At 41.0% G+C, this 115,000-nt stretch overlaps 5 protein-coding genes across 6 annotated transcripts; all 5 read right to left on the bottom strand.

The window, feature by feature from the left end:
• Positions 1–15,734: 15,734 nt before the first annotated feature.
• On the bottom strand, positions 15,735–21,757 carry LOC120571789 (toll-like receptor 13). The gene is given in 5 exon segments (XM_039820877.1): positions 15,735–16,028; positions 16,494–16,611; positions 19,230–19,446; positions 19,448–20,073; positions 20,143–21,757. Coding segments are annotated over 5 exon segments (2,817 nt in total). The 3' UTR covers positions 15,735–15,787.
• Positions 21,758–35,349: 13,592 nt separating this feature from the next.
• On the bottom strand, positions 35,350–46,007 carry LOC120571785 (toll-like receptor 13). The gene is made up of 4 exons (XM_039820873.1): positions 45,960–46,007; positions 40,085–42,677; positions 37,206–37,323; positions 35,350–36,725 (listed from the first exon to the last, which is right to left on the bottom strand). Exons 2-4 carry the CDS (start codon positions 42,618–42,620, stop codon positions 36,485–36,487), a joined length of 2,895 nt encoding a protein of 964 aa, XP_039676807.1. The 5' UTR covers positions 42,621–42,677; positions 45,960–46,007; the 3' UTR covers positions 35,350–36,484.
• Positions 46,008–51,086: 5,079 nt separating this feature from the next.
• On the bottom strand, positions 51,087–84,387 carry LOC120571788 (toll-like receptor 13). Of its 2 annotated transcripts, XM_039820876.1 has the most exons (6): positions 84,317–84,387; positions 65,290–65,451; positions 62,271–62,364; positions 59,790–61,448; positions 52,107–52,224; positions 51,087–51,353 (listed from the first exon to the last, which is right to left on the bottom strand). In XM_039820876.1, exons 3-6 carry the CDS (start codon positions 62,284–62,286, stop codon positions 51,113–51,115), a joined length of 2,034 nt encoding a protein of 677 aa, XP_039676810.1. In that variant the 5' UTR covers positions 62,287–62,364; positions 65,290–65,451; positions 84,317–84,387; the 3' UTR covers positions 51,087–51,112. The 2 variants fall into 2 exon arrangements, with proteins under 2 accessions (XP_039676810.1, XP_039676809.1); XM_039820875.1 differs by lacking the exons at positions 65,290–65,451; positions 84,317–84,387 and having other exon boundaries at positions 59,790–62,389.
• A 3,606-nt stretch (positions 84,388–87,993) lies between these two features.
• On the bottom strand, positions 87,994–100,194 carry LOC120571790 (toll-like receptor 13). The gene is made up of 4 exons (XM_039820878.1): positions 100,066–100,194; positions 99,913–99,956; positions 89,174–89,291; positions 87,994–88,261 (listed from the first exon to the last, which is right to left on the bottom strand). The coding sequence occupies exons 1-4, from the start codon at positions 100,080–100,082 to the stop codon at positions 88,021–88,023; spliced, it is 420 nt and encodes a 139-aa protein (XP_039676812.1). The 5' UTR covers positions 100,083–100,194; the 3' UTR covers positions 87,994–88,020.
• Positions 100,195–103,073: 2,879 nt separating this feature from the next.
• On the bottom strand, positions 103,074–110,627 carry LOC120571787 (toll-like receptor 13). The gene is made up of 3 exons (XM_039820874.1): positions 108,095–110,627; positions 104,038–104,155; positions 103,074–103,311 (listed from the first exon to the last, which is right to left on the bottom strand). Exons 1-3 carry the CDS (start codon positions 110,625–110,627, stop codon positions 103,074–103,076), a joined length of 2,889 nt encoding a protein of 962 aa, XP_039676808.1.
• Positions 110,628–115,000: the final 4,373 nt, after the last annotated feature.

Below are 115,000 nucleotides of genomic sequence, written 5' to 3'. Positions count from 1 at the left end.
ATATCATTAAAAAATATTACATAAATAAAAAATTATTTACATCACAATAAATAAAAAACACTTTACATATTTAATTTAATAACATAACATACAAATTAAACATACAAAACACACAAAACATACAATTACATAAAAATTACTAAATATAACACATATAAATATATAAAACTAATACTATTATATTAATATAGTACATATAAACATATATTATAAAAAAATTATTATATAAACATACAAACAAATACACAATATAAATTTAATTTACATATATAACATAAACATTAACAACACAACACACACACACATATAATTTACATATATTATTATTAAACATACATAATATACAAATCTACATAATATATATTACATACATACATAACACATATATATATATTATTATATAAATATATAATATACATACACATACACACACACAATAAAAATTTTACCTAATATATATATTTAATATACATATTATTATACATAAACATACATATATTACACACACATTTCACTTTACTCTTAATATATACTTACCATATATTACATATATTATATATTAATACATAAATTATCTAATAACTACATATACACATATTATTTTACACACATACACTTAAGCACACACATATTAATTTCATATTACACACACACACATTACTCCAATTAATAATTAAAACACACACACACTTTTACTTTCAATTTTACATATATATTAATTTCTTACATATTATATAAATAGTTACATATTATCTATATATACTCTATTATTAATTTCATAAATACATATTACATATTAAATAAATACATTTCATACACACACATATTATAAATTTAATTTACATAATATTACTTCACTCTTACAACATATTATTACACATACATATTACACATACTTTACATTAACTTATTAATTAAATACATATATTAATTTTACTTACATACACATTTCACTCTATATTTCACATTACACATATATATATTATTATTAAGATGTGGAAAGTGAGCCACACATTAAATATAAAATAAACGTGATAACATATATACACTTACCTACTTACCCTATATACACTTACTTTACACTGAATACACTTACTACTAAATAGTTACACAACACACAAACATCTATATAACCTTATATTACAAACACATAATTCACATACACTCTACAAAACAGTCACACACACATACACACTCAAATTTACACCCTCACACCCCCACACACACACACACTCACCCAGACATACACACCCACCCACACACCCACACACACATCCATACACCCACACACTCACAAACACACATTCACACAAACACACACACACTCACACATATACACACTCACTCACACACACACTCACCCACACACTCACACACACACACACACACACACACACACACACTCACACACACACACTCACCCACACACACACAAATAGACATGCATACACCCACACACTCACAAACACACACTCACACTCACAGAAACACACACACACTCACCCAATCACCCACACACACACACACACACACACACACACACACACACACACACACACACACACACACACACACACACACTCACTCACACACTCACCCACACTCACACAACAAACACACACAGACACACCCAGACAGCAGAACAGGGGAATGTTTTGCACAAATCACAGATTTGTCATGTCTTAAGTATTATTTTCTAGATTCTAGTGCATTTTAGGAAATTCCTGCAACAAGACAAACATGTTTGCAAACAAGAAGAACTACAGTTCATCACCATGTCACCAGATTAATCCCCGTGAAGATTGATTTTAAAGTTAGGTTTGTGACACTGAAAGAGCAGCAAAAACATCACAGATAGATTTTCTAAGACTCACAGCACGTCTTCAGATCTCCGCGTCGTCAAGGCCTCGTCGTTTCTCAGTTCTGATGTTTCCACGACAGCAGTGGAAGATATAATGGTCATAACTGATCAGTCATCTCACTTCCCTTTTTCTATATGACTACTTCCCTTAAACAGAATGACAACTGACAGAGAAATAAGAGGACAAACAACAAACAAACGTGTGAAGAAGAAAAGGCGGAGCTTCTGGGTCTCCAGCCAAAATCTTTGAGGGTTTTAAAATTCACTTCAACTTTGTTATTTCCCCTCTCTCTATCTGACTAGAATGGCAAATCAACGCAGCAACCCTACCTATGTTATTGAACTTAAAAACAGAATGAGAATAGTTGATTTAGCTGCTGTAAATGGAGCATACCCCTGGACCCCCAACACACCTAGGAATTTTTACAACATCTGGCTCCGCCCCGGAATGTTACAACATTTGGCTCCGCCCCCAAATATTAACAATGTCTGGCTCCGCCCCCGGATGTTACAACATCTGGCTCCACCCCCGAATTTTTACAACGTCTGGTTCCACCCCCGAATGTTTACAACATCAGGGACCCATTCCAGAAAGCAGGTTTAGTGAAAACTCTGAGTTTGTTAACCCTGAGATGAGGCAAACATTGGGCCCTATTTTAACGATCTGAAACGCAAGTATGAAACGCAAAACGCAAGTAGCTTTGTGGGCGGATCTCGAGCGCTGTTGCTATGATACCGGCGGGATAAATGAGTCTTGCGCCCGACGCCAATCTAAAATGGGTTGGTCTGAAGTAGCTAGGTGTGGTTTGGGCGTAACATGCAATAAACCAATCAGAGCGTCATCTCTCATTCCCTTTAAGAGCAGGGCGCTTGTTCCATGGCGGATTGCTATTATGACAGTGGATTTGCCTGGCGAATACCGGCCGGAGCTGCCGGCGCAGATGCGGCAAAGTAATAAATGCCCGTCTTGGCCGGGTGGCGATGTTGCGGCCCTCGGGCGCATCTCCTCAAGTCTGAGAGGGATTGCTGCAGCCATGGAGCGTGGCCTCCAAACGCACTCACCGCTCCTGTTGTGCCCTTCCTCTTCCCCACTCCATCTCCCGTCCACCCGCTCCATCAGGAGCACATCGCGCATTACTCCCGGACCAGATCCCGCCGTAGTTCACAGCACGTCTCCTTAAGTCCTCTAATATTTCCTCATTTATGTCATCAACACATCCATGATTCATGGAAATGTTGTGTAAATCACAACAAGCCACAAAGAATGCTGGGACTTTTTGAGGCCTGTACTGTAAAGTGTCTGCTGATCTATCCAAACACCTGAAGCGCATTTTCAGTAATATTTTCCTTTGTAATTATATATGGTTTGCAAAAATGGGAACTTCTGCATCCATTTAGATGAGAGTATAGTATGCGCGTTGTGCACACGCTACATTATGGCCAAGCATGCGCCCCTAAAATAGCATCTGAATAACGCACTACTGACTTTAGACTAGCTCCACTGACTTTAGACTAGCTCCACTGACTTTAGACTAGCTCCACTGACTTTAGACTAGCACCACTGACTTTAGACTAGCACCACTGACTTTAGACTAGCGCCACTGACTTTAGACTAGCGCCATTGACTTTAGACTAGCGCCACTGACTTTAGACTAGCGCCATTGACTTTAGACTAGCGCCACTGACTTTAGACTAGCGCCACTGACTTTAGACTAGCGTCACTGACTTTAGACTAGCTCCACTGACTTTAGACTAGCTCCACTGACTTTAGACTAGCTCCACTGACTTTAGACTAGCTCCACTGACTTTAGACTAGCACCACTGACTTTAGACTAGTACCACTGACTTTAGACTAGCGCCACTGACTTTAGACTAGCACCACTGACTTTAGACTAGCACCACTGACTTTAGACTAGCACCACTGACTTTAGACTAGTACCACTGACTTTAGACTAGCGCCACTGACTTTAGACTAGCGCCATTGACTTTAGACTAGCGCCACTGACTTTAGACTAGCACCGCTGACTTTAGACTAGCGTCACTGACTTTACACTAGCGCCACTGACTTTAGACTAGCACCGCTGACTTTAGACTAGCGCCGCTGACTTTAGACTAGCGCCGCTGACTTTAGACCAGGTTTTTCCTGGTCAGGGGCGTAATTGTTTTCTGAAACTGCAGAATAGCACCAAGTAACGTTTGCGCCGGAACACGCCTCCTCTTTTCGCTGAACCGCCCCCAGGAGCGCAAATACATTCCCTAATTTACCGACGTGCGTCTGTGGAGGGAAAAGTCCGCTGTGCGTCGGGTGCAAAATAGGAATGATACATGCGTCGGTGTACAAAGGCTATTGCGCCGAGTGCCAGATAGGGCCCTCTGTGTTTTCTGTTTCAGAAAGAGAGGTAACTTAACCTGAGTCTGTGACTCTAACCTGGTCAGGAGCAGGTTTTATTCAAGAAACCTTGAGTTTCTCAAGTCTGCTCCCTCTGACACAGTACTCTTTCATTTCCTCATTCATGCATTCATTCATTCATTCTGTATCAGGTGCATTATGGCGCAGTTTGTTACCTGCATGAATAAAAAAAAACAGGGTTGGTTTATTAACCATGTTAGGCAGACTATGAAACGTTTTTTTTTTCTAAAAACATGGCATTTCCTTGTGTCGACGATCCCGTTGATTAAGAAGCTGTTTACTTCGCAGGGCGTCGGGAGATGATATTGAAGCCCTGACATTTTAATTTTCAGATAACTTCCTATTTGAGCGGTATCGTTTTTCTTCCCAGTCTGTTATGCAGCCTAGGCTATAGAACGTCTGTGATGTCATGAGAGGTTTTCTTTTCAGCAGGTGGGGTGTAGGGCAGAGACAAGCAAAAAAGTGGTTGCAGGCAAACAGAGGTTTTATTGCAAGCAGTCTTGTCAGAAAATAGTCCAACAAAAAAAACAGTAACTCCAACTCAAAACGTACCGGGAGTAAAACTACTAGGTTTAGCAAAGTCCTGGTAGCTTAGGTTCTTTCCCCATGAATTCTGCTTTTTGTCTCTCTGCCTCTGCTCTTTGTCTTCTCCCAGGGCATGAGCGCCTGCTGTAATCAACGGACTGAGGCATTTGCACCTCCCTGTGCAATGCATTCTGGGACTTGTAGTTTGGGTGGTGGCAATTTTGTCACAGGGTAGCCACTCCTGTAGAGGAAAATAGCCTCTCTCTACCACACGTCCCCTTGTGATGCCACACCTCATATCACTAAGTTCACCCATCTTGGACATGCTCTCCCAGCAGATTATTTGTGACACATACATTTTTTTGCAAACGGCAGTTTTCTTTACAACATTGGGGATGCGGAGCATTATAGTAAAGCCACTGTAAAGTGACATCAGAAGAGCGTGACTTGCTCTGAAACAGGTTTTAAACGTTTTTGTAGTGTTCCCTGGACACACACCAGTATGAGATATTAAAAAGGAGTTCCACAGTAGGCTATTATTGCTGGTGAATGATGTAAACCCTTTGAAATAAAAAGATTATTAATTATAATTCTGTTAATGATGGTGCTGCAGCCTCAGAATGGGATTAGTAGGCGTAATATTTTTTCGCCCGCAGTATTGCACCTAAATTAACTTCAATCAGGAGAGACTTGTTTGCAGATATGCAAAATGTTTAATGTACAACAGCATGTAGTGTACAATGTTTTGGAGATTGAACTCCATCGTTATTTATACATTTAATATATTAATAAATTAATGTAGGGGTAGTGAACCAAGATGTAACCCCACGATGGAATCCAGACACCGGTGGTGGTAAAGAAGCCGGAAAACCAGATCTAGGAGGCATCGGAGCGACAGCCGGAGAAACCCCTAGGACGGGAGGAAGAAGGGGAGGAGGAGGGACGACGTCTTCCTGAAATGACAGCTGATAGCACAGGGAGAGAAGCAGCTTTTAAAACAGTGATGTAACGCTGTGATTGGCCTATGGGATCCTTGCCCGATCCTGATTGGATTATCAGAAGGTGAACGCCTCCAGCGCTGATTCGCTTAGGAGGGACTGATTACTTGTTAGGTCTTCCTGAAAGAATTTGCGCTGAGCTACATTTCAATCAGGAGAGACTTGTTTGCAGATATGCAAAAGGTTTAATGTACAACAGCATGTAGTGTACAATGTTTTGGAGATTGAACTCCATCGTTATTAATACATTTAATATATTAATAAATTAATGTAGGGGTAGTGAACCAAGATGTAACCCCCAAAACATGACTGAAATTGGAACATGAAGTAAATGAAACACGAAAATGAAAAACATTCTTTAAATTTATAAATTACAGTGCCTTGCGAAAGTATTTGGCCCCCTTGAACTTTTCGACCTTTTGCCACATTTCAGGCCTCAAACATAAAGATATAAAACTGTAATTTTTTGTGAAGAATCAACAACAAGTGGGACACAATCATGAAGTGGAACGGAATTTATTGGATATTTCAAACCTTTTAAACAAATAAAAAACTGAAATATTGGGCGTGCAAAATTATTCAGCCCCCTTAAGTTAATACTTTGTAGCGCCACCTTTGCTGCGCATTACAGCTGTAAGTTCACTTGGGGTATGTCTCTATCAGTTTTGCACATCGAGAGACTGACATTTTTGCCCATTCCTCCTTGCAAAACAGCTCGAGCTCAGTGAGGTTGGATGGAGAGCGTTTGTGAACAGCAGTTTTAAGTTCTTTCCACAGATTCTCGATTGATTCAGGTCTGGACTTTGACTTGGCCATTCTAACACCTGGATATGTTTATTTGTGAACCATTCCATTGTAGATTTTGCTTTATGTTTTGGATCATTGTCTTGTTGGAAGAGAAATCTCCATCCCAGTCTCAGGTCTTTTGCAGACTCCATCAGGTTTTCTTCCAGAATGGTCCTGTATTTGGCTCCATCCATCTTCCCATCAATTTTAACCATCTTCCCTGTCCCTGCTGAAGAAAAGCAGGCCCAAACCATGATGCTGCCACCACCATGTTTGACAGTGGGGATGGTGTGTTCAGGGTGATGAGCTGTGTTGCTTTTACGCCAAACATAACGTTTTGCATTGTTGCCAAAAGTTTGATTTTGGTTTCATCTGACCACAGCACCTTCTTCCACATGTTTGGTCTCCCAGGTGGCTTTTGGCAAACTTTAAACGACACTTTTATGGATATCTTTAAGAAATGGCTTTCTTCTTGCCACTCTTCCATAAAGGCCAGATTTGTGCAGTATACGACTGATTGTTGTCCTATGGACAGAGTCTCCCACCTCAGCTGTAGATCTCTGCAGTTCATCCAGAGTGATCATGGGCCTCTTGGCTGCATCTCTGATCAGTCTTCTCATTGTATGAGCTGAAAATTTAGAGGGACGGCCGGGTCTCGCTAGATTTGTAGTGGTCTGATACTCCTTCCATTTCAATATTATCGCTTGCACAGTGCTCCTTGGGATGTTTAAAGCTTGGGAAATCTTTTTGTATCCAAATCCGGCTTTAAACTTCTCCACAACAGTATCTCGGACCTGCCTGGTGTGTTCCTTGTTCTTCATGATGCTCTCTGCGCTTTAAACGGACCTCTGAGACTATCACAGAGCAGGTGCATTTATACGGAGACTTGATTACACACAGCTGGATTCTATTTATCATCATTAGTCATTTAGGTCAACATTGGATCATTCAGAGATCCTCACTGAACTTCTGAGAGAGTTTGCTGCACTGAAAGTAAAGGGCTGAATAATTTTGCACGCCACTTTTTCAGTTTTTCATTTGTTAAAAAAGTTTGAAATAGCCAATGAATTTCGTTCCACTTCATAATTGGGACCCACTTGTTGTTGATTCTTCACAAAAAATTACAGTTTTATATCTTTATGTTTGAGGCCTGAAATGTGGCAAAAGGTCGAAACGTTCAAGGGGGCCGAATACTTTCGCAAGGCACTGTATGTAGCTTACCTCCGGGTGGCATGGATCTGAAACAGAAAGCAAATGCAGTGATCCGAACCCGAAACAGCATGCGAAATACTGCCCGCATTTCGTCATCCGCGACTCAGCCAGCATAGGCCTACTCTGCATTCCTGCCGGTGCGGCGACTCGGGCCGGCAAACACGGCATCTCCGCCAGTACGGAAACTTGCTGGAATGAAACGTAGAATTGGTTTTTACTTCAATCTATTTATGAACAGAATGTATCCGTCGAAGTGACGGCTAAACTAAAGAATTACACCACCACCACCGGTTATATGCTGTTACGGCAACTCGGCCAGTAAACATGAAGAAATGAGGCATTTCCGCCTTTTGTGGCAATGTAGCCGTGAACATTACCCATCTTCTTGTATTACAAATAGTTCTATATGTGAACGGGATTGCCCCGTGAATGCGAGACATGCCACCGGTGGCCCAAATGAAAACACCGCCACGGGTTACACATTTTACCGGATTACGGCTTTAGGGATTGTTGATTGGTGAGGATGATGTTGGCGTCGGGACGAATGTAAGAAGAGTAAGCCGAAGAAGTCCACCGACCCACCCTTTGCAGCGATGTCCGAGCCATCCTTTGATTGGGCACTATGGTACGCCCCTATCGTGAATGAATGCCCCTAATAATGCTGCGGTGAAATGCCGAATTGAGGAGACTCACTCCAGATGTAGCCTAAACCTTTAGACAAGGGACAATCCCCCAGAATAATGAACAGAGGCGCTAGTTCAACCTGAAATTAAAGTGTACGTAAGCCTACTAAAACGTCTTTGGAGCTTAGACTCCATTATTATAAAATAAGTTTTAAAGGGTGAGGAAGCCAAGACAATCCCCCAAAAAACTTACACTAATTAGTGAAAGAAGAAAGAAGATATATACTTACCTAGCTGCAATAATGATCTGTAATTAGAAAAGCAAAATGAAATCAGCCAGCGACATACTACCCGTATTTTGGTTATCGGCAACTCAGGCCAGCATCGGCAACTCAAGCCGGCATCGGCAACTCAAGCCGGGATAACACGGCATCTCCGCCGGTACGGCAACTCAGGCCGGGATACACGGCATCTCCGCCGGTACGGCAACTCAGGCCGGCATACATGGTATCTCCATCTGGAAATAGAAAACAAATGAACACAACATTACAGGCCGGTTGCATAATAGTAAGCAAGCAATGACATCATAGCACACGTCGCCATTGTCAGGACGGACCTGAGATACCCAGATAAGAAGCAAGAAGAGCAGCCTCCATCTGAACATATGACCCGATAGCTAGAGGAAACGCGAGCTTCACTTAAATGATAGCTACCCAATTTAGATCAGGAATCCTCGGGAGTAAGAATAAGGTGAGAGAAAGCTAGCATGCCCGAGCGATCAGAAGTAATCTAAGATAAGAAACAGAGTGCGGCTGTGGGCAACCAACATAGGCCTGAGGAGTCATCTGCATTCAATGTCAGAGAGACATCACCCGACGCTCCGTGCTGTGATGACAACATGGAAAATGCGCTCTAGAGGACGTCGATATGACGAGGTCCGGCAAGCGCAGCAATTACGAGAATCCCCATACCGGGCCTCAGCAAACCATGCTGAGGATGCGTGCCTGTGAGTGAGTCAACCCAAGTGATAGCTGCATGACCAACCACCGAGGTCAGCCATGACTGAAACAAAATAACAGACCTAGTGCAGAGAACACTGGCATTGATAGCCCTCCATAAATTGCGATGAAGAAGGCGCACGCGCCACATGCCAGCTGCTGACGTCAGCAAATCCCACCAGCAAACATGTCACTACCTCATCACTGATGCCGATAAGACAGGTAGCATCCATCAACAACTGCACTAGGCGCAACCACACCAAAGGTGAATCCACACAGTCGACATCACTAGTTAAGCAGTTGGACGTATGAAAACCCAACTTGTATATACGTGAATGACCGTTCTTGCATGCAATCCTATTATTATGGCATGCATTCCTACGCATGAATATTGCATCCCGAAATTCATCGGACACATACATACATACATACATACATACATACATACATACATAACATACATACATACATACATACATCCCTCGAATGTAACATATGTCACAAGATAATACCATGACGGCTCAATAGAACACAAGGGGATTTACACCCATTAGCTATATCCAACATGACGGCTAGCTACATGAGCTCGAAAGGCAGTCATGTGAGCAGGCGTGCGCAGTCCCGTGGGTCTGCGTGTGTCCATTATGCACATTCATCATGCCAATTCATCAATTCTGGATGTGATTCTTGTTAATGTTAAATGTGACGTCGTAGACAAGGACCTTTCAGAGGTCGGCTGTTAAGTTGAAATTACCTGAAAAAAATTATCCGCAGAAATAGAGATGTTACTGTCGCCATGCAATGTCTATGTGAAAAGTCTTTCTGGGCCATGGGGTGCAGTACCGCCATTAGCCGCCACGCCCATGGTGCTGATAGACCGCAAATGAGCACAGGAATTAAAACAGCTGAATGCATGAGCACGAAATAGCAAACGTAGAAAAGATAGAAGCAGCTATAACGTGCTGCCCTATGTGCACGCCTAAACCTGGTGCAGGCATTAAAAGGAAAACGAAGCCCCCGGCTGACTCAATACACCATTTATGGTAGGGAACCCCCAGACACAGTGCAAACCGCGGCTGAATCCAGGGATTAGACTGCACCCGGAACTCTAGCCGCAGCGACCCGGACCGCGTACCCGGTTGCGGCACCATGAATGAACATTAACTCAGCCCGATGAGTTAGCTTTGAAAGGTTGAATGTTACAACTGATGTGACCCCGCCGGTCCCCCTGCTGCGATGAAACCGACTGAAGTCGCGTTCAACGCTGATAGCTGAGCGTCGGGCGGCGAGACATTGCTTGGGAGAAGGTATGCTGCCAGGTTGCTCCCGGTTGATCCGGAATGAATTCCCTAGTGCAGCGGAAAAGCCGCTAGACAGGAACAAGACGAGAGAGAGAGAGAGATGTCCTCCAGGATAGACATCAGCAGCTACGAATCCGAGACGCGCCGTGAAAGGTGAAGCAAAACGACGTCTTCCTGAAATGACAGCTCATAGCACAGGGAGAGAAGCAGCTTTGTTTATTATACTATCTTGCGCAACATCGTTAAAAAAAACACAGATACATACTTATATTCCTATATAATGGTGTATTGGTGAAGTAGCATTGATCACTTTGAGGGGGGTGGGTTTGGGGGGGGGGGTACATTTTGTCCCCACTGGTGACTGGCGATATAGAAAAGGGAAATCCCTTGCATCCCCCCACCAAACCGCACCCTGCTCACATCCCTGTTAGCTAGGGCTAAGGTTAGCTCTAATGTTAGGGGTATGGGTTCATACAACGGCAAGGATTTATGGACATTTCAAAAGCATCGCACATATGCCAACTTTGGAACGGATGAGAGACACATATATTCCTTTATTTACGGTGCTATCTTGCGCTACAGAAAAACCTTTCTTTGACAACACCTCTGAGCTTCCTGAATGAAATGAAAGTCAATCAAGTTAAACTAACGAGGTCCGAGATGGTGGGATTGCCTTGAAAGTGACCAATCGCAGCACGGTGGCTCAGTGGATAGCACTTCTGCCTCACAGAAAGAAGGTTCTGGGTTCGAATACAGATCGTCCCGGGCCTTTCTGTGTGGAGTTTGCTTGTTCTCCCTGTGTTTGTGTGGGTTTCCTCTGGGTGCTCCGGTTTCTTCCCACCATAAAGACGTGTATACTAGGGCTACAGTTGAAAATTAGCCGACTGGCTAACACTGGCGTATTTACAGAAATGTTGATTAATGTGCATTGTCCTAATCAAATAAACTTACAATACCAATCAGAGGAGGTACAGTTCCTACTTGGTTTCCGCCCCCAATATGTAAAAATTCAGTTTCAATCAGGCATGCGGAAATCAACTTTTGCGAGTAGAGTTTACCTGCTTCAAACTATAAGAATAGAAGACAAGCGCTTATATTGACACACTTGTTGCTCGCTTTCTGCTACTCCACTACATCTTTACATGTACTGCAGTTTTTCTACTTTTAATTTACTTACTACTTTAATAACTGAGTTGTACATGAAACAAACTGAGATCCTGCACAAGATCCCCAAAGAGAAAAACTACAACAGAGTGAAAACTGCTTTCAAAGCAAAGGAAGTCAAAAGGACAAGATTGTAAATTTAGAGGAAAAGGTTTCATGTAAAAAAACTAAAGATCTTTCAAATAAAACTTGAAATGAGTGAAAGAATCTTCTTCCATCGATGCATACGACAAAAAACACTGACAGTCTTCACATTTGAGAAGCCAGAACAGGGGGATGTTTCGCCCAAATCACATATTTGTCTGTCTTAAATATTATTTTCTAGATTCTATTCTGCATTTTAGGAAATTCCTGCAACAAGACAAACATTTTTGCGGACAAGAAGTTTAGTTACAAGAAGTTCAGTTCATCACCATATCACCAGATTTATCCCCATGAAGTTTGATTTTAAAGTTAGGTTTTTAACACAAAAACAGCAGCAGAAACATCACTGATACATTTTCTGATACTCACAGTATATCTTTAGATCTCCACGTCTCTGCCTTCTGAACAGGGCGTCTTTGTTTTTCAGTTCTGATGTTTCCACGACAGCAGTGGAAGATATATTGGTCACATCTGATCAGTCAGCTCACTTCCCTTTTTATATATGAGAGATTTCCATAAACCGAATGACAACTGACAGAAAAATAATAGAACAAACAACAAACAATGTGAAGAAGACGAGGCGGAGCTTCAAGGACTCCAGCCCCAATTCTTTGAGGGTTTCAACGTTGTGTCATTTCCCCTTTATTTCTGACTGGAATGGCAAATCAGCACAGCAAACCTACCTATGTTATTGAACTTAACCGTCCCATGGCATGAAAATTTCACTTTATGAGGTTTTTTAACATTAATATGCGTTCCCCCAGCCTACCTATAGTCCCCCTGTGGCTAGAAATTGTAATAGGTGTAAACCGAGCCCTGCGTATCCTGCTCTGCTTTTAAGAAAAAGTAAGGTCAGATCTGGAATCTTGGTCCTTATGAGGTCATAAGGAGCAAGGTTACCTCCCCTTTCTCTGCTTTTCCCGCCCATAGAATTTGGTCCACCCATGAGAGAGAGACATCATAGCTTTCAAAGGAGCAAAGTGGCAGTTGGTCATGACCCCACCCCAACCCTCCACCTTGCCCCCCCTCTCTCCTCCTCAATAGCATTTAAGGCTACAGACACAGAAATGGCACATCCTAAGGAAAGCTCATTGTGGGACTGGCTCTGGTGGCTGTAATTCTGCACCAAGGCTGAATTTCGGAAAAGAGACTTCAGATACAGTATTAGGGGACCACTAAGGTCTATATAAAAGAGACTTCAGATACAGTATTAGGGGACCACTAAGATCTATATAAAAGAGACTTCAGATACAGTATTAGGGGACCACTAAGGTCTATATAAAAGAGACTTCAGATACAGTATTAGGGGACCACTAAGGTCTATATAAAAGAGACTTCAGATACAGTATTAGGGGACCACTAAGGTCTATATAATAGCATCCAAAGAGCACCATGTCATGGGACCTTTGTAAACAGAATAAGAATAGTTGATTTAGCTGCTGTAAGTGGAGCATACCCCCGGACCCCCCTGCCCCTCCCCCTTAGGTGTGGGCTCTGCCCCCAACGGTTGTGATGGCGCAGTGGATATGACACATACCTTTGGTGTGGTAGACCAGGGTTCGATTCCCGCTGCGATACATCAACCAATGTGTCCCTGAGCAAGACACTTAACCCCTAGTTACTCCAGACGCGTGCGACCTCTGACATATGTAGCAATTGTAAGTCGCTTTGGATAAAAGCGTCAGCTAAAATGACATGTAATGTAATGTTTATAACATCTGGCTCCACTCCCGAATGTTGGCACAAATGTGAACTTAATAATTTCACCTTTACTTTAGAAGACCAGTATTCAGATCAAGGCGGCCCAATTTGAGGCCTGCGAGCCAAGTTCAACCCACGACAGCATTAGACATGCACATTTCAGTGCTGTAAAAGACAACATAATGACTACGAAACATACTGGATAGTTGACAGGTTACTATCTGGTTCTGTCAAATCATTGTTGTTTTGTTTCTATTGTGTGTTCTCTGTTATAAAATGGCTTAAAAAAAAAAATACACAGCCAATCCAATCCAACTTTATTTGTAAAGCACATTCAAAAACAACAGAGTTTAGCCAAAGTGCTGCACATTAAAAAAGCAACAAAGGATCACAATATTACGAAAAATCATTTAATAAAAGCCACACTTTAGAATGTTCATCTTTTAAGATTTGTACCAGTTTTTAAGCAAGCTGTAAGCTAGCAGTAGGTTAACTTTACCTGCTGCCAAGTGTATTGCTAACAAGCATCACAAGCAATGATATATAAAGTGGTGTCGTTTTATGAGTATTTGTACATAGGTACAGTATTGGTTGAGGTACTGCTAACCCTTAATGAAAAATAAAGAGTTGAACCCCTTTGTCTAAAGGAGGGAGAGAGGAGGAGAGGGATGGAGGGTAGAGAGGAGGGAAGAGAGACCCTAACACTAACCCCTAAACCTATTAGTTGATTATGATAAATAATATTCCATTAAAGGCATAATATGCAGTTTCCATTTTTGTCAAACAGCCACCCCTAGAGTCGATGTGTAGTACTACTAGATGTGTGCTAGTGTCTTCCATAGAGGCTGCTTCTTATATGTGGTTGATGTATGTGATGTCGGGCCGTAAGGCGAGACGTGATTCTCGCGAGATTTGGCGAGGCGCCACGGCTCAAACCTGCATTGCTGGTTTTGCCAGCGGCGTCCCCCCCTGCTTTGCTATCGGGATGATTCGTCCTACTACATGTTCATTTACCATCGAAATTACTTTGAAGCTCTTATATTAAGGTACAAACCTTGCATAGTGTGCTTTTAACATTGGGAGAGATGTTTTTATACTGCGACGCTGGGGCATTTATTTTCATAATTGTATATATATTTTTACTTATTGTAATTATTTATTTTGTAATCTCTAGTAGAGAGGCCAGGGTAGGTGTGGAGATGACCTTTCATTTAAAGTTGTATTCTCCCGATGTCCATCCTGTCCAGTGGTTCTTTTAACCTGCTTTTAATACCTGGCTACCTTTTGAACAGCTTTTATATAACCAAACTTGTTTTTTTAAGAAGGATTTTAAGTGTTTTATTCAAACCAGTGATCCCCTGGTGCCCGTGTCCCTCGAAGCGCCCATCCTGGGCGATGCGTTTTAACCCAAACCTAACCCATATAAATAAGTTTGTGTGAGAAATGCAGGAAAGGAGAGCTTTAAAGGTGCTCTAAGAGATGTCACGCGTTTCTTTTAGGCTTTATCACTTTTTGTCACATACAGCAAACATCTCCTCACTATCCGCTAGCTGCCTGTACCCTGAACACACTGTAAAAAAACACGGTCTCTGTAGAAAGCCCAGGATCCACAAACGCCAACAATAACAAACTGTGCCAACCTGCATCTCCAAACATAACAAACAGTGTTCCAGCCAATAACCAACAAGAAGTAGTTGGGGGGGTTAGTGCACGGAAGGGAGGGGGAGGGGATGGGATGAGGAGGAGGGAGGGGCGAGCTAGCCTCCGTTTTGACTATACTTCGAACAACAAGAAGAAGTGATGTCACCCAACATTGCTTAGAGCACCTTTAAGTGAATGCATTGGACCCTTTTACTGCCTTTGGCTTCCCAGTACAACCGCCCAGTCATTGGACGAAGCAAGGGAAACCATTGAGATGAATTGCTCATTCCCTAACCCCCTAACCATAACCCCTCTAACCCTAAACCTCTAACCATAACCCCTCTAACCCTAAACCTCTAACCTTAACCCCCTAACCTTAACCCTTTTCCAACTTTTTTGTAGCATTTTTCCAAATTATGTTTTTCAGCATCCTGCCGGTCCAGTGAGCAGGTCAGCGGTCTCGGTGGGAGCGTCCCCCGTCTCCAGAGCTCTCCCTACATTCTGCCAGAAGACTCCCATGTGTTGGCCGGCCTGGGGCCAGCTCAGGTAGGTGCGTTTCTTCACCAGCTTCCTCATGCGGTAGTACGGAGACAGTTGGTGGGCCGGGATCTCCTCCAGAAACAGCAGGACCAACACATCTTTCTGTTCGTCGAACAGACGGAAGCTGTAAAAACACACACAGCGCTGGAATGTTACTAAGTATATTTACTATAGTACTGTACTTCAGGACAAATGTTGACGTACTTGTACTTTACTTGAGTCTTTTCTTTTCATGCCACTTTCTATTTCTCTACATTCATCTGACAACTTTAGTTAATAGATACTTTACACATTAAGATTTCTGCACACAAAATTCATGCACTTTATAAAATAGAATAGCAAAAAAGTGATTAAATACATTGAAAAAAAAATCTAAAAAAGTGGGAACAATTTATGAAAATGTCAGAAAAGATGTGTGTAAGATATGTGTAATTCATGGATCAATTCAAACAATATCGAAAAAGTATTTGTCTCTCCCCGTTCACCAAAGGACATGTTTTTACTAAAATAATGTCCCATAGTGGTCCAAAGGAAAGGCGGACATTGCCTCTATAGAGCAGGAGGTTCTGATTGATGTGAGCACCCCCACCTGGCCATCTGGATCTCTCTGGAGCACCACTCGCTCTGCAGGTAACGCCGGGTGATCACACAGATGGTCTTCCTGCTGCCGTATATGGCGTCCGTAATGTTCTCTACGATCGGTTTCCCTGTGGAGAGTTCAGACACACCTGGAATATTATCAACTGCATCTTTAAGACTGCTTTCTCAGGGTTCCTGTTTTAAAACTAGTCAGCTGGAAAGCAGTCCGCTGGAAACAGGGCTGTTACCCGAACTAAGCTGAAACATAATACCAACGGAAAAACCAATACAATACGGTCAGGTGCCTTTGGCGTTGTTATTGACGCTTAAAGTCTCCATTTGCGTCAGATCTACATGCGCTTGGTCAGGACTATGACTCAATTAGGTGATTAAGTGATGTGACATGTTTTTTAGGCTACAACATTTTTCGTCACATACAGAAAACATCTCCTCACTATCCGCTAGCTGCCTGTCCCCTGAACACATTGTAAAAAAACACGGTCTCTGAAGCCATCACTGCAGCAGCGTTAGCACGTAGGCTACTTCCACAATGCGTATTCATGACTCAACCAACTCCTTGTCAGTTATTGGCTGGAACACTGTTTGTTATGGTTCGTTGTGCAGGTCGGCACAGTTTTGTTTTTGTTGCTGTTTGTGGTGCCTGGGCCGTCTGCAAAGACCACGCTTTTTTACAGTGTGTTCAGGGGACAGGCAGCTAGCAGATAGTGAGGAGATGTTTTTGTACAGTGTGTTCAGGGGACAGGCAGCTAGCAGATAGTGAGGAGATATTTTTTACAGTGTGTTCAGGGGACAGACAGCTAGCAGATAGTGAGAAGATGTTTTTACAGTGTGTTCAGGGGACAGGCAGCTAGCAGATAGTGAGGAGATATTTTTTACAGTGTGTTCAGGGGACAGGCAGCTAGCAGATAGTGAGGAGATATTTTTTACAGTGTGTTCAGGGACAGACAGCTAGCAGATAGTGAGGAGATGTTTTACAGTGTGTTCAGGGGACAGGCAGCTAGCAGATAGTGAGGAGATATTTTTACAGTGTGTTCAGGGGACAGACAGCTAGCAGATAGTGAGGAGATATTTTTACAGTGTGTTCAGGGGACAGACAGCTAGCAGATAGTGAGGAGATGTTTTACAGTGTGTTCAGGGGACAGGCAGCTAGCAGATATTGAGGAGATGTTTGTACAGTGTGTTCAGGGGACAGGCAGCTAGCAGATATTGAGGAGATGTTTGTACAGTGTATTCAGGGGACAGACAGCTAGCAGATAGTGAGGAGATGTTTTTTACAGTGTGTTCAGGGGACAGGCAGCTAGCAGATATTGAGGAGATGTTTGTACAGTGTGTTCAGGGGACAGGCAGCTAGCAGATAGTGAGGAGATGTTTTTTACAGTGTGTTCAGGGGACAGGCAGCTAGCAGATATTGAGGAGATGTTTTTACAGTGTGTTCAGGGGACAGGCAGCTAGCAGATATTGAGGAGATGTTTTTACAGTGTGTTCAGAGGACAGGCAGCTAGCAGATAGTGAGGAGATGTTTTTTACAGTGTGTTCAGGGGACAGGCAGCTAGCAGATAGTGAGGAGATGTTTGCTGTATGTGACAAAAAAGTTTTGTAGCTTAAAAAACGCGTCACATCACTTAGAGCACCTTTAAGTAACACTTGAAATGTCATGCTTTTTGGTCTTAATGTCATACCCAAATTAAAAGTAGTACATCTCCAATATACTTTGACACTCTGGGGTGTGCCTGACATCATTGGAAAGGAAACCCTCTCAATTCAAAAAAGTGTCAGGATGATTCTAGGCCTTACTGACACAGAAGTACAGAGGCTAGAATGGAGATTTTTTTATTTCGATCCAAGTCATACATCTGTAAAATGATTAACATACACTACTGTAAACACATCTGGAAAGATAAATATACACCCAGGCCATAGTAACATGTCTCAGATTACTATAGAAAAAATCCAGAAGCCAAAAGACTCAAAAATTGATTTTATATGAATTATTTTCTACAGAAATGTCTGTCCGTTTTTCTTATTTGTGCGAAGAAAAAAGCCAATAAAGTAGATAATAAAACACTACTCAAATACACAAACACTACCACATCAATCACACACATACTTGAAATAACTATATACATAAATATATAGAAATAAGTAATTAAAAGTTGCACAGGGTGTGATATTCTTACAGCAGGCCCTTTTTTGCTTTGACACAGCAAAAATTTCCAAACACGCCTAGCTTTTAAAGGGAATGGGAGATAGTTCAAATTACTCTGCAATTGGATAGTCCTTCAACCAATGAGACCAACGATCCGGGTGACATAGCAGCGACAGTGGCATCAACAGGTTTCTGTGCTTCGGTGGCTGTCATGTTGAATGTAAACAAAAAGCTGCTTGATTGCTTCTCTATCGTCATCGTGTTAAACCCGCCAATAATGCGCCAGGTGAAGGTGAGTTTGTGATTGGTCCCCGCGAATTTGTAACGGAAGCAGGATAGAATAATGTTCAGGTTTCCAGCCTGTGCTGCAGGGAGAAATTAAATCCCCGGCAGATCGGGTTGGGTTTACCTAGTCTAGACAGTTTCTGTATTGAAGTGGGAATTTTAGTGGCAACACTTAAGTATTAGGGCCATTTCCGAAGCTGCTAAAATGTCGGTTTTGTGTAATAAATTAATGACAGACAGCAGACAAGAATAGAAATTCAGTAAGAGATGAAGACAGACAGAGTAAGAGTTTACCTGGCTGGAAGTCTCTGTGGTGCAGACAGAGTCTCCAGCCCTGCTCTCCTTCCAGTGCCGGAAGCATCTCTTGGTAAACCCAGGCCTCGTCGTCAACATTATAGGAGATGAAGGCATCGTAAAGATGACGAGTTCCTCCCTTTCTCTTCCTGCTGTCATATAGGAAGGCCAGGAAGAGCCGGTAGGCATAGGCTAGCTGCCACCAAAAAAAAAAATGCGAGAAAAAAAAAAAAAAGAAAAAATGAATTAAAGAATAAAACAACCAGACAAGTGCTGGAAATGAAGCAGAGGAAGCTAATGTCTATCCAACAGGACAGGATGTTAAAGTCCAGAAGCTTGTTTCCTTGTTCAGCCACAGGGAAGGAACATGTGTACTGGTAGGCATTAACAACCTGAGTTTGGTTGCTGTTCTTCACCCATTGGATAAAGCCAGCGTTAGAGCAGTCACAAGTGAAAGGGTTGTTTTTCAGATCGAGGTATGTTAGTGCAGGGAGAAATTGGAAGACTGTCTCATTGATCACGTTAATCTCATTGTCACTTAGTTTCAAACATCTGACTGCAGACAGATTGGCCTGGAACAGAAAATCCAAAGACTTGATCTTAGTTTCGGAGAAATCGAGAACCTGCAGGTGCGGCATTGGCTGAAACAGTCCAGGATCCAAGTCTGACAAATCAGTCTGTCTGATTGTCAAACTCTTGAGCTGGCGATTGTATTTGAAAGTGTCCACATCTGGCGCAGAAATGTAGAAATTCTCAGCTGTCAATTCCTCTAAATGTCTCATAGCCTGCAGCATGTCCATTGGTATGTCATAGGGAAAACCACTGTGATCTCCCTTGCATATTACTGTGAAAATTTTCATAGATTTTAAATGAAAGAAAGCTTTATAATAGTTTGGTTGAGGACCTTTGAAACTGTCACTATCAAAGTAGATTGTCAGATTTTCCAACTGCTGTAAAGCTCTGAATTTATTTTCGAAACAAAGTGGAAGAGATACACTTAGGTTACCCAGGTTATTCAATCCATCAAAAGACTTATGTTTCACCCTCCTGATATGTTTTGACACCATATCCAAATATTTTAAGGACCTTAAACTCTGAAAATCCCCCTTTTCAAGAATAACTACTAAGTTGTTGCTTAGATCCAAGAACTCAAGCTTCTTCAGGCCTATTTTGAAGGCGCCTCCAAATGTCAACATCAGGTTGTCACTCATATCTAAAACCTTCAGGTCATTAAGACTTTCAAAGATGCATCTGTCCAGTTTGGCAATGTGGTTGTTGTACAAATAAAGCTCTCTGAGGCGCGTTGTGTTTGTGAAATCCCCACAGCTCAACTCAGAAATGGTATTAATACCAATATTTAGGATCTCGAGAGAGGAGAGACTCCGAATGTCATCGGGCACCTTGGTGAGAAGGTTGTTCACTAAAGTTAGGGAAATCAGTTGCTTCATCAGTCGAATCGAGCCTTTAGACAGTTCAGTCATTGAAGTAGATGACAAATCAAGCTCACTCAGCTGAGAGCAAGTTACAAGCTTTGCACTTATATTGGGGACTTTGTTCCAATACAGATCCAGCTTCTTAAGTGTCGGTATCTCGCAAACCGTAGCTAGGAGGCCTTTGTCGATCCACTTGTCCATATAATTCAGTCTCAGATGCATCAGTGAGTCGAGGCTCTGCAGGACTTTTCGGATCTCTTCGAAAGCAATGTATGGGCAATTAAAATACAGCTGAGTTATGTTCCTTAGTAAAGTCTTGTCAAGTATGTCCCACTTCCAGCCGGCAACTTGGCCAGACATAGAAAAGTCTATCATCTCAAGGTGAGGAAAGATCTTTGTTGTGATGCTGAACTTTTCAAACACATTATTCGAAAAATCCAACACCTTCAGGCTTGATGGCTCATTCAGCAGCAGATCTTTGGTCTCAAAGGAGGGAAATAGATTACCTGTAATACTAAGTTTCTGTATAAGTGGTAGCTTTAGGACGGGCTGAATGTCAGCGACTTGTTGCAGCTTGTTTGAGTCTAAAATCACGGTTTCTAATCTGGACAGGGACTGAAATGCTGAGGTATGAATGGACGTAATGTTGTTTCTGGAGAGATCAAGCATGGTAAGATTGGACATTCCCTGAAAGAGGTTGCCTGTCAGGTCGGTGAGTTTGTTATTGGCCATGTGGAGCCTTGTTAATGCCACCAAATGGATGAAAGATCCATCGTCCACGTGAGCAATCTGATTTTCGTCGAGTGACAAAACTCTGAGCTTTGACAGATCCCGGAAATCGTCCCTGTTGATCTGTTTGAGCTGATTGTGCGAGAGATACACTATACTTGCATCTCTGGGTATGTCATCAGGGACAGTTACAAGTTTACGTTCCGAGCAATGCAAAACAACATCAGCCGAGGCATCGTTAGAATAACAGATGGAGCAGTTTTTCAGAGAATAAGCCAGGGAAGGGTTCAGATGATGCACGAGGCACAGAAGTAAGACAATAAGTCTCTGTATGTAGTACAAAGACAAACCTCCCATTGCTGGCATGATGCCAATGTTTAGGACCATCACTGGAAGGAGTTACTGCAGGCAGAGATTTGTTGAATGTTGTTCAAGCAATCACATCTGCAATCACATCTGTAGAGGACAACACAACACGTCACACAACATTACTTTATCCTGCAAAGTAATAGCTTCACATTTTGGGAAAATACGCTTCTTTTCTTTTTTTCTTGGGGGCGGTGTGAAAGCTTATTCAAACTCTGGTGCGGGCCAAAGAACTGAACTCAGGTCCGCTTGAAAACGGGGGTTGCAAGAATGGGAACCCACGAACCCTGTATGGCGTCAGGATTATTTCATATCTCATGAGCGTAATATAACATGCTCCATAAGCAAATTATATAATTTCAAACCCGCGGATGTCATATATATATATATATATATACATATCTTTTTTTCTTCTTCTCGCTCTAATTAAAAAATTTAGAGGAAACAGACAGCTGCAAGCGTGAATCTTATTGTAGGGAGAGGGAAAGAATGGCTCCTGCGCTTATAAAAACTAAGCAGCACTCGCACATAGCAGCCACCATGAGTCCGCGAGTGTGTGCTGAGTGTGGAGGGCACACACGCTCTTGCAGGTAAGCTCTGCATGCAAAATTGATTTCTGCACACCCGCATGAAACTGACTTTTCACATTTTGGGGGCGGAATCCAAGGAGGAACTGGCCCTGCTCTGATTGGTCATTTTTAAGGCAATCACACCATCACAGACCTCCTTAGTTTACCTTGATTGACAGCTTTCATTCAGGAAACTGAGTTGTTGTCCTGGCTGAAAAACAGTTTTTGTGTCTTTACAATGATACAGCGCAAGATAGTACCATGAATAAATGAATATATGTGTCTCTCATCCGTTCTAATGTTGGCATATGTGCGATGCCTTTGAAATGTCCATAAATCCTTGCTGTTGCATGAACCCATTCCTCTAACATTAGAGCTAACCTTAGCCCTAGCTAACATGAATGTGAGCAGGGTGCAATTTGGTGGGGGGATGCAAGGCAAGGCAAGGCTTTATTCATATAGCGATGCGAGGGATTTCCCTTCTTTATTTGGCTGCCTCTGCTGAATCATTTTCATCAAGGGTGGGGAAAAAATGTTCCCCCCTCACCCCACTCAAAGTGATCAATGCTACTTCACAAATAGACCATTATATAAGAATATAAGTATTTAAAACTAAGTAATGTGCTTAAATGTGAACAGTCTATAGTGTGATAGAACAATAAAATCCCAGCGGCAGATGCTGGTTGTATTTATTGGCTACAGAGCTCCAAGAAGCCGGCTACATACACCGCCAGATGCCGGTCCTTTCAGGGGCCAGGCCAATAACACTAAAACAACTAAATGTAGAAAAATGTCGTTGTTTGGATTAAAACACTCTAGAGGAATTTTGTTGCAACCCACTCTCACTCCGAACTCATGAAATACGGATGTTTGGGCAGTGGCTGTCAGCATCAGATACGATGCAAAAAACACCCTTCCCCTAAAGGAGACTTTTAGCGTCAATAACAACGCCAAAGGCACCTGACCAAGCATCCGTATTTAATGTGATGGGAGTGAGAATGTGTTGTATATTGACACCACGTTGTGCTATATGAGCTCATTTTCCATTGAATATTGAAGTCATAAGTGTTTTGGCATGTCTGGTCGAGTGGCACGACCCATGGTATTGAAAGGGATAAACGTCCCCACCTCTGCTTTTTTCACAAATGGCACCCTGGCTGTAAACAATGGCCAGCAGTCAGATTATTCCAGAAATAATGATTAATGATGTGGTGTATTAACGTTAACATTAATGTGATAGCGTTATACCACATAATAGCCTAAATTAAACATGCTAAAAATAAGTGTAATCTGGTATCGTTAGTAGGGATGCACTGAATCCAGGATTTGGCTTCGGATTCGGCCGAATATTGGACTTTTTGACGGGTTTCAGTTTCTGCCGAACCTTAGAATTTTTTTCACCAAACCAAACCCTACGCTGGCACTACGCGCTACTAATTGGTAATGACGTAATGACGCCGCCGTTGATTACGAGAAGCTGTTTACGTAGGTGTACCGTTCAATGCAGTAGAAAGTGAAAATGGAACTCAGAAAAAGTGTTGTTTGGCAGTACTTTCAGTAAAAGAAGGCCATTCAAGTCCAGCTGATTTGTCTCATGGTGGCAAGGACCCTAAACAATACACAACATATAGGAGTAGTATTCGGTATATTAGGGTTTTGGATTTGGCAGAATCTTAACCAGTGGATTTGGTATTTGGCCGAACCCCAAAAAATCTGGATTTGGTGCATCCCTAATCGTTAGTCATGTTTGCTAAGGCTATAACGTTAGCTTTAATGTTACATTGTGTAACATTATAGCGAACACATTATAGCGAACACTGGCAAGGATTACGGACATTTCAAAAGCACTGCACATATCCCAGCATCAGAACGGATGAGAGACACATAGCCCATTACATTATTCACAGTGCTATCTTGTGCTACATCGTTAAAGAAGACAGAAAAACTGTTCTTCAGCCAGGACAACAACTCTAAGCTTCCTGAATGAAAGCTGTCAATCAAAGTAAACTAAGGAGGTCAGGGATGGTGGGATCGCCTTCAAAGTGACCAATCAGAGGAGGGCTAGTTCCTACTTGGTTTCTGCCCCCAAAATATCAAGATTCAGTTTCATTCAGGTGTGCAGAAATCAACTTTGCGAGCAGAGTTTACCTGCTTCAAACTAGAAGACAACTGACACCTTTACATGTACTGGAGTTTTTCTACTTTTACTTAACTTATTACTTTAATAAATGAGTTGTTCATGAAACAAACTGAGATCTTGCATAAGATCCCCAAAGATAAAACCTAAACCATAGAGTAAAAGCTGCTTTCAAAGCAAAGGAAGAAAAGAAAACGTCAAAAGGACAAGATTATAAATTCAGTGGAAAAGGTTCCATGTCAAAAAACTAAAGATCTTTCAATTAAAACTATAAATCCTATGAGTAAAAGAATCTTCTTCCATCGATGCATACGACAGAAAACACTGACAATCTTCACATTTGAGAAGCCAGAACAAGGGAAAGTTTTGCACAAATCACGTATTTGTCTAGATTCTAATGCATTTTAGGAAATTCATTTTAGGAAATTTGATTTTTTACTTCTTTTTTAAGTAGATATTTGTTGACACACACACACACACACACTCATCCACACACATTCACCCACACACACACACCAGAACAAGGGAATGTTTTGCACAAGTCACTGATTTGTAAGTATTATTTTCTAGATTCTAGAGCGTTTTAGGAAATTCCTGGAACAAGACAAACATTTTGGCAAACAAGAAGAAGTTCAGTTTATCACCATATCACCTTATTTATCCCCATGAAGTTTAATTTTAAAGTTGGGATTTTAACACAAAAACAGCAGCAGAAACATCACAGATACATTTTCTGATACTCACAGTACGTCTTTAGATCGTCGCGTCTCTCCCTTGTGAACAGGGCGTCTTCGTTTCTCAGTTCTGATGTTTCCACAACAGCAGCGAAAGATATAAAGGTCTGATCAGTCAGCTCGCTTCCCTATTTCTATATCAATAATTTCCTTAAACCAAATGACCACTGACAGAAACAAATAAGAGAAGTTTCTCATGGTATGCTCAGAAACAACACACAATGTGAAGAAGAAGAGGTGGAGCTTCTGGGGTCTCCAGCTCTCATTTCCCCTCTCTATTTCTGACTAGAATGGCAAATCAATGCAGCAACCCTACCTTTGTTATGGGACTTAAAAACAGAATAAGAATAGTTGATTTAGCTGCTGTAAATGGAGCATACCCCCTGTACAGCAAACATGTAAAGATGGCGGCAGCATGAGCGTTTGATGCAGCCAGGCCTGCAAGCATTAGTAGATTTGCCTTCAAATAACTCGTAAATAATTTCATTGTCTCTGCTACGAATGCAATTTATCCTTGCTAACTGACGCATTATATAAACAACATCCTCAAAGCCTCTGATTTACAGCGCTTGATGTCCATCATGGAGCAATCAGTTACCAACAAGTTTATCATGGACATTATATAATATATGTATGTTATCACACTTCGACGCAAAAATGGACAATATTCAGTCAAGTTTAACGTCGATCCATGGCGCTCCAACAACTTAAGGCGACCATGTAGCGGAGCTTGAACATAGGGTCAGCTCTAATGAGGACATTTTATCCGACATACAAAAACGCTTGAACTCCCATCTGCAGGATGAATTGGTTGATGCTGAAAACCGAAGCAGGGCCCACAATCTTTGCTTCATTCATGTTCCTGAAAAAGCTGAGTGTAAAAATATCCACAGATTCATCGGCGGCTTAATCCAGCATCTTTTGGGTGAGGAGAATTTCCCGGTACCTCCAGCTCTAGAGCGGGTTCACTGATCCCCTATGCAACAGTCACAGAACAAGAAGAATTTTGCTCTGAGGTCTATCCTGGTGAAACTCCTTAGTCTTCAGGATAAGTTTAAAATCCTACTACTTGTCCGTGAAAAAGAAGAACTCAACTACATCGACAAACGTGTCCATATCTTCCCGGATTTCAGTACCAGTCTTCTCCAAAAGCATTGGGAGTTTGATGATATCCAAAACAAGCTCTGTGAACTGGATATTAAATACTCCTTGAAATATCCTGCTACGCTCAAGATCACCTCTGATGGTAAATCGGTGCTGTGCAAGACCCCAGGGAGCGGAAAGTTTCTTCAGGGATTACAACCTTTACCTGAATGACAGACTGCTCCTGTCTTGTTTAAGGTAGTTCATTGATTCATTGTTGTTGATGATGTTTGTTTGCTTGCAGTAGCATAATCGGGACTTATTTGTATACATCTCTAAGGTTTACATGATATGGAAATGATTTCTAATTTCTTCCTAGACCGGAATATTCAGACGTTATTCAGACTTTAGCCTGAAGGGCTGGCTTAAAATGAATCCAGTGGCTGATAAACATTACTTGGTTTCTTTAATTTGCCTATATGAAGCTTCTTACTGAGGGCTATTACTACTACGCTATTTATCAACTTTTCTTTTCTCATTTTTCTATAGCCTATGGGCTGTCTCATAATGAGATCTGTACACAGGGAAACAATTGGGATATATATAAAGCATTCCCAGTTATTGTTTTGCGGTCTGAGTCTGCATTGTTATTTAGTTTTTTTTATAAATTCTAGGCTATACCTTGGTTTGACCAGTTTGTGTGTTCTTGTGTGTGCATGGAGGTATGCATGTGTATACGTTTGTGTCTGTGTATAAATGTTTGTAAATATCTGTGCATGCTCTCCCCTCCCCTTCACCCTTTTCTCCCCGACCCCCCTGTCTATTTATTTCTGAAGAATCCGTAAAAGTAAAGTTTATTCGTTATTCACTTGAACATTAGGAGTTTGACACATAAGATTGATTTGCTAAGAGCTTGGCTGTCTTACAATAAGCCATGCATTATTACACTTTCTGAAAAATGGCTGAATAGTGATATATCTGATGCAGATGTTAAACTTGATGTTTATACTCTGTATAGAGCAGACAGGGGTACTCGTGGTGGGAGAGTAGCCACCTATATCTCTTCTCATTTATCTTCTGAACGTATTATATAGCTAATAAATAGCCTATAAGAAATATAAAATCAGAAAAGATGTATCACATGCACACAACAGTTATGTTTAGACTAGGCTACTTAATCCGATTGTATTTGTTATTTCCCCAGTTGTAACCTGGTTTAATTTGTGCATCCTTATTGCTGTGATATGTGAGAGTAAGTGGATTTTATAGGACTGCTTAGCTAATCAAATAAAAATGATCGATCTCCCAATTGGCACTGTATTCTGTGTTGTTACATAATGTCGGTGAAACGGCGACCATCGGTAAACGTTATGGATACAAACAAGATTTTATATTTTATATTAAGCTAAGCTGTTCTTGTCTTTACTAAAATCAAAACTAATCAAAGGGCAGAGTGCTCTTACAAATCACAAGGGAGCGATTTGACTTTTGGCTAACGTAATAGACTCGCTGTTTTTTCTGAAGCTTAATTGTCTTTAGCATACATTACATTCATTACAAATGTAACATGTGTGTTTAAACTTCAACTGGGGAAACTCACTTCACCTTCAGAGCACATACGCCGGCCCTGCTATTAGATCACCGCACTCTAAACTACATGCCTCTTACGTATTCTACTGAGAAAGCTCTGCGTGGAGACTCCGCACAACCTTAAATCACGCTTTAGTCACTCTGAGCTCTAGTGTCTGTGGAGCAGACTTTAACGATATTATTCAGTTTATGTGCTTTTTTACGGCAGTGTAAAGCACGTTGATGTCAACTTACATGTGTATGTTTCATCTACAAAAAAATAAAAAAATGACGGTATTCTTCAACATCAACATCCATGTTTTGGCCCGTGGCCTTCCATTCACATAGATTGATACAGGAATTCACCTCCGATTTAGATGAACCCAGCAGTCAGAATCTGGTTTCCAGGTTGTTCAGTTTGCAGATGTGTTCCTCTCTGTTTGAGAATGACCACGAAGAGGAAACGACGGCAGGAACAGAGAACAGAAAGACGACATGTCAATAAGTTCAGATGTCGGTCAAGTTTTAAATGTGTGAACGGTTCAGTCCGGAGTCATGAAAATAACTGTTAGTTTGTGTTGTTGTGTGACTTTAACGTATCCAAATGGACGCTTTAACAAACATTGTTTGACGTGTTTTACTGTTTATTTAGGACGGACATTATTTCAACTTCATGTTTGGTGTGTCGGGTTTTTAATGTTTTATAGCAAATGTTGTAAATGCACGTTCAAGAAAGGTGAAAGGCCAGCTTTATTTGCATAGCACATTTCAGCAACAGGGCAATTCAAAGCATGCACGCATACACGCATGCACACACACACACACATACACACACACACACACACACACACACACACACACACACGCGCGCGCGTGGCACTATTTTTGTGGGGACTCGTCATTGACATAATGTATTCCCTAGCCCCTTACCCTAACCTTAACTATCACAACTAAATGCCTAACCTTAAGCTCTGCGTGGAGACTCCACACAACCATAAATCACACTTCAGTCACTCTGATGGGCTCTAATGACTTTGGAGCAGACTGTAAAGATATTATTCAGGGAGTTTCTGTTCTTTTTTACGGCAACGTAAAGCATGGTGATGTTACAGTTTTTCTTGATTGCTTTGACGCAGCAGACTCAAACTCTACATTTTTCAAAACAGTTAACACACAGGCCGAAACAGTGGCACACTTGGTCAAAATGACACATTTTGTTTGCAAAAGGCTCTAACCGTGTCACAACATTTAACGTATGCAACAAAAGCAAATTCTGCCTTCAAACAACACAACTTGCAAACAATTGTATGAGCTCTTCAAATCAACCATTACACAGTGGCCATCAAAATACAAAATACAGCACTCAGTGTGAATCAGTGCACCATTGCTTGTCATTGTAGCCTATTACTGTACGTAGATGTCATGCCAGAGCCATTTGTTTGTTGTCCAAATTTGCCTTCTTGCAAAGAATTGGATCCAGAATCAGAAATGCTTTGATGCAAATTGTATTGATTCCATTGATCCTTATTTTCAAACTGTGGCTGAAAACTGAAATACTGTAAATATTACACAATCCTCTCTTGCAATGCAGCGAGGGAAAAATCTTCTTACATGCCTTATCCAACCATGACATTTCTCTGCACCTATTTCTTGGGCAGCAGCAGTCATTGCATTCAGCAAGGGCATCTGCTCATAGGGACGCTGATCATAAACTATCCACCTCCAAGCACTGAAGAACTCCTCTATGGGATTAAAAAATGGGCTATATGCTGGAAGGAACATCATCCGAGGGTGTACTGCAAACCACTCATTGACAATGCGAGACTGGTGGAACGCCACATTGTCCCAGATAATGACGAAGAGTGGCATGCCAGGCCTCAACTGCCCTCTCTCCTCAGGTGGGATCAGCCTGTCATGAAGTGCATCCAGGAATGAGGCGCTCTGTGTTGTATGGGCCAGTAGTGGGGATATGGCATAGGACACCATCATTGGAGATGGCAGCACACATGGTTATGTTGGCGCCCCTCTGTCCTGGAACTGTGACAGTGGCCTTGTACCCAATGAGGTTCCTTCCACGTCGCCTCACTTTACAGAGATTGAAGCCGGCTTCATCAACATGGATGAAGACATGATGTGCCCCCTCAGCTTCAAGCTCCATTATTCTCTATGTAAAAAAAGGCAAAATTACAATGAAAGGTGACTCCAGTTGACTCTAACTGCATGATATGACAAGGCATTAGAGTATACTGTAGTAATGTTTCCTTACGTTCACATATTGGCATCTGGCCTCCTTCACAACGTCAGAGTTCCTTTGAAATGGAACTGTATAGAGCTGCATCATAGCCATATGGTTCCTTCTTAGGATGCGGTCAATGGTGGTCACGCTCACATTGTTGATGTTCCTAAACATGCCCTGATCTGCAATCACTGCTGCCCTGATTTCACGCAGCCTTATGGCATTGTTTGCCACAGCCATGTTCACAATAGATACCTCCTGCTCAGCACTAAAAATTCTCCCTCTACCACCAGAGAATGGTATACCTTTGGATTCTATAAAGAATACATGTAATGGGAATGAGGGAAAAATTACATAAAGTATATCACTGAAGATATTTTTGTATATACTGTACAGCAACATTACCCGTTTTCCTGTCGAAAAATTCTGACAACGGATGCGACAGTGTTTCTGTTCAGAACAGGTTGGACTCTTTGTCCAGCTTCTCTAAGTGAAAGGCCATGATTGATAATGTGATCAATAACAGTTGCCCGAATTTCATCAGAAATCTGAGCTCTTCCAACTATACCTCCACCTCGCACTTGGACTCCTCTTCCTCGGACCCCTCTGCCTCTTCCTCTCACTCTCATCTGCCTTTGACCTCTTCCATCCATGTTAGGAAAGAACAACACTGACGCTGCACCTTTAAGGCCTGCAGACTGATTGCTAATTGAAGATTTGTTTGAAGGACTGTCAAACAAGTGCTTCAGTGATTTCATACTGATGTAGGTAGTTAGGAATAGTTAGGAACAGATAAGTTCTGTTTTGTTACCATAACTAAAACAATGGAGTTTGGACTGCTTGAATGACGTGTTAACTGTTCTGCAAAAGGGTGGGGACAATGTGTCAAACCAATGAGAAATGGTTAACACATTTGCAAGAGGTGTCTCCTGCTCTGCTGACACAGTGATGATGAAAACCGAGTGGATCCCAGTTTCTTTAAGCAAGTCAAAGCAATCAAGAAAAACTGTAAATTACATCTGTACGTTTTATCTACAAAAAATAAAAAATAAAATGACTGTATTCTTCAACATCAACATCCATTTTTTGGCCCGTGGCCTTCCATCAAGATAGATTGATACAGGAATTCACCTCTGATCTAGATGAACCCAGCAGTCAGAATCTGGTTTCCAGGTTGTTCAGTTTGCTGATGAGTTCCTCTCTGTTTGAGAATGACCACGAAGAGGAAGCAAATGTTGTAAATGCACGTTCAAGAAAGGTGAAAGGCAAGCTTTATTTGTATTGCACATTTCAGCAACAGGGCAATTCTAAGTATGCACGCATACACACACACACGCACGCAATGCACACACATGCATGCACGTACGCATGCACACACACAAGGACACACACACAGGCGCACTATATTTGCGGGGACTCGTCATTGACATAATGCTTTCCTTAACCCCTTACCCTAACCTTAACCATCACAACTAAATGCCTAACCTTAACCCTTACCCTCACCCCAACCATGACCTAAATCTAACCCTAATCCTAAAACCAAGTCTTAACCCTCAAACAGCCACACACATTCAACACACACACACACAAAAAAACAAAAACACCCAAAAAAAAAAAAAAAAAAAAAAAAAAAAAAAAAAAAAAAAAAAAAAAAAAAAAAAAAAAAAAAAAAAAAAAAAAAAAAAAAAAAAAAAAAAAAAAAAAAAAAAAAAAAAAAAAAAAAAAAAAAAAAAAAAAAAAAAAAAAAAACAAAAAAAAAAAAAAAAAAGGCCTACATGAGCAGAATATCAGTCGAGATAACAATAACCCTAAAATAAAGAGTTGAACCCCTGTGTCTAAAGGAGGGATAGAGAGAGAAGGAGAGAGTTCAGCTCCTCTTGGTTAGAGTAGAGGGATGGAGGGGAGAGAGACCCTAAACCTAACCCCTAGCATTAGTTATTAGATGTTTTTACACTGCGACGCTGGGGCAGTGGTTCTATATCCAGCTTTCTTTTGAACAGTTTTTATATAACCAAACCTGCTTTTTTAAGGTTTTTAAGTGTTTTATTCACACCAGTGATCCCCTTGTGCCCGTGCCCCTCACAGCGCCCATCCCAGATGTTGTGTTTTACCCCAAACACTAAGCCCTATAAATAAGTTTGTGTGGGAAATGCAGGAATGGAGAGCTTTAAAGTTGCTCTCTTACGGTTATGTGTTTTCAGCCTGGTTGCACAGAATTCCGTGACATGATCCTGAATTGTTAACAGCGCATTACTTGGTGGTGGCACGGAATGTGTGAAAAATCCGTGTGGCCACCACGGAAAACAATGCCAATGTAAAGTCAATGAGAAGATGACGTAGCATCAAGAGCGGCTACAGAAGCCAGTACTATGTAAGGCTGAAATTCAAACACAGGACTTTCAACCAGGAGACCGGGGATCGTGTTTCACATGTCAACTTTCTTAAAGTCGCTTTCTTCTTTTCCGTCCCCTTCTTCTCGCGTGTCACGGAACCGTAAGCCCACCCATGACCTTTTCCTTAACTTAAGGGGCCGTGTTTATTTAACGGAATTCTTCCGTGGGCCCATCTTGTAATGTTTTGCAATTCCGTGAAACTGCCACAGATTTTGAGTTAAGGGGCCGTGTTCATTACACGGAATTCTGTGAGATCAGGTTTTTTTTTTTCAGCTATACCATTTTTTGTCACATACAGCAAACATCTCCTCACTATCCGCTAGCTGCCTGTCACCTGAACACACTGTAAAAAACGCTGTCTCTGTAGACAGCCCAGGCTCCACAAACGGCAACAAAAACAAACTGGCAAACCTGCACTATGAAACATAACAGTTTTCCAGCCAATATGCGACAAGCAGGAGTTGGGGGGTTAGTGCGCAGAAGCATGGAATGGAAGGGAAGGGGACTGGATGAAGTGGAGTTAGGGGTGAGCTAGCTTCTGTTTTATTTGACAATACTTCAAACGTCAACAAGAAGTGACGTCACCCAACATCAATTAGAGCACCTTTAATTGAATGCACTGGCACTTTTTTCTGCCTTTGGCTTCCCAGTTCAACCGCTCAGTCATCGGACGATGCAAGGTAAGCCATCAAGATAATTTTTTCATTCCCTAACCCCTTAACCCTAACCCCCTAACCCTTATCCCCTAAGCCTAACCCCCTAACCTTAACCCTTTTCCAACTTGTTTGTAGCTTTTTTCCAACTGATGTATCTCAGCATCCTGCCGGTCCAGTGAGCAGGTCACCGGTCTCGGTGGGAGCGTCCTCCGTCTCCAGAGCTCTCCCTACGTTCTGCCAGAAGACTCCCGTGTGATGGCCGGCCTGGGGCCAACTCAGGTAGGTGCGTTTCTTCACCAGCTTCCTCATGCGGTAGTACGGAGACAGCTGGTGGGCCGGGATCTCCTCCAGAAACAGCAGGACCAACACATCCTTCTGCTCGTCGAACAGACGGAAGCTGCAACACCACACACAGCGGTTGAAATGTAACTAAGTACATTTACTACAGTACTGTACTTCAGTCCAAATGTTGAGGTACTTGTACTTTACTTGAGTCTTTTCTTTTCATGCCACTTTCTACTTCTACTCTGCTTTTGACATGAAAACGTTTCATGTCAAAAATCTAAAGATCTTTCAAATAAAACTTGAAATCCTATGAGTAAAAGAATCTTCTTCCTTCGATGCATACGACAAAAAACACTGACAATCTTCACATTTGAAAAGCCAAAACAGGGGAATGTTTTGCACAAATCACTCATTTGTCGTGTCTTAAGTATTATTTTCTAGATTCTATTCTGCATTTTAGGAAATTCCTGCAACAAGACAAACATTTTTGCAGACAAGTAGAAGTACAGATTATCACCATATCACCAGATTTATCTCCGTGAAGTTTGATTTTAAAGTTAGGTTTTTAACACAAAAACAGCAGCAGAAACATCACAGATACATTTTCTGATACTCACAGTACGTCTTTAGATCTCCGCGTCTCTGCCTTCTGAACAGGGCATCTTCGTTTCTCAGTTCTGATGTTTCCACGACAGCAGCAGAAGATATAACGGTCACATCTGATCAGTCAGCTCACTTCCCTTTCCATAAAGAGAATGACAACTGACAGAGAAATAATAGAATAAACAAGAAACAACACACTGTGTGAAGAAGAAGAGGCGAAGCTTCAGGGCCTCCAGCCCCAAATCTTTGAAGGTTTAAAAAATAACTTCAGCGTTGTGTCATTTCCCCTTTCTATTTCTGACTGGAATGGCAAATCAGCACAGCAACCATACATATGTTATTGAACTTAACGGTCCCATGGCATGAACATTTCACTTTATCAGGTATTTTTAACATTAATATGCGTTCCCCCAGTGGCTAGAAATGACGATAGGTGTAAACCGAGCCCTGCGTATCCTGCTCTGCTTTTGAGAAAAAGGAAGGTCAGATGGGCCAATCAGGAATCTTCTCCTTATGAGGTCATAAGGAGCAAGGTTACCGCCCCTTTCTCTGCTTTGCCCACCCATAGAATTTGGCCAACCCATGAGAGAGAGACATCATAGCTTTCAAAGGAGCAAAGTGGCAGTTGGTCATGACCCCACCCCAACCCTCCACCTTGCCCCCCTCCTCAATAGCATTTAAAGCTACAGACACAGAAATGGCACATCCTAAGGAAAGCTCATTGTGGGACTGGCTCTAGTGGCTGTAATTCTGCACCAAGGCTGAATATCGGGAAAGAGACTTCAGATACAGTATTAGGGGACCACTAAGGTCTATATAAAAGAGACTTCAGATACAGTATTAGAGGACCACTAAGGCCTATATAAAAGAGACTTCAGATACAGTATTAGGGGACCACTAAGGTCTATATAATAGCATCCAAAGGAGCATACCCCCGGTACCCCCCTCAGGTGTGGGCTCTGCCCCCGAATGTTTATAACGTCTGGCTCCACCCCCGAATGTTGGCACAAATGTGAACTTAATAATTTCACCTTTACTTTAGAAAACCAGTATTCAGATCAAGGCCGCCCAATCTGAGGCCCGCAGGCCAAGTTTGAGCCACCACACCATTAGACATGAACATTTCAGTGCTGTAAAAGACAACATAATGACTACAAAACATAATGTATAGTTGACAGGTTACTATCTGGTTCTGTCAAATCATTGTTTAATTTCTATTGTGTGTTCTCTGTTATAAAATGGCTTTAAAAAAAACAATAAAAATACAGCCAATCCAATCCAACTTTATTTGTAAAGCACATTCAAAAACAACAGAGTTTGGCCAAAGTGCTGCACATTAAAAAAGCAACAAAGAATCACAATATTACGTAAAATTAATTAATAAAAGCCACACTTTAGACTGTTTAGCTTATAAGATTTGTACCAGTTTTTAAGCAAGCTGTAAGCCAACAGTAGGTTAACTTTACCTACTGCCAAGTGTATTGCTAACTAGCATCACAAGCAATGATATATTAAGTGGTGTCGTTTTATGAGTATATGAGCACTGTATCAGTCGAGATACCGATAACCCTGAATGAAAAATAAAGAGTTGAACCCCTTTGTCTAAAGGAGGGAGAGAGAAAGAGAGAGTTGAGCTCCTCTTTGTTAGAGGAGAGGGATGGAGGGGAGAGAGGAGGGAAGAGAGACCCTAACACTAACCCCTAAACCTAATCCCTAAACCTAACCCTAAACTTAACCCCTATTAGTTGATTATGATAAATAATATTCCATTAAAGGCATACTATGCAGTTTCTATTTTTGTCAAACAGCCACCCCTAGAGTCAATGTGGAGTACTTGTATATAACGTTACCTTTGCTGCTTTTTAGCCGAACTTGTTTATTAAGGAGGATTTTAAGTGTTTTATTCACACCAGTGATCCCCTGGTGCCCATGTCCCTCGAAGCGGCCATCCCGGGCGATGCGTTTTAACCCAAACCTAACCCATATAAATAAGTATGTGTCGGAAATGCAGAAAAATGAAGGCTTTAAAGGTGCTCTAATAGATGTCATGCATTTTTTAGGCAATACAATTTTTTGTCACATACAGCAAACATAACAAACAGTGTTCCGGCCAATAACCAACAAGAGGGGGGAAGTGCAGTCAGTGCACGGAAGCACGGAAGGGAGGGGGAGGGGATAGGATGAGGAGGAGGGAGGGGCGAGCTAGACACGTTTTGTTTGACTATACTTCGAACGTCAACAAGAAGTGACGTCACCCAACATCGCTTAGAGCACCTTTAAGTGAATGCAATGGACCGTTTTTCTGCCTTTGGCTTCCCAGTACAACCGCCCAGTCATCGGACGAAGCAAGGGAAGACATTGAGTTAAATTGCTCATTCCCTAACCCAATAACCATAACCCCTCTAACCCTTACCCCCTAACCTTTTCCAACTTTTTTGTAGCTTTTTTCCAACTGATGTATCTCAGCATCCTGCCGGTCCAGTGAGCAGGTCAGCGGTCTCGGTGGGAGCGTCCCCCGTCTCCAGAGCTCTCCCTACGTTCTGCCAGAAGACTCCCGTGTGTTGGCCGGCCTTGGGCCAACTCAGGTAGGTGCGTTTCTTCACCAGCTTCCTCATGCGGTAGTACGGAGACAGCTGGTGGGCCGGGATCTCCTCCAGAAACAGCAGGACCAACACGTCCTTCTGCTCGTCGAACAGACGGAAGCTGAAACAACACACACAGCGGTGGAATGTAACTAAATATATTTACTACAGTACTGTACTTCAGTCCAAATGTTGAGGTACTTGTACTTTACTTGAGTCTTTTCTTTTCATGCAACTTTCTACTTCTACGCTACATTCATCTGACAGCTTTAGTTACTACTTACTTTACACATTAAGATTTCAGCACACAAAACTAATGTAGTTTATAAAATACTATAGCAAACACATGATCAAATACATTGAAAAACAATTAAAAAGGTGGGAAAAAGTGTAAAAAAACAAGTAAAAAAAATATCAGAAAAGATGTGTGTAAGATATGTGTAATTCATGGCTCAATTCAAACAATATCAAAAAAGTATTTGTCTCTCCCCATTCACCAACGGACATGTTTTTACTAAAATAATGTCCCATAGTGGTCCAAAGGAAGGGGGGACTTTGCCTCTATAGAGCAGGAGGTTCTGATTGATGTGAGTGCCCCCACCTGGCCATCTGGATCTCTCTGGAGCACCACTCGCTCTGCAGGTAACGCCGGGTGATCACACAGATGGTCTTCCTGCTGCTGTATATGGCGTCTGTAATGTTCTCTACGATTGGTTTCCCTGTGGAGAGCAGACACACCTGTAATATCATCAACTGCATCTTTAAGACCGCTTTCTTAGGGTTCCTGTTTTAAAAGTTTTAAAAGGCTGTTATTCCCATCGGGGCCCTATCTTGCACCCAGCGCAGCGCAAAGTCTGACATCAGTGTCTTTGCTAGTTTAAGACTAGACAAGACTATGCAGTTGTCAATTTCCCGTCCAGCGCACGCGTCGTTTAAATAGCAAGTTCACCTGTGCCCATCTGTGCGCCCATGGGCGTGCTGGTCTCACAGGGAGGTGTGTTCAGGTGCATTTTGGGCGTGCTGGTCTCACAGGGAGGTGTGTTCAGTTGCATTCTGGGCGTGCTGGTCTTACAGGGGGGGTGGTGTTAAGGTGCATTCTTGGCGTATTGCTATCTTGAGGCAGCGGTAAGTGATCGCACCATTGACCAAAAAAACCTGGTCTAAAGTTAATAACGCAGGATTTTTATGTTATTTTAAGAGCAAATTAGTAAAATGCTCCTAGGCTTATGCACAGCGTGTGCACACTGTGCTTGTTACACACACTATCCCTGTTACACACACAGGGGATCGCCCAGCAGCACACACACATGCAGAAGATTTCAAACAAAAATATTACGGTGCAAATCTGCCATCATAACAGCAATGGGCCAAAACACACCTCTGATTATTGAAGACACTAAGTACAACCCTTTAGAACCAGGCGCCCGGCGCACGGACACTTTTTTTCTGCTGTCAAACTAGCAAAAGTGGATTTGGACACGCCCTAAATGCACCTGTGCCAGGCGCCTCATGCCCTGCGCTTATTGTTAATATAGTGCCCCACATTTAACAGTGTGTTATTGATACTTTTACATAAAGTAAAAGGACTTCTTCCACACATTGATTTGGTCCATGCATTACTTTAAGGAATATTGATATTTGAGATTGCTTTCAATATTGGGAGGCAATTGTTTGAAACTATATTTTCTTGTTTTTTTATCTAATGACATTTAGATTAATCTTTTAAGTTTGTCTGTGTCCACTCTTCTTCTTATCTTCTTCCTGTCAGAGATGTAGTGAACACAGAGCACATACAGTTTATATATATAGTTATAGTATTTGCATCTGATAGGTTTCACATCTGTTTTATCTTATAAAAACTCGCTAACACTCGCTTCATCAAATGTGCTTTGTTGGTTTTGATATGACAAGATACGGAAAAACATAATATTTCCACTAACAGTGTGTTATAGATACTTTTTCCTAAAGTAAAGGACTTCTTCCACACATTGATTTGTTCATGCATTACTTAAAAAAAGTATTGGGATTCAATGGTTTGTCTGTGTCCTCTCTTCCTCTTATCTTCTTCCTGTCAGAGATGTTGTGAACACAGAGCACATACAGTTTATATATATAGTTAAAGTGTTTGCGTCTGAGAGGTTTCACATCTGCTTTTTCTTTTTGCAGCTATCTATGTCAGTATGTCTGCTAAACACTCGCTATCACTCGCATTATTTAAAATGCTTCTTTGTTTTTGATGCAGCTTGTGTTGGAAGGCCAGTATCAGATGTACTTCTAAGATTTATATAACGATACTTTAGCCATCAGAGTCAGCATCAACTTTAAAAAATCAATCTGGGTTGAAGGTGTATAGACGCTGCTATGAACACCGCCTTGACCTGATGTTAGGGGCAAGTAAAAACAACATAATGCCATGACAACCCACTTGCCCTTTCAATCACCATTGTATCATAAATGACGTAATCGTTCTCTTGTTTTCCAGCCATGATGTCTCTCTCTCTCTCTCTCATGGGGCCAAATTCTCTGGGCGGGCAATGCAGAGAAAGGGGAGGTAACCTTGCTCTTTATGACCTCATAAGGAGAAGATTCCTGATTGGCCCATCTGAGCTTTAATTTTCCCAACGGCAGAGCAGGATACCCAGGGCTCGGTTTACACCTATCGCCATTTCTAGCCACCGGGGGACCACAGGCAGGCTGGGGGAACTCATTTATGTTAAAAAAACGGAAATGTTCATGCCATGGGATCTTTAATGTTGAACACTGCATAGCATTTGTTATTTTGAAATAAATGCCAGACGCAAGCTTCACTTTTCTAGTCACTAACCTTTTCAAATATTTTGCAGAAAAGCTGAAGCCGTGTTGGTTGGTTGAAAACACTGTCTGCAGGTGACTTTTTAAGGCTACATTTGCACTATGTTTTGGTTTTTAAGCAGATTATCTTTAGCTACTGTAAAATAATATCTGCAGGTGAAGTTTTAAGTAAGTTTATTCATATAGTACTTATCACAGGTGGTAACCTCAGGTGGTAACCTTCAGGAAGTGAAGTAATGTCTGATTTTAACCCAAACCAACATCTTTTTCTAAACTTAAATGAGTAGTTTGAGTGCCTGAACCTAACCAAACTGGGGCCGTTTCAGTTAATGTGTTTAAAACTGTGAGCGGTACGTACTTGGTTCCAGATATGAGGACGGAAAATTCTCCTGTTGGTCGTTTGTGATTGGTCCCCGCAAATTTGTAACAGAAGCAGGATAGAATAATGGAGAGGTTTGCAGGGAGAAACCAAATTGCTGGCAGATCGGGCTGGGTTTACCGAGTCTAGACAGTTTCTGTATTGAGGTGGGAATTTTAGTGGCAACACTTAAGAATTAGGGCCATTTTCGAAGCTGGTAAGTTGTCGGTTTTGTGAAATAAATTATGGACAGACAGCAGACAAGAATAGAAAATTAGTAAGAGATGAAGACAGGCAGAGTAAGAGTTTACCTGGTTGGAAGTCTCTGTGGTGCAGACAGAGTCTCCAGCCTTGCTCTCCTTCCAGCACCGGAAGCATCTCTTGGTAAACCCAGGCCTCGTCGTCAACATTGTAGGAGATGAAGGCATCGTAAAGATGACGAGCTCCCGCCTTTCTCATCCTGCTGTCATATAGTAAGGCCAGGAAGAGCCGGTAGGCATAGGCTAGCTGCCACCTCAGAAAGTGGTAGAAGAAGGATGCGAGGAGTGTAAGAACAACCAGACAAGTGCTGGAAATGAAGCAGAGGAAGCTAACGTCCATCCAACAGGACAGGATGTCAAAGTCCAGAAGCTTGTTTCCTTGTTCAGCCACAGGGAAGGAACATGTGTACTGGTAGGCATTAACAACCTGAGTTTGGTTGCTGTTCTTCACCCATTGGATAAAGCCGGCGTTAGAGCAGTCACAAGTGAAAGGGTTGTTTTGCAGATCGAGGTATGTTAGTGCAGGGAGAAATTGGAAGACCGTTTCATTGATCACGGTTATCTCATTGCCACTTAGTTTCAAACATCTGAGTGCAGACAGATCGGCCTGGAATAGAAAATCCAAAGACTTGATCTTAGTTTCGGAGAAATCGAGAACCTGCAGGTGCGGCATTGGCTGAAACAGTCCAGGATCCAAGTCTGACAAATCAGTCTGTCTGATTGTCAAACTCTTGAGCTGGCGATTGTATTGAAAAGTGTCCACATCTGGCGCAGAAATGTAGAAATTCTCAGCTGTAAAGTCTTCTAAATGTTTCATAGCCTGGAGCATTTCTGCTGGTATGTCAAAGGGATAACCAGTGTGATCTCCCTTGCATCTTACTGTGAGAAATTTCATGGATTTTAAATGAAATAAAGCTTTATAATTGTTTGGTTGAGGACCTTTGAAACCGTCAATAATAAAGTAGGTGGTAAGATTTTCCAACTGCTGTAAACCTCTGAATTTATTTTCAAATTCGAGTGGAAGAGATACACTTAGGTTACCCAGGTTATTCAATCCATCGAAAGCCTTACGTTTCACCCTCCCGATATGTTTTGACACCACATCCAAATATTTTAAGGACCCTAAACTTTGAAAATCCCCCTTTTCAAGAATAAGTACAAAGTTATTGCTCAGATCCAAGAACTCAAGCTTCTTCAGACCTATTTTAAAGGCGTCTCCGAATGTCCACAGCAGGTTGTCGCTCATATCTAAAACCTTCAGGTCATTAAGACTTTCGAAGACGCATCTGTCCAGTTTGGCAATGTGGTTGTTGTACAAATAAAGCTCTCTGAGGTGCGTTGTGTTTGTGAAATCCTCACAGCTCAACTCACAAATAGTATTGATACCAATATTTAGGATCTTGAGAGAAGAGAGACTCCGAATGTCATCGGGCACCTTGGTGAGGATGTTGTTCTCTAAAGTTAGAAACCTCAGTTGCTTCATCAGTCGAATTGAGCCTTTAGACAGTTCAGTCATTGAAGTAGATGACAAATCAAGCTCACTGAGCTGAGAGCAAGCTACAAGTTGCCCACTTATATTGGGGAATTTGTTCCAATACAGATCCAGCTTCTTAAGTGTCGGTATCTTGCAAACCGTAGCTAGGAGACCTTTTTTGATCCACTTGTCCATATAATTCAGTCTCAGATGCATCAGTGAGTCGAGGCTCTGCAGGACTTTTCGGATCCCTTCGAAAGTAATGTACGGGAAACTAAAATACAGCTGAGTTATGTTCTTGAGTAAAGTCCTGTCAGGTATGTCCCATTGCCAGCCGGCAACATGGCCACACCCAGAAAGGTCTATTATCTCAAGGTGAGGAAAGATCTGTGTTGTGATGCTGAACTTGTCAAACTTGTCATTATCCGAAACATCTAACACCTTCAGGCTTGAGGGCACATTCAGCAGCAGATCTTTCGTCTCAAAGGAGTGAAATAGATTACCTCTAATGCTCAGTTTCTGTATAAGTGGTAGTTGTAGGATGGGCTGAATGTCAGCGACTTGTTGGAGCTTGTTTGAATCTAAAATCACTGTTTCTAATTTGGATAGGGACTGAAAGGCCAAGGTATGAATGGACAGAATGTTGTTACCGGAGAGATCAAGCATGGTAAGGTTGGACAGTCCTTGAAAGAGGTTGCCTGTCAGGTCGGTGAGTTTGTTATTGGCCATGTGGAGCCTTGTTAACGCCAACAAATGGAAGAAAGATCCATCTTCCACATGAGCAATCTGATTTCCGTCCAGCCACAAAAATCTGAGCTTTGACAGATCCCGGAAATCGTCCCTGTTGATCTGTTCGAGCTGATTGTGTGAGAGATACACTACGCTTGCATCTCTGGGTATGTCATATGGGACAGTTACAAGATTATGGTTTGTGCAATCCAAAACAACATCAGCCAAGGGGTCGTTAGAATAACCGATGCAGCAGTTTATCAGAGAATAAGCCAGGGAAGGGTTCAGATGATGCACGAGACACAGAAGTAATACAAGAAGTTTCTGTATGTAGTACAAAGACAAACCTCCCATTGCTGGCATGATGCCAAAGTTTTGGACCATCACTGGAAGGAGTTAGTGCAGGCAGAGATTTGTTGAATGTTGTTCAAGAAATCACATCTGTAGAGGACAGCACAACACGTCACACAACATTACTTAATCCTGTAAAGTAATAGCTTCACATTTTGGGAAAATACACTTCTTTTTAACTTTCTTAATTGTGGGCGGTGTGAAGATTACCGGAATCAAATTCCTTGCTTTTTTACGCACACCTGGCCTATAAAGCTGATTATGATTCTGAAACCTTATTCAAACTCTGGTGCGGGCCAAACAACTGAACTCAGGTCCGCTTGAAAACGGGGTTGCGGGACAAGAACGGGACACGAACCCCGTATGACATCAAGATTAGGTCATATCTTTGGATCCTAATAAAACATGCTCCATGAGCAAATTATATAATTCCACACCCGCACAAATCACTCATTGCACAGGTATTCAACAATCAAGAAGGAATAGGCCGCTGCAAGCGTGAATCTTAATGTAGGGAGAGGGAAAGAATGGCACCTGCGCATATAAAAACTAAGCAGCACGCGCACAGAGCGGAAGAGGGCACACACGCTCTCGCAGGTAAACTCCGTTCGCAAAGTTGATTTCTGCACGCCAGCATGAAACTGACTTTTGACATTTTGGGGGGGCGGAAACCAACGGTCAACTGGCCCTCTGATTGGTCACTTTCAAGGCGATCACAGCATCACGAACCACCTTAGTTTACCTTGATTGACAGCTTTCATTTAGTGTCTGTCTTTATAACTATGTAGCGCAAGATAGCTCTGTGAAAAAAGGAATATATGTGTCTCTCATCCATTCTAATGTTGGTATACGTGCGATGCTTTTGAAAAATCCTTGCTGTTGTATGAACCCATGCGTCTAACATTAGAGCTGACCTTAGCCCTAGCTAACATGGATGTGAGCAGGGTACGATTTTGTGTGTGTGGGGGGAGGGGGTGCGTGGGATTTCCCTTCTTTATATCGCCGCCTCTGCTGAATAATTTGTATCACTGGTGGGGTCAATGTGATCAATGTTACTTCACCAATAGACCATTATATAGGAATATAAGTATTTAAAGCAAAGTGCTCAAACGTGAACAGTCTATAGTGCGATAGAACGATAAAATCCAGCAGATGCTGGTTGTATTTATCGTTACAAAGCTCCAGGAAGCCGGCTACAGCAGTACTTGTTTAGTCGCCAACAGGTGACAGTGACACGGCTTTATACACCGGCAGATGCAGATCCTTTCAGGGGCCATGGCTATGACACTAAAACAACTAAAATGAAATATAAAATATCGTTGTTTGGATTAAAACACTCCCGAGAAAGTATTTAGTTTTTGCCCCGAAGTAAACTTTGCTCCCTAGTGTTTTATGTTGACACCACTTTGTGCTATATGAGCTAATTTTCCATTGGATATTGAAGTCATAAGTGTTTTGGCATGGCTGACCAAGTGGCACTACTCATGGTATTGTACTGTACTAATAGCCTAAGTTAAACATGCCAAAAATCTGGTATCATTAGTAGGGATGCACCGAATCCAGGATTCAGCTTCCGATTTGGCTGAATATTTGACTATTTGACCGGGTTCGGTTTCTGCCGATTTTTAGAATTTTTTTCACCGAACTCTGGTCGATGTAATGATGACGCCGTTGATTATGGGAAGGTATTTATGTAGGTGGACCATTAATTTCAGTAGGCTGTGAGAAAGTGAAAATGGAGCTTGTGAGCAGAAGGTGTTGTTTGGCAGTACTTTCAGTCAAAAGAAGGCGATTCAAGTCGAGCTACATGTTCAGTTTGCAATGCCGATTTGTCTCATGGTGGCATGGACCCTAAACAATACACAAGATCGTCGCTGTTAAAACATTTGGTATGAAACTTCCAAAAGAATACGAGTTGTGCATGAAGGAATCTACAGACAAAATGAAGCAACTTCAGGTACGGCAAAGGAAGGACAGTCAATGTTTACTTCATTAATGTGTTTATTGTGTTAATGGACTGAGGATGGGAGTAGGATTCGGTATTTGGTTTCGGATTCGGCAGAATCTTAACCAGTGGATTCGGTATTCAACATTTGTTAGCTCTAATCTTAGCGATAAGGGTGCATCGCGAGAGGATTATGGACATTTCAAAAGCATTGCACATATCCCAGCATCAGAACGGATGAGAGACACAGCCTATTGCTTTATTATACTATCTTTCGCTACATCCTTAAAAAAGACAGATACATACTTATACTCTTATATAATGGTGTATTGGTGAAGTAGCATTGATCACTTTGAGGGGGGTGGGTTTGGGGGGGGTACATTTTGTCCCCACTGGTGACTGGCGATATAGAGAATGGAAATCCCTCGCATCCCCCCACCAATCCGCACCCTGCTCACATCCCTGTTAGCTAGGGCTAAGGTTAGCTCTAATGTTAGAGGTATGGGTTCATACAGCAGCAAGGATTTATGGACATTTCAAAAGCATTGCACATATGCTAACATTGGAACGGATGAGAGACACATATATTCCTTTATTTACGGTGCTATCTTGCGCTACAGAAAAACTTATCTTTGACAACACCTCTGCGCTTCCTGAATGAAATGAAAGTCAATCAAGTTAAACTAAGGAGGTCCGAGATGGTGGGATTGCCTTGAAAGTGACCAATCAGAGGAGGGCCAGTTCCTACTTGGTTTCCGCCCCCAAAATGTCAAAATTCAGTTTCAATCAGGCATGCGGAAATCAACTTTTGCGAGTAGAGTTTACCTGCTTCAAACTATAAGAATAGAAGACAAGCGCTTATATTGACACGCTTGTCGCTTGCTTTCTGCTACTCCAGTACACCTTTACATGTACTGGAGTTTTTCTACTTTTACTTTACTTATTACTTTAATAACTTAGTTGTACATGAAACAAACTGAGATCCTGCACAAGATCCCCAAAGAAAAAAACTAAAACATAGAGGGAAAACTGCTTTCAAAGCAAAGGAAGTCAAAAGGACAAGATTGTAAATTCGGAGGAAAAGGTTTCATGTAAAAAAATCTAAAGATCTTTCAAATAAAACTTGAAATCTTATGAGTGAAAGAATCTTCTTCCTTTGATGCATACGACAAAAAACACTGACAATCTTCACATTTGAGAAGCCAGAACAAGGGGATGTTTCGCCCAAATCACTTAAATATTATTTTCTAGATTCTATTCTGCATTTTAGGAAATTCCTGCAACAAGACAAACATTTTTGCAGACAAGAAGAAGTTCAGTTCATCACCATATCACCAAATTTATCCCAGTGAAGTTTGATTTTAAAGTAAGGTTTTTAACACAAAAACAGCAGCAGAAACATCACAGATACATTTTCTGATACTCACAGTACGTCTTTAGATCTCCGCGTCTCTGCCTTCTGAACAGGGCGTCTTCGTTTTTCAGTTCTGATGTTTCCACGACAGCAGTGGAAGATACAACGGTCACATCTGATCAGTCAGCTCACTTCCCTTTTTATATATGAGTGATTTCCATAAACAGAATGACAACTGACAGAGAAATAATAGAACAAATAAGAAACAACACACAATGTGAAGAAGAAGAGGCGGAGCTTCAGGGCCTCCAGCCCCAATTCTTTGAGGGTTTAAAAAATAACTTCAACGTTGTGTCATTTCCCCTTTATTTTTCTGACTGGAATGGCAAATCAGCACAGCAACCATACCTATTTTATTGAACTTAACGGTCCCATGGCATGAACATTTCACTTTATGAGGTTTTTTAACATTAATATGCGTTCCCCCAGCCTACCTACAGTGCCTTGCGAAAGTATTTGGCCCCCTTGAACTTTTCGACCTTTTGCCACATTTCAGGCCTCAAACATAAAGATATAAAACTGTAATTTTTTGTGAAGAATCAACAACAAGTGGGACACAATCATGAAGTGGAACGAAATTTATTGGATATTTCAAACCTTTTAAACAAATAAAAAACTGAAATATTGGGCGTGCAAAATTATTCAGCCCCCTTAAGTTAATACTTTGTAGCGCCACCTTTTGCTGCGATTACAGCTGTAAGTCGCTTGGGGTATGTCTCCATCAGTTTTGCACATCGAGAGACTGACATTTTTGCCCATTCCTCCTTGCAAAACAGCTCGAGCTCAGTGAGGTTGGATGGAGAGCGTTTGTGAACAGCAGTTTTCAGTTCTTTCCACAGATTCTCGATTGGATTCAGGTCTGGACTTTGACTTGGCCATTCTAACACCTGGATATGTTTATTTGTGAACCATTCCATTGTAGATTTTGCTTTATGTTTTGGATCATTGTCTTGTTGGAAGACAAATCTCCGTCCCAGTCTCAGGTCTTTTGCAGACTCCATCAGGTTTTCTTCCAGAATGGTCCTGTATTTGGCTCCATCCATCTTCCCATCAATTTTAACCATCTTCCCTGTCCCTGCTGAAGAAAAGCAGGCCCAAACCATGATGCTGCCACCACCATGTTTGACAGTGGGGATGGTGTGTTCAGGGTGATGAGCTGTGTTGCTTTTACGCCAAACATAACGTTTTGCATTGTTGCCAAAAAGTTAGATTTTGGTTTCATCTGACCACAGCACCTTCTTCCACATGTTTGGTGTGTCTCCCAGGTGGCTTTTGGCAAACTTTAAACGACACTTTTTATGGATATCTTTAAGAAATGGCTTTCTTCTTGCCACTCTTCCATAAAGGCCAGATTTGTGCAGTATACGACTGATTGTTGTCCTATGGACAGAGTCTCCCACCTCAGCTGTAGATCTCTGCAGTTCATCCAGAGTGATCATGGGCCTCTTGGCTGCATCTCTGATCAGTCTTCTCATTGTATGAGCTGAAGATTTAGAGGGACGGCCGGGTCTTCGTAGATTTGTAGTGGTCTGATACTCCTTCCATTTCAATATTATCGCTCTGCACAGTGCTCCTTGGGATGTTTAAAGCTTGGGAAATATTTTTGTATCCAAATCCGGCTTTAAACTTCCCACCACACAGTATCTCGGACCTGCCTGGTGTGTTCCTTGTTCTTCATGATGCTCTCTGCGCTTTAAACGGACCTCTGAGACTATCACAGAGCAGGTGAATTTATACGGAGACTTGATTACACACAGCTGGATTCTATTTATCATCATTAGTCATTTAGGTCAACATTGGATCATTCAGAGATCCTCACTGAACTTCTGGAGAGAGTTTGCTGCACTGAAAGTAAAGGGCCTGAATAATTTTGCACGCCCACTTTTTCAGTTTTTTATTTGTTAAAAAAGTTTGAAATAGCCAATGAATTTCGTTCCACTTCATAATTGGGACCCACTTGTTGTTGATTCTTCACAAAAAATTACAGTTTTATATCTTTATGTTTGAGGCCTGAAATGTGGCAAAAGGTCGAAACGTTCAAGGGGGCCGAATACTTTCGCAAGGCACTGTATGGTGCCCCAGTGGCTAGAAATGGCAATAGGTGTAAACCGAGCCCTGCGTATCCTGCTCTGCTTTTGAGAAAAAGTAAGGTCAGATGGGCTGATCTGGAATCTTGGTCCTTATGAGGTCATAAGGAGCAAAGTTACCTCCCCTTTCTCTGCTTTTCCCGCCCATCGAATTTGGCTCACCCATGAGAGAGAGACATCATAGCTTTCAAAGGAGCAAAGTGGCAGTTGGTCATGACCCCACCCCAACCCTCCACCTTGCGCCCCCTCTCTCCTCCTCAATAGCATTTAAAGCTACAGACACAGAAATTGCACATCCTAAGGAAAGCTCATTGTGGGACTGGCTCTAGTGGCTGTAATTCTGCACCAAGGCTGAATTTCGGGAAAGAGACTTCAGATACAGTATTAGGGGACCACTAAGGTCTATATAAAAGAGACTTCAGATACAGTATTAGAGGACCACTAAGGCCTATATAAAAGAGACTTCAGATACAGTATTAGGGGACCACTAAGGTCTATATAAAAGAGACTTCAGATACAGTATTAGGGGACCACTAAGGTCTATATAAAAGAGACTTCAGATACAGTATTAGGGGACCACTAAGGTCTATATAAAAGAGACTTCAGATACAGTATTAGGGACCACTAAGGTCTATATAAAAGAGACTTCAGATACAGTATTAGGGGACCACTAAGGTCTATATAAAAGAGACTTCAGATACAGTATTAGAGGACCACTAAGGCCTATATAAAAGAGACTTCAGATACAGTATTAGGGGACCACTAAGGTCTATATAAAAGAGACTTCAGATACAGTATTAGGGCACCACTAACGTCTATATAAAAGAGACTTCAGATACAGTATTAGGGGACCACTAAGGTCTATATAATAGCATCCAAAGAGCACCATGTCATGGGACATTTGTAAACAGAATAAGAATAGTTGATTTAGCTGCTGTAAGTGGAGCATACCCCCGGACCCGCCTGCCCCTCCCCCTCAGGTGTGGGCTCTGCCCCCGAATTTTTATAACGTCTGGCTCCACTCCCGAATGTTGGCACAAATGTGAACTTAATAATTTCACCTTTACTTTAGAAGACCAGTATTCAGATCAAGGCCGCCCAATTTGAGGCCCGCGAGCCAAGTTCGACCCACGACAGCATTAGACATGCACATTTCAGTGCTGTAAAAGACAACATAATGACTACGAAACATACTGGATAGTTGACAGGTTACTATCTGGTTCTGTCAAATCATTGTTGTTTTGTTTCTATTGTGTGTTCTCTCTTATAAAATGGCTTAAAAAAAAATAAAAAATACACAGCCAATCCAATCCAACTTTATTTGTAAAGCACATTCAAAAACAACAGAGTTTAGCCAAAGTGCTGCACATTAAAAAAGCAACAAAGGATCACAATATTACGAAAAATCAATTAATAAAAGCCACACTTTAGAATGTTTAGCTTTTAAGATTTGTACCAGTTTTTAAGCAAGCTGTAAGCTAGCAGTAGGTTAACTTTACCTACTGCCAAGTGTATTGCTAACAAGCATCACAAGCAATGATGTATAAAGTGGTGTCGTTTTATGAGTATTTGTACATAAATACAGTATTGGTTGAGGTACTGCTAACCCTTAATGAAAAATAAAGAGTTGAACCCCTTTTCTGAAGAAAAAAGAAAGAGAAAAAAAAAAAGAAAAAAGAGAAAAAAAAAAAAGAGAGGGAGAAAAAAAAAAGAGAGGGATGGAGGGTAGAGAGGAGGGAAGAGAGACCCTAACACTAACCCCTAAACCTATTAGTTGATTATGATAAATAATATTCCATTAAAGGCATACTATGCAGTTTCCATTTTTGTCAAACATCCACCCCTAGAGTCGATGTGTAGTACTACTAGATGTGTTCTAGTGTCTTCCATAGAGGCTGCTTCTTATATGTGGTTGATGTATGTGACGTCGGGCCGTAAGGCGAGTCGTGATTCTCGCGAGATTTGGCGAGGCGCCACGGCTCAAACCTGCATTGCTGGTTTTGCCAGCGGCGTCCCCACCTGCTTTGCTATCGGGATGATTCGTCCTACTACATGTTCATTTACCATCGAAATTAATTTGAAGCTGTTATATTAAGGTACAAATCTTGAATAGTGTGCCTTTAACATTGGGAGAGATGTTTTTATACTGCGACGCTGGGGCATTTATTTTCATAATTTTATATATATTTTTACTTATTGTAATTATTTATTTTGTAATCTCTCCAGGAGAGAGGCCAGGGTAGGTGTGGAGATGACGTTTTATTTAAAGTTGTATTCTCCCGATGTCCATCCTGTCCAGTGGTTCTTTTAACCTGCTTTTAATACCTGGCTACCTTTTGAACAGCTTTTATATAACCAAACTTGTTTTTTTAAGAAGGATTTTAAGTGTTTTATTCAAACCAGTGATCCCCTGGTGCCCGTGTCCCTCGAAGCGCCCATCAGGGGCGATGCGTTTTAACCCAAACCGAATCCATATAAATAAGTTTGTGTGAGAAATGCAGGAAAGGAGAGCTTTAAAGGTGCTCTAAGTGATGTCATGCGTTTTTTTAGGCTATATCACTTTTTGTCACATACAGCAAACATCTCCTCACTATCCGCTAGCTGCCTGTCCCCTGAACACACTGTAAAAAAACACGGTCTCTGTAGAAAGCCCAGGATCCACAAACGCCAACAATAACAAACTGTGCCAACCTGCACCTCCAAACATAACAAACAGTGTTCCAGCCAATAACCAACAAGAAGAAGTTGGGGGGGGGGCTAGTGAACGGAAGCACGGAAGGGAGGGGGAGGGGATGGGATGAGGAGGAGGGAGGGGCGAGCTTGATGTCACCCAACATCGCTTAGAGCACCTTTAAGTGAATGCATTGGACCCTTTTACTGCCTTTGGCTTCCCAGTACAACCGCCCAGTCATCGGACGAAGCAAGGGAAACCATTGAGATGAATTGCTCATTCCCTACCCCCCTAACCATAACCCCTCTAACCTTAACCCCTCTAACCCTAGCCTTAACCCCCTAACCCCATACCCCCTAACGTTAACATTTTCCAACTTTTTTGTAGCTTTTTTCCAACTTATGTTTTTCAGCGTCCTGCCGGTCCAGTGAGCAGGTCAGCGGTCTCGGTGGGAGCGTCCCCCGTCTCAAGAGCTCTCCCTACGTTCTGCCAGAAGACTCCCGTGTGATGGCCGGCCTTGGGCCAACTCAGGTAGGTGCGTTTCTTCACCAGCTTCCTCATGCGGTAGTAAGGAGACAGCTGGTGGGCCGGGATCTCCTCCAGAAACAGCAGGACCAACACATCTTTCTGTTCGTCGAACAGACGGAAGCTGCAACACCACACACAGCGGTGGAATTTAACTAAGTACATTTACTACAGTACTGTATTTCAGTAAAAATGTTGAGGTACTTGTACTTTACTTGAGTTTTTTCTTTTCATGCCACTTTCTACTACTCCGCTACATTTAAGAGAGAAATATTGTACTTTTTACTCAACTACAGTCATCTGACAGCTTTACTTACAAGTTACTTTACACATTAAGATTTATGCACACAAAACTCACGTAGTTTCTGAAATTCAAAAGCAAAAACCTGATCAAATACATTGAAAAGAAATCTAAAAAGGTAGGAAAAAGTTTAAAAAACAACAAAAAAACAAACAAATAAATGTCAGAAAAGAGTAAAAAACAATGAAAAAAAATGGTGAAATATTTCCAGTGGCACCAAACTGTTTGGGAAAGAAAATGTAAAGTAGTGAATGGGTCGAGGCTGGTTATTTTTTATTCTGTTTGTCTATTTACTCATTTTCACAGACTTTTAATTTAATTTTTAATTTAATTTCATTTAACAGAACAGTTTTACCACAAACTGAGACTTTCTTAACTTGCTAAATATTTTTTTAAACTGATGGACATCATATGTGTAATTCATGGCTCAATTCAAACAATATCGAAAAAGTATTTGTCTCTCCCCGTTCACCAACGGACATATTTTTACTGAAATAATGTCCCATAGTGGTCCAAAGGAAGAGGAGACTTCGCCTCTATAGAGCAGGAGGTTCTGACAGATGTGAGTGCCCCCACCTGGCCATCTGGATCTCTCTGGAGCACCACTCGCTCTGCAGGTAACGCCGGGTGATCACACAGATGGTCTTCCTGCTGCCATATATGGCATCTATGATGTTCTCTACGATCGGTTTCCCTGTGGAGAGTTCAGACACATCTGTAATATCATCAACTGCATCTTTAAGATCACTTTCTCAGGATTCCTGTTTTAAAACTAGTCAGCTGGAAAGCAGTCAACTGGAAACAGGGATGTTCCCATAACTAAGCTGAAACATAATACCAACGGAAACACCAATACAATACGGTCAGGTGCCTGTGACGTTGTTATTGGGGCTTAAAGTCTCCTTTAGCGCCAGATCTACATGCGTTTGGTCGGGACTATGACTCAATTAGGTTGAAGGAAAAGATTGTGGGTGGGCTTATTAAAGGTACTTTTCCATGACAATAACGGGACAGTTGGGTTTAGGAGAAGATGGTGGGTGGGGTTATAAAATTAATGTTTCAGTGACACGCGGGACAAGAACCCCGATCTCCTGGATGAAAGTCCTGTGTCGTTTGACCAATCCACCTGGACCCTATTTTCCAACCTGATCTCACAGAATTCCATGAAATGAACATGGGCCCTTAAGTTAAGGAAAAGGTGGGCTTATGTTTCTATGACACACGGGACAACAACGGGACGGTTGGGTTTAGTGAAAGATGAACAGGATGGTTGGGTTTAGGAAACGTGACACACTAGACACGATCCCCGGACTTCTGGGTGAGTGTCATGCATTGATTGACCCATCCACCCCCCCAACCAACCTCCCTATGCGGATTTTCGGGCTTTCATACTACTCTCTACCGTAGTCGCTCCTAATGCATTGGCATTGTTTTCCATGGTGGCCACATGGAATTTTCACACATTGTGTGCCACCACCACGTAATGCGCTGTTAACGGTTCGTGATCATTTCACAGAATTCTGTGAGACCAGGGTGCTCTCTTCCCATGTTTTGCTTCTAAATGATAGATGGTTGCTGTGTTTTCGCCCAATACTGGACAAATTTTAAAGATTTTTAATCCAATCAGTCACTCATGCACAAAAAACATGGAAAATAGGGTTAGGCTTTTTTTCAGGTTATGAAAAAAACTAAGCATAACATTTAAGTAGTTTTGTTGAAGTAGAGTTTTAAACACTCTTGTTAACAGTGTGTTTTTGATACTTTTACCTAAAGTAAAGGACTTATTCCACACATTGTTTGGTCGATGCATTACTTTAAAAAATATTGATATTTGAGATCGCTTTCAGTATTGGGAGGCAATTGTTTGAAACTGCATTTTCTTGTTCTTTTATCTAATGACATTTGGATTAATCTTTTAAGTTAGTCTATGTCCTCTGTTCCTCTTCCTCTTATCTTCTTCCTGTCAGAGATGTTGTGAATGCAGAGAACATACAGTTCATATATGTAGTTTTAGTATTTTGGCAGCTATCTGTACAGTATGTCTGGTAAACACTTGCTAACACTCGCTTCATCAAACGTGCTCCTTTGGTTTTCATGTGGCTTGTGGTGGGAGGCCAGTATCAGATGTACTTCTCAGATTTAAATAAGGTACTTTAGCCATCAAAGTCAGCATCAACTTTAAAAAGTCAATCTGGGTCGAAGGTGTATAGAAGCTGCAGTAAACTCTGCCTCAATCTGATGTGAGGGACAAAAATATAATGCCATAACAAGCCACTTGCCCTTTCAATCATCTTTGTATCATAAATTATGTTATCATTCCCTTGCCCCTGTTGGAGAATGCTTGTTGAATGATTTGATTTAAATGTGCTACTAGACAATCAAGAATGGCGGCTGTCTTTTTCAAAGTCTAAGAATAAGAAGATGTGTGCTACCAGCTTTAGCAAAAGAGAGTTTCAAGTGTCTTGGAAGTTGAAGGCTCGCCATTGTATCATCTTATGCATAGGGGCCAGTATAAATTGACTGGGCAAGTGAAAAAAAAAAGTTAATGTTGAACACTGCATAGTTATTGTCATTTTGGAATAAATACCAGACACAAGCTTCACATTTTTAGTCACCAACCTTTTCAAATATTTTGCAGACATTACAAAGCAAGCTGAAGCTGTGTGGGTTGGTTGAAAACACTGTCTGCAGGTGACTTTTTAAGGCTACATTTGCACTATATTTTGGATTTTAATCGAGTTATAGTTCCAATGAGACAACCTGTAGGGAGATAGTCCCCCTACAGGTTCTCTCATTGGAACTATAACTGCTTGCTTTAAGTAAGTAAAGTTTATTTATATAGCACTTATCACAGAGTCACAAGTGCTTCACAGGCAATTAAAATATTATATTATAATGGATTGATAATCATAAAATGCACACTAAATCCCTTTTTTTAAGCTTTATTTATCCAGTTAAGTCGATTGAGAACAAATTCTCATTTGTAACAACGACCTGTCACATTCACACAGTTACACATTCATACCTGAAAGCTGCCCAGTTCAACCACAGTTTGATCTGCTGGACACTGAGCAGCTCCACTAGAGCGGTTAGATGTTAAGGGCATGCTCAAGGGCACCACAGTGGTGGTAATGAGCAGTCCCTCCAGAAAAAACGTTATTATGCGATCGCATAATTCAATTCATAATCAGCCAAAGTCCGCCGCATAAATAAGATGCATAGTAATACAGTCAACATTGTGACAAAAGAACGCCTGACTTAAAAGACTTAACAGAGGCCGTCACTATTAAAGGAGAACTCCGGGCAATTTTTACGTTAATCTTGATCGCTATATGTATATGAGTACTGTCGATAGCAAAAAAAACGAGCCGAATCGGTGCTAGCAACACGGAGTTGCTGCAGCTAATGCCGAGCGCCCACTCAGCTAAAACGGCAGTTATGGGGGCATAAGATAAAGAGTGTCTTTGTGCCTCTTAACAGACACAAAATGCAATTAAAATGTCTGTGCAACACGAACAGGGCCCTTACATGACAACAAGATGCGTTTAGCAACTTAGCCATTGTTTAAATTCACCTACCCTCTTATAAGAGGGTAGGTGAATTTTGAAGACAGTGAACTATCTTTTGAAGATAGTGAAGACACTCTTTATCTTATGCACCCATAACTGCCGTTTTAGCTGAGTGGGAGCTCTCGGCATTAGCTGCAGCAACTCCGTGTTGCTAGCACCGATTCGGCTCGTTTTTTTTGCTATCGACAGTACTCATATACATATAGCGATCAAGATTAACGTAAAAATTGCCCGGAGTTCTCCTTTAAGATATTACAAGCCAGGACTTTCACCCAGGATACCAGGGTTCCTGTCCCATTTAGGGTTTTTGAACTTCACAGAACAAATGGAGGTATGTCACATTCTGCGTCACATGGTAACCTTCTGGAAGTGAAGTAAAGTCTGATTTTAACCCAAACCATCATATTTTTCTAAACTTAAATAAGTAACTTGAGTCCCTGAACCTAACCAAAATAGGACCGTTTCAGTTAACATGTTTAAAACTGTCACCATTACGTTCTCTGGTTTCAGATATGAGAACGGAAAAGACTCCTATTGGTTGTATCAAATGGGATGAATAAACAACCTATTTCCTCATATGGTTTGGGGCACATGTTGGGTATTTTAAGAGTTTGAACAAACTACTTTTCTGGAGAGGATAATGTCTGTATTGAAGTGGAAATTTAAGTGGCAAAACTAAAGTTTAGAGCAACGTCCGAAGCTGCTATTTCTAAGCTTTCCTTTCTTTCAAAAGTCTTGGAGAGGTTGTTTTAACTCAACTTCAATCATTTTGAGATGACTTTAGTATTTATGAAAAGTTCCAGTCTGGTGTTATGCCTTGCCTCAGTACTGAAACTGCCATACTGAGAGTCTATAACAACCTCTGCTGTTTTAGTGCTTTTAGATTTGGCTGCCGCCTTTGACACTGTCAACCACTCTATCCATTTATCCCGACTCAAACAAAGTGTTGGCATATTGGGCATAGCCCTCAAATGGTTTGAATCTTACTTGACGGATAGGACGTTTGCACCTTGGTAATTTCTCTTCATCTGCTGCCCCTCTTTCTTGTGGGCTCCCCCAAGGTTCCATTTTGGGACCCATGCTATTTTCTCTGTATATGCTGCACTTGGGGTCCATTTAAAAAAACACATAACATTTCATTCCATTGTCTTGCAAACTATGTGCAAATCTATTTGTGTGTAAACAACAACGATAAGGACACTATCCAGCCTTTGCTTAACTGCCTGACAGATCTCAAAAAATGGTTGGATCAGAATTTTCTCTGACAATAAGACTGAAATTGTTGTGTTTGGTCGTGCTGAACATTTTAGTGCCTGTGTTGATGCTCTAGGTACTTTAGGTTTCTTTTTGACAGTGCTTTTAAATTTGACAAACAGATTAGTTGAAACTGGCTTCCTGTCTGTTTCAGGATTAATTTTAAAATTGTATTGCTTGTTTTCAAGATTTTAAATGGGTTGTCACCTTCTTATTTATCTGAGCTTTTACATGTCCATACACCTGTCAAAGCACGGAGGTCTTCCAGTCAGATGCTCCTCGATGTTACCAGATCCAGGTTAAAAAACAAAGGTGAGCTAGCCTTTGCAATAGCTGCTCCAAACTTCTGGAATAGTTTACCTATTCATATAAGAACATCTCGTACTGGAACTTCCCCGGCAGTATAAAATAATAATAGAATGACTAAGAGAGGCAGGTTAAAGAGAGATGCCTGGTCTGGCTAGAACTCTCCCCAACTGGATCGGGCTTTACTGGCCTGCCTGCCTCTAATCTCACTATATTATTGAATATATGATAGGTAAATCTGATGACTATAAAGAGAAGCAGAGAAAAGCAGGGGTGCTGTGTCTGCAGATATACACCCTGCCCCGCCGGGCTAGGCCTACACTGCAACTCCTCACTCCTTAACTAAATAAAATTTAACTAACTAACTTAACTATAAGCTTTATCAAAGAGGAGAGTTTTAAGTTTAGTCTTAAATGTGGTGACGGTGTCTGCCCCCCAAACCCAGATTGGGAGCTGCTTCCACAGGAGAGGAGCCTGGTAGCTGAAGGCTCTGGCTCCCATTCTACTTTTACAGACTCTAGGAACGACAATTAACTCTGCAATCTGGGAGCGCAATGCTCTAGTGGGACAATAAGGTACTAAGAGCCCCTCAAGATATGAAGGTGCTTGACCATTTAGAGCTTTGTAGGTCAGGAGAAGGATTTTAAAGTCAATCCTGGATTTTACAGGAAGCCAATGCAGAGAAGCTAATACAGGAGAAATATGATCTCTTTTCTTAGTTTTTGTCGGAACACGTGCTGCAGCATTCTGGATCAGCTGGAGAGTCTTAAGGGACTTATTTGAGCATCCTGATAATAGGGAATTACAATAGTCCAGCCTGGAAGTAATGTATGCATGGACTAGTTTTTCAGCATCGTTTTGAGACAGGATGTTCCTAATTTCTAATTAGTTCTAATTTTTTTAGCGATGTTACGAAGGTGAAAAAAAGCTGTTCTAGAGGTTTGTTTTATGTGGGCGATAAAGGATATATCTTGATCGAAAATAACTCCTAGATTTCTAACAGTAGTGCTGGAGGCCAGGGAAATACCATCCAGAGTAATTATATCTTTGGATAATAAGGTTCGGAGGTGTTCAGGGCCCAGCACAACAACTTCAGTTTTGTTTGAGTTTAACATCAGAAAATTGTAGGCCATCCATGATTTTATATCTTTAACGCATACTTGAAGTTTAGCTAACTGACTGGTTTCGTCTGGCTTGATTGATAGTATAATTGGGTGTCATCCGCATAACAGTGAAAGTTAATGGAGTGTTTCCTAATAATATTACCAAGAGGAAGCATATATAAGGAGAATAGAATTGGTCCAAGCACTGAGCCTTGTGGAATGCCATGGCTAACTTTAACGTACCTGGAGGATTTATTGTTAACATTAACAAATTGAGATCGGTCAGAGAAATAGGATTTAAACCAGCTTAGAGCAATTCATTTAATGCCAACTAAATGTTCCAATCTCTGTAACAGGATGGTATGGTCAATAGTGTCAAATGCAGCACTAAGATCTAATAAGATAAGATGGAAACAAGTCCTTTGTCTGCAGCAGTTAGAAGGTCATTAGTAATTTTCACCAGTGCCGTCTCTGTGCTTTCTATATCCTGACTGAAAGTCCTCAAATAAGCTATTGCTATGTAGAAAATCACATAACTGATTGGCAACTACCTTCTCAAGGATCTTGGCGAGAAAGGGAAGGTTAGATATAGGTCTATAGTTGCCTAAGACCTCAGGAGGTCTAAGGTGGTTTTTTTCAGAAGAGGTTTTATCACAGCTACTTTAAATGACTGCAGTACATAACCTGTTAATAGAGACTTTGATCTTATCTAGTAACGAAGTGTTAACCACGGGTAACACTTCTTTAAGTAGCCTCGTTGGGATGGGGTCTAAGAGACAGGTAGATGGTTTTACTGAAGAGACCTTTAACATTAATTGTTGAGGGTTTATAGGATAAAAGCAGTTTAAGTATATGTCAGGTCTAGTTGTTATTTCTAGCAGTCTGTCATTTACAGTGGAACCATTAGATGTTGAGGGCAAGAGGTGATGAATAGTATCTCCCAGAATTGTTTTTATTTTATCATTAAAGAAGCTCATGAAGTCATCACTACTCAGAGCTATCGGAATAGAAGGCTCAGTAGAGCTGTGGCTATCTGTCAGCCTGGCTACAGTGCTGAAAAGAAACCTTGAGTGTTCTTATTTTCTTCTATCAGTGATGAATAATAGTCTGATCTGGCCTTTCTTAGGGCCTTCCTGTAGGTTTTCAGACTGTCTTGCCAATCTAAACGAGATTCTTCCAGTTTGGTGGAACGCCATTTACTTTCAAGTTTTAGCGAGATTTGCCTCCATTTACGAGTTTGGGAGTTATCCCAAGGTGCTAGTTTCTTTTGCTTCATCGTCTTCTTTTTGAGGGGAGCAACAAAGTCTAAAGTAGTCCGCAGGCAGGCCGTAGCACCATCTACTCAATTATTATTATTTGAGAGGGACTAAAGTTAACATAAAGGTCCTCTGTTTTATTAAAGCACGGTAATGAGTTTAGTGCTGTTGGAATAGCTTCCTTAAATTTAGCTATAGCACTGTCAGATAGGCATCTAGTGTAGAAGCTTTTATCTAATTTTGTATAATCGGGTATTAAGAATTCGAAAGTTATTAAGAAGTGGTCTGATAATAAACGATTTTGCGGGAATACTATTACATCTTCAATTTTTTATGCCATATGCCAGCACAAGGTCAAGGGTGTGGTTAAAACAGTGCATGGCCTCATGCACACTGACTGAAACCAATTGAATCTAGTAGTGAGTTAAAAGCAGTACTAAGGCTATTGCTGTCAACGTCCACATGGATATTGAAATCACCTACAATAAGTACTTTGTCTAATTTTAGACCCATTACTATGCATTGGCTTTCAATTCAAGTTGACCTTTGACACCTTGACCCTTGTCAACTGTTGATTATTTTGTATTGTGTATTGAATGTGTATACTATCTATTTGGTCAACTATGGTTGTTTTTAAATGTGCTATTTATGTAAAACTGAACTGAACTGAACTGAACTGCTAAAATGTTGGTTTTGTGTGACAAACTCATGACAGATAGCAGAAAAGGATAGAAATTCAGTAAGAAAGGAAGACAGACAGTAAAAGTGTACCTGGTTGGAAGTCTCTGTGGTGCAGACAGAGTCTCCAGCCCTGCTCTCCTTCCAGTGCCGGAAGCATCTCTTGGTAAACCCAGGCCTCGTCGTCAACATTGTAGGAGATGAAGGCGTCATACAGATGACAAGCTCCCGCCTTTCTCTTCCTGCTGTCATATAGAAAGGCCAGGAAAAGGTGGTAGGCATAGGCTAGCTGCCACCTCAGAAAGTGGTAGATGAAGGATGCGAGGAGTGTAAAAACAACCAGGCACGTGCTGGAAATGAAGCAGAGGAAGCTAACGTCCATCCAACAGGACAGGATGTCAAAGTCCAGAAGCTTGTTTCCTTGTTCAGCCACAGGGAAGGAACATGTGTATTGGTAGGCGTTAACAACCTGAGTTTGGTTGTTGTTCTTCACCCATTGGATAAAGCCGGCGTTAGAGCAGTCACAAGTAAAAGGGTTGTTTTCCACATCGAGGTATGTTAGTGCAGGGAGAAATTGGAAGACCGTCTCATTGATCACAGTTATCTCATTGTCACTTAGTTTCAAACATCTGAGTGCATATAGATCAGCCTGGAACAGAAAGTCCAAAGACTTTATCTTAGTTTCGGAGAAATCAAGGACCTGCAGGAGCGGCATTGGCTGAAACAGTCTAGGATCCAAGTCGGACAGATCAGTCCGTCTGATTGTCAAACTTTTAAGCTGGCGATTGTATTGAAAAGTGTCCACATCTGGTCCAGAAATGAAGAAATTCTCAGCTGTGAAGTCTTCTAAATGTTTCATAGCCTGGAGAATTTCTGGTATCTCAAGGGGAAAACCCTTGCATATTACTGTGAGAAATGTCATGGATTTTAAATGAAATAAAGCTTTATAATTGTTTGGTTGAGGACCTTTGAAACTGTCACTAATGAAGTAAATTGTAAGATTTTCCAACTGCTGTAAACCTCTGAATTTATTTTCAAATTCAAATGGAAGAGATACACTTAGGTTACGCAGGTTATTCAATCCATCGAAAGCCTTATGTGTCACGCTCCAGATATGTTTTGACACCACATCCAAATATTTTAAGGACCCTAAACTTTGAAAATCCCCCTTATCAAGAAGAAGTACAAAGTTGTTGCTCAGATCCAAGAACTCAAGCTTCTTCAGGCCTATTTTGAAGGCGTCTCCGAATGTCCACAGCAGGTTGTCGCTCATATCTAAAATCTTCAGGTCATTAAGACTTTCAAAGACACATCTGTCCAGTTTGGCAATGTGGTTGTTGTGCAGATGAAGCTCTCTGAGGCGCGTTGTGTTTGTGAAATCCTCACAGCTCAACTCAGAAATAGCATTGACACCAATATTTAGGATCTTGAGAGAGGAGAGAGTCCGAATGTCATCTGGCACCTTGGCGAGGAAGTTATTCTTTAAATTTAGGGAACTCAGTTGCTTCATCAGTCGAATCGAGCCTTTAGACAGTTCAGTCATTGAAGTAGATGACAAATCAAGCTCACTCAGCTGAGAGCAAGTTACAAGCTTTTCACTTATATTGGGGACTTTGTTCCAATACAGATCCAGCTTCTCAAGTGTCGGTATCTTGCAAACCGTAGCTAGGAGACCTTTTTTGATCCACTTCTCCATATAATTCAGTCTCAGATGCATCAGTGAGTCGAGGCTCTGCAGGACTTTTCGGATCTCTTTGAAAGCAATACACGGGGAATTAAAATACAGCTGAGTTATGTTCCTGAGTAAAGTCTTGTCAGGAATGTCCCATTTCCAGCCGGCAACTTGGCCAGACATAGAAAAGTCTATCATCTCAAGGTGAGGAAAGATGTTTGTTGTGATGCTGAACTTTTCAAACACATCATTCGAAAAATCTAACACCTTCAGGCTTGAGGGCTCATTCAGCAGCAGATCGTTGGTCTGAAATGAGGGAAATAGATTACGTGTAATAGTAAGTTTCTGTATAAGTGGTAGTTGTAGGATGGGCTGAATGTCAGCGACTTTTTGCAGCTTGTTTGAGTCTAAAATCACGGTTTCTAATCTGGACAGAGACTGAAAGGCCGAGGTATGAATGGACTGAATGTTGTTACCGGAGAGATCAAGCATGGTAAGGTTGAACAGTCCCTGAAAGAGGTTACCTGTCAGATCGCTGAGTTTGTTATAGGCCATGTGGAGCCTTGATAACGCAATCAAATGGATGAAAGATCCATCGTCCACGTGAGTAATCTGATTATTGTCCAGTGACAAAACTCTAAGCTTTGACATGTCCCGGAAATCATCCCTGTGTATCTGTTCAAGCTGATTGATCGAGAGATACAATACATTCACATCTCTGGGTATGTCATCAGGGACAGATACAAGATGATGTTGCGAGCAATGCAAAACAACATCAGCCAAGGCGTCGTTAGAATAACCGATGCAGCAGTTTTTCAGAGAATAAGCCAGGGAAGGGTTCAGGTGATGCCCTAGACACAGAATTAAGACTACAAGTGTCTTTATGTAGTACAAAGACAAACCTCCCATTGCTGGCATGATGCCAATGTTTAGGACCACCGCTGGAAGGAGTTACTTCAGGCAGAGATTTGTTGAATGTTGTTCAAGGAATCACATCTGTAGAGGACAACACAACACGTCATACAACATTATCCTGCAAAATAATAGCTTCACATTTTGGGAAAATACCAACCCAGTCTCTCGTCAGTTCATGATGGCATCACGAAAAGTAATCCATCAGATCGTGATACTATCACGATATTTTTAAACTAATTTATTTCAAAGGGAAGCATCTTTCGTAATCAGAGCACAAATCTTTCTGCCAGTCCAGCTGCAGCAGAGAAGCTGTAAACAGCTTTGTTATCATTGGTATTTTTAGCCCAATAACTGTTTTAATCAACATTTTTTTCACTAGATCTTATCATGGTTTATATGTATTATATTTCGGCCAGGGAAGCTGGGTAGCTTTGTTGTTTATTGATATTTTTAAAACTATAACGCCACATCTATAAATATATATATATATATAAATTTGTTAAGATGTTATCATGGTATGCATTTCTTTATTTTAATGATAATAATACCGTATATAATATGTTACAGTAAAAAGACAGAACACTACGATATGGGCTGAGCTGGGTGCATTCTAAGCCGATATCCCACAATGCAACGTGGGCATTCATTTCAAGTCTTTAATGCCAGTATCGCTTCACTATACATATTTAATCAGTGGTTTTGTCAGCAGCAACAACACGTTGCTCAGTTTTGTTCCAGTAAGTTATGCACCGTAATAATGTTTTAAAAAATCAGTGGAAGACTCCAGAAGTGACGTATTAATTACTGCTCCACATCTGTAAAAGATTGCTGCACGTTGTAGCCTATGTGATAATATATACAATAAAAATACCAACAATGACAAAATAGTGTTCTATGCTAAGCACTTTGATTTGCCTTATATATATTATATAAAAAACCTACAGTTCAGTGTTTAGAAATACAGCCTAATGGCTTGTTTGACTAATGTGCATTTGTTTTGACTTGCAGGCTACTGTTGTGAAAAACATAAACTATTTAGCCCTACAAAGAGAAGCATTTTTTATTTTATTTTCCACGCATCGTTATTTAAAAATGCATTTTTCTAATTTTTAAGTTGATGAATATTAATAGCAAAGACTGGGGTTTTGGAATTCATAGAGTGTGGTCTAGACCTACTGTATCTGTAAAGTGTCTCGAGATAACTCTTGTTATGATTTGATACTATAAAGAAAATTGAATTGAATTGAATTAAAGGGAAAACATGAGCATATTCATGTGTGGGACTTAGTTTGATTTAACATCACACTGCATTATTAGTTGTTTTAAATGAATGACTTTTTTGAAATAACAATTCATGGTAGGCCTAACATATTAATTATTATATTCAGAAGATGATCCTCATATCAATCACCGTTGTTACAGCTTGTAGCCTTCCTAACCTTTTTAGCCTTTGCTGAGACTACTTTTTCAAAATTAAAAATAGATTGTGGCTTTGTGATGTGATTCAGTCTGGCTACATATAACTTTATGTTTTTTTATTGTAAGTATATGTCAGCTGTATGATAAAACAATATGTCAAGTGTTATGTGTGAAGCATTTGAACTCAAAGCAAATATCCCTCTGGGGACAATAAAGTATAGCTTGCAAAGTGGTCTCCATGATATGTGACAATTAAAACGTCGTAGGACTATATCAATCAAATTGTTGGAAAGGTCGCAACCTGGACAGTAACATATGTCAGTCTGAAGAGGATATATTACTCCTGCTTTGAAATATTGACCTCTGAACCTTGAACCCAGTACATGTTTGAAGCCTTGTCATTTAGCAACAGAAGGTGCTAGACACATAAGACCAGCTGTTATAGAAAGCTCTGGACCTCAGCTGTCATGTATATAGGGTCACCAAAGTTTACCCACTGCAAGCACTGTCAAATATGGTAATAAGCTATTTTCACCGATTTAACGATTAGATTTGAAAAAATCCGATGACACCAGTGTGTTCCCCATTGCAAATAAGCCCAGGGTGTATCCAATCAGAGGAGGGCCAGTTCGTCCTTGGTTTAAGCCATCAAAATGTCAAAAGTCAGATTCATTCAGGCGTGCGGAAACCAACTTTGCGAGCAGAGTTTACCTGCTTCAAACTAGAAGACAACCTTTTGATGTTCTCGTTTTTTCAACACTTTTTTGGGCCCTTATTTTTTATGTTTGTTGCTCGCTTTCTGCTACTCCAGTACACCTTTACTTGTACTGGAGTATTTCTATTTTTACTTAACTTATTACTTGAGTTGTACATGAAACAAGCTGAGATCCTGCAAGTCACAAGATCCCTGAAGATAAAACCTAAAACAGAGTAAAAGCTGCTTTCAAAGCAAAGGAAGAAAAGAGAGTCAAAAGGACAAGATTATAAATTCGGAGGAAAAGGTTGCACATCAAAAAACTAAAGATCTTTCAAATAAAACTCTAAATCCTATGAGCAAAAGAATCTTCTTCCATTGATGCATATGACAAAAAGCACTGACAATGTTCACATATGAGAATCCAGAACAAGAGAAAGTTTTGCACAAATCAGTAATTTGTCTTGTCTTAAGTAATATCTAGATTCTAGTGCATTTTTTAAATTCCATTTTAGAAAATTAGATTTCTTTACTTCCTTTTCAAGTAGATATTTGTTGACACACACACACACACTCACCCACACACACTCACCCTAACAATCACACACACACACACACACACACACACACACACACACACACACACACACACACACACCAGAACAAGGGAATGTTTTGCACAAATCACTGATTTGTCTTGTCCTAAGTATTATTTTCTAGATTCTATTCTGCATTTTAGGAAATTCCTGGAACAAAACAAACATTTTGGCGAACAAGAAGAACAGTTTATCACCATATCACCTTATTTATCCCCATGAAGTTTAATTTTAAAGTTGGGATTTTAACACAAAAACAGCAGCAGAAACATCACAGATACATTTTCTGATACTCACAGTACGTCTTTAGAGCGCCGCGTCTTAGCAGTGTGAACAGAGCATCTTTGTTTCTCAGTTGTGATGTGTCCACGACAGCAGCGGAAGATATATTGGTCACATCTGGTCAGTCATCTCAATTCCCTTTTTTGATATGAGTGATTTCCTTACACCAAATGACAACTGAAAGAAATAAATAAGAGAAGTTTCTCATGTGATGCTCACAAACAACACACAATGTGAAGAAGAAGAGGTGGAGCTTCTGGGCTTTCCAGCTCTCATTTCCCCTCTCTATGTCTGGCTGGAATGGCGAATCAACACAGCAACCCTACCTTTGTTATGGGACTTAAAATCAGAATAAGAATAGTTGATTTAGCTGCTGTAAATGGAGCATACCCCTGTATACCATACATGTAAAGATGGCGGCAGCATGAGCGTTTGATGCAGCCAGGCCTGCTAGCATTACTAGATTTGCCTTCAAATAACTGATAAATCATTTCTCGCTACGAATGCAATTTATCCTTGCTAACTGACGCATTATATAAACAACATCCTCAAAGCCTCTGATTTACAGCGCTTGATGTCCATCATGGAGCAATCAGTTACCAACAAGTTTATCATGGACATTATATAATATATGTATGTTATCACACTTCGACGCAAAAATGGACAATATTCAGTCAAGTTTAACGTCGATCCATGGCTCTCCAACAACTTAAGGCGACCATGTAGCCGAGCTTGAACATGGGTCAGCTCCAATGAGGACATTTTATCCGACATACAAAAACGCTTGAAGTCACTCCAGGGTGAAAACTCCCATCTGCAGGATGAATTGGTAGATTCTGAAAACCGAAGCAGGGCCCACAATCTTTGCTTCATTCATGTTCCTGAAAAAGCTGAGTGTAAAAACATCCACAGATTCATCAGCTGCTTAATCCAGCATCTTTTGGGTGAGGAGAATTTCCCGGTACCTCCAGGTCTAGAGCGGGTTCACTGCTCCACTATGCAACAGTCACAGAATTTAGCTCTGAGGTCTATCCTGGTGAAACTCCTTAGTCTTCAGGATAAGTTTAAAATCCTACTACTTGTCCGTGAAAAAGAAGAACTCAAGTACAACGACAAACGTGTCCATATCTTCCCGGATTTCAGTACCAGTCTTCTCCAAAAGCGTTGGGAGTTTGATGATATCAAAAAGAAACTCCGTGAACTGGATGTTAAATACTCTTTACCTGAATGACGGACTGCTCCTGTCTTGTTTAAGGTAGTTCATTGATTCGTTGTTGTTGATGATGTTTGTTTGCTTTCAGTAGCATAATCTTGACTTATTTGTATACATCTTGAAGGTTTACATGCTATGGAAATGATTTGTAAATTCTTCCTAGACCAGAATATTCAGACATTGTTCTTTTTTTCTTATTCTCTTTAGCCTAAAGGGCTGGCTTAAAATGAATCCAGTGGCTGATAAACATTACTTGGTTTCTTTAATTTGCCTATATGCAGCTTCTTACTGAGGCCTATTACTACTACGCTATTTATCAACTTTTCTTTTCTCATTTTTCTATAGCCTATGGGCTGTCTCATAATGAAATCCTACACAGGGAAACAATTAGGATATGTATAAAGCATTCCCAGTTATTATTTTGCGATCTGAGTCTGCATTCTTGTTTTTTTTTTATTACAGTTTTTTTCAATTGTTTACACGCAATTTTGAAAACCGGGTTCTTTTTTTCAAAATATAATCACAATTATCCAAACACCACACTAATTTGCATAATTCTTAGATTGTTTGAAAAATGATACACTTCAATTAAAACATACACACTTCAGTCAAAACATATACACATATTTGTGAAAATGCTATTAGTTTTCATTTACAGTTTTTTTGGATTGCTTAAGCACGATTTTCAAAACAGGGCCCGTGTTTTCAAAACACTACACACAATTAGCACAACCACACACCCAATTAGCAAAACACTACAGATCATTTGCATAATTAAACACTCTTGTAAAAACTATACACTTTTGTTTAAAATCCACACTTTCTTACCATATGAAACACACACGTTTCATATACTATACTCTGTTTGCACGAGTTACACTCTTCTGTGATAAACCTAAAACACTTTTAGCACTTCTACTTCCCTATGATTAGAGTAGGCTACCATCAACAAAGTACAAATATAATGTAAATTCACCAAACACTACACAAGACCAATGTTGCAGACTGAAGAAACTCATTTATTTCTCAACACGCCCAAAATGTTGACATGGAGATTCATAATAGAAAGAATCATAGCACAGAGACGGCACTGGTGAAAATTACTAACGACCTTCTAACAGCTGCAGACAAAGGACTTGTCTCCATACTTGTTTTATTAGATCTTAGTGCTGCATTTGACACTATTGACCATACAATCCTGTTACACAGATTAGAACACTTAGTCGGAATTAAAGGAATTGCACTTAGCTGGTTTAAGTCTTATTTCTCTGAGCGATCCCAATTTGTTAACATTAACGATAAACCCTCCAAGCACGCCAAAGTTAGCCATGGCGTTCCTCAAGGCTCAGTGCTTGGACCAATTCTATTTTCCTTATATATGCTTCCTCTAGGCCATATTATTAGGAAACACTCAATTAACTATCACTGTTACGCAGACGATACACAATTATATCTGTCAATTAAGCCAGATGAAAGTGGTCAGTTAGCAAGACTTCAAACGTGTATTGAGGATATAAAATGCTGGATGACCCACAACTTCCTGATGTTAAACTCAGACAAAACGGAAGTTATTGTGATAGGACCAACGCACCCGTTTGCGAAAAAATATAGCTACTCTGGATGGTATCGCCCTGGCCTCCAGCACTGCTGTCAGAAATTTGGGAGTTATTTTTGATCAGGATTTATCCTTCAACGCCCCATAAAACAAACCTCAAGAATAGCCTTTTTCCATCTTCGTAACATTGCCAAAATTAGGAATATCCTGTCTCAAAACGATGCTGAAAAACTTGTCCATGCATTCGTACTTCTAGACTAGATTACTGCAATTCCTTATTATCAGTTTGCCCAAATAAGTCCCTTAAGACGCTCCAGCTGATCCAGAATGCTGCAGCACGTGTTCTGACGAGAACTAAGAGAAGAGATCATATTTCTCCTGTATTAGCTTCTCTGCATTGGCTTCCTGCGAAATCTAGGATCGAATTTAAAATCCTCCTCCTGACTTACAAAGCTCTAAATGGTCAAGCACCATCATACCTAGAAGAGCTCTTAGTACCTTATTGTCCCACTAGAGCACTGCGCTCCCCCGGAATGGGGGGCTACTTGTGGTTCCTAGAGTCTCTTGGAAGTAGACTGGGGCCAGGGCCTTCAGCTATCAGGCTCCGCTTCTGTGGAACCAGCTTCCAGTCTGGGTTCGAGGGCAGACACGATCCCGCCTCATTTAAGAGTAAACTGAAAACCCTCCTCTTTGACAAAGCTTATAGTTAGGTGAGGGTCGCGGGCGGCCACCTAACCCGGCCAATCTGCTTCTCCTCGTAGTCAACAGTTTTATATACTGTATAATTAATAATATAGCAAGAGTAGAGGGAGGCAAGCCAGTACAGCCCGATCCGGTTGGGGAGAGTTCTAGCCCGACCAGGCACCTCTCTTTAACCTGCCCTCTTAGTTATGCTATTACAATTCTAGACTGCAGGGGAGGCTGTTTTCTTCCTATGACACACTGAGCTGCTCTCTCATCTCTACTTGTTACTTTTGTATGCATCCTGTCCCAGAATTGCTTGTTACTAATCTAGCTCTGGGGAGTTTACTCCCCGGAGTCCTTATGTTTCTTCTTCGCAGAGCTATGCTCTGCGATTCTCTGCAATTCCCGGCCGCGTCCTGTTGCGTCCTGCTGCGTCCTGCTGCATCCTGCTGCATCCTGCTGCGTCCTGCTGCATCCGCCGCATCCACCCATGCTCTGCAGCGCCACGCTACATCCCGCAACGTCCTGCTGTGATGTTCCTATGCACAGAGTAGTCTGGATCCGGTATAGGGGACTGCACTACTCAGTATGACACGATGTGCCCTGCTATGACATGAACTTCCACGATAACCTTCGAAGTCACTGTGACCTTTAATGTGACTATTATTGGCACTGTTCACCCACACCCCGGCACGTCAGACACCGCCTACCAAGAGTCTGGGTCTGCCGAAGTTTCTTCCTAAAAGGGAGTTTTTCCTTGCCACTGTCGCGATAGCCACTGCTAATGCTTGCTCTTGATGGAATTACTGTAATTGTTGGGGTTTTGGAAATTATAGAGTGTGGTCTAGACCTACTCTATCTGTAAAGTGTCTCGAGATAACTTTTGTTATGATTTGATACTATAAATAAAATTGAATTGAATTGAATTGAATAATACTGTAACAAAATGTCACTTTACGCATTGTACTGTAAGTTTACTGTAAAAAAAAACAAACACAAAAAAACTAGACATTGTCTCTTATCACACTTGCCACTGTGTATCGGCTTAGATTTGGCTGTCCAGCCTCCCTCAGCGTCAGGTCGTGGTCGACAACGTGGTCAACCAGTGTTGCGCGGATCTCATTTGTCAGATTCAGTCCTCTTTGAGCACCTTCTTGTCTTCCTCTTCCTCTTCCTCTACTTCTACCTCCAGCATGGCCTCCATCTCTTCCTCTTCCTCTGTTGATTCCTCCTCTGTTGATTCCTCTTCCTCCCCTTCCTCCTCCTCCTCGTTCTCCCCGTCTTACTCTTTCTCTGACTCTTTCCATTGTGCTTGAAGACCGATGATCTCACCTGCTGCTTTTTATAGTGCTTACACACCTGATTGGTGTGTCTACAATTAAGCAAACAAGTGTTTGCACACCTGATGACTGTGTTGAACCAATTGGTTGGACGGTGCGGTAATTTGACAGTCAGTGCTTTGGTATTGCAAGGAAGTGACTTCATGATAGATTTTTGTGTGTAATGTATGTTAAGTGTGTTTAGTGTTTTGCAAATCACTGTGTGTAGAGTTTTGCAACAAGTGTGAGGTTGACAATGTGCTTATAGTTGTGCAAATATGGGCTGATGTTTTGCTTCTAGAGTGTAAGGTTTTGCTAATAGTGTACTACTTTTAATTTTAGTGTGTAAGCTATCCAAAAAAACTGTAACAAACGGTCCTCAATGATCAGACACTATTGCAGCCAGTTTCACACTGCTGTGATAAATAAAAAACACATTTGTAAAAAAAAACTAATTTTAGGAAATAGCATGTGCTAGATTTTTGGCCAGACAGTGTTATGTAAGGGATAATTTAGTGACAAACCCACAACATTCTTCATGATTAGTTTGAGATATAGGGAGAATATACACAAATAGGCCTACTATAAACTTACCCAGCACTGCACAACACTGATGCTGCAGACTGAATATTTCAAGTATTTATTTCAATACTTACAGTATTTCTTACCATAATCAGTTACAGTAATCAACCAACAATGAAATCAATGAAACAAATAAAATCTCTAGACAAATAAAAACTACTGCATGAAGTACATACACTTTGACTCTGAAGAAAAACTACTGTAAAAGCAACAAGAATACTGTAACTATTCATCATCTCTCCATCTGGCTGGATCAGTCCATAAGATTTCATCCACATCACAGGCTCCAAGTCCTTCTTCTCCTCTTCCTCTACCTCCTTAATCTCCTCTTTGAGCTTCCCCTCTCATTCTCACTCTTCTTCTTCTTCTTCTTCTTCTTCTTCTTCTTCTTCTTCTTCTAGCTCCTTCCATTTTTGTTGAAGACAGGTGAACTCACCTGCTGCCTTTTATAGCACACCTGAGTGCTGCGTTTTCAAATTAGCACGTGTGTTTCCACACCAGAGGCCTGTACTACGGAGCAGGATTTGGCGTTAACGAGCTAACTTAAGGCTCAACCCAGGATTTTCTGTACTACGATGGTGGATCAGTTGTTATCGGGTTCAATCGCCATGGTAACTCATGCTGAACACCTAACCTGGTCGGGAGCAGGTTAAGTTGGAGATCAGAGATCAACCGGTGTTAAAGCACCGCCTATTGACCAATCAATACTCGATTGATAACGGCGTCACCGTTCTTATAGATCAGGCGGAGCTCGGTGCAGAGAGCGAGAGAGAGAGAGGGGGAGAGAGGGGTGCGCTCATAAAAGTTAAAACATTTAGAGACCAACAACCCTGTTACAGTATTTCTGAATTGCTAAAACACATTTTTTGAATGCTTCTCTCGCGTTCTCAACACCTTAAACACAAATCACCAAACTTAAGCTACACTGTCAAAACCTTTGACTTGTCTTGCTATATCAAACAATTGCTTCAGAACTATGTTATCTTTACCCAAAACCAAACACTGTTTTCAGATAACACACACATCCAGCTAATACATAAACACTACACAGCAGTCATTACACACTACAGAGATAAATGCAAAACACTGCACTCAGGGCAGAGCAGGGGAAAAATTATATTTATTATGAAGTACTACCACAATCCTGCACACACAAATATAGTCACAAACAAAATATGCCGCAGATCGATAGCAAGCAATGTCTTGGAATCATTCTGCCTCAGCATCATGACTCTGGGCATGGTCAGGCCACAGGACCTCATCGACGTCACAGGCAATCCTGTCCCTTGCTAAACAACGGGGAAAGAATCCTTTAGCATGCCGAATCCAACCTTGAATCGCTTCCACTCCAATGTTGTCACACGCTGCATCCATTGACTGAATGAGATTTTCCTGTGCATAAGGATTTCTGTCATAGACCTTCCACCTCCATGCAGAAAAAAATTCTTCATGGGATTACAGTTTATTCCAACTGCTTACACACGTTTTCAAAACTGTCTCCTTTTTTCAAAACTCTACACACAATTCCCAAAACTGCACACACAAAATGCAAAATGCCTCACATCTCCTTCAAAATGAAACACTCCATTCAAAATACCATAAACACATCTCAAAATGAAGCATTTGCATTTGATTTGTAATGCTGAAATAGTCATTGGATAGTTGCATGCAGTATGGACGCCACTGTAAAGCTACTCAAGATGGGCTTCTCTCCCTGATCTCATCAGAAATGGCTCTCCTTCCTCTTCTTCCCTCCTCCTCCTCGTTGTTATCCCCTGTCTCTCCCTCCTCCTCCTCTTGCTCTCTGTCTATTGTTGGCATCCATTGTTCCAAACAGGTAATCTGACCTTTGGCCTCTGTATAGGCCTATACTAAAGCAATGATTGGTTAGTGTTCAGTTATGACATAATGTGTTTGCACATGTGAGGAGTGTGTGTGTGCCCTGGTAAATAAGTGTAGCATTTTGATTGGTTGTGTTTAGAAATGGATAGCAAGTCACTTCTTGTTAGATTTGTGTGTCTTAGGTAGAGAATTGTGTTTAATGTTTTGAAAAAAGTGTTTCATGCAATTGAAAACTGAGTGAAAGGCTGAGAAATAGCTTATGGTTTTGGAGATTTTGCGTTGTGATTTTGCACTTTTGTGTGACCGAGGTTTCAAAAATCGTGTAGACATGAAAAAAGATTTGGTGTGTAAGCAGCTGTAAAAACGTTAAGGAAGGGGAGAGTATGGTGGGAGGGAGGCAATGTATAAAACGTGCGGGATTATTTTCAACACACTCACAAATTCTAGTAACACGTGAATAGTTCGCATAATGTCTGACAGATTACCACATACATGGGATGCTCTGCCTGCTCATCACCTCTCTGTTCACGTTTCAGTAGGGCTTCCTGTAGAGCATACAGAAACGTTATCAGATGGGCAGTGTTGTAAGGCCCTACAGTCACATGGCGGTGAATAACCCCGTAGCTGCTGATGGCAGCACACATGGTTGGACTGGGGGGAAAAAGGGGACTGAGTACCCAGGGCCCTCATGTGCGGAGGGCCCAAAAAGATGCTAGAATGAATAGCTGTGGATGCGGGGAGGGGCCCATAGAAAATGCCTTTCTACAGGACCCAGAATTTTGTGCTACACCCCTGGCAGCACATATGGTCACGTTGCCACCGCGCTACCCTGGAAACTCTACAATGGCACGTTGACCAATAATGTTGCGGCCTCTCCTCCTCTTGGTGAGATTGAAGCCAGCTTCATCCAAGAAGATGCACTCATGAGGCCTCTCCATGGAATCCAGTTGAAACATTCTCTATAGAAATGACCCAAAAAAAATTTTAAGTAATGTAAATGACCTAGCATTCCAGACTTCATGCCTCTGTATACATGTGCTGCATTACATTCAACACAGTAAAGATGTACAGTAACTCAATAGTGCTGTATAATCTCTGGACATGATTACTTGTACATATTGATATCGTAGCTCTTTTACCCTTTCAGAATTTCTCTCAAATGGTACTCTGTAGGATTGTTTGAGACTTATCAGGTTGCGTTTCAGGACACGGTCAATTGTGGAGAGACTCACCATTTGGATTTGACATGGCTTCATATTACTGATTAGGTGCAACACATTACTGATTTGAAACAGTTGTGTTCAATTTTGAGTGCTTGTGTGTTACCGATGACAACAGTGTGTTGCTTGTGTTTCACTTTTCGGGGCTGTGTTGTGCCATTTTGAGTTGAAGTGCACCACAATGCTACATGTGCTTTGTGAATGACAATGTGTTTACAGTTTTGCACAAAGAGTGATTCCGATTTGCTAATTGTGTCTAACCACATGAGAAGTGTTTAAAGTTCTGCAAACTGTGTGATTCAATCAATAAAGTGGTTTGTACACTTGCAACTTTGGTTTAGCACAGTGGTTCTCAACCTTTTTTGTGCCAGCACCCCCCTATCCATTATCCAGGTCCCTAACGCCCCCCATCAAATATTATGTAGGCTAATTGCCCCAGATATTAATGATTACACCCTAATATAGGCCTATTATTATTGTTACTATTATTATTAAAAATAATCAATAAATCAAATCATTGAATGACAAACAACACATGTATTAGTTTCCCAGGTATCAAAAAAGCCATGTGAATAGAAATATTTACAGTTTTTTTTTTTTTTTTTAAATGCAACCATTTGACATTCAAATTAAATAACAGCAGCCAATCAGAACTACTAGATATGTAACATTCAAACTATAATTAGGTATTATCAAAAGGCATGCTGCATGGTGTGAACCTCAGCACCTTTATAAGATGACTATAATTTGAATGTCCTTTTTTGGTTGTGAAGTGACCTTGGGTGTCATGAAAGGCGCTTTAAATAATATGTATTATTATTACAAACACTAACAGTAGCCAATCAGAAACAGCTAGCAATTTAACATTCAAATCTATTTTTCATTCAAATTGTTCCAACGGAAAACAAGCTTGCACTTATCAAGGGGTAAAAGCAGGATTACACACACGCGCGCACACACACACACACACACACACACACACACACACACACACACACACACACACACACACACACACACACACACACAGAAACAAGGTTTTCATTTTGGTGATGACAAACGACACCTACTGCCGAATGGAAATAAGTTTACAACCTTTGAAAGTTAGTGAGAGCCCTTTGTTGATGCTTAGAAGAGTATAAGTTAGAAGAGTCTAGGTTAGAAGAGTCTAGGATTGAAGAGTCTAGGTTTGAAAGTCTAGGTTTGCTATCGCCTGTCTTGCGAGTAAATAGCAGAAAAAAACGTTTGGAGAAGCGCAACCCCACATCGCGCTGCGTTTTGAGGAGGTGGAGTCCCGTACAGTAAACAGCGACATCTCTGCCTCTATCGCTTCAACAAGAAAGTTTTAAAACAGCAAACACAAGCCCTGAATTGCCCGGGAGTTTGGGGGACAGCTAAATGTTTGCCAAACAACAAAGCACAGTCGATATCTCTCGCTCGTAAAAAAAATAAAAAAATCTCTCGCTCGTCTCTTTTCTCTTTTTCTTCGTCAAATTAAGCTGCTTTCAGGTACAGTAGGAAACGTTGGGTTCTATAAAGGATCTGACGAAAAACTGTTACTGTGAAATATAAAGTCTACTTGTGCTACATTGGGGGGATTAAAGAATACAACAGGACGTCGCACCACCCTGCGGCGATTGATGTTTTTTCTGAACGCAGCTTCACGCTGAAATACGGAGCTCATTTAAGACGATGCTCTGACGTCCCGTTTCCATGAAGGCAGCACGGAGCTGCGCCGAACAATGATCCACCGTCTCGTCCAGTTGCAGTGCCGTGAACTGGCAGGTTTTTAATGTTGCAGAAAACTGTTTTTTGCAAGTAGTTTAAGTGTAAACATGTATTGTTATTGTGAATCTTTGGTTTAAACTAGTTTTCAAACAAACGCCCCCCAAGGGCACCTCAACGCCCCCCTTTCCAAAATATTGCTTCCAACGCCCCCCATCATCTTCTGAACGCCCCTTGGGGGGCGGTACCGCCCCGTTGAGAAACACTGGTTTAGCAAATGGATTTTAGTGTTTTAGCAATTCAGAAAAACTGTAACATTCCCTGATGGGTATTTTTATGAAGTATATATATATATATATACTTAATTTTAGTGTGTAAGCTATCCAAAAAAACTGTAAAATATATATATATATATATATATATATATATATATATATATATATATATATATATATATGTGTATATATATATAAATATATATATATCATTCAAAAAAAAAAAAAAAAAAATTTTATATATTTTTTTTTACATGTTTTTTTGGATAGCTTACACACTAAAATTAAAAGTAGTACACTATTAGCAAAACCTTACACTCAAGAAGCAAAACATCAGCCCATATTTGCACAACTATAAGCACATTGTCAACCTCACACTTGTTGCAAAACTCTACACACAGTGATTTGCAAAACACTAAACACACTTAACATACATTACACACAAAAATCTATCATGAAGTCACTTCCTTGCAATACCAAAGCACTGACTGTCAAATTACCGCACCGTCCAACCAATTGGTTCAACACAGTCATCAGGTGTGCAAACACTTGTTTACTTAATTGTAGACACACCAATCAGTTATGTAAGCACTATAAAAAGCAGCAGGTGAGTTCATCGGTCTTCAAGCACAATGGAAAGAGTCAGAGAAAGAGTAAGACGGGGAGGAGAACGAGGAGGAGAACGAGGAGGAGGAAGAAGGGGAGGAAGAAGGGGAGGAAGAGGAATCAACAGAGGAGGAATCAACAGAGGAAGAGGAAGAGATGGAGGCCATGCTGGAGGTAGAGGTAGAGGAAGAGGAAGAGGAAGACAAGAAGGTGCTCAAAGAGGACCGAATCTGACAAATGAGATCCGCGCAACACTGGTTGACCACGTTGTCAACCACGGCCTGATGATGAGGGAGGCTGGACTGCGAGTACAGCCAAATCTAAGCCGATACACAGTGGCAAGTGTGATAAGAACATTTTGACTGGAAAATAGGTATTGTAAAAATATCATCATATCAAACACATCTGCACGGTTTCAGTAACTGCTTACAGTACTGTATTCTATGCACTATCAGCACTTCTGTTACCTTTTCCTGTGAAATTACTGTCCTATTGTATACTGTTTTTTTTTCTACATAGGATTGAGGGTCGGGAACGACAAGGGGGAAGGCCTCCTATGTTCACAGAACAGCAAGAGAGGGAGATAGTAAACATGGTTTTGGCCAACAATGCTATAACACTCAATCAGCTCCAAACTAACATTGTCAATGACCACGCCAGTTTCACCGATATCCATCAGGTCTCAACATCAACACTGGCACGCATCCTAAAAAAAAAAACATATTCAAATGAAGCAAATTTATCGAGTGCCTTTCGAGCGCAATTCCGAAAGGGTGAAACGACTGCGGCATGATTATGCAGAGGTATGTATTCACTTTAGCAGTGTGATCTTGCATACTGTCTCATAATCTTTTACTGTACTGTAATATGTATACTACATCTACACTGAACTACACAATTTTGCCTGACACTGTTCTTCAGAGAGTTTGACGAATGGACGGAGAGGAGATCCAGCATGAGTTCATTTACGTAGATGAGGCTGGGTTCAACCTGACGAGAACACGAAGGAGGGGAAGAAACATCATTGGCCACAGGGCTATAGTCGATGTCCCAGGGCAATGTGGGGGTAATATTACACTCTGTGCAGCCATTACACAGAATGGGGTCCTCCACCGTCATGCCTATATGGGCCCTTACAACACAGCACATTCTTGGACCAATTGCACAACATAACCGCAGCAAATCAAATCGATCATATGCAATACATTGTTGTCTGGGACAATGTGTCTTTCCACCGCTCTGCTCTGGTTCAGAACTGGTTTCAGCAACATCCACATTTCACCGTCCTATATCTTCCACCATACTCTCCATTCCTCAACCCTATAGAAGAGTTTTTCTCGGCATGGCGGTGGAAGGTATATGATCTCCGTCTCCAGGCTGAGGTACCCCTCATCCAAGCCATGGAGGAGGCCTGGGACCAGATGGAGGTAGCAGCAATGCAAGGATGGATTCGTCATTCAAGACGTTTCTTTCCAAGGTGTCTTGCTAAGACAACATTGCCTGCGATGTTGATGAAATTCTCTGGCCAGATCCAGCTAGGCGAAGAGACAATGTCTAGTTTTGTAGTGTTTGTTTTTTTACAGTAAACTTACAGTACAATACGTAAAGTGACATTTTGTTACAGTATTATGAATCTCCATGTCAACATTTTGGGCGTGTTGAGAAATAAATGAGTTTCTTCAGTCTGCAACATTGGTCTGGTGTAGTGTTTGGTGAATTTACATTATATTTGTTCTTTGTTGATGGTAGCCTACTCTAATCATAGGGAAGTAGAAGTGCTAAAAGTGTTTTAGGTTTATCACAGAAGAGTGTAACTCGTGCAAACAGAGTATAGTAATGTGAAACGTGTGTGTTTCATATGGTAACAAAGTGTGGTTTCTAAACAAAAGTGTATAGTTTTTACAAGAGTGTTTAATTATGCAAAGGATCTGTAGTGTTTTGCTAATTGGGTGTGTGGTTGTGCTAAATGTGTGTAGTGTTTTGAAAACACGGGCCCTGTTTTGAAAATCGTGCTTAAGCAATCCAAAAACACTGTAATGGGAGGGAATTACATAGCCTATCAGCTGCTTGAGCCATGTGTCGCCAATGCGCACATCGGTTTGAATTATGTTTTTATATTTTTCATTAGCTCTCACGATCGCTTCCCACTGCCAGGGTTGCAACTGAAATAAAAGGCTAAAGCAACGACAGTTTATGGAAAGCACAAGTGTAATTATGGTCAGATCTTGGTCCTGACTGATGGGGAAGTTATTATTGGAGTTGTGATTTAAACATCTACAGCGTCGGCTATTTTTTTGCCAGCTGTCCTCTTGTTTTAGGAAGCAGCGACTGTATTGCGTTTTCCCTGTAAAACCGAGTCTGTGTTCTTCATATTTATGTAGAATTATAATTTGGTCTTCTTATATATAACATGCGGCTCTGGTAGATGTTTGCGATTGGTCGTGGTGCGCAATTACCGCCTCTTTTATGTGAACGCGCGCACCGCTGGATTGGGAAACCCTGGGTTGACTGAACTAGTTGTTAACCAGTGTCGCGATACAGCTTATGCGGGACCGCGGTGGTTAGGTTAGGTGAAGGCAAGGCAAGGCAAGGCAGCTTTATTTGTATAGCACATTTCAGCAACAAGGCAATTCAAAGTGCTTTACATAAAACATTAAAGAGCAGTTAGAAAACAATTTAAAACAATTAAAAAACTGTAATTCTAGGCTATACCTTGGTTTCATCAGTTTGTGTGTTCTTGTGTCTGCATGGAGGTATGCGTGTGTATATATTTGTGTCTGTGTGTAAATGTTTGTAAATATCTGTGCATGCTCTCCCCTCCCCGAACCCTTTTCTCCCCGAACCCCTGTCTATTTATTTCTGAAGAATCAGTATAGGTAAAGTTTATTCGTTATTCAGTTGAATATTAGGAGTTTGACACATAAGATTGATTTGCTAAGAGCTTGGCTGTCTTACAATAAGCCCTGCATTATCACACTTTCTGAAAAATGGCTGAATAGTGATATATCTGATGCAGATGTTAAACTTGATGTTTATACTCTGTATAGAGCAGACAGGGGTACTCGTGGTGGGAGAGTAGCCACCTATATCTCTTCTCATTTATCTTCTGAACTTATTATGCCAAAGGAGAAAGCTGTACATTTTGAATGCTTATTTGTGAATATTGTTTTTGAAAACAAGCAGATTATTATAGGTAACATCTATAGACCTCCAAATTCCCCTGTTGAATTGACAAATTGTATTCTTGCTACTATTAATTCTTTAGACCATGCAAACATTCTTTATCAGATGACATCAAAAACCCTAAACAATTCTGGAAGAAACTTAACTCTTTAACAAAACCAATAAAAGTCTTCCTGCAAAACTTAGAGTGAACAATAACATCATCACTGACCCTATCTCAGTGGCCAATGCCATCCGTTGTTCTCAATCATCTGAGCTCTCCTATTTTAGCATTATAAATACTGTGAACAATAGCTCATTCTCATTTTCAACAATTTATTAATCTGATGTCCAACAGGCAATCTCAGAAATAAAATCCTCTAATGGCGCTGGTCCTGATGGTCTGGACATTAAATTTATTAAACTTTCTTCTCACGTCCTAGCATGTGACTTATTTAATTTATCACTTTCTACCTGCGTACTTCCATTAATGTGGAAATTTGTGAAATTAACACCACTACACAAAGGTGGTTACTCACTTGATGTCAACAATTATAGGTCAATTTCCATAATCAGTAATGTAGCTAAGATATTTGAAAAGCTCATTTTTAGGCAACTCTATAAATATATTAATGACTTCTCCCTCTTGACTCCAAATAAATCTGGATTTAGACCTAATCACTCTACAACAACAAGTGATTAGGTCTAAATCCAGATTTACCAATATTTCTTTCTGTACAAGATAACAAAAGGTCTACTGTTGCAAGTTTTATTGACCTCACTAAGGCATTTGACATGGTCAGTCATTATATTCTTCTTGACAACCTATATGCTATTGGTCTTTCCAAATCATCATATCTTCATTACAGACGTCAAAGCGTGTCTTTTAATGCTACTCTCTCCCAGCCTAGAAAAATTGAAACAGGTGTACCTCAGGGTTCTTCTCTAGGGCCCCTTTTATTTTCCATTTTTATGAATGATCTCCCACAAATATGCTTAGACTGTCATCTATATGCAGATGACACAGTTATGTATACGTCTAAACACGACATTCACGAGATTCAAACCTCACTTCAATTTTATTTCAATCTTGTTCAAACATGGTTCTCTTCTAATCTGCTTCTAATGTATAAAAGGAAGTCTTATAGCATGCTTTTTGCAACCAAATCTGCACTTCATAGGCAAAATAACTGTCTTGAGGTTAAATTCCTGGATGGTACACCTCTTGAGTGTTGAGGAGTTTAAATATCTGGGCCTTTGGCTTGACTCCCGACTTACCTTTAGACCTCAAATTGATTCCATTGTGAAAACAAGAAACTGTAGCTTAAGAATGTTATACTGCTTAATTAACTGTTTTACAAAACAGATGAGAATAAAAATTATTACTCAACTATTATTGCCTATAATTGCTTATGCTGATGTTGTTTATCAGAACACTGCCAAAATCAATCTTAAACCTTTGAGTGTGATTTATAATAGTCTCTGCAGATTTGTTCTAAGGTGTCCATTTAGATCTCATCACTGTCAAATGTTATATGACAGTTTCACTGATTGCAGTTTGTTCACAAATGCCCATCCTATCTGAAAAAACACTTGATTCTATATCGATCATCCTATAGCCTAAGAGACACTGACCATCTTTTCTGTACCAAATATATCCAAAGAAATTGGGAGGAGAGCCTTTTAAATTTAAAGCACCTTCTGATTGGAATGGTTTACCTAGGTCTTTTAGATCTACCTCCTCTTTTCACCAGTTTAAGATTTATCCTCTTAATTGATTGCATACAAGCTACAACTGTTTTCCTCATGCTTGATATTTTTATATATATATATATATTTTTTACAAACACACTCAAAGACAGACACACACACACACACACAGACACTCACAGACAGACAGACACACACACACACACACATACTCACAGACAGACAGACACACACACACACATATACTCACAGCCAGACTCAAAGACAGACACAAGCACACACACAATCACACACACACATACACACACACAAGTGTGTGGCACTATCTTTGTGGGGACCCGTCATTGACATAATACATTCCCTAGCCTAGCGCCTTACCCTAACCTTAACCATCACAACTAAATGCCTAACCTTAACCTTTACCCTCACCCTAACAATGACCTGACTTTAAAGTGTTTTATTCACACCAGTGGTCCCCTTGTGCCCGTGCCCTCGATTTTTATTCCTCCTGTAGGCGGAGATCATACGTCCTCAGGACGTCACAACCAACCCCCGCCCCCTGGAAATTCGCTCTGATAGTTGGTAAAAAATTCCTAAGATTTTCTGAGTATGTAATGACCAGGGGTACGAGGGCGGAATTGGGCGCCTGGATGGTGGTTTTGGTTTTCTTTGTAAACTTGCCGATGACCTCCGCCTTTATACCTCTAAGGAAGCGCCTCGAGTAACCCCTCAACCTCATCGCACCAAAAAGTGTACTAGTGGCCTCCTCCACATGCTCCGGGAAGGTGCAAATCCTGTGGAAGCGTATCAGCTGGGACTTAATGAGGCCTCTGTACGTGTGTTTGGGGTGATAGCTGGTCTTATGGAGAAGTGCATGGCGGTCGGTGTCCTTGAAATAAACTTTGGTGGCTAGTGTTTTGGTCCGGTCGTCCGAGGTGCGGAAGAAGACCTGTGTGTCCAGGAACTCCACTGTAACGGGTTGTAGGTTATGTTTGAGTTTTATTTTAGGGTGATGCGAGTTGAGGATGTCCAGAAAAGTCAAATAGGTCTGTTCGGTGTTGTCCCAAAGGCCGAAGATGTCGTCCAAGTACCGGAAGTAAAGCAGAGGTTTGATGGTGAGTTTGTGGAAAGCTGCTTCCTCCCAATGGGCCAGGTAGATGTCTGCGTATGATGGAGAATACTTCCGGCCCATAGCACACCCACAAAGCTGGAGATAGTGTTTATTGTTAAAGGTGAAGTCATTTCTGGTAAGATATTATTCAGGGAGTTTCTGTCCTTTTTTACAGCAATGTAAAGCACGTTGATGTTAAATTACATCTGTACGTTTTATCTACAAAAAAAAAAACAATGACGGTATTCTTCAACATCAACATCCATTTGTTGGCCCGTGGCCTTCCATTCACATAGATTGATACAGGAATACACCTCTGATTTAGATGAACCTAGGAGTCAGAATCTGGTTTCCAGGTTGTTCAGTTTGCAGATGTGTTGCTCTCTGTTTCAGAATGACCGTGTGGCTCTCTGTTTCAGAATGACCATGAAGAGGAAATGACGGCAGGAACAGAGAACAGAAAGACGACATGTCAATAAGTTTAGATGTCGGTCAAGTTTTAAATGTGTGAACGGTTCAGTCTGGAGTCATGAAAATAACTGTTAGTTTATGTTGTTGTGTGACTTTAAGGAATCCGAACGGATGCTGTGACAAACATTGTTTGACGTATTTTTCATGTTAATTTAGGACAGACATTATTTCAGCTTCATGTTTGGTGTGTCGGGTTTTTTATGTTTTATAGCAAATGTTGTAAATGCACGTTCAAGAAAGGTGAAAGGCCAGCTTTATTTGTATAGCACATTTCAGCAACAGGGCAATTCAAAGCATGCACGCACGCAGGCACGCACGCATGCACTCACGCACACAAACGCACACACACACAAAGACACACACACAGGTGCGTGGCACTATCTTTGTTGGGGCCTGTTATTGACATAATGCATTCTCTAGCCCCTTACCCTAACCTTAACTATCACAACTAAATGCCTAACCTTAACCCTTACCCTCACCCTAACAATTACCTAAATCTAACCCCAATCCTAAAACCAAGTCTCCACCCTCAAACAGCCACACACACTCACAGACAGACACACACATGGACAGACACTCTCTCACACCCACACACACACACACTCCCACACACACACAAACACACAGACACACACACAAACACACAAAAACACACACACACACACACACACACACATTCTCTCACACACACACACACACACACCAGACACACACACACACACACACACACACACCAACGTAAACCTTCTTCCTGAAATGGGGCCCTGGCTCCACAACCCAATGTTTATAACGTCTGGCTCCACCCCCGAATGTTGGCACAAATGTGAACTTAATAATTTCACCTTTACTTAAGATCAAGGCCACTCAATTTGAGGCCTGCGGGCCAAGTTCAACCCAACACGGCATAAGACGTGCACATTTCAGTGCTGTAAAATACAACATAATGACTACTAAACATACTGTATATTTGATGGGTAACTGGTTCTGTCAAAGCATGTTTGTTTTGTTTCTATTGTGTGTTCTCTGTTATAAAATGGCTTTAAAAAAAACAAACAAAAGGGTGCAATTTTGTGTGTGTGTGTGTGTGTGTGGGGCATGGGATTTCCCTTCTTTATACATTTGTACATTTTGTCCCCACAGGTGACTGGCGATATAGAGAAGGGAAATCCCTTGCATCCCCCCACCAAACCGCACCCTGCTCACATCCCTGTTAGCTAGGGCTAAGGTTAGCTCTAATGTTAGAGGTATGGGTTCATACAGCAGCAAGGATTTACGGACATTTCAAAAGCATTGCACATATGCAAACATTGGAACGGATGACAAACACATATATTCCTTTTACGGTGCTATCTTGCGCTACAGAAAAACTTTTCTTTGACAACACCTCTGATCTTCCTGAATGAAAGGAAAGTCAATCAAGTTAAACTAAAGAGATCCAAGATGGTGGGATTGACTTGAAAGTGACCAATCAGAGGAGGGCCAGTTCCTACTTGGTTTCAACCCCGAAAATGTCAAAATTCAGTTTCAATCAGGCATGCGGAAATCAACTTTTGCGAGTAGAGTTTACCTGCTTCAAACTAGAAGACAAGAAGACACGCACTTATGTTGACATGCTTGTCACTCGATTTCTGCTACTCCAGTACACAGTGGCGGTTTTTGGCACGGGCGAACCGGGCAGCCGCCCGGGGCGGCATTTTTTCAAGTCACTTGGGGGGCGGAACCGGGCGGAACGAGAACTTACAAGCCTATCTACCATTTCACTGGGTGGGGAATTGGAAATCGGCGCCCCCTGCAGCTGCAGGCGCCCTGTTTGCACCCCCTGCTTTCATAATGAAATGGACTAGTCCGTAATGGGCGCAAAAGATAAACACACAGTGACTGGGAGAACTGGGAAGTACACAGAGACGGAGCAAGACGAGTCTAAACCTTTCTTTTATGTCAATGGTCTAAACGCGAAAATGAAACAAAGTTACCCAAGCGGCTCAAATAAAAGAAAAAAAGCGAAAAGACATTATTTCGGCAGTAGCAGGACCTTCATCAGTTCCCGTGGCTGATGATAGTGGCGCTGGTGGTGTCAGCGGCAGTGGCAGTGAGGAGACTCAGGAGGAGAGGGACAGAGACGAGGGAGAGAGAGTACAACCTGCGGTAAGAACAACTCCCCTTAAAACACTTTGCCCCTTGATAAAACTGAGCCAAAAACTGTGTGGTGGACAAACTGTTGATGATAACACTACAACAATAAAAGACGTAGGCATGCTTTACTGTATGATTGCATTAGTAGCCTATAAACGTTGCACATCATGCAAACTTTCTTAACGAGAATTGTAGCTTTTCTATCAGCTTAGGCAGACAAAAACTCATGATAGACCTCTTCAAATTAAAGCACAGGGCCTCTTGAAATGATAAATAAAAAAAACATATATATATCTATATATAGATATATATACATATATATACATATATATATATATATATATATATATATAGATATATATATATATATATATAGCTTGTTTTATGATTCATGAGGAGTATACCGTTTTATTGTAAATGGCACTTTTTAAGTATTTAATAGCCTATGTCAACTCTCACTGATTCTTGTTTACTGATTCTTGTTTACTCATTACATGGCGTTAGTAGGTTTAAGGAGTAGGAGTTGCTATACACATTCAGGGGAGAGCAAGGACGGGTGGTATTTGTGATCTTATGTGGTGGGCCGGTCTGGGCCAAAATGTCAGGTGTGATTTTTGGTCCCAGTCCATCCCTGTCACTGTGGCTCAAGCAGAGAGGAGCATTTTCCAAACTAAAGTTGATCAAGTCATTCCTGAGGTCACCATGTCCAAGGAACGGATCACTGGCCTTGCCAGTCATCAATATATAATCAATATCAATCACTCAATAGGGGAGCAGATTTCATACGATGACATCATTGATGATTTTGCATCAAGGAAGGCCAGAAAGGTCAGGTTTTAGTTTTAGTTTGTGTTTTCTGTTCTTAGTGCTATAGTGTAATAATTAGATTCTCTTTAGTGTGTCTTCACATTTGTGTGATGAAGGATTTGTGCTATTTAGAATATTTCTATATTTTATTTTATTCTTAATATTTTATATTATTGTTGCTCACTGCTCTTGTTAAATTTTTTATAATTGTATATATTGTTGACAAATTTATGGAGGGGGCGCTCAAAGGGGGTCTCGCCCTGGGTGTAATTCAATGTAGAACCGCCCCTGCCAGTACACCTTTACATGTTCTGGAGTTTTTCTACTTTTACTTTACTTATTACTTTAATAACTGAGTTGTACATGAAACAAACTGAGATCCTGCACAAGATCCCCAAAGATAAAACCTAAAACATAGAGTGAAAAATGCTTTCAAAGCAAAGGAATTCAAAAGGACAAGATTGTAAATTCGGAGGAAAAAGTTTCATGTCAAAAATCTAAAGATCTTTCAAATAAAACTTGAAATCCTATGAGTAAAAGAATCTTCTTCCTTCGATGCATATGACAAAAAACACTGACAATCTTCACATTTGAAAAGCCAAAACAAGGGAATGTTTTGCACAAATCACTCATTTGTCGTGTCTTAAGTATTATTTTCTAGATTCTATTCTGCATTTTAGGAAATTCCTGCAACAAGACAAACATTTTTGCAGACAAGTAGAAGTACAGATTATCACCATATCACCAGATTTATCTCCGTGAAGTTTGATTTTAAAGTTAGGTTTTTAAAACAAAAACAGCAGCAGAAACATCACAGATATATTTTCTGATACTCACAGTACATCTTTAGATCTCCGCGTCTCTGCCTTCTGAACAGGGCATCTTCGTTTTTCAGTTCTGATGTTTCCACAACAGCAGCAGAAGATATAACGGTCACATCTGATCAGTCAGCTCATTTCCCTTTCCATAAACAGAATGACAACTGACAGAGAAATAATAGAATAAACAAGAAACAACACACAGTGTGAAGAAGAAGAGGCGAAGCTTCAGGGCCTCCAGCCCCAAATCTTTGAAGGTTTAAAAAATACCTTCAATGTTGTGTCATTTCCCCTTTCTATTTCTGACTGGAATGGCAAATCAGCACAGCAACCCTACATATGTTATTGAACTTAACGGTCCCATGGCATGAAAATTTCACTTTATCAGGTATTTTAACATTAATATGCGTTCCCCCAGTGGCTAGAAATGACGATAGGTGTGGGCTCTGCCCCCGAATGTTTATAACGTCTGGCTCCACCCCCCGAATGTTGGCACAAATGGGAACGTAATAATTTCACCTTTACTTTAGAAAACCAGTATTCAGATCAAGGCCGCCCAATTTGAGGCCGCAGGCCAAGTTTGAGCCACCACACCATTAGACATGAACATTTCAGTGCTGTAAAAGACAACATAATGACTACAAAACATAATGTATAGTTGACAGGTTACTATCTGGTTCTGTCAAATCATTGTTTAATTTTTATTGTGTGTTCTCTGTTATAAAATGGCTTTAAAAAAACAATAAAAATACAGCCAATCCAATCCAACTTTATTTGTAAAGCACATTCAAAAACAACAGAGTTTGGCCAAAGTGCTGCACATTAAAAAAGCAACAAAGCATCACAATATTACGTAAAATTAATTAATAAAAGCCACACTTTAGACTGTTTAGCTGTTTAAGATTTGTACCAGTTTTTAAGCAAGCTGTAAGCCAACAGTAGGTTAACTGTTAACATCCCGGGCGATGCGTTTTAACCCAAACCTAACCCATATAAATAAGTATGTGTCGGAAATGCAGAAAATGGAAGGCTTTAAAGGTGCTCTAATAGATGTCATGCATTTTTTAGGCTACACAATTTTTTGTCACATACAGCAAATATAAAAAACAGTGTTCCGGCCAATAACCAACGAGAGGGGGGGGGGGTTAGTGCACGGAAGCATGGAAAGGAGGGGGATGGGATGGGATGAGGAGGAGGGAGGGGCGAGCTAGACTCCGTTTTGTTTGACTATACTTCGAACGTCAACAAGAAGTGACGTCATCCAACATCGCTTAGAGCACCTTTAAGTGAATGCAATGGACCGTTTTTCTGCCTTTGGCTTCCCAGTTCAACCGCCCAGTCATCGGACGAAGCAAGGGAAGACATTGAGTTAAATTGCTCATTCCCTAACCTCCCCTAACCCCTCTAACCCTAACCCTAAACCCCTAACCTTAACCCCTCTAACCCTAACCCCCTAACCCTTAACCCCTAACCATTTCCAACTTTTTTGTAGCTTTTTTCCAACCGATGTATCTCAGCATCCTGCCGGTCCAGTGAGCAGGTCAGCGGTCTCGGTGGGAGCATCCCCCGTCTCCAGAGCTCTCCCTACGTTCTGCCAGAAGAGTCCCGTGTGATGGCCGGCCTGGGGCCAACTCAGGTAGGTGCGTTTCTTCACCAGCTTCCTCATGCGGTAGTACGGAGACAGCTGGTGGGCCGGGATCTCCTCCAGAAATAGCAGGATCAACACATCCTTCTGCTCGTCAAACAGACGGAAGCTGAAACAACACACACAGAAATGGAGTGTAAATAAGTATATTTACTACACTACTGTACTTCAGTCCAAATGTTGCGGTACTTGTACTTTACTTGAGTCTTTTCTTTTCATGCCACTTTCTACTTCTACTCTGTTACATTCATCTGACAACTTTAGTTACTAGTTACTTTACACATTAAGTTTTCTGCACACAAAACTCATGTAGTTTATTAAATAGAGTAGCAAAAACATGATCAAATACATTGAAAACAAATCCAAAAATGTGTGAAAAAGTTGATAAAAGTTGAAAGAAAATGTCAGAAAAGCTGTTTGTAAGATATCTGTACTTCATGGCTCAATTCAAACAATATAAAAAAGTATGTGTCTCTCCCTGTTCTCCAACGGACATAGTTTTACTGAAATAATGTCCCATAGTTGTCCAAAGGAAGGAGGGGACTTTGCCTCTGCTACTACATTCTGACCCACCCAGACCTCTCAGGTCGTCTGGGACAGGTCTACTTGTTGTCCCCAGAGTCAGAACTAAACAGGGGGAAGCAGCGTTCAGTTTTTATGCTCTACATATTTGGAACAAACTCCCAGAAAACTGTAGGTCCGCTGCAACTCTCAGTTCTTTTAAATCTAAGCTAAAGACCTATCTTTTTGATGTTGCTTTTCTTTAAATAATCTATTAACTTTAATTTCTTATACTGCACTGTAACTTTTATTCTTATACTGCACTATCAATTTTATTCTTGTCTTTTAATGTTTTTAATTTGTTTATTAATGTTTTTAAATTGTTTTAAATTGTTTTTAACTGCTCTTTAATGTTTTATGTAAAGCAATTTGAATTGCCCTGTTGCTGAAATGTGCTATACAAATAAAGCTGCCTTGCCTCTATAGAGCAGGAGGTTCTGATGGATGTGAGCGCCCCCACCTGGCCATCTGGATCTCTCTGGAGCACCACTCGCTCTGCAGGTAACGCCGGGTGATCACACAGATGGTCTTCCTGCTGCCGTATATGGCGTCCGTAATGTTCTCTACAATTGGTTTCCCTGTGGAGAGTTCAGACACACTTGTGAAATCATCAACTGCATCTTCAAGATCACTTTCTCAGGGTTCCTGTTTTAAAGCCAGTCAGCTGGAAAGCAGTCAGCTGGAAACAGGGTTGTTCCCCGAACTAACCTTTCATGTTTTTTTTAACTTTACGGAACAAATGGAGCTGAGTCAGGTGGTAACCTTCAGGAAGTGAAGTAACGTATGATTTTAACCCAAACCACCATCTTTTTCTAAACTTAAATAAGTAGTTTGAGTGCCTGAACCTAACCAAACTGTGACCGTTTCAGTGAACGTGTTTAAAACTGTGACCATTACGTTATCTGGTTCCAGATATTTGGACCCAAAGCTCACTGAGCTGAGAGCAAGCTACAAGTTTCACACTTATATTGCGGGCATCATTCCAACCCAGATCCAGCTTCTTAAGTGTCGGTATCTTGCAAACCGTAGTTAGGAGACCTTTGTCGATCCACTGATTCATATAATTCAGTCTCAGATGCATCAGTGAGTCGAGGCTCTGCAGGACTTTTCGGATCTCTTCGAAAGTAAGGAACGAGAAATTAAAATGCAGATGAGTTATGTTCCTTAGTAAAGTCTTGTCACGTATGTCCCATTTCCAGCCGGCAACATGGCCAGACATAGAAAAGTCTAGCATCTCAAGGTGAGGAAAGATCTCCGTTGTGATGCTGAACTTTTCAAACACATTATTCGAAAAATCCAACACCTTCAGGCTTGAAGGCTCATTCAGCAGCAGATCTTTGGTCTGAAAGGAGGGAAATAGATTGTCTGTAACGCTAATTTTCTGTATAAGTGGTAGCTGTAGGACGGGCTGAATGTCACCAACTTGTTGGAGCTTGTTTGAGTCTAAAATCACAGTTTCTAATCTGGACAGGGACTGAAAAGCTGAGGTATGAATGGACTTAATGTCATTTCTGGAGAGATCAAGCATGGTAAGGTTGGACAGTCCCTGAAAGAAGTTACCTGTCAGATCGGTGAGTTTGTTATAGCGCATGGAGAGACTTGTTAATGCCACCAAATGGAAGAAAGATCCATCGTCCACGTGAGTAATCAGATTTTGGTCCAGTGCCAAAAATCTGAGCCTTGACAGATCCTGGAAATCGTCCCTGTGTATCTGTTTGAGCTGATTGATCGAGAGATACACTACACTCGCATCTCTGGGTATGTCATCAGGGACAGATACAAGATGAAGTTGCGAGCAATGCAAAACAACATCAGCCAAGGCGTCGTTAGAATAACCAATGCTGCAGTTTTTCAGAGAATAAGCCAGGGAAGGGTTCAGATGTTGCACGAGACACAGAAGTAAGATAAGAAGTGTCCGTATGTAGTACAAAGACAAACCTCCCATTGCTGGCATTATGCTAACATTTAGGACCATCGCTGGAATGAGTTACTGCAGGCAGGGATTTGTTGAATGTTGTTCAAGGTATCACATCTGTAGAAGACAACACAACCCGTTACAACATTACTTTATCCTGCAAAGTAATAGCTTCACATTTTGGGAAATTACGCTTCTTCTTAACTTTCTTTGTTAGTTTATTCAATCTCTGGTGCAGGTCAAATAACTGAACTCTGGTCCACTTGAAAATGGGGGCCGCGTGACAAGAATGGGATATGCTCCACGAGCAAATCATATAATTTCACACCCGCAGATATCTAGCCTGTTTGACACAAGACCTCTCTCAGTTGCATCTGAGAGTGGGTCTGGGTAAGGTTCATTCACAGCCCATTTCCAAAGGCCAACGGACGCCGCTCAAATGACTCTGCGCACAATTGGATAGACCTAAAACCAGAGCGAAGAAAAAACATCTCAACCAGCGAGCATGTTGCAAAGCCCGTCGAACTATCGTCGTTGTGTAGTGGGCTTGAATGGACTCTTGGCCAGACAGACATGCAAAGCAAATCTCAACAGTTCGTAAGGGTTTTCCCAGGTTAGCAGATATCGCTCTTTTCACACTAATTCAACAATCGAGAGGGAAGCGGCAGCTGCAAACATGAATGTTAAAGTAGGGAGAGGGAAAGAATGGCACCTGCGCATATAAAAACTAATCAACACGTGCACAGAGCAACCACCATGTGCCCACGAGTTGATTTTTGCGGCTCGTACATGAAATATTTTTTTTGGACCACAGAGCAACAGGAACTGGCCCCCCCCCCCTCTTGTTAACCTCGATTCACATAGCTTTTGACTCATTTTTCAGGAAACTCAAAGTTTTTCTGTGTTTATGATGATACAGCGCAAGATAGTACTGTAAATAACGAAATATATGTGTCCATTCTAATGTTGGCATATGTGCGATGCTTTTGAAATGTCCTTAAATCCTTGCCGTTGTATGAACCCATGCCTCTAACATTAGAGCAAACCTTAGCACTGGCTAACATGGATGTGAGCAGGGTGCGGTTTGGTGGAGGGATGCAAGGGATTTACCTTCTTTATATCGCTGGCTCTGCTGAATATTTTTTATCACCCCCCCTTAAAGTGATCAATGTTACTTCACCAATAGACCATTATATGGGAATATAAATATTTAAAACTAAGTAAAGTGTTTAAATGTGAACAGTCTAACCTGCGGCAGCTGCTGGTTGTTATTCATCAGCTACAGAGCTCCAGGAAGCCGGCTACAGCGGCAGTTGTTTAGTCACCAACAGGTGACAGCGACCCGCCAGATGCCGGTCCTTTCAGGGGCAATGGCAATGACACTGAAATGAATAAATGTAGAAAATATCCTTGTTTGGATTAAAACACGGCAAGTAAACTCCGCTCCTTTGTGTTTAATGTTGACACCACGTTGTGCTATATGAGCTAATTTTCCATTGAATATTGAAGTCATAAGGGTTTTGGCATGGCTGGCCGAGTGGCACTACCCATGGTATTGAAAGGGAAAAAACGTCCCCACCTCTGCTTCTTTCACAAATGGCAAACATGGGGAGAACATACAAACTCCACACAGAAAGGCCTGGAACGACCTGGCTTCGAACCCAGAACCTTCTTGCTGTGAGGCCACAGTGCTAACCATTGGGCCAACGTTAATGTGATCGTGTTATAGCCCACTAATAGCCTAAATTAAACATGCCAATATTAAGTGTAATCTGGTATCATTAGTCATGTTAGCTAAAGCTATAAAGTTAGCTCTAATCTTAGAGATAAGGGTGCTTCACGAACACTCTGCAAGGATTATGGACATTTCAAAAGTATTGCACATATCCCAGCATCACAACGGATGAGAGACACAGCCTATTGCTTTATTTACGGTGCTGTCTTGCAGAGAACAGAAAAACTGTTCTTCGGCCAGGACAACAACTCTGAGCTTCCTGAATGAAAGCTGTCAATCAAGGTAAACTAAGGAGGTCTGTATGTGGGATCGCCTTGAAAGTGACCAGCACACCTTTACTTGTACTGGAGTATTTTTATGCTGTGGTATTACAATTCAATTTAATTCAATTCAATATTTATAGTACCAAATCATAACAGGAGTTATCTCAGGACACTTTACAGATAGAGTAGGTCTAGACCACACTATAATTTACAAAGACCCAACAAATCCAGTAATTCCCCCAAGAGCAAGCATTTAGTACATCAGTAGCGAGGAAAAACTCTTTTTTAGGAAGAAACCTCGGACAGACCCAGGCTCTTGGTAGGCAGTGTCTGACGGTGCCGGTTGTGGGTGTGATAAACAATGGCAATAATAGTTACAATAAAGATAATTGCACAATGACCAGAAATAGTAGTTACAGTGCCTTGCGAAAGTATTCGGCCCCCTTGAACGTTTCGACCTTTTGCCACATTTCAGGCCTCAAACATAAAGATATAAAACTGTAATTTTTTGTAAAGAATCAACAACAAGTGGGTCCCAATTATGAAGTGGAACGAAATTCATTGGCTATTTCAAACTTTTTTAACAAATAAAAAACTGAAAAAGTGGGCGTGCAAAATTATTCAGCCCCTTTACTTTCAGTGCAGCAAACTCTCTCCAGAAGTTCAGTGAGGATCTCTGAATGATCCAATGTTGACCTAAATGACTAATGATGATAAATAGAATCCAGCTGTGTGTAATCAAGTCTCCGTATAAATGCACCTGCTCTGTGATAGTCTCAGAGGTCCGTGTAAAGCGCAGAGAGCATCATGAAGAACAAGGAACACACCAGGCAGGTCCAAGATACTGTTGTGGAGAAGTTTAAAGCCGGATTTGGATACAAAAAGATTTCCCAAGCTTTAAACATCCCAAGGAGCACTGTGCAAGCGATAATATTGAAATGGAAGGAGTATCAGACCACTACAAATCTACGAAGACCCGGCCGTCCCTCTAAACTTTCAGCTCATACAATGAGAAGACTGATCAGAGATGCAGCCAAGAGGCCCATGATCACTCTGGATGAACTGCAGAGATCTACAGCTGAGGTGGGAGACTCTGTCCATAGGACAACAATCAGTCGTATACTGCACAAATCTGGCCTTTATGGAAGAGTGGCAAGAAGAAAGCCATTTCTTAAAGATATCCATTAAAAGTGTCGTTTAAAGTTTGCCAAAAGCCACCTGGGAGACCAAACATGTGGAAGAAGGTGCTGTGGTCAGATGAAACCAAAATCGAACTTTTTGGCAACAATGCAAAACGTTATGTTTGGCGTAAAAGCAACACAGCTCATCACCCTGAACACACCATCCCCACTGTCAAACATGGTGGTGGCAGCATCATGGTTTGGGCCTGCTTTTCTTCAGCAGGGACAGGGAAGATGGTTAAAATTGATGGGAAGATGGATGGAGCCAAATACAGGACCATTCTGGAAGAAAACCTGATGGAGTCGCAAAAGACCTGAGACTGGGACGGAGATTTGTCTTCCAACAAGACAATGATCCAAAACATAAAGCAAAATCTACAATGGAATGGTTCACAAATAAACATATCCAGGTGTTAGAATGGCCAAGTCAAAGTCCAGACCTGAATCCAATCGAGAATCTGTGGAAAGAACTGAAAACTGCTGTTCACAAACGCTCTCCATCCAACCTCACTGAGCTCGGAAGCTGTTTTGCAAGGAGGAATGGGCAAAAATGTCAGTCTCCGATGTGCAAAATTGATAGAGACATACCCGGCGACTTACAGCTGTATCGCACGCAAAAGGTGGCGCTACAAAGTATTAACTTAACTTAAGGGGCTGAATAATTTTGCACCCCAATATTTCAGTTTTTATTTGTTTAAAAGGTTTGAAATATCCAATAAATTTCGTTCCACTTCATGATTGTGTCCCACTTGTTGTTGATTCTTCACAAAAAATTACAGTTTTATATCTTTATGTTTGAGGCCTGAAATGTGGCAAAAGGTCGAAAAGTTCAAGGGGGCCGAATACTTTCGCAAGGCACTGTATAATAGTTATTGGCATAACATGGAAGTGTAGGGCTTTACAGGACGTAGCAGGGCACAGCAGAGTATATAAGGGCGTAGCAGGGCACTGTAGGACGTAGGAGGGCACTGCAGAGCATAGCAGGGTGTAAAAGGGCATAGCAGAGCGCCGAGCAGGACCACCAGGACAGCTGCAACCATGATTTAGGTGCCACCCTAATCCAAGGAAACATGCTGGGCGAAAAAAAAAAAAACATAAGCACTTCGGGGAATAAGCTCCCCAGAGTTAGCGACAAGCATTTCTGGGACAAGGATGCACACAGATGGAAAGAGAGAGGAGAGAGAAACTCAGTGTGTCAAAGGAAATCCCCCAGCAGTTTAAAACTATAACAGCATAATTTAGAGAGACAGGTTAAGGAGAGGAGCCTGGTCGGGCTTGAACTCTCCCCTGCCGGATCGGGCTGTACTGGCCTGCCACCCTCTACTTTGATTATAGCATTGATTATATGGTAGATTAATCTAACGACTATGAAGAGAAGTGAAGTGAAGGGTTGCTGCGTCTGCAGACACACAACCTCCCCCACCGGTCTGGCTGAATGCTGCAACTCCTCACTCCCTAAATATAAGCCTTATCGAAGAGGAGAGTTTTAAGTTTAGTATTAAATGTGGTGAGGGTGTCTGCCTCCCGGACCTAGACCAGGAGATGGTTCCACAGGAGAGGACCCTGGTAGCTGAAGGCTCTGGCTCCCATTCTACTTTTAGAGACTCTAGGAATCACAAGTAACTCTGCATTCTGGGAGCGCACTGCTCTAGTGGGGCAATAAGGTACTATGAGCTCTTCAAGATATGATGGTTTTTGACCATTTAGAGCTTTGTAGGTCAAGAGAAGGATTTTTAAATTCAATCCTGGATTTTACAGGAAGCCAATGCAGAGAAGCTAATACAGAAGAAATATGATCTCTTCTCTTAGTTCTTGTCAGAACACGCGCTGCAGCATGCTGGATCAGCTGGAGAGTATTAAGGGATTTATTTTGGCAACCTGATATTTAGGAATTACAGTAGTCCAGCCTGGAAGTAACAAATGCATGGACTAGTTTTTCAGCATTGTTTTGAGACAGGATGTGCCTAATGTTGGCAATGTTACGAAGATGAAAAAAGGCTGTTCTTGACGTTTGTTTTAAGTGGGTGTTAAAGGATATATCCTGATCAAAAATAACGCTTAGATTTCTGACAGTAGTGCTGGAGGCCAGGGCAATACCATCCAGAGTAATTATGTCTTTGGATAATGAGGATCGGAGGTGTTTAGGGCCTAGCACAATAACTTCAACTATGAGTTTAACATCAGAAAATTGTAGGTCATCCATGGTTTTATATCTTTAATGTATGCTTGAAGTTTAGCTAACTGACTGGTTTCTTCTGGCTTTATTGATAAGTATAATTGGGTGTCATCCGCATAACAGTGAAAGTTAATTGAGTGTTTCCTAATAATCTTTCCTAGGGAAGCATATATAAGGAGAATAGAATCGGTCCAAGCACTGAGCTTTGTGGAACGCCATGGCTAACTTAAACTTAAACTTAATGCAAACTAATGCTACGTTTACACGTGACTGGCTATTTTTATAAACGGACATTTAAACCTCTCCGTTTTCAGAAAAGTGTTCGTTTATATGTACCCGTGTATATATGCCGTCAATGCCGTCAAGAGCATGCAAGACCTGTAGGTGGCGGTGTAACGAGAAGCTCAAGCCCACGTTAGCCAATCAGAATCCCGACCATAGCAACAACAGCAACCAATCACGTCCTCTTTCTCTCTCTGCTGCCTAAACCTCCGTTTGTCTCAGTTTACTTGCAAACGTGCAAACGAAGATTTCCAAAATCTCCACTCTGGCCGGAGTTTTTAGAAAGACTCAGTTTCAGAAGCAAATTCTCCATTTGCGTGTTTGTCTGAAGCAGTTAGAAGGTCGTTAGTAATTTTCACAAGTGCTATCTCTGTGCTATGATGCATTCTAAATCCTGACTGAAAGTCCTCAAATAAACTATTGCTATGTAGAAAAACACATAACTGATTAGCGACTACCTTCTCAAGGATTTTGGAGAGAAAGGGAAGGTTAGATATATTGGTCTATAGTTGGCTAAAACCTCAGGATCAAGGATAGTTGTTTTCAGAAAGGTTTTTTTTATCACAGCTATTTCAATGACTGTGGTACATAACCTGTTAATGAGACACATTGATCATATCTAGTAATTAAGTTTTAACCATGGCCTCTTTGGGATGGGGTCTAAGAGACAGGTGGATGGCTTAGTTGAAGAGACTTTTAACATTAGTTGTTGCGGGTCTATAGGATAAAAGCAGTCTATATATGTCAGGTCGTGTTATTCTTTCTAGCGGTCCTGCATTTAAAGGTGAAGCGCTAGAAGTTGAGGGCAAAAGGTGATGAATTTTATCTCTAATTGTTATAGTTTTATCATTAAAGAAGCTCAGGAAGTCGCCACTACTCAGAGCTTTAGGAATAGATGGCTCAATAGAGTTGTGACTATGTCAGCCTGGCTACAGTGCTGAAAAGAAACCTTGGGTTGTTCTTATTTTCTTCTATTAGTGATGAGTAATAGTCTGATCTGGCATTTCTGAGGGCCTTCCTATAGGTTTTCAGACTGTCTTCCAAATCTAAACAAGATTCTTCCAGTTTAGTGGAATGCCATATAATTTCAAGTTTTTGTGAGATTTGTTTTAATTTGTGAGTTTGGGAGTTACACCAAGGTGCTAGTTTCCTTTGCTTCATCATCTTCTTTTTGATAGGAGCAACAGAGTCTGAAGTCATCCGTAGAGAGGCTGTAGCGCCGTCTACAAAATTATCAATTTGGGAGGGACTAAAGTTAATATAAAGGTCCTCTGTTATATTAACCTGACACATTTTTTTTTTTTTATTGAGATGTTTATTAAACCATTTAACAAAATCCCCCCAAAAAAGTGATATTGTTTATGATATATTTTTTGTATCAAATTTGATACATTGGGCGTTTTGGGCAAAGTTTTGCTCACAACAATGTTAATTTTAGGTACAAAAATGTGTTGTTGTTGGGACCTCAACTTCCATGCTTGTATGGGCTACACTTTCATCTTGATAGTCTTCCTCATCACTGCTATCTGAACTTCCATTATCATGCATAGTGTGTGTTTGTATTGTCAAAGGTATGATGTAGATTACATTACAAAATTGTCACTTGAAAGTTAAGGGATAAAGCACCTTAAATACCTGCAGTATCAAATTTGATACGCACATTTTTAACACGATTTAACTGTAATATAAATAATGAATTGTTAAGTAATCATGCATTGTTTCAATAAAGAAGATATTTAAAATAAGTAATAATATAAATGTTATTCTTACCATAACTTCATGAAAATTAGCAACTTGTTTCCTACCAAAATGTGTGGAGGATTTAATGACAGCAGCCATTTTGAAAAGGTAAAAAAGCCCTTTCACTGCTTGCAGTGGAATGATAATCCACTAGAGGGCAGAATACATGAATCAGATTATATACAGCAGGTGTTTAAGGAAATTATTGATAAAGTTGATGAGATAGAGGTTTAACAAACTTGTGTAGCAAATATGATACAAATGGTTTTACAGTAACGACATTGAGTTATATTCTGTTGGAATATCTTCCTTAAATTTAGCTATAGCACTGTCAGATAGGCATCTAGTGTAGAAGTTTTCATCAAATTTTGTATAATATGTTAGTAAGAATTCTAAAGTTATTAAAAAATGGTCTGATAATGAAGGATTCTGCGGAAATATTATTAAATCTTCAATATTGAGGCTATATGCCAGGACGAGGTCAAGGGTGTGGTTAAAACAGTGAGTGGCCTCATGCACACTCTGACTGAAACCAATCGAACCTAGTAGTTGCGTTGAAAGCAATACTAAGGCTATTGCTGTCAACTTCCACTGGATATTAAAATCACATAAAATAAGTACTTTGTCTGAATTAAGGACTACACATGATAAAAACTCTGAGAATCCAGATACACATTCAGAATATGGACCTGGAGCTCGGTAAACAACAACAAATATAATTGGCTGTAATGTTTTTCATGTTGGATGTTGAAGATTAAGAATAAGACTTTCAAACGAGTTATAATTTAGTTTAGGATTAACTAAATGGAAACTGCCTGAGCCTCTAGGAATTTGAGTAGCATTATGACTGGGAGGAGTGGCTTCATTTAGACTAACATATTCTTCACGGCCTTGTGCACTCCCCGGTTTAGAGCTAGTGCTATGCTTCCTTCGGACAGTCACCCACTCGCCCGGCTGCTGAGGGACTGCTAACAGAAGCTACAGTATGTTGGCCCACACCAGATACGGAGCGCTGGCTAGCTATGGAAGCATATGATTTTGATTCCATGGTGATCACTAAGCCTCGCCTCCAGAGCAGCGAATAAACTACATTTATTACATGTATCATTATCACTAAAGAAGGAAGAGGAATAGCTAAACATTTGACACACCGAGCAAAGGAGAGCAAGAGAGGGAGAGGAATTAGCCATTGCTAATGGCAAAGCAAAAGTAGCTAACAGTGTTTTAACTATTGTGAGATCAGTGAGGCAGTCGCTGTAAGAGAAGAGAACTATGAGTGCCTGAGTATATCTAGTGTAGTTTAAATGTAATTCAGAAAAAAAGCCGCTAAATTAAACAATAAAGCAGAGTTGAGTAAGTTTTTGCTGGATCAGCAAAATAGCGTCCGAAACACGGTAACACCGGAAGTGAGACAATACGCTTACTGTAAACGTCAGCACATCAGTCTGGTTTTGGCTGCATATTTGTGTGTCTGCCTGCCACTCAACTGCCACTCTGCTTTTATTTTACATATTACTTCAATAACTGAGTTGTACATAAAACAAGCTGAGATCCAGCAAAAGATCCCAAAAGATAAAACCTAAAACATAAGTAAAAGCTGCTTTCAAAGCAAAGGAAGAAAAGAAAAAGTCAATAGGACAAGATTGTAAATTCGGAGGAAAAGGCTCCATGTCAACAAACTAAAGATCTTTCAAATAAAACTGTAAATCCTATGAGTAAAATAATCTTCCATCGATGCATACGACAAAAAACACTGACTATCTTCACAATTGAGAAGCCAAAACAAGGAAATGTTTTACACAAATTAATTATCACCAGATTTATCCCCATGTAGTTTGATTTTAAAGTTAGGATTTTAGCACAAAAACAGCAGCAGAAACATCACAGATACAATTTCTGATACTCACAGTACGTCTCCACTGCGTGAACAGGGCGTCTTCGTTTCTCAGTTCTGATGTTTCCACGACAGCAGCGGAGGATATAAAATGTCACATCTGATCATTCATCTCACTTCCCTTTTTTCATATGAATTAATTTCCTTAAACCAAAAGACAACTTACAGAGAAAAGTGTGTCATGGGTCTCCAGCTCTCATTTCCCCTCTCTATGTCTGACTCGAATGGCAAATCAACGCAGCAACCCTACCTAGATTACGGGACTTAAAAACAGAGTAAGAATAGTTTAATTAGCTGCTTTAAATGGAGCATAACCCCAAACCCCCCCTAGGTTTGGGCTCCGCCCACGAATGTTTACAACATCTGGCTTCACCGCTAAAAAATTGGCACACATGTGAACTTAATAATTTCACCTTTACTTTAGAAAACCAGTATTTAGATCAAAGCTGCCCAATTAATGCTCGCGGGCCAATTTCGACCCACAACAGCATTAGACATGCACATTTCAGTGCTGTAAAATACTACATGACTACAAAACATACTTTAGTTGTATGTAGCTGATAGTTGACAGGTAGCTGGTTCGTTTAAACTGTTTTTTTTTGTTTCTAGTGTGTGTTCTCTGTAATAAAATGGCTTTAAAAAAACAATAAAAATACAGCCAATCCAATCCAACTTTATTTGTAAAGCACATTCAAATATAACAGAGTTTAGCCAAAGTGCTGCACATTAAAAAAGCAACAAAGGATCAGAATATTACACTTTGATATATGACACTTTAGACTGTTTAGCTTTAGACTTTTACCCATTTTTAAGCAAGCCATAAGCCAGCAGTAGTTTAACTTTACCTTTTTGCCAAGTGTATTGCTAATTAGCATCACAAGCAATGATCCGTAAAGTTGTGTCATTTTATGAGTATAGGTACACGAGCACAGTACCGGTCAAGATACCGATAACCCTTAATGAAAAATAAAGAGTTGAACCCCTTTGTCTAAAGGAGGGAGAGAGAAGGAGAAAGTTGAGCTCCTCTTTGTTAGAGGAGAGGGATGGAGGGGAGAGAGGAGGGAAGAGAGACCCTAACACTGACCCCTAAACCTAACCCCTAAACCTATCCCCTATTAGTTAAGTATGTTAAATAATATTCCATTAAAAGCTTACTATGCATTTTCCATTTTTCTCAAACAGCCACCCGTGGAGTCGATGTGGAGTACTCGTATATAACGTTACCTTTGCTGCTTTTTAGCTGTATCCAATGACATCTTGTCCGGTTCGTCACGCGGTCAGTTTCTCGTTTTCTTTTCCTTAATTCTTCCGACTGCACTTTCTTTGTTTTCTTCGTCGACTCTGCCATGATTCACTTCTGAAATGCATGCTAGTGTCTTCCATAGAGGCTTCTTCTTATATGTTGTTGATGTATGTGACATCGGGCCGTAAGGCGAGTCGTGATTCTCGCGAGATATGGTGGGGCGCCACCTCTCAAATCTGCATTGTTGGTTTTGCCAGCGACGTCCCCCCCTGCTTTGCTATCGGTGTGATTCGCCCTACTACGAGTTCATTTACCATCAAAATGACTTTGAAGCTGTTATATTAAGGTACAAATCTTGCACAGTGTGCCTTTAACATTGAAAGAGATGTTTTTATACTGCGACGCTGGGGCATTTATTTTCATAATTTTATATATTATTTTACTTATTTTAATTATTTATTTTGTAATCTCTCCAAGAGAAAGGCCAGGGTAGGTGTGGAGATGACCTTTTATTTAAAGGTCCGATGACATGGTGCTCTTTGGATGCTTTTATATAGGCCTTAGTGGTTCCCTAATACTGTATCTGAAGTCTCTTTTATATAGACCTTAGTGGTCCCCTAATACTGTATCTGAAGTCTCTTTCCCGAAATTCAGCCTTGGTGCAGAATTACAGCCACTAGGGCCAGTCCCACAATGAGCTTTCCTTAGGATGTGCCATTTCTGTGTCTGTAGCTATTGAGGAGGAGAGAGGGAGGGGCAAGGTGGAGGGTGGGGGTGTGGCCTTGACCAACTGCCACTTTTCTCATTTGAAATCCATGATGCCTCTCTCTCATGGGTTGGCCAAAGTCTCTGGGCAGGCAAAGCAGAGAAAGGGGAGGTAACCTTGCTTGTTATTACCTCATAACAAGCAACATTCCAGAACGGCTCATCTGAGCTTTCATTTTCTCAAAGGCAGAGCAGGATACCCAGGGCTGGGTTTACACCTATCACCATTTCAAGCCAATTGGGGACCATAGGCAGGCTGGGGGAACTCATATTAATGTTAAAAAACCTCATAAAGTGAAATTTTCATGCCATGGGACCTTTAAAGTTGTATTCTCCCGATGCCCATACTGTCCAGTGGTTCTTTTAACCTGCTTTTAATATCTGGCTTCCTTTTGATCAGCTTTTATATAACCAAACTTGGGAAAAAGGATGATTTTAAGTGTTTTATTCAAACCAGGGATCCCCTGGTGCCCCTCGCAGCGCCATATACCAGGCATTGCTTTTTAACCCAAACCTAACCCATATAAATAAGTATGTGTCGGAAATGCAGATAAAGAAGAGCTTTAAAGGTGCTCTAAGCGATGTCACGTGTTTTTTAGGCTACACAATTCTTTGTCACATACAGCAAACATCTCCTCACTATTTGCTAGCTGCCTGTCCCCTGAACACACAGTAAAAAAAAGTGGTCTCTGTAGAAAGCCCAAGCTCATCAAACACCAAAAATAACCAACTGCGCCATTCTGCACCACCAAACATAACAAAAAATGTTCCAGCCAATAATCAACAAGAAGGAGTTGGGAGGTGGGTGGTTTTGGGGGGTTAGTGCGTGGAAGTACAGAAGGGAGGGGAAGGGGATGGGATGAGGAGGGAGGGGTGAGCTAGACTCCGTTTAGTTTGACTATACTTCGAACGTCAACAAGAAGTGACGTCACCCAACATCGCTTAGAGCACCTTTAAGTGAATGCAATGGACCGTTTTTCTGCCGTTGGCTTCCCAGTTCAACCGCCCAGTCATCAGACGAAGCAAGGGAAGCCAGCAAGATGAATTTCTCATTCCCTAACCCCCTAAACATAACCCCTCTAACCCTAACCCTAAACCCCTAACCCTCACCCCCTAACCTTAACCCTTTTCCAACATTTTTGTAGGTTTGTTCTAACTGATGTTTCTCAGCGTCCTGCCGGTCCAGTGAGCAGGTCAGCGTTCTCGGTGGGAGCGTCCCCCGTCTCCAGAGCTCTCCCTACATTCTGCCAGACTCCTGTGTGTTGGCCGGCCTGGGGCCAACTCAGGTAGGTGCGTTTCTTCACCAGCTTCCTCATGCGGTAGTACGGAGACAGCTGGTGGGCCGGGATCTCCTCCAGAAACAGCAGGACCAACACGTCCTTCTGCTCGTCAAACAGACGGAAGCTGCAACAACACACACAGCGGTGGAATGTAACTAATACATTTACTACAGTACTGTACTTCAGTAAAATTGTTGAGGTACTTGTACTTTACTTGAGTCTTTTCTTTTCATGCCACTTTCTACTTCTACTCCGCTACATTTCAGGTAGTTGTTGTACTTTTTACTCCACTACAGTCATCTTACAGCTTTAGTTACTAGTTACTTTACACATGAAGATTTCTGCACACAAAACTCACATAGTTTATATAATACAATAAGCAAAAATGTGATCAAATACATTGAAAAAAAAATCTAAAAAGGGGGGGAAAAGTGTAAAAAACAAGTCGAAAAAAAAACATATATCAGAAAAGAGTTGAATAAAAGAAACAAAAGCTGTTGAAATCTTGCCAGTGGCACCAAACTGTTTTGGAAAGAATATGTATAGTAGAGAATAGGGAGAGACTAGTTATTTTTTATTCTGTTTGTCTATTTACATATTTTCCCAGTCTGATACTTCAACAGTTTTACCACAAACTGAGACTTTCTTAACTTGCTAAATAATTTTTTAAACTGACGATTATCATATGTGTAATTCATGGCTCAAATCAAACGAGAACAAATAAGTATTTGTCTCTCCCCATTCACCAACGGACATATTTTGACTTAAATAATGTCCCATAGTGGCCCAAAGGAAGGGGGGACTTCGCCTCTATAGAGCAGGAGCTTCTGACGGATGTGAGCGCCCCCACCTGGCCATCTGGATCTCTCTGGAGCACCACTCGCTCTGCAGGTAACGCCGGGTGATCACACAGATGGTCTTCCTGCTGCCGTATATGGCATCCGTAATGTTCTCTACGATCGGTTTCCCTGTGGAGAGTTCAGACACACCTGTAATATCATCAACTGCATCTTACCAATGGAAACAAGAATACAACACAAACACAATAACAACAGATTGAGTTTCAGATTTGTGTATCTAAACTTAGTTCAAGTATATTTAGCTCATATTATTTAAAGGGCAACTTTGTTTTTTTTTCCACCTGGACCCTGATTTCCCATGTTTTGCTTTGGTGTTTTCACACTCGGTTGAATCGAACTACAGTTCGTTTGCCACACTGGTGCGGTTCTTTTGGGCAGGTGAGAACGGAGCAATCGAACTCTGGTGCGCACCAAAAGCGGAGCAAACTAGTGCGCTTTCAGTCGAACTCTGAAGTGGTTTGTTTGTGGTGAGAACATGATCCGTACTCGAACCGCACCAATTATACATACTCTGCAAGTCTGAGCTAATCTCTTCTGTAGTCAGGTGTGTTTATCAATCTGCGATGTAGCAGAGCAGCAAACTGTAGCAGCCTCAAGGTTTCTTTCACAGAAATAGACTGCGTCAAGCTTGCCGTCCGTCACTCGTATCTCCTTGAAAAAATGGTTATTAAGCCTATAAACAAACTCAAGAAATCCTTGAAGTACTAGGAATATTGTACTGTTGTTTGTACTGTATTGTCTGTTTATGTGTCTGTATGTCTGTCAGGGAATCTAGTCCCTGTTTTCCATTGTGTTTTAGATCTGTTTTATTTGTCTGTTTTGATTATTAGTTGACCCCTTTCCCCTTTGTCCTCAATGTTTTTAATCCATGTGTTGTATTCCCCTTCCATCTTAAGGACCACAATGGAAACAAGCCTTTGGGCTTTATTGTGTTTTTATCCTTTTGAACACCTCTTGTTGATTATTGTTCAATAAAGTTTTCATTCATTCATTCATTCATTCTTGGTCAAACCAGCTGCCATAGAATTGGAGACAGACGCTGGCAGAGTAGAGCAAAGTCTCGATGACCAGAGCAGATGTATTAACGTCTCTTGTGAAACAATGTCTGATAATTTTAATGAAATAAGCTGGTTTGAGCAGACCAAAACACAGGACCTTCTTCCTGTATTTACTTTTTTGCTTCCACCCCCAGACACATCCGACAAATAAGAGGGCTGGACGTTCTTGCCTGATTTGTAGTGACGCATTTTGGTACGCTTGGATTTTTCCAGGTGTGAAACTAAACCAAACCAAACCAACCGAGGGCAAATCACTCCAAGTTTACTAACTCACCAACTGATTCGGACAAAAGCAAAAGAACTACAGGTGTGTGATGGTTGTGGCGTTCTCGACCAATACTGGAAAAACTTTAAAGATTGTTATTCCAATCAGTCACTTATGCATGAAAACATTGACAATAGGGTCCAGGTTGAAAAAAAAAAAAAGTTACCCTTTAATTAGTTTTACTGAAGTACAGTTTTAAACACTCTATTTAACAGTGTGTTATTGATACTTTTACCTAAAGTAAAAGACTTCTTCCACACATTTTTTGGTCCATGCATTACTTTAAAAATTATTGATATTTGAGATCGCTTTCAGTATTGGGAGGCAATTGATTGAAACTATATGTTCTTGTTCTTTTATCTAATGACATTTAGATTCATCTTTTAAGTTGCTCTGTGTCCACTCTTCTTCTTCCTCTTATCTTCTTCCTGTCAGAGATGTTGTGATTACAGAGCACATACAGTTACAGTGCCTTGCGAAAGTATTCGGCCCCCTTGAACTTTTCGATCTTTTGCCACATTTCAGGCCTCAAACATAAAGATATAAAACTGTAATTTTTTGTGAAGAATCAACAACAAGTGGGACACAATCATGAAGTGGAACGAAATTTATTGGATATTTCAAACCTTTTAAACAAATAAAAAACTGAAATATTGGGCGTGCAAAATTATTCAGCCCCTTTAGTTAATACTTTGTAGCGCCCACCTTTTGCTGCGATCACAGCTGTAAGTCGCTTGGGGTATGTCTCTATCAGTTTTGCACATCGAGAGACTGACATTTTTGCCCATTCCTCCTTGCAAAACAGCTCGAGCTCAGTGAGGTTGGATGGAGAGCGTTTGTGAACAGCAGTTTTCAGTTCTTTCCACAGATTCTCGATTGGATTCAGGTCTGGACTTTGACTTGGCCATTCTAACACCTGGATATGTTTATTTGTGAACCATTCCATTGTAGATTTTGCTTTATGTTTTGGATCATTGTCTTGTTGGAAGACAAATCTCCGTCCCAGTCTCAGGTCTTTGCGCAGACTCCATCAGGTTTTCTCCAGAATGATCCTGTATTTGGCTCCATCCATCTTCCCATCAATTTTAACCATCTTCCCTGTCCCTGCTGAAGAAAAGCAGACCCAAACATGATGCTGCCACCACCATGTTTGACAGTGGGGATGGTGGGTTCAGGGTGATGAGCTGTGTTGCTTTTACGCCAAACATAACGTTTTGCATTGTTGCCAAAACGTTCGATTTTGGTTTCATCTGACCACAGCACCTTCTTCCACATGTTTGGTGTGTCTCCCAGGTGGCTTGTGGCAAACTTTAAACGACACTTTTATGGATATCTTTAAGAAATGGCTTTCTTCTTGCCACTCTTCCATAAAGGCCAGATTTGTGCAGTATACGACTGATTGTTGTCCTATGGACAGAGTCTCCCACCTCAGCTGTAGATATCTGCAGTTCATCCAGAGTGATCATGGGCCTCTTGGCTGCATCTCTGATCAGTCTTCTCCTTGTATGAGCTGAAAGTTTAGAGGGACGGCCGGGTCTTCGTAGATTTGCAGTGGTATGATACTCCTTCCATTTCAATATTATCGCTTGCACAGTGCTCCTTGGGATGTTTAAAGCTTGGGAAATCTTTTTGTATCCAAATCCGGCTTTAAACTTCTCCACAACAGTATCTCGGACCTGCCTGGTGTGTTCCTTGTTCTTCATGATGCTCTCTGCGCTTTACACGGACCTCTGAGACTATCACAGAGCAGGTGCATTTATACGGAGACTTGATTACACACAGCTGGATTCTATTTATCATCATTAGTCATTTAGGTCAACATTGGATCATTCAGAGATCTTCACTGAACTTCTGGAGAGAGTTTGCTGCACTGAAAGTAAAGGGGCTGAATAATTTTGCACGCCCACTTTTTCAGTTTTTTATTTGTTAAAAAAGTTTGAAATAACCAATGAATTTCGTTCCACTTCATAATTGGGACCCACTTGTTGTTGATTCTTCACAAAAAATTACAGTTTTATATCTTTATGTTTGAGGCCTGAAATGTGGCAAAAGGTCGAAACGTTCAAGGGGGCCGAATACTTTCGCAAGGCACTGTATATAGTTATAGTATTTACATCTGAGAGGTTTCACATATGTTTTTTTCTTTTTGCAGCTCTCTGCGTCTGTATGTCTAGTAATCACTTGCTAACACTCGCTTCATCTAATGTGCTTCTTTGATTTTCATGCGGCTAGTGGTGGGAGGCCAGTATGAGATGTACTTCTCAGATTTAAATAAAGATACTTTAGCCATCAGAGTCAGCATCAACTTTAAAAAAACAATCTTTTTCAAAGGTGTGTAGAAGCTGTATAAGTAGTTTGAGTGCCTGGACCAAACCAAACTGGAACCGTTTCAGTTAACGTGTTTAAAACTGTGACCATTACGTTCCCTAGTTTCAGATATGAGGACGGAAAATGCTCCTGTTGGTCGTATCAAATGGAAAAAATAAACAACCTATATCCTCGTATGATTTGGCGGAACAGTTGGCCGTTTTAAGGATTTGAACTTAATATTTTTCTGGAGAGGACAGTTTCTGTATTGAAGTGGGAATTTTAGTGGCAACACTTAAGTATTAGGGCAATATCTGAAGCTGCTAAAGTTTCGTTTTTGTGTAATAAATTAATGACAGGTAGCAGAAAACGATAGAAATTCAGTACGAGACGAAGACAGACAGAGTAAGAGTTTACCTGGTTGGAAGTCTCTGTGGTGCAGACAGAGTCTCCAGCCCTGCTCTCCTTCCAGCGCTGGAAGCATCTCTTGGTAAACCCAGGCCTCGTTGTCAACATTGTAGGAGATGAAGGCGTCGTAAAGATGACGAGCTCCGGCCTTTTTCTTCCTGTTGTCATATAGGAAGGCCCGGAAGAGGTGGTAGGCGTAGGCTAGCTGCCACCTCAGAAAGTGGTAGATGAAGGATGCAAGGAGTGTAAGAACAACCAGACAAATGCTGGAAATAAAGCAGAGGAAGCTAATGTCCATCCAACAGGACAGGATGTCAAAGTCCAGAAGCTTGTTTCCTTGTTCAGCCACAGGGAAAGAACATGTGTACTGGTAGGCATTAACAACCTGAGTTTGGTTGTTGTTCTGCACCCATTGGATAAAGCCAGCATTAGAGCAGTCACAAGTAAAAGGGTTGTTTTGCAGATCGAGGTATGTTAGGGCAGGGAGAAATTGGAAGACTGTCTCATTGATCACAGTTATCTCATTGTCACTTAGTTTCAAACATCTGAGTGCAGACAGATTGGCCTGGAACAGAAAATCCAAAGATTTGATCTTACTCGTTGAGAAATCGAGAACCCGCAGGTGCGGCATTGGCTGAAACAGTCCAGGATCCAAGTCTGACAAATCAGTCTGTCTGATTGTCAAACTCTTGAGCTGCCGATTGAATTGAAATGTGTCCACATCTGGCGGAGAAATGTAGAAATTCTCAGCTGTGAAGTCCTCTAAATGTTTCATAGCCTGGATCATTTCTATTGGTATGTCAAAGGGAAAACCAGTGTGATAACCCTCACATATTACTGTGAGAAATTTCATAGATTTTAAATGAAAGAAAGCTTTATAATAGTTTGGTTGAGGACCTTTGAAACTGTCAATAATAAAGTAGGTTGTAAGATTTTCCAACTGCTGTAAACCTCTGAATTTATTTTCAAATTCGAGTGAAAGAGATACACTAAGGTTACCTAGGTTATTCAATCCATCGAAAGCCTTATGTTTCACCCTCCCGGTATGTGTTGACACCACATCCAAATATTTTAAGGACCCTAAACTTTGAAAATCCCCCTTTTCAAGAATAAGTACAAAGTTGTTGCTCAGATCCAAGAACTCAAGCTTCTTCAGGCCTATTTTGAAGGCGCCTCCGAATGTCCACAGCAGGTTGTCGCTCATATCTAAAACCTTCAGGTCATTAAGACTTTCGAAGATGCATCTGTCTAGTTTGGCAATGTGGTTGGCATACAAATAAAGCTCTCTGAGGCGTGTTGTGTTTGTGAAATCCTCACATCTCAACTCAGTGATAATATTGTCACCAATATTTAGGATCTCGAGATAGGAGAGACTCCGAATGTCATCTGGCACCTTGGTGAGAAGGTTGGTCTCTAAAGTTAGGGAAATCAGTTGCTTCATCAGTCGAATCGAGCCTTTAGACAGTTCAGTCATGGAAGTACACGACAAATCAAGCTCACTGAGCTGAGAGCAAGCTACAAGTTTCGCACTAATATTGAGGACGTTGTTAAAAAACAGATCCAGCTTTTTAAGTGTCGGTATCTTGCAAACCGTAGCTAGGAGACCTTCGTCGATCCACTGATCCATATAATTCAGTCTCAGATGCATCAGTGAGTCGAGGCTCTGCAGGACTTTTCGGATCTCTTCGAAAGCAATGTATGGGCAATTAAAATACAACTGAGTTATGTTCCTGAGTAAAGTCTTGTCAGGTATGTCCCATTGCCAGCCGGCAACTTGGCCAGACATAGAAAAGTCTATCATCTCAAGGTGAGGAAAGATCTTTGTTGTGATGCTGAACTTTTCAAACACATTATTCGAAAAATCTAACACCTTCAGGCTTGAGGGCTCATTCAGCAGCAGATCTTTGGTCTGAAAGGAGGGAAATAGATTGTCTCTAATGCTCAGTTTCTGTATAAGTGGTAGCTGTAGAATGGGCTGAATGTCAGCAACTTGTTGGAGCTTGTTTGAGTCTAAAATCACGGTTTCTAATCTGGACATGGACTGAAAGGCCGAGGTATGAATGGACTGAATGTTGTTATTGGCGAGATCGAGCATGGTAAGGCTGGACAGTCCCTGAAAGAGATTGTCCGTCAGGTTGGTGAGTTTGTTAAAGGCCATGTTGAGCCTTGTTAACGCCACCAAATGGATGAAAGATCCATCATCCACGTGAGTAATCTGATTTTTGTTCAGCCACAAAATTCTAAGCTTTGACAATTCCCGGAAATGGTCCCTGTTGATCTGTTCGAGCTGATTGTACCTGAGATACACTAAACTCACATCTCTGGGTATGTCATCAGGGACAGTTACAAGGTTACGTTCCGAGCAATGCAAAACAACATCGGCCAAGGCGTCGTTGGAATATTTGATGGAGCAGTTTTTCAGAGAATAAGCCAGGGAAGGTTTCAGATGATGCACGAGACACAGAAGTAAGACAAAAAGTCTCTGTATGTAGTACAAAGACAAACCTCCCATTGCTGGCATGATGCTAACATTTAGGACCATCGCTGGAAGAAGTTACTGCAGGCAGGGATTTCTTGAATGTTGTTCAAGGAGTCAAATCTGTAAAGGACAACACAATACATCACACAACATTACCCTGCAAAATAATAGCTTCACATTTTTGGAAAATACGCTTCTTTTTGCCAAACAACTTGAAAATGGGTGTCGTGGGACAAAAACGTGACACGAATCCTGTATGGCGTCAGGATTATGTCATATCTCGCAAGCAAAAATAATACATGCTCCATGAGCAAATTATATCATTTCATCATATAAAAACCAAGCAGCATTCGCAGAGACAACCTGACCTCACAGAATTCTGTGAAATGAAGACGGCCCCTTAAGTTAAGGAAAAGGTGGTGGGTGGGCTTACGTTTCAATGACACGTGGGACAACAATGGGACAAGAAGAATGTGACAGTTGGGTTTAGGAAACGTGATACACGAAACACAATCCCTGGTCTCCTGGGTGAAAGTCCTGAGTCGTTTGACCCATCCACCACCCCAACCAACCTCCCTACGTGGATTTTGGGGCTTTCATACTACTCACCACCGTAGTCGCTCTTAATGCTACCTCATTTTGTCATTGACTTTACATTGATATAGTTTTCTGTGGTGGCCACAATGTAATGTGGTGTTAACAGTTTGAGATCAATTCATAGAATTCTGTGAGACCAGGCTGGTAGAGAGCCGCCACTATGCGCCCCTGAGTGTTTGCTGTGCGAGCAGAGGAGGGCAAACACGCTCTTGTAGGTAAACTCTGCACGCAAAGTTGATTTCTGCACGCCCGTAGGAAACTGCCTTTTGAAATATTGGGGGCAGAAACCAAGAAGGAATTGGCCCTCCTCTGATTGTTCACTTTCTATTTATTCTATATTTAAACCTTGTTTTTTTAATCATAGGCTAATGAATTACTGCCACTGTCATATTGGTAGTCCTGAGAGCGAATTTCGTTCTCCGTCTGTCTAACATGCTGAATGACAATGAAATTGAAATTGAAATTGAAATTCAAGGCTATCACACTATCAGGGACCTCCTTAGTTTACCTTGATTGACAGCTTTCATTCAGGAAAGTCAGAGTTGTTGTCCTGGCTGAAGAACAGTTTTTCTGTCTTTATAAAGATGTAGGGCAAGATAACACCGTAAATAAAGGAATATATATATATATATATATATATATATATATATATATATATAGTCTCTCATCTGCTCTCTCAATGCTTTTTAAATGTCCGTAAATCTTGCCGTTGAATGAACCCATGCCTCTAACATTAGAGCTAACCTTAGCCCTAGCTAACATGGATGGGAGCAGGGTGCAGTTTGGCGGGGGGGATGCAAGGGATTTCCCCTCTTTATATCACTGCCTCTGCTGAATAATTTTTTTCACCGGTGGGAAAAAATGTTCCACCCCCCTCAAAGTGATCAATGCTACTTCACCAATAGACCATTATATAGGAATATAACTATTTAAAACTAAGTAAAGTGCTCAAACGTGAACTGTCTATAGTGCAATCTGGCGCAAATTGAACCTACCACATGGGTACCAAGTCGACCTTCTCTGGGATATGTTTTCATGCTAATCGAATGTGACCAGTTCTAGCACAAACCGCTAATTAGTCGAACGACAAACGCCATGCTTGAGCTATGTTACTGGTTACACAGCGTTTGTCGTACGACTGGTCATGACTGTTTTCCCAAGATGGCGCCCGCCTGTATATGTGAATGGTACTGTCTTTCCAAACTATCTTTTTAATAAACTGTCTATACACTTACAAAGTTCTCAATACTTTCGGTTTACACATAGGGACCCTCATTATGCTACCGTGGAAGTGTGGTGCTATTTTGAGCCTTGTTAGTGGTGTAAAATAGCGATTTATTTTTTACGACGACAAGCGTTATAAGTTAATTAGCGGTTTGCGCTAAAACTGGTCACATTCGATTAGCATGAAAACATATCCCAGAGAAAATGATTGCAACATGTTGGAAACCACTTTATGACTTGTCTGCTCGTGCATGGATCCTTTGTTTATTGGATGTCTTATATATAGAACTCTCTACTGCTCGCATAGGTGGAGCCCCAGGAAAGACTTTGGACACTTGGTTTAGAAATGCTGAGTCCTTGAAGTCCATGCTGTGAATTTGTGCTACAGCCTTTACTTCTGTTTGCGTATGTGATTGGTCCCTTGTCTTGTATCTGTCTGTTTATGTATGTGTTTGTTGATGTCAGTTTTCTGCATGTATTATTTGTAAGCTGTGGACATCACTCTTTCTGTTGCGTTCTTTTAATGTTTCCCTCCTTCCCTTCTGTCCTGTCTGTATTTTTTGGCCCTGGGACATGTTCTTATGTCACAGTTTTTGCTTGTAATTGTTCTTAATTTCTAAAATAAAAATTAAAAAAATGTGATCACAAAAAAAGAAAACATATCCCAGAGAACGGTCGAATCGGTACACATCTGTGCTTTTGGCGTGAGATCTAGGTTCATTTTGTGCTGGATTTGTAAACTCTGCTTCCTAGTGTTATGGTTGTGTATGTTCTGTTTCCTGTTTTATTTTGGTAGTCTGGTTTTCTGTCTTGTCTCGTCTTGTTGTACTTCCTGTCTTGTGTTTCCCACCCTTATGTGTTTCACCTGTTGTATCACTTGTTGATTGTTCCTTGTTTGCTTGTTTCCTCTTTTATTTAGTCTTTGTGTTGCCCTTGTCTTGTGTCAGATCATTATTTGCTGTTCAGTTTATTCTCGTTTGGCTTGTCAGTGGATTGCTTACCGCTGTTCTGTGTTTGCCTGTTCCTGTTTTTGGGTTCCTACCTGCTCCTGTTTTTTGTACTTTGCCATTAAACCTTTGAACACTACACTGCCTGCTGTCCCTGCAATTGGTCCACCACATTCTCTGGAAGACTGTGACACCTTGTGTTTTATGTTGACACCACGTTGTGCTATATGAGCTCATTTTCCATTGAATATTGAAGTCATACGTGTTTTGGCATGGCTGGCCAAGTGGCACTACCCATGGTATTGAAAGGGAAAAACATCCTCACCAACCTGGTTGTAAGCCTGGCCAGCAGTCAGGTTATTCCAGAAACAGAGATATTGATTCATGACAGGGTGTATTAACGTTAACGTTAATGTGATAGCATTATAGCCTACTAATTGCCTAAGTTAACCCTCCTGTTGTCTTCGGATCAAATTTGACCTGAAGACACTAAGTACAACAATTTTGAACCATGCACCCGGCACATAGACCCTTTTCACCGCCGTCAAACTAGCAAAAGTGGATTTGGACACGCCCTAAACGCACATGTGCCATGCGCTTCAAGCCGTGCGCTTAGATCATTAAAATAGGGCCCCAAATGTGTTCTGAGTGACAGTGTGTGTTATCTAGATGTGAATTGGACATAGTGTTTGGCTGCACTGTGTCATGGTTTTGTATGTTCTGTTTGCTGTTTTATTTTGTGTTGTCGGATTCTTGCCTTATGTTAGTGTGGTGTTCCCTGTGGTTTTGTTCCCTGTATACTGGAATAAATCTTTTGTTGAACTGCATTTGGGTCCGAGCCTCATCTCCACCCTGACACAATGAGCCTGTTCTAAGACGTGTGTGAAGAGTTGTGTTGCTTGGAATGAGTTTTGCAGGAGACGTGAACTGCTTAGTTCAGGTGACTGTTTGTAGTGCAGACTGTAGTTTGAGTTATGCACATGTTGCATCAGTTGTGCCCACTGCCGTTTAGCAATCGAAAAAAAAAACTGTATACATCCCAGATATATTTTCTGATACACAGAGTACGTCTTTAGATCGCCGCATCTTCGTTTTTCAGTTCTGATGTTTCCACGACGAGCAGCGGAGGATATAAAGGTCACATCAGTCATCTTACTTAGTTCCCTTTTTTTATATGAGTAGTTTCCTTAAACAGAATGAAAACTGACAGAGAAATAATAGAAGTTTGTCACGGTGATGCTCACAAACAACACACAATGTGAAGAAGAATAGGCAGAGCTTCCGGGACTCCAGCCCCAAATCTTTGAGGTTTTTTTAAAATAACTTCAACTTTGTGTAATTTCCCCTCTCTATTTCTGATTGGAATGGCCAATCAACGCAGCAACTCTACCTTTGGTAAAAACAGAATGAGAATAGTTGATTTAGCTGCTGTAAATGGAGCATACCCCCAGAGCCCCCCTAGGTGAAGGCTCTGCCCACGAATGTTTACAACATCCTAAATGAAAGCTGTCAATCAAGGTGAACTAAGGACGTCCGTGATGGTGGGATTGCCTTAAAAGTGAAAAATCAGAGAGGGCCATTTCCTGCTTGGTTTCCACCCCCCAAAATTTCAAGTCAGTTTCATGCAGGCGTGCGGAAATCAACTTTGCGAGCAGAGTTTACCTGCTT

Source organism: Perca fluviatilis, chromosome 13, assembly GCF_010015445.1.
Source record: "Perca fluviatilis chromosome 13, GENO_Pfluv_1.0, whole genome shotgun sequence".
Taxonomy (NCBI): Eukaryota; Metazoa; Chordata; class Actinopteri; order Perciformes; family Percidae; genus Perca; species Perca fluviatilis.
The sequence above is the reverse complement of the archived record's forward strand: the minus strand, read 5'-3'. Positions and strand labels throughout refer to the sequence as shown.

What these genes read in the sequence shown, in the direction of transcription:
- LOC120571785 (XM_039820873.1), bottom strand. Translation starts at nt 42,620, where the DNA reads ATGGTCCAAAACTTTGGCATCATGCCAGCAATGGGAGGTTTGTCTTTG. An exon ending in CCACAGAGACTTCCAACCAG is followed by an intron (nt 37,324 to 40,084) that starts GTAAACTCTTAC and finishes TGCTCTCCACAG; the next exon opens with GGAAACCAATCGTAGAGAAC. An exon ending in AGAGAGATCCAGATGGCCAG is followed by an intron (nt 36,726 to 37,205) that starts GTGGGGGCACTC and finishes GTGTTGTTTCAG; the next exon opens with CTTCCGTCTGTTCGACGAGC.
- LOC120571790 (XM_039820878.1), bottom strand. An exon ending in TCACGCAGTGGAGACGTACT is followed by an intron (nt 89,292 to 99,912) that starts GTGAGTATCAGA and finishes AACTCTCCACAG; the next exon opens with GGAAACCAATTGTAGAGAAC. An exon ending in AGAGAGATCCAGATGGCCAG is followed by an intron (nt 88,262 to 89,173) that starts GTGGGGGCGCTC and finishes GTGTTGTTTCAG; the next exon opens with CTTCCGTCTGTTTGACGAGC.
- LOC120571787 (XM_039820874.1), bottom strand. Translation starts at nt 110,627, where the DNA reads ATGGTCCTAAATGTTAGCATCATGCCAGCAATGGGAGGTTTGTCTTTG. An exon ending in CCACAGAGACTTCCAACCAG is followed by an intron (nt 104,156 to 108,094) that starts GTAAACTCTTAC and finishes AACTCTCCACAG; the next exon opens with GGAAACCGATCGTAGAGAAC. An exon ending in AGAGAGATCCAGATGGCCAG is followed by an intron (nt 103,312 to 104,037) that starts GTGGGGGCGCTC and finishes GTGTTGTTGCAG; the next exon opens with CTTCCGTCTGTTTGACGAGC.
- LOC120571788 (XM_039820875.1), bottom strand. Translation starts at nt 62,286, where the DNA reads ATGCCAGCAATGGGAGGTTTGTCTTTGTACTACATAAAGACACTTGTA. An exon ending in CCACAGAGACTTCCAACCAG is followed by an intron (nt 52,225 to 59,789) that starts GTACACTTTTAC and finishes AACTCTCCACAG; the next exon opens with GGAAACCGATCGTAGAGAAC. An exon ending in AGAGAGATCCAGATGGCCAG is followed by an intron (nt 51,354 to 52,106) that starts GTGGGGGCACTC and finishes GTGGTGTTGCAG; the next exon opens with CTTCCGTCTGTTCGACGAAC.